Below are 139,978 nucleotides of genomic sequence, written 5' to 3' on the forward strand. Positions count from 1 at the left end.
CATCAGCAAACTTATTAACTATACCCCTTATGCTCACATCCAAATCATTTATATAAATGATGAAAAGTGGTTCATTTAAATTGGCATTCTTATGAATTAGGAGAAAGTGAGGACTGCAGATGCTCAAGATCAGAGCTTAAAAATGTGTTGCTGGAAAAGCGCAGCAGGTCAGGCAGCATCAAAGGAACAGGAGAATCGACATTTCGGGCAGAAGCCCGACTCTCCTGCTCCTTGGATGCTGCCTGACCTGCTGCGCTTTTCCAGCAACACATTTTTAAATTCTTATGAATTAACCTGCTGAGTGCAAAACAAAAACAAACCGCGGCAAGATGCGCCTTTTCCAGCAATATTACCATTCGACTTTTTTTCAGGTCACCTTTTCACTCTCCCCTGCCTTCTACTCCCCCCCCTCCCAAACATTCCCTTCTGTGGTTCCTTCCCAATTTCAATACTAGTGCAACTGCAAAGAATTCATATCTTATTCAAAACACAACTGTCTCTTGCTGCACACACGGTGCCCAGCCAGCTGAATATTTCATAACTTTCTGTTTTTATTGAGCAGACTGTGATGGGATGATGGTCACCTCATCACTTGGTAAGGGGACAATTGCAAACATAGATGTGAAAGGCAAGATTTTATTCCCAAAGCGCTGCCTGCCACTAGGGGCAGCGCCTGCTTTTCTGGAGGACTGTAGTAAGACCTCCAATAGGCGGGTGGCGCTGCTGCCCCGATGACGGACAAAGTGAAAACCTCTTGCTTCCAGCTGACGCTCTTTGTCGGAGGGAGGGAGGGAGGGAGGGTGAGCGGGGGGAGATATGGCGGCGTCGATGAAGCAGGAGTTGACCGTGTTGATGAATTCCAGCGGTTCCCACAAGGATCTGGCCGGCAAGTGAGTGGAACGGCGGGGTGGAGGACTGGGCGAGCGTGTGGAGGCGGCAGGCCGATCCCAGCCGTGCTGTCTCCCGGCAGTTGTCGGAGCTAGGCCCGCACGCAGCCGCCCAGCCTGATGAGCGGTTCCCATGGCAGAGACACTCCCCCCCCCCCCTTCCCCCCGGCTGTTGTCCGTCTGTGTCCCCGGGTTTGCTTGTGTTGACGACCAAAGCTGTCTCTCCTCTCGCTACCTGCGACTGAGAAGAATTTTATTTCGCGTTTGGGAGGGAGTTACGTTCTTTACCGTCAGTTTTCACTAACATAAGCATCATTATTGTTACTTATTAGCCATTTGTTGCTAAAATGATCCGACCACAGAGATTCTCGCTCCCGCCGGCCATAGATTCCAGATTTAAGAATCTGCCCCCCCCCCCCGCGCTGCAGCGATATCAAACTCAACCGTCCCGGATCCAATCTGCAATTTGTGATGAGATAGATGACTGTTGTTGTGAAAACAGCAGTTGGGCAACCTGAGAGGGATTCATGGTGCGCAGATTTAGGCTAAAATGTCATAACCATTGCAGTCAAATCTCCTGCAAATATACAGTGTCCCCTTACATCAAGAATGACCATCACTCGGGGCTACCAGTAACCATGGGGCTTATCCTTGAAATACTGGATTTACTGGTACAAATTGCCAGTGCTGTTATTGACCACTATTTGTTGCGTGGTCCCGGGCTCTGTACACTGAAGTGAGCGCGATTGCTGTGCCCTTTAATTGTGAACTAATAGTGCAGTTTTTATATTTTCATTCGAAGTTATTAGTGCTGAGGAAGGTACAAGTAGACCTGCACAAAAAGAAAATTCAAGGGAAAAGAAAAGATTTCACATTAGAATTACAAAATTTGAGGGCATTTTTTTGTTTGTATTCATTCATGGAAGTAGGTTTTTCGACTGGGACAACATTTATTGCCCAACACTAATTGTCTTTGAGAAGGTGGTTGTGTGCTGCCTTCTTGAACTGCTGCAGTACTTTTGTTGTAATTATACCCACTATATTGTTAGGGGGTGGAGTTCCAGGTTTTGACCAAATGATATATTCCTAAGTCAGGATGATGAGTGGTTTGAACAGGAACTTGTAGGTCGAATCGTTCCCAGATATGTGTTGCCCTTATCCTTCTAGGTGGTAGTGCTTATGTATTTTGAAGGTGCTGTCTAAGGAGCCTTAGAGAATTTCTGCCATGTGTATTGTGATTGTAAACACAGAGGGTACTGTGCATTTGTGGTGAACAGAGTGAGTGTTTATGGATGTGGTGCTAACCAGGTAGATTGCTTTGTCAATTTTCTTGTGTGGTTGGAGTTGCACTCATCCAGGGCAAGTGGGGAGTATTCCATCATGCATTCTGCTTTTTATAGATGGTGGACAGGCTTTGAGGAGTCAGGAGGTGAGTTATTTATTGCAGGATTCTTAGTCTCTTACCTGCGCTTGAGGCCACAGTATTTACATGTCTACTCCACACAGTTTTGAGTCAAATTAATCTCCAGGGTGTTGATAGTGAGGGATTTCAGCAATGGTAATACCCTTGAATGTCAAGGGACAATGGATAGATTCTGTCTTATTGGAGATGGTCATTGTATGGTACTTGTCTGACACAAATGTTATTTCCCACTTGTTAGCTCTGAATATGTCCAGGTCTTGGTGCATTTATACATAAACTGTTCCATTTTCTGAGGAGTCATGGTGCTGCACATTGTGCAGTCATCAGTGGACCTCCCACTGCAGATCTTCTGATGGAAGGGAAGGTCATTGATAAAGCAGCTGAAGATGGTTGATGCAGGTTATTGCTGAGTTAGTGCTGTTCGTTAGTACTCTTGGTGACTCTTACCGGATGAGTGAGACTAGATTGATGTGATGGTAATTGACCAGTTTTCAGGATAGTAAGGAAGAGATTGCAGAACACTTGGAAGTGCTTGGTAAATAGGGCTGAATCTTCATGAATTTGTCAATGGGAGGTCATGCTTGGCAAATGTGTTCGAATTTTTTGAGGAGGTAACAAACAATTTAGACGAAGGAGAACTAGTGGACATGATTTATTTGGCTTTCCAGAAGGTCTTTGACAAGGTGCTGTGCAGAAAGCTGTGAAATAAGATAAGAGCCCACGGTGTTAGGGACAAGGTACTGGTATGGATAGAAGAAATGGCTGACTGGCACAATGGGGAATATAAAGGTCTTTTTCTGGATGGCACTCTGTGTCTAATGGAGTTTTACAAAGATCAGAGTTGAGACCACAATTATTCATGTTACGTATTAACAATCTGGATGAAGGAGCTGAGGGCATTGTTGCTTAGTTTGTGGATGACTTGAAGGAAAGTGAAGGGACAGATAATGTTGAGGAAGTGGGGAGGCTGCAGATGGACTTAGAGGCTAGGAGAATGGGCAAAGAAATAGTAAATGGAATATAATATCAGAACGTGTGTGGTTATGCAATTTGGTTGTATAAAAGCATTGACTGCCTACTAAATGGGGAAAGGCTTTGGAAATCGGAAGCACAAGGGGCGATGGAGTCCTCATTCAGACACTGTTAAGGTTAACGTGCATGTTCAGTTGACAGGAAGGCAAATGCAATGTTCACATTCATTTCAAGAGGGCTAGAGTACAAGAGGGGAAATGTGCTTCTGAGGTTGTTTAAGCATTAGGTCAAACTGTGTTTGGAATATTGTGAGCAGTTTTGGGCCCCATATTTATGCTAAATGTGCTGGCCATGGGGAAGGATGGGGGAAAAGCCAGAGGATTGGATTGGGAATGAAGAATGAAAAGTGGGGGGGGGTGTGTTCAAATGAAATTTACAGAATATTGAGGGGCCTGGATAGAGTGAACATGGAAATGATGTTTCTGCTAGTCAGAGAGACTCCGAGTGAAGGGGCCATCCTTTAGAAATGAGATGAGAATTTCTTTAAAATTTCAGCCAGTAAGTGGTGAATCTGGAGAGTTTCTTGTTACAGAAGGTGGTGGAGGCCACATTATTGAGTGTATTTAATACAAAGATAAACAGATTTTTGATGGGTAAGGGGTTGAACATAATGGGGAGAAGGTAGGAGAATGGGGTTGGGGTTGAGAAAGATATCAGCTGTGATCTATGGTGGCACAGACTTGATGGGCCACTTGGCTTAATTCTGCTCCTATACCTTAAAGTGTTATGATTTGATTCCTCATAATTTTTCTATGGAGGACTCCTCTGGGTAATTTTCTACAGTGTTTGGTAGTTGTCCCTCCAGTAACTGTACTGGAAAACTTGACTGGGGCTGCAGCAAGTTCTGGAGCGCACAAATTCAGTAATATTGCTAGAATACTGTGAGGGCTAATAGCCTTTGCTGTATACAGTGTCTTTTCTGTTTCTGGTATGGAGTGGAGTGAATCAATATGACTGAAAATTGGCAGCTGTGATGTGAGCAGCCTTGGCAGAGGGTGAGATGGTTCATGCGCTCAGAATTTATGGCTGAAGATTGTTGCAAATGCTTTAATCTTCACTTTTGAACAAGTGTAAGGCTCTCCCATCTTTGAGGATGGGGCTATTTGTTTAGCCTTCTCCTTCGATGAGTTGTGTGATTGTTCATCACCATTTGTGACTGGTTGTGGCATGACTGTAGAGCTTAGATATGGACATTTGGTTGTGGAATTGTTTGACCATGTTTATCATTTGCTGCTTATGCTATTTAGGATTCAAGTAGACCTGTGTTGTATGTTGAAATGCAAGTTGAAGTCTCCAACTCAGGGTACATTTTGCATCTTTGTATTCCTTAATACTTTAGTTAAATGTTTAGGTTCCATCTCTTCCAGGTGGTTATGTTGTTGGTATTTGGTTGCAAAGCAAGAGGTTTTGTCATACTTGATGGTTTCTTGGAATAATTGGATGGTGGAATACTGATTGTGTTTTTAATTTTGAAATACAGTCTGCAACAAATAGAATATTGGTGCATTAGAATACGATCAAAGGAAAGCAACAAGAATAATTGAAGACTTCCCTACTCTAAATTTTCTATAGTATTTTGTGAGACTGATGTATTTTGTTAGAGAATCAATAAAATGCAGATTTTTAAAATGTTAATTGGTGCTAGTGTTCATAATTCTATTAGTTTTAAAATAGTTACGAGAAAGAATAGACCTGACCCAAAAGTTAAAGTTCTAAATTGGGGTAAGACCAATTTTGATGGTATCAAGCAAGAACTTTCAGCAGTTGACTGGGAGATGCTATTTGCAGGTAAAGGGATGGTACAAAAATGGGAGGTCTTTAAAAATGAGATAATGAGAATTAAGAGACAGTATGTTCCTGTTAATGTGAAGGACAAGGTTGGTAGATGTAGGAAATGCTGGATGATTAGAGAAATTGAGGCTCTGGTCAATAAAAAGGAGGAGGCATATGTCGGGAATAGACATCTGGATAGAGTGAATCTCTGGAGGAGTGTAAGGGCAGTAGGAGTATACTTAGGGAAGTCAGGAGGGCAAAAAGGGGACATGGGATATCTTTGGCAAATAGGGTTAAGGAGAATGCAAAAGGATTCTACAAATACATTTAAGGGAAAAGACTCTTTAAAGATCAACAAGGCTGTCTACATATGAAACCACAGGAGGTGGGTGAAATGCTAAGTGAGTATTTCATGTCAGTATTTACTGTAGCGAAGTATATGGAAGCCAGAGAACTTGGGGAAATAAATAGTGATATCTTCAAAGTTTGTGCGAAGATTTGTAGCTCGGGTGCTCGTTGTTGTGGTTCTGTTCGCCGAGCTGGAAGTTTTTGTTGCAAACGTTTCGTCCCCTGGCTAGGCGACATCATCAGTGCTTTGGAGCCTCCTGCGAAGCGCTTCTTTGATGTTTCATCAACAGATGCCTAAGAGAAAGACCATGGAACGAGGACATGCCACAACCAAAAGGACTAGCCACCCTACCATACGTCAGGAGCGTTTCAGAACTGACAGCCAGACTACTGCGACCCTTAGGACTCATAACGGCACACAAACCAACAGCCACGCTCAGACAACAACTTACTAGAACGAAGGACCCGATACCCAACATGAGCAAAACTAATGAAATATACAAAATACCATGCAAGGACTGCACAAAACACTATATAGGACAAACAGGAAGACAGCTAACAATCCGCATCCATGAACATCAACTAGCCACGAAACGACACGACCAGCTATCCCTAGTAGCCACACACGGAGACAACAAGCAACATGAATTCGACTGGGACAACACTACTATCATAGGGCAAGCCAGACAGAAAACAGCCAGGGAATTCCTAGGGGCATGGCATTCATCCACAAACTCCATCAACAAACACATCGACCTGGACCCAATATACCAACCACTGCAGCGGACAGCTGAAACTGACAACCGGAAGCGGCAAGGACAGACCATTATAAATACCGGAAGAAACATCAAAGAAGCGCTTCGCAGGAGGCTCCAAAGCACTGATGATGTCGCCTAGCCAGGGGACGAAACGTTTGCAACAAAAACTTCCAGCTCGGCGAACAGAACCACAACAGTGATATCTTGAAAGTATCCATATTATACAGGAGGAGGTGTTTGATAGATTACTTACAGTGTGGAAACAGGCCCTTCGGCCCAACAAGTCCACACAGACCCTCTGAAGAGCAACCAACCCAGACCCATTCCCCTACATTTTACCCCTTCACCTAACACTACGGGCAATTTAGCATGACCAGTTCACCTGAACTGCACATTTTTGGACTGTGGGAAGAAACTGGAGCACCCGGAGGAAACCCATGCACACACCTGGAGAATGTGCAAACTCCACACAGTCAGTCGCCTGAGGCGGGAATTGAACATGGATCTCTGGCGCTGTGAGGCAGCAGTGCTAACCACCGTGCCGTCCCGGTGTTGGATGTCTTAAAACGCATAAAGGTGGATAAATTCCCTGGGACCTGATCAGATATACCCTAGAACTTCATGGGGAGCTAGGAAAGAGATTGCTGGGTCCCTGAGAAATTTGTATCATTGATAGCCAGGGGTGAGGTGCCAGAAGACTAGATGTTGGCTAATGTTGACTACCGCTATTTAAGAAAGGTGGTAAGGAAAAGCCAGGGAGTTATTGCCCAGTGAGTCTGATGCCCATGGTGGGTAGGTTGTAGGCGATTCTGAGGGAAAGAATTTACGTCCATTTGGAAAGATATGGATGAATTAGGAAGAGTTGACATGGTTTTGTGTATGGGAAATCCTGTTTTATGAACTTAATTGATCTTTTTTAAGAGATGACAAAGAAGATTGATGAAGACAGAATCGGAATATGGACTTTAGCAAAGCATTTGACAAAATTCTGTTTGGTAGATGGGTTTAACAACATTAGATCACATGGAATCCAGGGAAGCTAGCAAGCTGGATACAAAATGGGCTTGAAGGTACAAGACAGGATGGTGGTGAAGTGTTGTCCTTCAGATTGTTGGGGGGGGGGACGGACTGTGCATGGTTCACTGAGTGATTTGGGTGTAAATACAGGAGGTATGGTTTGTAGGCTTGCAGTTGACACTAACATTTGTGGTGCAGTGGACGATGAAGAAGGTTCCCTCTGAGTACAGTGGGATCTTGGTCAGGTGGGCCAAAGAGTGCCTGATGGAGAATAACTTAAATAAATGTGAAGTATTATGTTTTGGTAAGTCAAATCAAGGCAGAACTTATACCATTAATGGTAGGGTTGTGGAGAGTGTTACCAAGCAAAGGGACTTACAAGTGCAGGTGCATAGTTTCTTGAAAGAGTCACAGGTAGTCAGGGTGGTGAAGAAGACATTTGACAAACTTGCTTTCATTACTCAGTGCATTGAATAGATGAGGCTGTACAGGGCATTTGTCAGGCAACTTTTAGAATACTGTATTCAATTCTGGTCTCTGTTTTTGAAAAGATATTGTTAAACTTGAAAGGGTTCAGAAGAGATTTATAAGGATGTTGCCTGGATTAGAGAGTTTGAGCTATAGGGTGGGGCTGAATAGGCTGTGGCTTTTTCCCCTGGAGCATCAGAGGCTGAGGGGTGACCTTAGAGAGGTTTATAAAATCATGAAGGGCATAGATAGGATGAATACTCAAAGTCTTTTCCCCAGGACAGGGCAGTTCCAACTAGAGGGTGTAGGTTTAAGGTGAGAGGGAAAAGATTTAAAAGGGACGTAAGGAGCAACTCTTTCATGCATAGGATGGTGCGTGTATGGATCAAACTGCCAGAGGAAGTGGTGGAGGCTGGTGCAATTGCAACATTTAAAAGGCATTTGGATGGGTATATGAATAGGAAGGGTTTAGAGCAATACGGGCTAAATGCTAGCAAATGGGACTTGTTCAGTATTTGATATCTATTCAGTATGGGCAAGTTGGACTGAAGAGTTTGTTTCTGTGCTGTATAACTCTATAATTGGAATAGGAGAATCGACATTTCGCTCATGCCTGAAACGTCGATTCTCCTACTCCTTGGATGCTGCCTGACCTGCTGCGCTTTTCCAGCAACACCTTTTCAGCTATAATTGGAATAAACAAGTAAGAAAACAAACAAGCCTGAGGTAAGATTTGAGACCAGTTTTTTTTTGAGCAGTTGATGTGTGGAATTGATTCCTGACTAGCAGTGGCTAGATCTTGTCTGAGTAGTTTCATAAACTTATTAAAGATTCTTCCTGTTGATGGAATCTTTTTTCTGTTTGTTTTGTGTACCTATGTTTTTTTGTGGGATGGCTGGGTGGTCAGGGCTACATTAGCAAGTTGTAAGGCCATTATATCTACGTTTTTGATTTATTTTTTTTAAGCTCAAATTACTGCAAACAAACCTTTAAAATGGATAACAATTTGTTAAACAATATTGTCTAAGAGACAGCAATAGTAGTGAGGGGAAACTAATTTGCTGTGAAGAGAACATGTGAATGGGAAGCCAAGAAGTCTATGATGGAATCCCCTTCCTTGTTGGTATTCATAGGTAACCACAAATAGGCCAGTCGCCTGTGGCTCCAAGCCATATGCAGTTCTTTCGCATTCACTTTGTAATTCCAAGCATTTTCAGTTGGATCATGCTTAAAAGAAAAGTCTAAAAAATTAACAATCATATTTTTATTGTAGGTGTAATTAGCTGAAGATGCTCCATCTTATAGTTTGAAATTATTATCTTAATGAGAAACATCATGCTCTAAATAAATCTGTTTCAATGGTGTGGCTTTGCCATGGTTATGGGTAATGCAAAGCAGAAATGATCATTTATTGTGAGTGTGGCCACAACCTTTTGTTAATAGTCATACAGTATTACAGCATGGAAAAAAGCCCTTCAGCTCATAGTGTCCTTGTTGATCATCAAGCATCTATCATAATCCCATTTTCCAACACTTGGCCTGAAGTTTTGCATATGTTTGTAGTATTCCATGAGACCATAAGACATAGGAGTGGAAGTAAGGCCATTCGACCCATCGAGTCCACTCCGCCATTCAATCATGGCTGATGGGTATTTCAACTCCACTTACCAGCATTCTCCCCATAGCCCTTAATTCCTTGTGACATCAAGAATCTATCAATCTCTGCCTTGAAGACATTTAGCGTCCTGGCCTCCACTGCACTCTGCAGCAATGAATTCCACAGGCCCACCACTCTGGCTGAAGAAATGTCTCCGCATTTCTGTTCTGAATTGACCCCCTCTAATTCTAAGGCTGTGTCCACAGGTCCTAGTCTCCTCGCCTAACGGAAACAATTTCCTAGCATCCACCCTTTCCAAGCCATGTATTATCTTGTAAGTTTCTATTAAGTCTCCCCTTAATCTTCTAAATGCCAATGAATACAATCCCAGGATCCTCAGCTGTTTGATTTAAATGCTTCTTAAATGTTGTGATGGTTCCAATCCTCTACAATCCGTTTCAGGTAATGAGTTCCAGATACCCACCATCCTTTGAGTGAAAACAATTTTCCTAAATCTCCTCTAAACCTCTTGCTCCTTATCTTTAAAACTATGCTCCTGGTTATTGATCCCCTCCACCGAAGGAAAAAGCTCCTTCCAATCTATTGTCTGTGCCCCTTATAATTTCATATACCTCAATCAAGTTCTTTCCCGATTCTTATTGCAAGGAAAGGCTTTACTCCCCATTTTGAATTAGGCGTTTCTTTCAAAGATGGTTTTACTGACCAAACTACTGGTTAAGTCTACTTTAATTATGTTTTCCTCTCTGATAATCTATGTACATTATGCATTCTACCAGAGACGCTTGATAATTTTCCAAGTTAAGAAATGTCTTGTGACTCCCAATCATTTTTATTTAAAGTGGTTTTTTTTAAATAGCCCTTCAGGTAAAAGCGGGTGTTGACCCCAATTGGGATTTAAACCTGGAATTTCAGGACGGTATTTAAGACAGCTGCAGAGTCAGATTCATAAGGTCTGTGCCCAAATGATCAACGGGAAAATAATAGGTTGGATTAAGTGTACCTAATAGTTTGACAGATGAAACATGATGTGTGAAGAACTATTGAAGGAACTATCAGCTGCTGTTGCCCTCTACAGGCGTTAGAATTGGAAGTGGTTGCTAACAGAATGTTCATAAATCTAAGGATCTGATGGTAAAGTTGTATTTGAGCTTGATGATGCCATATGTGGATATATTGTTTTGCTTTGTTCTCCACAACACATGGAAGAAGTATGATATTATGGGGAGTCCTGGGGAAGAATTTGAGGCTGACCCCTGAGCTTGAGAGGCCGATTCATGAGGAAGATTTTCTGCCTTCGTCTTAGGGAAGAGGAAGGAATTTCCAAATGAGATCGAAGCATTTCACAAATATAAAGAAGTTCTCTTAATCAGTAAAGTATTGAAAAATTAAATGTTGAATGTCTGAAGAAAATAGGAAAGTTGGGTCACATTATGATCTTAAGAAGGAGATAGAATTGTGAAACATTATCAGTGGTGGTAGGGGAGATCAGAAAACCATAGCAAGTTTCAAAAAGTTCTACATGAATTCCTGATAGTCCCAGCCTTGGCTCAGAGGTTACATTCTCACCTCTGAACTTGAAAGTAATCAATATACACCTTAAGCTGAAAAATAATTGAGACTGTTATTTGAGGAGGTACTACAATGTTGAAATTCATCAAAATAAGAGTGCACCCCAAAGGAAATAGAGACAGGGGTAGACCAATCAGCCCTTTGAGCCTGCTCCGTCATTCAGTAGCATTTTGATTGATCTGACATTCTTCATGTACCCTTTCCTACCTTTTATCCCTGTATCCCTTGATTTTATCGTTGATCAAAATCTATTTATCTCTGCCTTAAATATACACCAGGATTCTACTCCACAGTTCTCTGGCACAGAGTTCCAGTGACTCCCACACTTCTGAAAGAAGAAATTCCTCCTTGTCTCAGCCCTAAATTGGTGGCCCTTTACCATATTCTCTCGTCCTACACACCCCGCTGAGTTGAAACATCCTTTGAGCATTGACCTTGTCAAGCCCTTTTAAGAATCCCACAAGTTTTTTTTCTTCTAACCTGCAGTGAGTAGAGTCCCAAATTGTTTAGCCTTTGCCCATAAGAGAATCCCTCCATGCCAGGGATTAGTGAGTGAACCTTCTTTGAGCTGCCTTCGAAGAAATGAAACCTCCCCTTTAAGTAAGGGGACCTAAACTGCTGTTAGTACTCCAGACATGGTCTCACCAGCATCTTGTACAATTGTGCTGCAATTACTTCCTTTATAATTGTTTTGAACATTTTTCGAACAATAGATTTTAGTCTAATCAGTCTATAGTTACCCACTTTTTCCCTGCCTCACTTTTGAATAGAGAAATTCCATTGGTAGTTTTCCAATCCTCTGGCACTTTGCTTGAATCCAAAGATGTTTTGAAAATTACATCCAAAGCAGTCACTATCTCCATTAGTACCTCTCTTAGGATCCTTGGATGCAGTGTGGATGTAAAAGATTTCTTGCCACTATCAGAAGAGCAGGGGAGTCCCAGCTTATTTAACCAATATTACTAAAGCAAGTTGTTTAATTATTTGTCTCATAGGTCATGGGACCTTGTTATATGTAAATTAACTATCATATTTGCCTTCATGTCAACAATGACTTGATATAGGAACATGGCATGTGTGCTATTTAGCGCTTTGGATAATTTCAAAATTCCTTCATTTGCAGGAATCCTGGGGTTATGAATATTTATTTTATGAGCATCCATCTGAAGCTATTATGCATTAATGTAAAGGCATTCATTGAAGGAGAGATGTCAGAAAGAATTAACCAAGTATTGAACCATCACATATGACTGTCAGGGGGAGATTTCAGATCTGTTAACATGAGTTACACTGAGTGAGAAGGACATGGAATGGAAATGGTCAGGAAAAGTTATTGGATGTGATGGGCAAATCTTCATCATCTGACATGGAATCACACTATAAAGTTAAAAATCACACAACACCAGGTTATAGTCCAACAGGTCTAATTGGAAGCGCTAGCTTTCGGAACACTGCTTCTTCAGATGGTTGTGGGGTACACAATTGTAGGACACAGAGTTTATAGCAAAAGTTTACAGTGTGATGTAACTGAAATTATACATTGAAAAATACCTTGATTGTTTGGTAAGTCTCTCATCTGTTAGTTTCATTTCCTTCATATGTAAATCTTAAAACTTACTCACACTGTAAAATTTTGCTGCATATTCTGTGTCTTACAATTGTGTACTCCACAGCCACCTGAAGAAGAAGCAACACTCTGAAAGCTAGTGCTTTCAATTAAACCTGTTGGACTATAACCTGGTGTTGTGTGATTTTTAACTTTGTACACCCCAGTCCAGCACCGGCATCTCCAAATCATGATAATAAAGTTGTGTTCCTTGGGAGTAGTGGGAATGGGTTACGAATTTTTGACCTCAGAATGTGAGAAAAGATGTTGATGATGAAGCACCGTGTACTTTCAATACCCAAGAATTCTACAATTTGTAACCAGATGAGAAGAACTTATGAGCTCAGGAAATCCATGCTGACACATATTGATTGGAATCTCATGTGGCGATTATTTGTCCAGGTTCGCAGGTATTTTGCTAACCAGCAAAATCAGATGTTTTGGGGGTTGGCCATGAAAGAGAGATGTGCAGGCAATGGTCCATAAAAATGTAAAAACTGGTTAAATGTCCAAGCTGAACAAGAGGGCTGTGGATTGGCAGCAGGGTTTACAAGTGTGGAAAATGCAGTTCCAACCTTGATTTACAGTCACATTTGACTCCAAGTTTTAACTTTTATTTCACTCTCTATCGGTTCTGTTGGAACAGCTGCTGCTTTCTTGTAATTTCTAGTTTTACTTCAGGATTCCAACATCCATAGTATTTTGTTTTTAATTCAGCATTGTTTTAGTAGTAGGAATACAAAGTAAATGATCGTTCCTCCCAAACTTCTTCCATTATGATCCTGTTGAGACTTGAAAACTGTCATGCCTCCTCTGAGAGTGAGGGGTGGGATGGCTATGAAAGGAGAGGATGGGCTGGATTAGAAGACCTGTGTCAATGAAGGTGGGGATTAGTTACACAGCATCCATTGTCCCCTCTGATTTTGTGACCTCAAAATTTCAGCTCATGATTCCACTTGGGTCACAGCTTGCAGTTTTGGAAACTTGCAAAGAGATATAACTTTATGCATTGGAGTATGTTTTCTGATAATTTTTGCATTTTTTAAACAATATTTATACATTTTTAGCCTTCCATTATTTCTGCAGGATGAATTCTTCTGGTCAAGTACACTTAGATTCACATCAGGCCTGTAGCATAATATACATAGATTATATAAGCAACCTATTCATCCTGTGCTAAAGTACTTTCTTTACTAATGTTGTTTGTGAGATACAGTTTCCTGCTGCATTATTACTATTCCTCTGGCTGAGTTTGGCCAGGTGATCTAACACAAACCTAGGATTCCCTCATTCATGTGGCTTAGAATTTAAGCTAGTAATGTTAATTCTTCTCTAATGCAAGCTATTGTTAGAGAGTTTACAAAAAACAGTAAATTATACCATCTTTTAAAATCATGCTACTTCCTTAAAAATCATGAAGTATAATCTTGTGGAAGAACTGTGTTTGCAAGGGTTTGTTTCCTTACCGTTTTTTTTGTCCCCGATAAAAGGTATCGCCAGATCCTGGAAAAAGCCTTGCAGTTAACAGGGGCTGAGCAGCTGGAGGCTTTGAAGGCCTTTGTGGAGGCTAGTGAGTATTGTATTTTAAAATATACAATGTAGTCTTTGCTGAATATAGTAATAATATATGAAGTGCTATCTTTTTTCAATACTTTGACCAAAAAATACTGCTTCATCCCACCATCCCGTTTAGAGGTGACTGTCATCTTTTGCCTATTGCCCTATCCTCCGCAAGTTCAAACTAACAATCTTCTCATTTACATCCCAGTTCAAGATTACACATTTCCTCCCTTGTTGACCATTTTATTATATCCTCCTCTCCAATTACGTGCTGACATTACCCAGTCTTATCAATTTTGGAGTGTTGCTGTTTCAGTGTGGTTCATGTCACGTGCTATTGACCCAAGTAATCAAATATCAGTTTATGCTGTTAGCAATAGTGGATAGGAAAGATGGAGAGGAAAGAAAAGGAGTACAAATGAAAGATTGAAGGGAGAGAAAAAGGGAATGCAGTAATGGTCGGGAAGAACTTGGGGTGTTGATGTGTTGCAGGGAAAACTAATGTGTGCCAAGTTTGCCAGAAGTCTTGTTTCTCTTCATTGTGAGGGGAGCAACCTGTGGGTAGCAGAACAGTTTGTTTTTTGAGCATAATGGAAGGTGTTGGGTTATCAGGTTTACTTTCAGGAGGGGCCTACTGTTCTCCTGGGAGTTTTAATTTTGTCGTGCTGGTTTTACTTCATTTCATCAGTGGAAGAGAGGGTTTCCATTCATACTTTCTGTTTTGGATCTCCAACATTATTTCTCAAGTTATTGTGTTGGGTGATGATGCTTCCAGGTTTATTCCTGAGATCCCCAGCACCTAAGGTGTCTGCTCCAGTCAATTTGATTCACTCCATGTGATTAGAGAAACAGCTGAGAACACTGGATGCAGTAATAGTTAATCTCAATTGCCACATTGAAGACTTGTGCTCCTGAACCAGCAGTGGCCCTAGGGTGTTGTTCCAGCATAATTACAATTATATAATGGAAAGTCTTGACCACAAAAGGCAATACAATCAATCTGCCGGTTACCCTTCCATCAGTCTACTATCAATCAACAACTGAGTGATAGAGAATGTCATTGACAGTGCCATCAAGTGACATTTACTCACAATAGCAAGGTATGTTGTTCCTTTTTGACCTTTTCAACCTGTCTGCAGTCTTTGACACAGTTAACCACACCATTCTCCTTCAGTGTGTCTCTTATGTCATCTAGCTAGGTTGTACTGCTTTTGCATGATTCTATATTTGCCTAATTATAGATAGCATAACACTTGTAACCTTCTCTTCTCTTTACCACTGGTGTCTTCATTGGTTTAGCACATCTACATACAGTCTGGTGACATCAGCTGAGAGCACAGTATTTTCACAAGTGTAATGACAACATCCAGCTCCAGCTCAACGACACCTCTCAATTCCTCCACTGTGCTAAATTGTTAGGCCCCATGTCTGACATCCAATACCGGATGAGCAGAAATGTCTTTGAATAAGATATTGGGAAGACTGAAGCCATTGTTTTGTGTCCTTTTCTTCAGCACAGTCATCTGTTGGCAACCTTAATATAATTTTGGCCACAAAGTAATCTTTTGCACCATCGCTAAGACTAACTATAGTATTTCCACTCATCTGCTTAAATGTTCGTTTATTATTTTAATACTTCTGCACTTGAGTATTCCAACATTCTTCTGCTGGTCTTTCTCTCACACAAACTTGATTATCCAAAATTTTGCTGCCCGTGTCTTAACTTTGACTAAGAACTGTACCCCTTCTGCTTACTGACCTCCATTGCATGCCAGTCAAGTGAAATCTTGACTTTAAAAATCTTGGGGTAGCAAAGGAGAGACAGCAACATCTGGCATATAATATTTGGTTTCTGCTCCATTCAAGTGGGGGCAATGACATTAGAATTCTGCTTCCACTTTCAGTGTGGTGCTAGTGTATAATGATGACATCAGTGTCACCAAACAAAAAAAAAACTGCAGATGCTGGAAATCAGGAACAAAATTGGAAATTGCTGGAAAAACTCAGGAGGTCTGGCAGCATCTGTGGAGAGAAAACAGAATTAATGTTTAGTGACCCTCTAAAACACAGGGTTTAAATGAAAGGTTCTGAAGAAGGGTCACTGACCTGAAACTTTAACTCTGCTTTCTGAGTTTTTCCAGCAACTTCTGGTTTGTTTGTGTCACCAACTTATATTTGTACAGTGACGTTTCGACATAGATTGGGTGACTAACAAAGAAATCCTGACTACTAATGTTAGAAAAAATTCACAGGAATATCATTGAACTCAACCACCATTAGTTTTCTAAGTATCCTTTGTGTAATAATTTTGTTAGCATATGGCAGAATTTTAATTGAAGCTTAATTTCTCCATTTACGTAATATTTTTAAAGGCTTCTAATCACAGTTAAAAATAAATAAAGTCAAATTATTTTGAAGTTGATCTTATAAAATAAACCTTTGTCTTATTGTCAGCACGATTTCATGTAATGGTGGAAATGAGAGAATGACACCATGTGCCATTTTTCAATGTACATTCTGGGGTAATGTTTTTTCCTTTAGTTCTCAATTTAGTATCAGTGGGTCAAAAGTGCCTAAATCCCTGATGTCCCTTGGCACACTAAAATCAGTGCTAACAGCTTAAAGATGAAATTTGGCTTTGCCCTTCCCATACTTTGGATATGTCTAGAAAGAGCATTTTAATCTCAGTGAGGTGATGTCAGTTCATTGGTCTTCCACTGGAGCTGCTGGTGATTGGGGCCATTGGGGATCCCTCACCCGGATGCTGAAAAAGGTTGCTTTGGCTCCCCAGTTTACATTTTGTTAATTTGTTTTCCCAATGTTACAAAATACACATCTTAAAAGAACTTCAGTTTGGTTTCATAACTGCAAAGTAAGGAATTTTTTGATATCAGATTAAGGTTTGAAAATGGTGGTATTGAAAAAGGGATTGAAAAACTTCCGAGTGTTTAAATTCTGTCAACTGATCTTCTGTGTGGGGACACTTTAGCCCAAGAATTCAGTAAATTAATACTGTACTTAAGTTTTGTTAGTCCATATATATTATTTACAACAAAGAATTTGCAATGAATGTGAATGCCTAAACAAGTGTCTTCTGGTGTAAATCTGTCTGAGTTGGGCAACCTGTATGAAAACCTAAAAGTAAAGTACGTAAATGTCTATTGAGCTTGTTGTTGGGCTTTAAGAGACTGGCACAATTTAAATGCCTGGTAACAATCGGTAGGTGGTCAATTAGGAATACCATGCAGAACTAAACGGTATTTGGATAAAAGCAAATTACTGCGGATGCTGGAATCTGAAACCAAAAGAGAAAATGCTGGAAAATCTCAGCAGGTCGAGCAGCATCTGTAAGGAGAGAAAAGAGCTGACGTTTTGAGTCTAACTGACTCTTTGTCAAAGCTTTTTTTTTTAGTTAGTGGGCTTGTAATGGATATTAGTGGATAGGCTATTGCCGGAAATGGAGACAGAAAGGCCAAGGAAAGGAAGGCAAGTGTCGAAGATGTTGAAAATGTGTTGCTGGTTAAAGCACAGCAGGTTAGGCAGCATCCAAGGAACAGGAAATTCGACGTTTCGGGCCAGAGCCCTTCATCAGGAATCTGGCCTGAAACGTCGAATTTCCTGTTCCTTGGATGCTGCCTAACCTGCTGTGCTTTAACCAGCAACACATTTTCAGCTCTGATCTCCAGCATCTGCAGACCTCACTTTTTACTCGAAGTGTCGAAGATGGACAAGGTGAAGGTGATGGAGGGATGGAAACTGGAAGCGAAGTTTATGAATTTTTCCAGGTCAGGACGAGAGCATGATGCCACACAGAAATAGTCATTGATGTATTGATAAAGCAGCTGTGGGAGGTGACCCGGGTAGGCCTGGAACAAGAAATGTTCCACAAACCCCATGAAAAGGCAGGCAGAGCTAGGACCCATGCAGGTACCCATTGCTACACCTTTGATTTGGAGAAAATAGGATGAGTTGAAAGAGAAGTTGTTGAGAGAGAGAACAAGTTCAACCAGGCTGAGGAGAATGGTAGTGGATGGAGATTATTCGGGCCTCTTTTTGAGAAAGAAGCGAAGAGCTTTCAAGCCGTATTGATGTGGGGTGGAGGTGTAAAGAGATTGTACATCCATGGTGAGTAGAAGGTGGTTAGGGCCTATGAATTGAAAGCTGTCAATGTGTCTCAGGGCATCAGAGGAATCCCGGATGTAGGTGGAGAGGGAGTGAACCAGAGGAGTAAGGATGGATTCGAGGTAGGAGGAAATACATTCAGTGGGGCAAGAGCATGCTGACACATTGGGCCTGCCGGGACAGTCCTTCTTGTGGAGTTTGGGGAGTAGGTAGAACCGGGTTCTCCAGGGTTGGGAGACTGAGGTTGGAATCTGTGGGGAGGAGCATCCGGAGGAAATGAGATCAAGACAATAGCTTGGTGCTCATTGGTGTAGTCATGCTCCAGGGGGAGGTAGGAGGAGGAATCTGAGAGTTGGCGCTCAGCCTCTGCAAGGTAGAGGTCAGTACGCCAGACAACAACAGCACCCCCTTTGTCAGCAGGTTTGATGACAAGGTTGGGGTTGGACCTAAGGGAGCTTAGGGCAGGAAGTTCGGATGGAGAGTGGTTGGAATGGGTAAGAGGGGCAGAGAAATTAAGGCGACCAATGTCCAATAGACAATTGTCAATGAAAAGATCGAGGGCAGGAAATTGTCCTGGTGGGGGTGTCCAATTATATATGGAATGTTGGAGGGATGGGAAAGGATCTGTGGAGCCGGGGGAGAACTCTTGCCCAAAAAAGTGAGCATGAATGCGACGGAAGCAGAGCTCAGCAACATTTCGAGCCCAGAATTCATTGAGGTGGGGATGTAAGGGTAAAAAGCTGAGTCCTTTGCTGAGAACAGCACGTTCAGCCTCAGAGAGGGGAAGGTCAGAGGGTATGGTGAACACACGGAAGAGATGGGGTTCGAGGGATTGGGACTGTTGGAAGGTGGAGGGTGGGCAGGGGTGTGGGTGAGAAGTTGAAGCTTGTGTTCCTTAACATCTGCAAGGAACGGGAAATGTTTGGAGTTAAAGTGTCGAATAATACGAAGAATGAAATGAATCTGTGGACCCGGACAGCTTTGAGAGAGAGTAAGTCGGTGCTGCTGGAGAGAGGTGCTTTCATGTGGTGGCGCATGGCCCTGAGTGTAGCAATTAGGTGAGAACAGCAGCTGGTTTAGATTTAGATTAGATTAGATTAGATTACTTACAGTGTGGAAACAGGCCCTTCGGCCCAACAAGTCCACACCGACCCGCCGAAGCGCAACCCACCCATACCCCTACATTTACCCCTTACCTAACACTACGGGCAATTTAGCATGGCCAATTCACCTGACCCGCACATCTTTGGACTGTGGGAGGAAACCGGAGCACCTGGAGGAAACCCACGCAGACACGGGGAGAACGTGCAAACTCCACACAGTCAGTCGCCTGAGGCGGGAATTGAACCCGGGTCTCAGGCGCTGTGAGGCAGCAGTGCTAACCACTGTGCCACCGTGCCGCCCATAAATGTTGTATATCATGCTGGAAAAATGTTGTATATCATGCAAGTACCTGTAATCCTGGAGGCTGCATGCAGGGTGGGATTTGAGTTGAAATCCACGTAAAGTAAGTCAAAGGCGAAGACAGTCACTGAGGAAGGAAATATGGCTGTGGAAGCGAGTCTTAGTAAATACCTTGTCTAACACTGAGAGAGAAAAGGAAAGCAGTGAAGGTGGACAGAGGGAGAGAGACAAACGAAAATCCTGTCAGAAAGAAGAGCAGTCCTTCTTCAGGGTAGGCATTCTTGGAAGAGAGGTGGCAGAGGGTTAAACACTGGGTAAAAGCAAATTACTGCGGATGCTGGAATCTGAAACCAAAAGAGAAAATGCTGGAAAATCTCAGCAGGTCTGGCAGCACCTGTAAGGAGAGAAAAGAGCTGACATTTCGAGTATAACTGACCCTTTGTCACAGCTTTGACATTTAGACTCAAAACATCGGCTCTATTCTCTCCTTACAGATGCTGCCAGACCTGCTGAGATTTTCCAGCATTTTCTCTTTTGGTAAACAGTATTTAGCTTAGGTATGATTTTTGCTATTGTTTATTGATATCAGTTTTTACATTAGGTTGGTGATAACATTGCTTCCTTAGAAAATTGAGAGATGGCTTCTGTTTCTCAAAAAATTGCGCTGAATCTTTTTAGGATATATTTTTCTCACCAGAATTTCTGAGACCATTTGTAAACCCAAGTTCAGAATGTGTATTTGAATGCACAATAAGTGCATCTACAGTCGGTAATGTTTTAAATTTTGAATTTGAAATAATGTTGACAAATCATTGCAATAGAATATGTCATTCAGATGAATAAATTATGCTGTCCTACTTGTTAAATTTTAATTTTTTTTCCCTTCTGTCTCAAGATTATTTTGTTTCTCATAGAATCTTACAGCATGGAAACAGACCCTTTGACCAAACCATTTCATGCTGAACATAATCCCACACTAAACTAGTCTCACCTGCCTGCTCCTGTTCCAAATCCCTCCCAACCTTTCCTATTCACGTACTTATCCAAATGTCTTTTGAACGTTGTACTTGTATCCACATCCACCACTTCGTGAGGAGGTTCATTCCACACGTGAACCACCCTCTATGGAAAAATTTGTCCGTTATGTCTTTTTAAAATCTCTGTCCTCCCATCTTTAAGATGTGCTCCCTAGTCTTGAAATCCCCCATCCTCGGGAAAAGACAACTCCCAGTAACTCTATCTATACCCCTTGCTATTTTGCAAACTTCTATAAGTTCACCTCTCAACTTGTAGGCTCGAGTAGAAAAAACAGTGCAGCCTATCCAGCCTTTGTTTATAACTCAAGCCTTCCATACCTGGCAACATCCTGGTAATTCTCTTCTGAGCCCTCTCCAGATTAATTATATCAGCAAGATCCATTTCCACGACAGTGCCCACCCAAGTCTTGATATAGGTTATGTTTTCAATAACATAGAAGGCAGTCTGTTTTTATTTGTGGGATTCATCCTTTAATCTTTGCCTTTCCTGATGTAGAACATGAGAGCGTAGCTGTTACCAAACAAATACTCTTGAGTTTCCACATATTGCTCTCCAGTCTTCACATAGTCTAATTTTAATTTGAAAATATTATATAAACTGTACACAAGTGTCTAATTTAACATGAATAAGGAACAATTGTTCATTTCAGGTTGGAATACTATTATTAAATTGAATTACCTCAAATAAGTAGAGTGAAAAATTTATAAGTCACTATTTACAGTGCCATCTAGGTATTAAGGTACCTAGGTACAGCTTCTTCAGTTACAAGATTAATTACAGTGTAACAGTGTCACTAGCACACAGCACCATCTTGGTACAGAGCACTTCGGTGAATAGGGAAATTAAGAAAAATCTTTGTGTAAACCAAAACTCCAAGCTATTTTACTGTGGATAACTTGGATTTAAAAAGTAATCTGTTTTATAATCCTTTCTGATTATGGTATCTCTGATCTTAGCACCTTCATAAAAAAAATTGGTTTAATTATATTCAACTCTCACAACTTGCATGGCAAACTGGTTAAGAAGCAAAAAGCCCATAAGATCCAGTACAATTTGACAAATTTATTCCAAAATTGACTTAGTCGCAGGAACAGAGGAAAATAGTGTTTTTATGACTGGAAACCTGTGTCAAGTGGTGTACCATAGAGTTCGGTGCTGCACCCATGCTATTTATTTTATACACTAATAATCTAGACATGAATATAGGAGGTACGTTCAGTGTGTTCATAGGTGACATTAACATTGATGTAATAAATAGTGAGGAGGATAGCTTCAGACTACAGGATGTAGACAAGTTGATCAGATGGGCTGAACAGTGGTAATTAAAAATTAATCCTGAAATGTGTGAGGTGATGCGTTTTGTAAGGACTAACAAGAGAAGGGTGGACACATTGAATGGTAAGACCCTAGGAAGTGCAATCGATCAGAGGGACCATTGTGTGCATATCCATAGATCTTTGAAAGTAGCAGGACTGGTTGATAAGGTAGCTAAGAAGGCATGTGAGATACTTGCATTTATTAAATAAGTTATTGAATACAAGTAGAAGAGATTATGATGGATTTATATTTTATTTTGGCCACAGTTGGATTACTGCCATTCTGATCGCCACACAATAGGAAGGATGTGATTGCACTAGAGAAGGTGCAGAAGAGATTTACCAACATGTTGGCTAGGCTAGAGCAATACAGTTATGAAGATTGATTAAATAGGCTTAAGAGGGAATCGGATCGATATTCTGAGAGGCATAGACAGCGTGGACAGAAGAAACCTTTCCCCTTAGCAGGGTCACTAACCTTTTGAAGTAAAGAGCAGGAAGTTTAGAAGGGATTTAAGGCCATTTCTATATACCCACAGGGTTGTGGGTATCTCAAACTTGCTGCTAGAAGGATGATAGAGGCAGGAACTCTCAAGGCAGTGAAGAATCATTTAGATGAGCACTTGAAATGACATAGAATACAAAGCTGGAAAATGGGATCAGAATAGGTGGATTTTTGGTGACCACTGCGAATCCGATGGCTAAAGGGACTCCTTCTGTGCAGTTAAAGAAGCTATGACTGACTTATTCAACTCTGGAAGCTATCTCTCCAGCCCACTGTTGGTTCTAGTTTGTATAGGTTGTTGTAACTGGCACTTCTATTTAAAATAATTGACTACCATATTGAATTGGACAAAATATAATTTGTGCTTCATCAAACTGTCATGAGTTTATTTTATTTGTTCCAGTCTCAAGTTCCCCCCCCCCCCCCCCCCCAACAACTGACATCAAGTGGCATATTATAGATCGATTTAAAGGGACAAGTACCAAGCTAAACCCGAATAAATAAAAATGCAACTTTTCTTTGTTTGCACTTTGTTAAAAGTGAACACAAACAATGGAACATAAAGTAGCATTTTCACAATGAATTGTTTACATGTGAGGAATCTGATTTTGATCAACGTATATTTGGAACATAGGAAAGGAACTGTAAATGTCATATTTCAGGCAATGCTCTGAATGTTTATGTTGCTAATTATGAATTGTGGTATGTTTTCCAAAGAGACTGACCCTCCAACCATAATGAAATATGGTAGCAAACTACAGTAAAGCGTGAGTGTTATCTTGTCAAAGGAAAGCTTGTGATTCAATGCTTTTTTTTCTTTCTTTTAATACAGTGGTTAATGAAAATGTCAGTCTAGTGATATCCCGGCAACTGCTGACTGACTTTTGCTCCCACCTACCAAGTCTTCCAGATGCTACAGCTAAAGAAATCTACCACTTCACTTTGGAAAAGATCCAGCCTCGAGTCATTTCATTTGAAGAGCAGGTGAGAGCCTGATGGATAATAACTAGCCATATTTATTTGCCTTAAAAGAAGCATGGTTTAATTTTTAGTTGTGAAAGCATTTAATTGACTTTTCTTTTAACTATATACAGCTAAGAAATCCCCTGTATTTAGTGGATTATCCTCATTCCGTGCTGATATGATGAGTAACTTGTAGTGTGAAACACTGGTGACTAGAATGGACCTTCGATCCACTGCACTTGGAAAATATGAAAACAGGTTTTTGAGGCATGAGAAACCTCAGGTTTTTTTTAACAACATGACACTAAATTTGAAATGAATTATTAAAATACTTCAGTTTGCACAAAAAATTGCACTTCAGGTTTCCAGAATAAATGAAGCCATTACCCATTCTGACCCAGTTTAAGTCTGTTGGAATTAATATCATGGAATGCCTTTAGGGCCTCTCTTACAGGTTCTGAAACAGAACAGGACAACTTTTATTCTATTTTCAGCCAGCCCACTTTAATGCTTTGTGGTGCTCATGTCTGTAATCTGTAGTCTGTAGTTTATAGGCAGAGCTGTAACAACTTGGAGAATGATTAAGCAGACATTTCCAGAACACTACCTGAGTGAATGAAAGTAGTCAGTTTGTTCGGATTCTGTTCTCCACCTTGGAATGTGGGTTGACATGGTAACTAAATAAGAGGAGATAAAAATCTAGAGAAAAATATTCTTATTTTCCATGCAATGATGCAAATTTATGTTAAAAAAACTTAATGTAAATTCAAAAACAGGTAATTCAGAAGCTACTAACTATTTACTTTTGTATCCTAATCATGAGTTTTATACGTATGTGATTGATCTGTTTAATTTCTCAGGTGGCTTCCATACGACAGCATTTAGCCACCATCTATGAGAAGGAAGAAGACTGGAGAAATGCTGCTCAAGTTTTGGTGGGAATTCCGTTAGAAACTGGGCAAAAGTGCGTATTGAATAAATTCCAATTCAAATGTTGTGTGCAGTATTATAGATATTTTAAAGATGTTTGCATTTAAAACTATCCACAAATCATTGCACATTAAAGCACTTCAATGTTTCAATTAATTAATAATAAATTTTTACTTAAATGTCAATCATATTTGAGTGAACATTTAAAGTACCATAACATAAAAGGTTATAGGGCACATGCTGGCAAATAGGATTAGAATAGACAGATTGCCTGTGCAGAAACAATGGATGGAAGGGCCCCTTTCCATGCTGTAAGATTCTGTGTCTCTATTGTGAATAATGTGACTGATTTAGTTGACAAATATAATTAGTTCCTTTGGTGGTGTTGATGCAATTACCTCAACATGGATGGCACATTTAGATAATTGAATCTGGGCAATTTGCAGAAAAGCCTTTCCAATACTGCTTTAGTTTCTTATTTTGCTGTCTCCTGCCTCTGTATGGCTGTTGATTTTTTGGCAAAGAGACTGGGTGAGTGAATGGGATAAGCCCACTTCCATTTTCTTGAAGCACAGTGATTTGTGTGAGATTGGCTGAGTAATGTTTCTTGATTTTTCCCTTTCTCCTTATTGGGAATGATTTAGTATCTCCTATGTCCATTCTGGTAACAAGTCTAAGTTAAGAACTCATGGTTTGGAAAAATAAAACTCCATTCCAATCATTCCACAACATGGTCTTATAGTTGCGCTGCCTGAATTTAACAGCTGTTTCCATTTCTTAGTTGGAATTGTTTTACAGCTACAATTGATTTAACAACTAGAGTAATAGTAATATTTCTTAGACTATTAATCAAGAGACCCAGGTAATGTTCTAGGATCTGGGTTTTAATCCAGTTGTGGCAGATGGTGGGATTTGAATTCACTAATAATCTGGAATGAAGAATTTATGAAACCAGCGCCGATTGTCAGGCTAGTCATTCACTAATGTTACTAAAGGAGGGAAATCTGCTGTTCTAACCTGGTCTGGCCTACATGTGACTCCAGACCCACAGCAACTTGGTTGACTCTAAACATTTTAGGGTTGAGCAGTAAATGCTGGTTCAGCCAGAGGAATCCACATCCCATGGATGAATTGAAACAAAACTTGATGACCCACACTCTATCATAACCACCAAACAAGAGGATTAATCCTGGTTCAAGGCAGACTGTAGTGGAGGTTGCCAGGAGCAATTAGCACTAGCCAGCAAGGAAATTACACAAATATTCAAAATGACAGCACTCAGTTCTTCAGAGTAAAAGACAGGCATGTGCAAATATCTTCATGCAAAAGTACTAGCTGGGTGAATTATCTCGGCCTCCACCATTGTTTGATGCAAGTCTTCAACCAATTCAGTTTACTCCATGTGATTACTCCAAATGGCTGAAGACAGTGGACGTGGGCTCTGACATGTTCTATGGTATTGAAGTCTTGCAGCTTTAGAACATTGCCACTTACAGTTCTTCTGCAAATTGCAGGCTGTCCTCACTGGGAAATATAATTCTATTTCTCTACCATTAATTGTTCAAAATACTGGAACATCCTATCTACTAGGAATGTTGGAGAACTTTCATCAAACGGACTGCAACAGTCCGAGAAGGTGTCTCCCCTTCGGCACGTTAAATCCAATGAGAAATGGGTAATAAGTATGGATCAAGCCAGCAAAGCTCACATCCTGAGAAGATGTATAAAATGAAAGTATTAGAACTTTTAAATAAAACCTGCAATCTGTTAAACATTCAGTAAAAGAGAAAACAAACAATAATTACTTTGAGTTTAGTATCCAAAGGAAATAAACACTTCTCTGCCTTTAATCCTGGATCAAAGATTATAGTGTGCAACACCTCAGTTAATTTTCAATGATTTTGTTCTTTGTTAAAAAAATTGGATGTTTAGTTTTAAATATTCTTTTTAAAGGCAATATAACGTGGATTATAAACTCGACACCTATCTGAAAATTGCTCGTTTGTACCTGGAAGATGATGATCCTGTGCAGGCAGAAGCTTACATAAATCGGGCCTCTCTACTTCAAAACGAATCCACCAATGAACAACTGCAGATACATTACAAGGTAGAATTTCACTTTGGAAAATAGCTACAATTACATAGCTAAAGACAGGAATGTCAGGGATAAAAGTTCTACAATATGGAAGAATGCAGTAATTCCATCTCTGTTGTCATCTCCAGTAATATGTACCTCAAGTTGAATTTCCTGTCTGATTTGAGTTAGCTGATTGCAGCCAAGGGAACAGTGTGTAGATTTCATTTGTCCTAGAATCCTTGGTTCAGGCAGGAAGAAAGTCAGCTGGGATTCTCATTCCTGCTTTTGATTCATTGTTGGAAAATTGTTTGAACATATGATAATATTGTGGGCATGGGTGGGCACAGGTAAAATTGGGCCCAATTCTACTTTTAGGTTACTATTTGAATCTGAATCCAACATCCTTTAAGGATGTATATAACAGCTCACTGTGTCTTAGGTTTTTGAATGCTTTGTTACGAATTCCAATTCCCTTTCCCAACTTTGGTAATGCTTTCTACATATTGATCACCATTACTATTGATTTTAAAAGTGGACACACCAAAATCCATTATTTAAAAGATGTTTTTGCTTTTTGTCTATTGTAGAGTTGGTGTAAAGCATAATTATTATCCTATAATCCTGTAGAAATAGCTCAATACATGAAAATGAAAGTTAGGATGCCAGTGGGAAACTCATTTCAAAACAAATGGCTGTCTGGATTTAAGGAAAATGTGTGGAGTGTGCAGTAGAGTGTTTAAGGAAGCAGTAACCAGCATTTAAGAATTAACTTAGCTTGACTGACCGATTCAAGTTCCTGTTCGAATGCCTTCATCAGGTTAGGATGTTAGTTAGTGGCAAACTAAACTTTTATTTAATATTGCATTTGATAAATTACCAAGTGTAAGCCAATGGGCAAAAATGTCAGATGAAGCACTTTGATGGGAAGATTGGAGGAGCTGACTGTGTTTTTAAATGGAGAAAGACTGCAGAAAATGACGGAAGAATTTGGAAGTCTTTGTGCATAAAACTCAAAACCTAGTGTACAAGTCCACCAGGCTTTAGGAAAGGCAAGTGGAATGTTAGCTTTTATTTGAAAGTGTCAAATAGGGAAATATTGATAAGTCTGTACAAGGCACTAGCAAACCACAGCAAGAATGCTATGAACAGTTTTGGGGCCTGTTATCTACTGGCATTGGAGGCAGTCGAGAGAAGGTATACCGAAGTGATTGTGGCTAGGGAGAACCTGTCTTATGAGGAGAGGTTGAGTAGTTTGGGCCTGTACTCATTGTAGTTTAGTAAAATGAGACAACCTTATGTAAACGACCCATTCTTAATGGGACTTGACAGGGTAGTTGTGGTAAGGTTGTTTTCCCTTAATACATAGTCAAGCACCAGAGGGCATAATCTCAGAATAAGTGTGGCAGATGGAGACAGATGAACAGGAGTTTCTTCAAAAAGGGCTGTGAATTAGTGGAATCTTGTATTAACCATTTGAGGGCTGTCAAAGCAGTGTCTTTAGGAATATTCAAGGAGGAGATGAACAGATTTTTAATCAGAAAGGGGATCAAGGGTTATGTTAGTAAAGTGGAGCTGAGGTTGATCACATCAGATGAGATCTCACTAAATGGCAGAGCACACCAGATAGGCTGAATAATCTAGTTCTGGTCTGATGTTCTTATGATCCTGTAGTTAATAGTTATGATTTAATTATAGAAAATATTGAACTTTTCTTCCTGAATCCCTGCAAAATACTTTTAATTTTGTTTAGCTGTTATACTGTGCATAACAAGCACCTTCTGGTCAGGGGGTTGGAAAGACTGAGGACGAAAGAGTAAACGCAAGACGTTTTCAAAACAAATACTATGGGTAATTGGAGGAAAAACACTGAAGTCAAACTGTACAACCCCCAAAAGCAAATCTGTAATACATAGTCTTTAAGCTGCACAGGAGACCGAGATGTTTGACTGTTCCACAGATGTCTAGCATGATTTGTTTCTTCAGTGTTTCAAGTTTCCTGCGTTTTTATTTTTTCTGTTCAAATATTTCCCTAGGTTATAACTAAATTGCTTTGCTTTCAGAAATGTTTGAAAACCATGCAAATGTGCAAGTGGGATCAGAGGTCTGACTGAAGTACACAATTTGAAATTGCTTTGTTATTTATGCTTGTATTTTTAGCTTCTAATTATCATTTCAGTGTAAATGTTTGCATAATTACAAACACATTGCTCTTTTCTTCCGTTCTGTAACCCTTGTAATCTTTTGTGCCAGTGCAATATTATTTTTGTGGTAGACTAATCTTCAAATCTCCATTTAATTTTTTTTTGTGGTAAACATCAGAATAACTTTGTCAAGCTTGGATATGTGTAAACTTATAAAAAAAAGATTTTATGTTTGTCATTTGATTTAGTGATTCTCGGTGGTTAAAAGCTTTTATTTTCAGATATATATAATATGATTTTATCTTCAGGTATGCTATGCCCGTGTCCTCGACTACAGAAGGAAATTTATTGAAGCTGCACAACGATATAATGAACTTTCATATAAATCTATAGTACATGAGACTGAGCGACTAGAAGCATTAAAGCATGCACTACACTGCACCATTCTAGCATCAGCAGGTAATAACATTTATATTGTTGATCAGTAAAGTTAGAGCTGTGGGTACTTCTAGCAACAACGTATACGATAAACTTCTGGTTGAGTTGACACATTTTGGTTTGCCGGTCTAAGTTTTATCAGGTATGCTTGTTCAATTTCTACGTAGAGTAGCATTCAAACTGCTGGTTTTCACAAATGGATAGGTGCATAATTATGTGAAAATTAAATTTCTTTAAAAAAAAAAGTGCAACTTTAGCTTTGATTTCATACCTTTTTAAATGTTTCTAATTCAAAATTCCTTTGGAGTTAGGAATAAAAGAATGGCCTGGGTTTCAGACCCTTCCATAGCTGTACTCCATTCTTTGTCTTTGTTGGGAGCTCACGAAGCATGTCCATGATAGATAATGATTTTTCAAAAGCAGTCATGTTTAAAATATGAATTTTACCATCTTGCAGTTAGATTCCTTATGTGTTGCTGGAGCAGATAACTAGCTTCAGTACCAATCTTCAGAATGTTTTAAAGATTCTGCATTTTATTGATATGTTCTCATTTCAGAAAAGCATAAATTATACTTGGTTTAATGTTTAAGGAAGACATCACATAGTAGCATGGAAAGTGACTTGAATGCAGACATCATGGAAATATATTTCAGTAAATGTGGCTGATTGTTCAAGTCAGGTGCATCTCGGCCTATTCTTCCATAGTTTGTCACAGGCTAGGTTTTATGATGTGAAATGTCAAGAGCTATTAAAAGGTGTGTGCCATAGAAATATCCTCATATTTAAAATAAGACATCAAATGGAATGAATTTAGAGCAGAAGATATTTTAAGCAAACCCAATTTGATGTATAGATGCAACATTGTGAACAAATGCTGCAATGCAACATAGTTAAGTTTTATTTTAGATTCCTTACAATGTGGAAACAGGCCCTTTGGCCCAACATGTCCACACCGACCCTTTGAAGAGCAACTCACCCAGACCCATTCCCCTACACGTACCCCTTCACCTACCACTACGGGCAATTTAGCATGGCCAATTCACCTAACCTGCACATTTTTGGACTGTTGGAGGAAACCCACACAGACATGGGGAGAATGTGCAAACTCCACACAGACAGTTGCCTGAGGCGGGAATTGAATCTGGGTCTCTGGCGCTGAGAGGCAGTAGTGCTTAACACTGTGCCACCGTGCCGCCCATTTAAGTTTTATAATTCTGCTGGTTGTTTCTTCCTCCCCACCCTAGGACAGCAGCGTTCCCGTATGCTGGCAACCCTGTTCAAGGATGAACGCTGCCAGCAGCTTGCAGCTTATGGCATTCTAGAGAAGATGTATCTGGATAGAATTATTCGAGGGAACCAGCTGCAGGAGTTTGCTGCCATGCTGATGCCTCATCAGAAAGCCACAACTGCTGATGGTAAAGTCTTGACAGTCAGTTTTTATCCTATTTTACACCTTTTTTGCAGTGTAAAATAGAATGGTTTGTGGATGATAAATTTAAAACATGCAACTACAAATGTTATTTTAACGGAATGAATATGAGCACCTTGTCTGGCTGCGTATTCATCTCCGCATGATGTTGTTCACACAGTCAAATTAAACCTAGTTAATAATCTCATTTATTGTTGAGTTCTACACCTAACCATCTTAAGTGTCACAAAGTAAAAGACCAAGAGACTGGTGTCGGTTGCAGCCAAGTGAGATAAGTCCAAGATAAATATTAATATAGGATGTAGGTCAACTCACGTGGTGGGAGGCGTTCATTGAAGAGAGAGGTGGACACTTAGTAAAAGGTGAGGAGCATCAAATGGAACAGAAACTGTAGTATTGCCTGATTGCGTCAAATTACACATTGCATTTTCTTACCTGCATTAATATCCTCTCAGTTCCTGGTAGCACAAATACAATGCTTGTTAACAAGCAAGCGATGAGCATACCTTTAATGTTGGCTGCAGTTGTGGACATTACCACGCTAAGTGGAGCACCAAGCATGCAAGGGCACAATCACAATGATGTATCACAATATTTCTGTGGTTGGCATAGTGCATTGCTGCAGTCAGGGACTCATTTAGAATAGTCAGTGATTTCACTTCAATTAATGGAGCATTTAGATTTAACATTTAGCACACACTGCGAATATTGCATTAAAATTTTGATATTATTCTAAAGCAATTTGAGTAAGGTGTTGTACTTTATAAAGTCAAACATGGTGTCACCAGGAGTTTACTGTATTATTTATAAACTTTCTAGCATATTTATTTGGATGATATTTTACAACAGCAAACAAATACAGCGGATTCAGTTGTGTGTACTTTTTTTAAAAAAGTAATTTTTAATACTTGATTTGATGTTTTGTCATTAATAGAATTCAAAAACATCTGCAGACATGTAGCTATGGCAAAAGTAATAATTAACCTAACTAATTTTTCTGAAACTGTATGTGAATGACTAGAGACCGATGAGTATGCATGAAGCATACTATTTAGAATGCAGATTCAATTACCATTGACAGCTGTTAGTTGATTTCAAACTGGATAGCACCTAGAATGTCATAGTTTCCCCCGGGTGGGAAAAGGGCCCAAATTCCTTTTCTGATCAAACTCTTGGGGTTGGCATTTTCATTGAAACTGCACTGAATCAGTGCCTTCAACTGAGGAGTGGAAATAGGATCATTGCATTTTTAAAGTAATAGATATCCTAAAACATTGTAAAGATCTTAAAATATTTATGTGGCAACTTGTTTCTGATTAAATTGGCATTTAACAATTCAGCTGCTGAGTACAATTAAAATTTCTGATTCCTTTATTTGGAAAACACTTTAATGAATGGAGAGTATGTAATGACAAATTGTTGATTTCTTTGTTTGGGGATAAATTGCATTGATTTAACTCAGGACTGGACTAACTATACAATGTCTGTCATTAAATATTCTATCAATATTTATGATGTCAAGGTTTTTGTTAATGTATCAGTTTTATTTTAACCGAGACCATTTGCTATATAGTTTGGCATCTTCCTGGATATTTATTTTGTGAATGGCTCATTACCTAGAAGTGACCAAATGAAAAACTGCTGCATGTACTGCAATCTCTTGGGTCTAAATCTGTCTACCCATAATTTGTAATTTATCATGCTCGGTTTTTAATTTGTCAATTCAGATGTTAACTTTTGATGCAGTGATTTTGAATGTGCCATTGTTTAACTGACTAGCACAGTACTGTCCATCCGTTTGCTTTTAGAAACTGTAGACGCATCCCAAGCATCTTGAACTAAAACCCTTGTTAAACTCCATGCTTACATTTTTTATATGGATTTCAAACTGATGGTATCAACGCATCAGGCATCCTGACTTTGATTGACTTGCCAATTCTCTTCAGAACTTCAGCCCAGGAAAGTTCAAACAATATTAGTCATTACATCAAAACAATAGGTACAAATAGAACTAGGAATGAATTCCCAAATTTCAGAGAATGTGTTCTCTGAAGGCTCTGACTTAAGCATCACAGAGGTGGTACACTGTCCGGAAGTGCCTTCTGGTGACTTTATCTGGTATTGTTTTAAGATTTGCAGTGGTCTGTCAAAGGTGCTTTTTTTTTTGCTGTGTGGAATAACACTTTAGGTGACCACTTTGGGTTATACTAATGTTTTAAAAAATCTTATATCGCCAAAACACTAGGAGGAAATAAACTTAGATTACATTTTTACAATGTCAGTTACATATAAACATATGAATTAGAATCACTGTAGGCCATTGGGTCCCTTTAGCTTACTCCATCATTCGGTAAGATCGTGACTGATCGGATTGTGGCTTCAACTTTGATCCTATCCCCAATAGCCTCTGAATCTCTTGTTAGTTGAGAATCTAATCAATCTATCCATAGTATTATGGTTACCTTGTAATAGGATTGGAATGGCATAGTGGTAATTATTGCCATCTCCTTAACCAATTAAATTATGTAAATTAATGGTGATATTAAATAATGCTGTTTGTGTGAATTCCATGTATGCTACAAATGATGTAAGCAAGTTCCTCAGTAAATTTTGTGTTGCATTTTAAAGACCTTTGGTCGGCAGGTTTCTTATCGATGAAAGTTTAATCAGTTTAAAAATTCACATGACATTGTATCTATTGTTCATATGATGTTTCCTCCCTTAATACTAGGTTCCAGCATACTGGACAGGGCAGTCATTGAACACAATCTACTTTCTGCTAGTAAACTGTACAATAATATTACATTTGAAGAGCTTGGAGCTTTGCTTGAAATACCACCAGCCAAGGTAAGCTATCATAGTACTGTACTTACTTTCTTGTATTTAAACTTGAAAGAAAATCTCAGGCAGTGAGATACCCAACGATTTCCATTTAACAGGTAGCAATACCCTTCATTGTTTATGTCTAGACATTAATTCATTTAATTTACACAGAAGAAAACCGCTTTTGAAGTGAGTACATCCTACTTTGTGAATACGTTATTTCAGCATGTTTTTCATTTTTTTGATATTAGTGATGAATTGATGTAGCTACATATTGCAGCAACATTGATAAAATAAATGTCAATTTTTAGCAGCACAGGTTTTTGTTTAGATCTTAAGCTACAGGAGAATGATCTTGCAATGAATTAAGACATTGTCCATTTGCCTCCCTATGTTCTTATCTGACCTAGATTATTAAGATTGCACTTGGAACTGTGTAACTCAAGTTGTTAGCCAGTCCTATTGAGAATCTGCTATGGATTAGATAAACTTTACCATTGAAGTAGGAAACACTTTCTAAGACTTGGATTAAACTTGAATTTATTGTGAAATCATTTAAAAGAGGCTGACTATATTTCTTTAAAGTAGACTTTGATAGATTTTGTTTCTTTATCAAGTGTAAGTTGGAAACCTCCTTCAGTAAAATTACATATTCGTCTCTTAGAATCCCTACAGTGTGGAAGCAGCGCCATTCAGCCCATCAAGCCCAGACCGACCCTCCAAAGCAAATCCCATCCAGACCGCCGCACCGCGCCCCCCCACCCTGATCCTATAAAACTGCATTTCCCATAGCTAACCCATGTAACCTGCACATCCCTGGAAATTATTAGCAATTTCACATGACCAATCTACCTAACTGCACATTTTTGGGCTGTGGAAGGAAACTGAAACATCTGGAGGAATCCAGTGCAGACATGGGGAGAAAATGCAAACTCCATACAGCGGGTCATCTGAGGCTGGAATTGAATCTGGATCTCTGGCACTGTGAGGCAGCAGTGCTAACCACTGAGCAACTGTGCTACCCCTTTCAAGAAGCACCATCTGTACCAAATACATCTTTAACAGAGAAGGGTAATTTTGACAATAATTACCCATCCACCATCTTTCAAGAAAATAACAGCACAATTGAATCATCTAACGATTGACCAAAAGCAAAAAGAAAACTGCCTGTCTTCCTGTGTTCTATTGTCACCGATTTTTCTTGCTGAACTATTTTGATCCACAGCAAGCAGTAATCTTCAGTGGCTCAGTTGGTAGCACTCCAGCCTCTAAGCTGGAAGGTCCTGGGTTCCAGTCCTACTGCATGAGCTGCTGAGCACAGAAGGAATTCTGTTTGAGTTAAAGCAGCTTTAGTCTGCCTGTGAAGTCCTTCTATTCGTTGACATCATTTTCCAGGGGAGAAGCTACAAAAGGAAAGCTAGTTTTTGGTTTACCAAACTGATTGGGATGACAGGGCTGACTGAGTCGGTTAGAATTGCATTCAGGAGTTTAGAACATTGAGGTGGAGGTGGGTGTGGAGGGGTAAAGCTATATATCGAAACCTATATTTCTAATAGGACTAATCAGTTAGATGCAAGATGGATTTTCCCAATGGTGAAGGCGTTCCAAACCAGAAGTCATAGATTAAGGATAAAGGCTGAGCCTTTCCGGATTGTGATGTGGAGAAATTTCTTCACCGAACGTGATGAACCTGTAGAATTCTGTACCACAAAGTGGTTGAGGCCAAAACATTGTGTTTTCAGGAAGGAGGTAGATATTGCTCTCAAGGGATATGGAAGGTGGGGGCGGGGGAATGACGGTATTAGGGTATTGAGCTCAATGATCAGGATGAATGGCAGAGTAGGCTTAAGGGGTTGAATGGTCTTTTACTGCTCCAACTTCTATTTTTATATTTGGATTTAGAAGTTTTTCACTCCACATTGTTTTAAATTGCTCAATAAAATACCACTTGCTGATAGGCAGACCTTGATCTGCATCCAAACAATTCAATAATATTAAGAGAATGATGAATCCTTTTTGTGAACTTTTCTTTTGTAAGGGGAAGCCAGCAATCTGAGTTGTAACATAAGGAGCACAGTCAGTTCTAAGAGCTGCTCGGTGACTACATTCAACTTTATTGAGCATTACAATTGGGGTTTATTGCAGAATTTTCATTTGGCCAGTTGGGTCATTGAAGAGGAGTTCAAAAGTTACAGGCAGTCTGTGAAAAAGGTACAGGTGGTTGGAGAAACAAACACAGAGATAGAATTAGTTTCCATGTTAGGATTGCCACAGTTAGCAATACTGCTGGGAAGACAGGCAAACTACACAGTCCGTGCAACTGACAAGTGAGGAGTAGAGAGCAGCTGGGTGGCTGTCTGTTAGAACTCGGGAGGAAGTTAGCAATTAATAGGCATTAAGCACTTTGAAGAAGCTTTGTGGAGCTGAGAAGGTGGGAAAGTTGCCGACATTATTGGGAGATGCTTGGAAGATGATTGTGAACATTAATACTTCAGTACACATAAGACCGTGATTTTTGAAAAGTTCACAAGCAGTATTTGCTTGGCCTAATGAACTAGATTGAAGATCAGAGGGGGTAACTCCAGGGCAGGACTGGTGGTGAGGCGAGCTGGAGTCATGCTTGTGAATGAGTGTCAGAGTGCGGTTTTGGGGAATGTCGCCCCAGGAAAGGAGGATGACCAACGGAGCTGGAGCTGTTGTTAAGGCAGTATGTGGTTGAGCAGTTCTTGAGAGGGAGCTTTAAGGCTAGATCAGCAAATTGTAATCCCTTGTTTGTTGAGATTTTATGACCTGTTCTGCCATTAATGAGTGAAGGCACTTGTGAGAAATCGGAGGATTTGGCTTGATTGCATTAGCCATCTGAGATGTGCTGTAGCTGTTCAATCACAATCTATTAACCGTATTTACCACATGAATTCTGAATATAAGTTGTACATATTGTGAATTGAATTACTGTTCCACTGTCCCGTAATAAAGTTTATTGTTTAAAACTGTGAAATCTTGTAACATTATTCTCGTGGTTAGTCCTGTAGATCTCTCTCTTCGTCTGTTGTAGAAATGAAAGTTACTAGTCTTGAGCCAGATTGTAATATAAATTTGGTGATCTGGTCTGGGGTCTTAATAGCAACTTGAAAGGAATGCCAGATGTAAGATTTGGCTTTTGGTGGAGCTAATTGGAACAACCTCAAAGGAGGAGTAGAATTTGTAATTGGAATTTCATCTAACACTGAAAAGGTTGGAGATTTATCTGACTTAAAGTAAGAATATTATATCTAATGATCTCGTAGCTAAAATTGGCTTATGGCCTAAATTTGGAAAGATCTGTTGCAACGTAATCTGACAATTGAAAAAAGGATAGAAAATCTTAATGGCAGGAATGACCTGTCAATTTTTCTGTACGTCTGTGTCATTAATGTGTCTCACTTCCAGGTGTTTGAACAAAACGCACCACGTTTTTTAAAAGTATTTGGAAAACTGACGAACTCCGACTGAAGTAAACTTTTACCTTTCAGCTTATACTTGTATATTATTTTTTCTATCCTGTGCCAAATCAAATACCCCGACTGACCCTCTACATCATGATCATTACTAATTTGAATACCATAATCATGACTCCATGCTTTTTTATTGATTTATTCATTCATAGGATATGAACAAGACAAAGGTCAGTTTTTATTGCTCATCTCCAATTGCCCAGTGAAGATGTTCTAATCTTTCATAATATTATCCATCTTTGCTAATTTGATGCCATGTGTTAGCTTTAAAGTTGACCTTTTGACCCACTCTTCCAGATAATTTCTGAAAATGTTTGAGTACAGTTCCTAACATGAGATTAGAAATGAAGATGATCAGGCAGGCAACTTTGAATACTGAAATGGCATTAGTGTTCAGTGACACAAAGCTGTAATAAATCATGATGGAGGATAATTAAATATGTTGCTTAGCCAAAGTTGTATTCACTTCTTTTGAAAGAGGTTGCATGCTATACCTTGATGGATAAGACACGTGTGAAACAACATCAAGTCAGTCTTTCTTGTCCGGTAGCCTATGTGCATGAGGCATTATGGTGAGAAAAGTAGGACAGAAATCCATTTTTATCCCAGTCCTCTGAGCTAACCATCCACTTACTTTTCATTCACCAGCTTTTGGTAACCTGTGAACTTGGCACTCAAACCTTATATGTTGAGAAGATTAATTCCACAGATTTTAGGCTAATCTGAACTCTTTTTGCTCGTACTTACTTTTCTAAATCTTCATGCCATTTGTTTTGTTCTTGTTCTGGATATGATCAGCATATCCCCTTAGCTAAAGTGTTTTTAAAACTTTGATTATCAACAAAGGAATTGTCAAGAGTTGAGATTGGGTGAAAGATGCTCTTTGTCAATCCAGCAGTTGTCATATGCTTCAAGGTAAAAACAATGACTGCAGATGCTGGAAACCAGATTCTGGATCAGTGGTGCTGGAAAGGCACAGCAGTTCAGGCAGCATCCAAGGAGCAGGAAAATTGATGTTTTGGGCAAAAACCCTTCAGGAAGTGTAGAGTGAGAAGAGCACTACTTTGGTTTGACAAGAGATTAGTCTATGCTGGGGCACCAAATCTTGAGATTACTGGTCGAAGCAAGGCTGTTGGCAGAGATATGTTTAAAGTCAATCCAACTCGTATGCTGATGGTTTTTCAAAACACATTAGGCGGCACATCAAAGTTGCATTTGTGTAAAACTTTTCTTAACTGTATAATGATGCAAAGCTCTTTTGCAACCAATGAAGTACTTTTGAAGTGTAGTCACTTTGTACCTTAGTTAAGACAGCAGTCAGTTTTCACACAGCCAGGTAGCACAAGCAATAAAGGGACAATGACGAGACAATTTGTTTAATGTCAGTTGAGGAATTGATTTTGATCTGGACGCAAGATAGAACTCGTTACCACTGTTACAACAGCTCTATAGGATGCTTAACATTTACCTAAGAAGCCGGATAGGATGTGGATAAATGTCTCGTCCAAAAGATAGTGTCCTCCAATATTTCAGCAATCCCTTTATACTGTCCAAACATGTTCGCCAACGTTTGAGCTGAAGTCTTTGGAGTGGTTCTTGAACCAATTATCTTCTGAATCAGGGATGAGTATTACCAACTGAGCCACAATTAACACTGAATGCAGTTTTGTGACACTGCAGAGAAAAGGTGATGTCAGCAAACCCTATCTATGTCCACCAGGATACAGTATCACAACCCATTTTTAGATGAAGCATCCCGTCAACTTTAATTGTGGGAGGGCTGTCTTCACAGTGTACTGGTTACTAGAGAGCTAGATATATGGCTCTTTTTTTATATATAAAAGAGCGAGTACTAAATCTGTTGATTGGATATTGTGTTTAATTACGTACAGGTAGTATCCCATTCACGAGAATTTCAGTTGTGCTCCTATAAGAGGAACATATTATATGAAGTGGCTACACCATTTTTTGGTTACACTTCTGTTCATGCTTTTAATCTTTGGCCACGTGGTGCAGAGGTAGGTCGGCAGATAAGCCCCTCCTCCTGGGGCTGTTCTGGATTAGAGTGCCTATCAACATTGTAATTGAAGGGTTGTTCAGCCTGATTGCCTATCTCTCCTCCATGGTTACATCCACAAGGAGCTTTGTCGTGAATGTTTTGGTCATGGACTCCAACTGTGCAATGCTAGACAGAGTATGTGAGGCTAATTGATTAAAATATTATCTTAATTTGCTTAATATTGAGGATCAGTGCAAGGTTAAGGTATTATTTGCTTCAGGCTTAGTGATGCCAGCACTTTGAAATCATTAAAAAGAATTAAAATTCCATGTAAAAACTGGTTGAAACCACTTTAGATACTGACATGTCTAGAGACCTAGTTATTTTGTTGAGTAATCCCTTTACTTAAAATGTACAAATGAAACTTGACATTAAGCAAGGCAATTACGCTCAGGCAATTATTTTTGGAACGTCAGTTTATGTGCAGTTTATCCAGTCAGGACATTTTATTAGAAGGTTAGAGAAATATTAATGACGTGTCATAAAAATTAGGAGAAGAAGAACAAATTGTCTGAATATTACACAGACAATTTGTTTGCCATTGAAATTCTGCGAAAAGGATGTAGATGTAATTGATGAATTATATGAGAATAATAGAAAAGATTTGTAAGAATTGTAAAATCTGTTTTTTAAAAAAAATGTCACCGTTTGACTTACATTGATGCAAGACGAGCAACATAGTTCCCATTGATTTAAAGTTATTGCGTAGAGATGCTGTTTGCTTCTGATGACCTGCTTAAGTGTTCCACCAGTCAGTATCATGAAAAAATAATCAAGTCATCTTTCATCTCATTGCATTTTCTGTGAAAAATGGCTGCTGTAAATGCCACATGAGCACTAAATACTGAATTCAAACATTAGTTACATGTGAAAAATGTTGAGATTGTTTAAAAAGGTAAAAATTGTGCAAGTGGTTTATTTTGTCTACAAAGTAGAACTAAATTGAATCCTTTTATATATCTTCCTCTATATTTGAGCAGTTCATTCCTCACACTCACCTAAAAACAAATGAAAGGGGAGAATCCTTGTTGTAGAAGCAGCAGTAGAAAAGAGAAAACTATGGCACAAGACATTTCCACAGAATCTTTGTTGTTACGAACTTGTGTTAAGACCTACAAAGTAATTCTTTAGGTTCATGCAATTACTTTCTCCAGTGTTCAGGCTCTGCATATCATGCCATAGCATTGCAGAGCTGTGCCAAAATGGCCTTGAGCAAGTTGATAAGTGTGCAGAACACGACTAGCCATGCTTTCATTTTTCTGTTGTAATGCAATACGGTGGTACACATTTGATTTATTATTGTCACAAGTATCAAGATATGGTGATAAGTATTGTTTTGTGTGTTAATCAGACCAATCATACCTTACATACATTAGGATAATAGAACAATGCAAAATATAGTGTTATAGCTGCAGAGAAGGTGCACAGAAAGATCAGTTCTAACATGAGAAGTTCATTACTCTCATAACAGTGGGGAAGAAGCCATTCGTAAATCTTGTTGGTACGTGTTTTCAAACTTTTGTATCGTGGAAGAGCATGGAAGAGAGCAAAACCAGGATGGGAGGGGTCTTTGATTATGTTGCCTGCTTTGAGGCAGCAGGAACTATAGATGGAGTCAATGGAAGGAAGAATGGTTTTTGTGATGGATTGGGCTGCATTCACAATCCTCTAATTTGTTTGTGGTCTTGGGCAGACCAGTTGCCATAACAAGCTGTGATGCATCTGGATAGGATGTTTTTTTATGCCTCTATAAAAATTGGTAAGAGTCATTGTTGACATGTCAAATTTCTTAAGCCTTCTGAGGAAGTAGAGGCGTTGGCATGCCTCCTTGTCTATAGCGTTGAGGTGGATGGGCCAGGATTTATGGTTAGTGATGCTCCTTGCAACTTGAAGCTCACCTCACATCAGCACCATTGATACAGACAAGGGCGTGTCCTCCATTCTGCTTGCTGAAATTGATGACCAGCTTCTTCGTTTTGCTGACATTGAGGGAGAGATTGTTGTCATGACCCCATGCCACTAAGCTGGTGATCTCTTTCTTGTACTCAGGCCTGAAACAATACGAGACAGACACACAGGCGGTGTCATCAGCAATTTTGTAAATGGAGTTAAAGCTGAATTTGACCCCACAATCATGAGTGTATAAGGAGTATAGTAAGGGACTGAGTATGCAGTCTTCCAGGGCACTGGTTTTGTGGATTATCGTGGATGTGGTGTTGTGTATTCTTACTGATTGCAGTCAGTGTGTCAGGAAGTCGAGGATTCAACTCCATGGCAGGAAGCAGAGTCCTAGGTCTTGGAGTTTGGAGATGAGTTTGGTTGGAATTGTGGTTTGAAGGTGGAGCTAAAGTCAATAAATAAGAGTCTGACATAGGTGTGCTTGTTATTCAGATCTGCCAGGGAGATGAGATCCATTGTGGACCTATTGCAGTGATAGGCTAATTGAAGCAGATCAAGGTAATCTGGGAGACTGGAATTGATGTGTACCATTACTAACATCTTAGAGTACTTAATAATAATGGATGTCAGAGCCACCAGGCAGTAGGTATTAAGGCACATTGCCTGATTTTTCTTTGGCACGAGGGTGATCGTGGTCGTCTTGAAGCAGGTGGAAACCTCACATCGTAGTAAAAAGAATATAAAGATGTCTATAAATGCACCATTGGAGCCAGTTGTTTTCTGTGAATGCACCCACAAGAAGGCCAATCTGACATCTGCAGCAGTGACTGTGGGTACAGGTGCATCCGAGGCTGTTGGGGCCGTTGACATCATTTCACTGACATTCTGTTCAAAACGAGCATAGAACGCACTGCGCTCAATGAACAGAGATGCATTTTTTGTAAGTGATTCCACTCTACTGCGCTTTAACCTATTATATTATTTAAGCCTTGCCAAAGTCTATGTTTGTGTGGTTAATCTGGGACTCTAGATTAGTCTGGTATTGTCTCTATGAAGATCATACCTAGATTTCTTGTATAGGTCAAGATCAACCAACCTGAAGGCCTCAGACCTGGACTTCAGTTGTTAAAGGATCTTCTGGCTCGTCCATGGTTTCTGGTTGCAGAACACTTGGATTAATTTCATTGACCCTCCCTCCTCTGCACACTTACTGATGAAGCCTGTGGTGGTAGTGGCAAATTCAGTCTAGGTTAGCCACAGTTCTTGAATATGGACCAGTGCACCGACTCCAAGTAGCCACTTAGAAGTTCATCAATTACCTCAGACCACTGTACAACTTTCTGTACCGGGTCCTCGTGCTTCAGTTTCTGCTTGTTAGCTGGGAGAAAGAGAACTGCCTCTTATGGTCTGATTTACCAAAATGTGGCAGGGATTGGAGTGGTGGGCATCTTTGGTTGTGTAGCAATGATCCAGGGTGTTTGGGCCTCTGGTGGGACAGGAGACATGGTGGTGGTAGGTTGGGAGCATATTCTTGAGGTTGATGTATTTTGTCGATGTATTGAAAGAACCGTGAATAGCACATAGACCACTGGTGTTTAACACTGGATGTTATTTAGAAGTAATAACTTATTATTATGGAATGAATGTTCTTTATTACAGGTTTATAAATTACTGAAAAGCTAATTAGATTGTCTTCTATTGGGAATAAATATACATTAATAAATTATATTACTTATAATGACATATACCATGACTACTCCTTAGACTTGGGAGGTTTGAAGTGTAAAAATACCTTTTAAATTCCATATTCTTTATTTTATAGGAATTGGGTCCTCATTTGATAAGCTTAAGCTAACAAGGTGGAGAAAGTGAGGACTGCTGATGCTGGAGATCAGAGCTGGGAAATGTTTTGCTGGAAAAGCGCAGCAGGTCAGGCAGTATTCAAGGAATAGAAGAATCGACGTTTCAGTCATAAGCCCTTCAGGAATGAGGAAGGTGTGCCAAGCAGGCCAAGATAAAAGGTAGGGAGGAGGGACTTGGGGGAGGGGCGTTGGGAATGCGATAGATTGAAGGAGGTTAAGGTGAGGGTGATAGGCCGGAGAGGGGGTGGGGGCAGAGAGGTCGGGAAGAAGATTGCAGGTTAGGAAGGCGGTGCTGAGTCCGAGGGTTGGGACTGAGGTAAGGTGGGGGAAGGGAAATGAAACTGGAGAAATCTGAGTTCATCCCTTGTGGTTGGAGGGTTCCCTGGCGGAAGATGAGACGCTCTTCCTCCAGGTGTTGTGTTGCCATGGTCTAGTGATGGAGGAGGCCAAGGACCTGCATGTCCTTGGCAGAGTGGGAGGGGGAGTTAAAGTGTTCAGCCATGGGGCAGTTGGGTTGGTTGGTGTTCTCTGAAACGTTCCGCAAGTAGGCGGCCTGTCTCCCCAATGTAGAGGAGGCCACATCGGGTGCAGCGGTTGCAGCAAATGATGTGTGTGGAGGTGCAGGTGAACTTGTGACGGATATGGAAGGATCCCTTGGGGCCTTGGAGGGAAGTGAGGGGGGAGGTGTGTGCACAAGTTTTGCATTTCTTACGGTTGCAGGGGAAGATGCTGGGAGTGGAGGGTGGGTTGGTGGGGGGGTGTGGACCTGACGAGGGAGTCGCGCAGGGAGTGGTCTTTCTGGAATGCTGATAGGGGAGGGGAGGGAAATATATCCTTGGTGATGGGGTCTGTTTGGAGGTGGCGGAAATGACGAAGGATGATATGATGTATCTGGAGGTTGGTAGGGTGGTAGGTGAGGACCAGTGGGGTTGACATGGTTGACGATGCTTTCCACTGCATCTCCTCCACTTCCTGCTCCTCCGCCCTTGAACCCCATCCCTCCAATCGCCACAAGGACAGAACCCCACTGGTCCTCACGTACCACCCCACCAACCTCCAGATACACCGTATCATCATTCGTCATTTCCGCCACCTCCAAACAGACCCCACCACCAATGATATATTTCCCTCCCCTCCTCCATCAGAGTTCCGGAAAGACCACTCCCTCCGCGACTCCCTCATCAGGTCCACACCCCCCACCAACCCAACCTCCACTGCCGGCATCTTCCCCTGCAACCGCAAGAAATGCAAAACTTGCGCCCACACCACCCCCCTCACTTCGCTCCAAGGGATCCTTCCATATCCGTCACAAATTCACCTGCACCTCCACACACATCATTTACTGCATCCGCTGCACCCATTGTAGCCTCCTCTACATTGGGAAGACAGGCTGCCTACTTGCGGAACGTTTCAGAGAACACTTCTGGGACTCCTGCACCAACCAACCCAACCGCCCCATGGCTGAACACTTTAACTCCTCCTCCCGCTCTGCCAAGGACATGCAGGTCCTTGGCCTCTTCCATCACTAGACCATGCAACACGACGCCTGGAGGAAGAGCGCCTCATCTTCCGCCTAGGAACCCTCCAACCACAAGGAATGAATGCAGATTTCTCCAGTTTCCGCATTTCCCCACCCCCCACCTTATCTCAGTCCCAACCCTCGGATTCAGCACCGCCTTCTTAACCTGCAATCTTCTTCCCGACCTCTCCGGCCCCACCCCCTCTCTGGCCTATCACCCTCACCATAACATCCTTCCATCTAACGCATTCCCAACGCCCCTCCCCCAAGTCCCTCCTCCCTACCTTTTATCTTCGCCTGCTTGGCACACCTTCCTCATTCCTGAAGAAGGACTTAAGCCTGAAACGTTGATTCTCCTGCTTCTTGGATGCTGCCTGACCTGCTGTGCTTTTCCAGCAATACATTTTTCAGCTTTTTAAGCTAACAAGGTAGAAAGAACTAGAATTTACGAATCAAGCATAATTTATAAATAAGATTTTTGTAAATACTTAAGAAACGAGCAGTGTGGACAATGCAGAAGTTTATTATTTTTCATAGCCCAAGATTCCTTCAATGCTGTCCTCACAGGCAATATCTTAACTACTTCTATCACTGAAATGTTATTTTGAATCATGTTTCAGAAGAATTAACGCGCAGAAACCATGATAAAATTGTGCTACAAAAGCGTTGAGCCTTAAATGCTTATCCCAAATTGTGAGACTGTCTTTTTCTTTATCAGATAATAATTTAAATTAACTTAATTGGCTTAAAATGAGGATTATGAGATGTCTTCCCACCTCTAACTAGAGTAATGTAAATGCCCATCTCTATCTCCAAGGCCCAGAAACTAACATTTCATTATGTGAACAAATGAACATGCTTTTAGATGCAGTATTTGTACAAATGATGTTACATCCTATTATTAGTAATGTCAACGGTCATAAAACCATTTGCCTAATATGACCAGAAATACTAAACAATTACGAAGTCGAAAGAGTGTATGGTCACTTTAAAAGAGAGAGTGCATATGTGAGCTGAGAGATTTTGACAGCACTTATGTATGACTAGCTGACGGGTGCAAAGAGTACTGAGAATTGATAATATGTAGTCGTGGGTTTGGAGTTGTGTTTTGATTTTAAGGGGACTGGATTTGAATTTAAATTATGTTCAGGATATCAAAAACCAATTGAATTTTAATTTGATTGTATTGACAATATTGGACCGATATGAGGGTGAGTGTCTTGGGCACATAAAAAAAGGATGGGCATTTTGAAAATTGGTGAGAGCCAACTACCATCCAAAGAAATAAAAATCTTGCTCTCAAAAGAAAACTCTATGAAGGCATTTGATAGCTTAAAAAAAATACTCACAGTAAAAGTAAGATGATGACCAGGGAGAAGACAGCAGTTTCAAAAGGATAGAAGGAAGCAGCAGATTCAGAAGACCAGAAGGAAGACCGCATAAATGACAATATGTATTTTGAGGGATTAAGTTAATATAATGCTGAATAATTGTGTTATAGAGTTTGAGTTGAGGTCAGATAGTGATTAGTTAAGAAAAAGGGGGCTCAAGTTTGTTAATGGTTTTTGTTTAGTGTTCAATGCTAGTGTTAAGAAAATAATTTATTTTTTTACTTTTACCAGTGAAAATCGGGGGTTTTCTTTCATTCACCAACACCTTTAGCAGATTAAGTGGCGATTTAGTTTTAGCTCGCAGAGAGATTAAAGTAACCAGCTCCCCCACGGTTGTAACAATACAAATACAATACAAATATTGCTACCTAGCCAAGATGCCCTTTTACAAAGTGGATGTTGTGAGTTAAAGTTTTTAGTTTATTGACCAAATCAGTTGGTAAAACTTTCTCAATGTATGTTATACTTGTTTAAATAGAAGTGCCATACTCAGTTCAAGCTGAGTTCAAACTATTTGGAGCTTAGAATGTTTAAGCTCAGTTGTGATTAGTCAAGGAAAAGGCTATCAGACCCTCAGGGAATTAAAATAAACAGTTAAGTCAAACTTGCATTTGTGATAGAGAAGAGAACTCACTTTGGAGTGATATTGGAATAGATTTTTTAATTGTATATTTTTAAATTTTTCAAATTGGGTTGTATGTAAATTAGGAGAAAGTGAGGACTGCAGATGCTGGAGATCAGAGCTGAAAATGTGTTGCTGGAAAAGCGCAGCAGGTCAGGCAGCATCCAAGGAGCAGGAGAATCGACATTTCAGGCATGAGCTCTTCTTCAGGATTCCTGAAGAAGGGCTCATGCCTGAAACATCGATTCTCCTGCTCCTTGGATGCTGCCTGACCTGCTGCGCTTTTCCAGCAACACATTTTCAGCCTTGTATGTAAATTACCTGATCTACTTTCATTTCTTTTTAAAATAATAAACTTACGTTTGTTAAAACCAAATCTGCAACAATGTGTTTCAGTAAAGGGCCACCTTAGTAAAACAAGAAAAAAAGCAAAATATGATCTGTCACCCCAGATTTCAGTCTGGGATCTGATTTGTCCATTAGAAACATTAGTTTGTATCATAACAGTAGGAAGGTGCAGCAAGTAATTAGTAATGCTGATAGAAATGGATTGATTGAGAGGGGAATGTATACAAAAGTAGATTGTTTCAGGTGTACAGAGCATTAGTGAGAATGTGCACAACATTGCACATTTTAGAAAATTGCATTTGAAAAGTTCCCCAATTTATGTCTTTCAGACCCAGTGTGATAGAAAGCACAGAACAGGTTTTCATTCTCAATAATAATGACTGTGCAGCCACAGATGATAAGGTATAAAACTGTTGGTATATAACACTAATAATTAAAACTCAAATCCACTTACAAGCTCCCCCTTACACACAGACAAACAAACAAAGAAAATAAGTTGATGGGGAGAGGGGATATACTAGTAAGACAGTTCCCGGGTTCTGTTGTTGAGATGATCTTTTTGACTCTTCTGCTGGCCAGCCTGTTGCTTCAGTGGTCTTTTTCCCAGGTGCTCCTACTGGTTGCCAAGAGACACAAGTAGCTGGTTCACTTTTATAAAGTCTCTGACCTTTCAGTTAAAAGTTGTAGCTTACAATAACAGTTGCAGGAAAGATAGAGAGAGTAGTTTTCTTCAGGTTTATCTGTTTTGACTGCAGATCACAGAAAGACCACTACTGAAACTTCTGTTCCGCTGTAACTTGTTCCAAGCTGTTTATAACCTAAAAACCATTTACAGAGTTGTTGGCAGGGCAAAGGTCTTCTCATCAATAACTGGCCACGAGTCCCTCGACCAATCATCATCTTGCCAACAAAAGCTGCATTTGCATGACTCCTTGGCTTCAAATTGCCTACAATCCAAATCTTAATTTTTGCTTGTTTATGTGGTTGTATACATTAAGTCTGGCATACAGGTGATGATATTTGGTAGCAAAACATACAGCCACCCTTTCAAACTTTTAAAACAAAACTCCATCTCGTTTCAGTCCACAGCTTTTTAAATAACATAAGCTGAAACTACCCTGTACTTTTACTTCACTATTAGTCTAACCACAAAATCCACGCTCATGTGTTCATGTATGCCATCCTATAGATTGCTATCAAATTGTGCCATTAATTCATCTACCTTATTCCGAGTTCTTCATGCATCTACCTTATTCCGAGTTCTTCATGCATCTACCTTATTCCGAGTTCTTCATGCATCTACCTTATTCCGAGTTCTTCATGCATTAAGATACAAAGCCTTTAAGTCTGTTCTAATATCGGGTTTCCCTACATATGTTTGGTTCCACTCATTAATATTATAAATAAAGATTCAACCCTTTTATCTTCAACAAGAACCTTACGATACTGACACCTTAGTAAAACGTCACCAGTTTAAAGTTCAAAAGGTTTGAAAAGATTTCCACTTTAAAATTCCTTGGTCTGTGAGCCCGGCTGTTTTTTTTCCAGCAAGCCGTAGCATTCGCAAGATACTATTGAGTTAACACCTGTGTCTGAGACCTTTAAAATGCTGCCTAGACAGTTCGCTTATTTCTTAACTTTCATTAAACCACTATTCCACAGCCTTCTGTTTCTGTCTCTTAGTGATGTTGCTAAGTTCTTTCCTTCTGCCCTGACTTATTTTTTGAGACAGTAAAACTACAGTGCTGCTGTTAAGATCTCCCTTGTTTTGGAAGGGCCTGCTCTGAAAGACTCACTGACCTTCTGGATGGCTTGTCTTTCTAAAATAACTTGTTTCTGTCTCTGTTTCTCTATGTTACAGGGGACTTTGATATTCTTTTTCCTCCTACCCTTGTTTCTTAGGCGTCAAACTGTTCACCTCAAGGGTTTTTAAAACTTCATTTAAATTTGTGAGCAAATTTCCAAGCAAGCCAGAATCACCCTCAGAACTTAAAATGAACAAAAGCTGTACCTTCCCTTCATGACAATGTGCAAATACAAATCAAACTTAGAGCCATATCTGTTTCTGTCCAATTTAGAACCCATGTTTCCAAATAATGGTATTCAGTATTCTTTTATTGCAGTACAGATAACTCTGGCTACACAATGTTGACTTCTGTTTTCTTCTGGCATACAATATTTCCAGTACTTTTGTTCTGTATTACTTCTATGCTGTACCAATTCTGAAATCCCTTACCCTGACAAGCAATAGTTGCGTTAAAGGCACAAGTATGAAACTTTATAATTATTTTAAAACTGATCCTCAAGTTTGTACGAACAATGCAAATTGAATACTTCCCGTACTATCAGCAAGCTATTGGCTAAAAATGCGTGATTTTCTTTATTTGATGTCAAAGACATTTTCCTTTCTCATATGGTTTGATATTATCTGAAACATAAGAAATGATAATAAGAGTGTTATCATAGCATTTTTTCTGGTAATTTCATATACATGTGAATCACTACTGAGTATGTCAGTGAGGTTGTATATCAAATAAGGGGTTGGTTTTGAAATGGACAAAAGTAAAATCAAGAACTTGAAAAAGGATCTGTTCTGGTGCTTGGTTTCACGACTTGCTTAAGGGACATGCTGAAGTTGGTAGTGAAATAAGCTAGTTTTCTGCAGCTTGATCAGAACTTAATTCTATATTAATAGAAGATTATATGTAATCTACAGCTGTTTATGAAGGGAGATTACTTTATTGTAAACTTTTGTGTATGTATATAAAATGTGTATATCACATTTTTGTGTTTGAGTTTTACTATTTTTAATTATAAATAAGGATGACATTTATGGAAATATTTAGACTTTGATACTAGCAAAGTGAGAGAAGGTATTTAATTTGGCGAAGAACCTAAAAAGCCCAGGGTCTGCATGTCCCTCATACTGTGTGCCTACCTACTGCCTGGCAGCCACTCGAAATGAGAGCATCTTTGGCAGGAGAGAAAAATAGTGGCACAAAGCTTTAAGCTAGAAAACTATCCAAATACTTGGAAGGGAACTGTATATCTACTTGAGACTTAGGGAATGATGGGAAACTAAAGATCAGAGTTGGAGTGCATGGTAACGTTGTGCGAGCGGAGGGATAATAATCAGGGATGGGTAGGGATGCCGGGCTCCACCTAGCCTCCAAGGAGCAGTTCTTCAGCACTGATCTTTGGCAGTTAGTAACTCCTGCTTTAGGTCATCAACCAGGCAGCTAACAACCAAAGCTTCTCCCTTCTTTCCAGTTAAATGCATCATGATACTGATATTTTTTAGTCACAGTTTGGGATATGATTTGGAATCGAACCTGACTTTTGCAGGCAGAGTGTAAATGACTTGCTTTTTTAGCATTAGAAGAGAGGAAATAAGACTAAGTTGCTCAATTCTGATACTTTAACTGAGGCTTTGGCCTCCATAGCAATGTCCACCATTTCTGAAAGTTGGTAGTGGTATACAATCAGAAGATAACAACTGAATCTAGAGTAATTATTGATCCTCTAAGTACTGCCTCTGAGGACGATACAACCAAATGTACTCCTTAGAGATCACAGGCATAAGGAAGATTTAGAAAAACTTTAAATTATTAACAAGTACCAACAAAAATCGTCAGAATTCTGCAAGCTTTAACTATGGGCTTTTTACAGTTTCAAGCCGTGGTTTTGAAATGATATTGGTGCACCAGCAAATGATAATCTTCACTTTTAACTGTTGTTTATACTAAATACTCAGCATGAGATACAACATCTTTTAAATCTCTTAGAACCTCTCGCAACTGTAATTTTACAACGCTATTCATTCAGTTTTTCGATAACGAGAAAAAATTGATAGCAAGAATGAGAATATTCTGTTGTTTTCTCAATTACTTAGTGTTAATTTATTATTTCTGCAATATGCTGAAAACATCTCTGTTGTCGATTGACAAATCTTCAGGCTTTTCTGTTTTACTGATAATAGAGAATAGAGCTAATAAATTAATTTCTTGTCCCAGTTCCAGATGCTATCACCTGAATTTTCAGCATTACAAAGGTATCATTCCTTGGCGAATTGTGTGTCCACTCCTTTGTAAACCAGAACTCTCACCTCCCTTGCCTATAGTACCAGAAAGTTCTCTTTTCTCCGATGGTATTCCTGTTTATTACTGGTGCTCCTGTTATGCTTTCTATTTCCTTATCATGCTCAATAAAAAAAATCAAGTACACAAATGTTTGTCACAATCCAACCTCCAAACCCACAGCTACTATCATCAAGAAGAATAAGGCAGCGGATACTTGGGAACTGCAAGTTACTGTCCAAACCACTTACCATTCTGACTTGGAAAAAAATCATTATTCCCTTCATGTCACTGGGTCAAAATCCTGGAGCTCCCTCCCTAACAGTGCTGTGGGAGTATCTACAAACAGATGGACTGCAATGGTTCAAGAAGGCAGCTCACCACAGTCTTCTTGAGGACAAGTAGAAACCCCTCATCCCTAGAATAAATTTTTGAAAGACCCACTTTCACAGCCACATTTCCTTTCTTAGTAACTGTCTCCAGCTTCAACTTACTTAATCATTATACGAAGAGTAGAATAAGTGAGTAAATTTATTAATAAAACTATTATTGGTATCTTCAAGACATCTGGAACTCCTCAAATTTCTTGCAACATCCTGACATGCACTCAGAAGCCATGCCTCACCACATGTGACCTCTCCAGTTCGATTCCAGCCTCAGATGTCTGTCTGTTTGGAGTTTGTACATTCTTCCTGTGTGCGCTCTGGTTTCCTCCCGCAGTCCAAACATGTGCAGGTTAGGTGAATTGGCCATGCTAAATTGCCCATAGTGTTAGATGCATTAGTTAGAGGGAAATGAGTCTGGCTGGGTTACCCTTCGGAGGGTGGGTGTGGACTGAATGGGCCAAAGGGCCTGTTTCCACACTATAGGTAACCTAATCTAATCTGAAACACTGACTTGCATTACCTTATTGGTATCCTTGCCCTTGGGTTTCTTTTCATCCTCTGGCATTTGGCACTTTAAGAAATTTTTTTTATCCTTCTCTGTGATTTCAGATCATGGGCTAATCAGCTGAATACGTCAACCTTCATCCCCTACTGCCTCTCACGCACTGTCAAACGTCGTCTATTACTATATGTTCATAATGCAATGAGAAATGGTTAATCAGTGACCTTGTAAAGCTGAATCACAATAGTACTGATTTTAATATGATTGAATTTTGCATTCCATTTGAGAGAGAGGAGAGTGCATCCCAGAGTGTGGTCAGAGTCTGGAATGCTTTGTCTGGAGAGTAGTTGAGGTGGGAAACTTCGTAACCGTTAAAATGTACATTTAGGGGCTGTGAGCCATGTGCTGGAAAGTGGAGCTAGTGTAGATTTACAGTAGTTGTTTGTCAGTGCGGAGTTGATGGGTCAAAGTGCCTCTCCTGTGCTGTATGATTCTCCAGGTCTTGATGGATTTATTTCTAAAATCATAAGTTAATGGTTGTCTGAGATAATAGATGCATTACTTGTAAATTTCCTAAATTTCTTATGCTCTGGAAATGTCCCATCAGATTGGAAAATAGCAAATGTGACTCCTCTACCCAAGAAAGGAGGGAAACAGAAAGCAGGAAACTACAAAACAATTAGTTTTACATCTGCCGTTCGAAAAATGCTGAAAGATGTCACTAAGGAGGGTAAAACAGAGCACTTTGACTCTGTTCAGTTGCAGTAAGATTTTCAGTGTGAATTTGTGAAAGGAAAATCACATTTGACCAACTTATTAGAGTTCTTTTGAGGAAGTAACAAGCAATGTAAATAAAGAGTAATCTGCAGATTTTCTGCACTTTGATTTCCAAAAAGCATTTGACATGGTTATTGCAGAAAATGAAAGCTCCTGACATGGGGGATAGTAAATTTGGATGGATTACTGAATTTACCAATGATACAAAGAAAGGTAAGATATGAAGTTGTGAAAAGGACCCAAGTTTGGAAAGTAGTATGGATAGGTTAAGAGGGTGGGCAAAAATTGGGCAGACTAAAGAGAAGTTAACGAGGTACTGAGGGATTTGGGTGTCCTAGTATATGAATCACAAATGTTATATCCAGGTACAGCAAGAGATTAAGAAGGTAAAAAGGGTCTTGTCATTCATTGCAGAGGAATGAAATATAAATGTAGAGATTTTCTGCAGTTCTACAGGACACTGGTGAGCCAACATGTGCAGTACTATGTACAGTTTAGTTCTCCTTACATAAGAAAGGAGAGCGCAATACGTTATCATTTCAGAAAAAGTTCACTCAGCTGATTCCTCAGATGTGAGGATTGTCTTGTGAAGAGAGGTTGGAGTGGCTGAGCCTGTATCCGTTAAATGTTTGGATAAATAGTTGAAATGAAACATATATAAGAATCTGGGAATTTGACAAAGTGGGTTGTTGACAGTATGTTTCATCTTGTAGGAGACATCAGAGCTAGGGGACACAATTTAAAATTAAGGGATCATCCATTTATGATGGATACAAGTGGAAATATTTTCTTTGCATGTGACTTGTCTTTGGGATTGGTTAGAATGTGGAATTCTGACTGCAACTATGATCTTACTGAATGTTGGAGCAGGCTTGAGGAACTCCAGTGGCTTACTCCTCCTAATTGATATGCTGATTTGTTTGGACCTTCCCCACTCTGACTCAGAACTTCTTGCCCTCAGCAAAGGTCTCAGTATCATTCCAATACTCTTCCCATACATGCCCACTTCTTTGACCAGGAATCTACATTGTTAATGGAACCCTCCTGCGTTTTGTCTGCCTGGGCCGCCGCCTTTGTCCTCTTGCCTTGAGATCTTTTTGTCAAGAACTGCTGACATGATCAACAACAGAAATTTCTGGAAAAGCTCAGCAGGTCTGGTAGCATCTGTGGAGGTAGCATCAGTTCTGAGGAAGGGTCACTTGACCCAAAATGTTCACACTGCTTTCTGTCTGCAGATGCTGCCAAACCTGAGTTTTTCCAGCAATTCCTTTTTTTTTCTGATTTACAGCATCTGCAGTTCTTTTGGTTTTTACTGCTGACATGATATTGATCATGTCAATTTCTCTGCTGATACTAACCATCACTTGCTGTACTTGCACTCCATTGTCTCAGATTCAATCCTTTTACATTGTGAAACGTACTGACGAGAATGGCATTGTTGTTATCTAGTCTCCTGACTTTTACCTTGCAGGGACTGAATGCTAACACTTCCTCTTACCTCATTACCAACATCAAGCCATTGTATGTAGGGCCGTAACTGACGTCATGTCCTCTGGAGGTTTTCCTTCTACAGTTTCAAATTTCATCATCCTGAAGTCTGAATATCTCTCTTCTATCTTTTACCCAAAGCCACAAACAAGACTACTCTAGTTTTTTCTTTCTCTGGTTCATTCTTTCATCCTGATCCTGTCCTGACCTAATTTCTTCCAATCTAAACTCAGTTTTTTCTTCTATGTCAATTCAACGTTTCCAATTTCCTGAACTTAACCATAAAGTCTTCACTTTGAATGTCTAATACTATAAGTTGATGTCAGCTGTGAACAACATCTCCTTCAACCCCATTCACTTTCTCCAAATAGAAGCTTTGCAATGGGTGGCCACGTGGATCCCAATATCCTTTTTATGGGATATGTGGAAATATATTATCCTTGTCCTAATCAAAGTCCCACCACCATCTCCTCTTCTGGAACATGGACAACTGTATTGATGTCTCTTCCGTTCTCGCTGTAAACTGGAAAACATTATAAAACTTCCAATTTCCACAATCTCCTCTTCTTTCACTTTGACATGGTCCAGTCTGACTCTTGCCTTCCTCAACTTTTCTGACACCAATTATTATTTACTATAAACACAAGGATTCCCACATAATTTATACTTACTCAAATCCTGCTTTCTGCAAGAACTCTATTCCATTCTCCCAGTTTGCCCATTACCGTCACATCTATTCTGATGCAGCTTTCTGGTCCCGTGTCCTCTTTTTTCTCAACCAAGAATTCCCAGCCACCATTTCCGATCCTTTTCATGTACTTCTGCTCTTGCCCCTTCCCCCTCCGTCCCTGAATCATGGCAGGTTTCCCCTGTCCTTGCCTTCCAGCTTACCAGTATTTTTATTCAGCGCATCATCCTCCACCATTTCTGCAGCTCCAGCATGATGCCATTACCAAATACATGCACTCTGCTTTCAAATTCCATGCAGACATTTTCCTCCACTACACCCTACTCTACCCCTCATTCACACCAATATGTCCTTCTTTCCCTAAGGCACCTTATCAAGCAAACACAAGAGATGCAACACTGTCCTTCATTCTCACTATCCAAGTCCCCAAACACACTTTCCAAGTGAAACAGCATTTTAATATACTCTGTTCTGTATGTTGGCAAGACTCATTGTAAACTGGATTACTGCTTTGCCAAACACTTTTGTGCAGTTCTCACGTGTGACCCTGAACTTCCAGTTTCCTGTTTTTAATTCTCTACCTTGATCTCAGGCTGACCTTTTTGTCCATGGTTTGGTATGGTGTCCAGTGAAGCTCAATGCAGTAGTAAGGGACAATACCTGATCTTTTGACTTGGCACAGTGCAGCCATGGTGCTCTACCCCACATGGACTGCAGTGGTTCAACAAGGCAATTCAACAACACTTTCTCGGGGTCAATAAATTCTGGGCTAGCCTGTGATGCTCACATCCTATAATTGGACAGAAATAAAGCCTTTTGGTCTCACTCGGGATTCAGCAACTTTAGATGATTATCCCGCGTCTTTGGCTGTTTCTTTCCTCCATATTTTGTTTGGCGAGGTTGACCTTGTCTTCTTTCTCCTTTCACATACCATTCAGGTGCTTGCCGTGTAGCCTTTCATGTCTCCGGTTTCTTCCTCTACCATACAACCAATCTATTTGGCCGCTATTATTATGGCAACTCCTCCCAGACCTTCTGTTTTGTTTGTAGAGGCCCTTCCCTGGTCCATTGATTTTAAAACTCATACATTTCTATTTATATACAGTTCCAATGAATGGTCATCTATTTGAAATGTTTCTTTCCACAGAAGCACATCCAGCACGTTTTGTTGTTATTTCAGATTTCCATAATATTTTGTTTGTGGCTTAATTGTTTGGTTTTTGTCTCTTCCCACCAGGCAGAAAAAATTGCCTCTCAGATGATCACTGAGGGTCGAATGAATGGGTTTATTGATCAAATTGATGGAATTGTCCACTTTGAGAGTAAGTACTTCTGTAAAGACTTATCTTCTAAAAATGTTCCTCCTTCCATAATTTGAGTTTTCATAACACTGAGAATTTTGCAATTTTAAATTCAAATACTGACCTGAATATCTGGACACAAATATCATGCGATTTACCTTTGCCTCAACAGTAGTTTAAGTTTAGCAGAAAACAGCTAAAAACAAAGATCAACAGGCTTTAAAAATACTTTGATTTTATGCATATGTCAATTTTTGATTATTGTTAGGAAATTTTATATTCCACAAATGTAAAATTAACTGTTCAAGGTTACCAGGGTGTTTGGCAGAAATTCTGAAGGTTGAATGCCATTTAAAACTCAGTTGCACTTTATTCAACAAGATGTGACATTTTAAAGGATTTTTATGGTAGGATTAACTGAGTAGAAGTGAAAGTTCTCAACAATTCAAGGTTGAAATGGAAATTGCAGCCTGTGGGAATCTCTAAAGTGCATCCTTTAGAGGAATGTAAACCTTTTAGCAGTAACTCCAAATTCCTGAATTATTCAAAGCATGTTTGCACCCTCTAAGATCCCTTGACATGCCGATAGTTTGGGCAACTTATTCAACCTGATAGGATAATAAATCAGTGTATGACTGACATCCGTGCCTAATGTTTTTAATGCAGTAAATTCCCATCTGTTATGAATCGAATAGAATATTCAGAAAGTACCCTCACAAGAAAAACATCAGGCATTTTATTGAAAAGGGTTATATATAAATGCTGAACTTTTAAATTGGTTAATTTAGATAAAAATGAACAAATACAGCATTTTTCATAGAGTAATCTCCAAATTTTTTCCCCCAAAACTGAAAATAGCAAGCACTTCAAATCAGGAATTCTTTTGACATGGGAGCTTGCGGTTGTAGTCTGTGATGAGAGAGACAAAAATAACAAGAAAACAAGTTGACAGTCAGATTTAAAATTCTAGAAACTACAAGACTAATCTTTACAAAAGATCTAATTTAGAGTAAAGAACAAAAGTTACAAGTTACTGTATTTCAGACAATCAAGATAACCTATTAAGGTGGGGAAGCTTAGAAATATTCCTCTTTTTATTACATGAACACAAGTTGTACCATTTTGAATTAAGGACATCAAATCTTTTCTATTGCTGTATATGTTTGTGTAGTATGAAATAAAGTTTACTGGTTTGTACCTTTCTTGCCTTGGGATTTACTTGGTCTAGCTTCTAGAAGATTGCACAAGCACATGTTTATGAATCTACGTTAGATTGCGTGATTCTGTTGAATGTCACGAGGTTTGGATGGACATTGAGAAGTACAGTACATTCCTAAAGTGAAAACATTGAAACCATTGTGCAAGTGACAGGCACTGCCATGCTGAAGTGAATACCTAAGCTTATAACAGGAAGAGAAGGAATCTAAGAGTTAATTTCCACAATAGCGGCACCTTCAAAATTCAATGAAAGAAGAACAATACACAGCCCAGGAACAAGCCCTGCAGCCCTCCAAAACTGCACGAACAATTTTGCATTTCCAAACTTTGTCTTTTACAGGATCCATATCCATCTATTCCCTTCCTATTCATGTACTCGTACAGATGCTGCTTGAATGCTTAGACCATAAGACCATAAGACATAGGAGTGGAAGTAAGGCCATTCAGCCCATCGAGTCCACTCCGCCATTCAATCATGGCTGATGGGCATTTCAACTCCACTTACCCGCATTCTCCCCGTAGCCCTTAATTCCTCGTGACATCAAGCATCTATCAACCTCTGCCTTGAAGACATTTAGCGTCCCGGCCTCCACTGCACTCTGCGGCAATGAATTCCACAGGCCCACCACTCTCTGGCTGAAGAAATGTCTCCGCATTTCGGTTCTGAATTCCACCCCCTCTAATTTTGAGGCTGTGTCCACGGGTCCTAGTCTCCTCGCCTAACGGGAAAAATTTCCTAGCGTCCACCCTTTCCAAGCCATGTATTATCCTGTAAGTTTCTATTAAGTCTCCCCTCAATCTTCTAAACTCAAACGAATACAATCCCAGGAACCTCCGCCATTCCTCGTATGTTAGACCCCAACCATTCCAGGGATCATCCGTGTGAAACTCCGCTGGACGCGTTCCAGTGCCAGTATGTCCTTCCTGAGGTGTCGGGACCAAAACTGGACACAGTATTCCAAATGGGGCCTAACCAGAACTTTATAAAGTCTCAGTAGCACAACGGTGCTTTTGTATTCCAACCCTCTTGAGATAAGTGACAACATTGCATTCGCTTTCTTAATCATGGACTCAACCTGCATGTTTACCTTTAGAGAATCCTCGATTAGCACTCCCAGATCCCTTTGTACTTTGGCTTTACGAATTTTCTCACCGTTAGAAAATAGTCTATACTTTTATTCTTTTTTCCAAAGTGCAAGACCTCGCATTTGCTCACGTTGAATTCCATCACCATTTCCTGGACCACTCTCCCAAACTGTCTAGATCCTTCTGCAGCCTCCCCACTTCCTCAGTACTACCTGCCTGTCCACCTAACTTCGTATCATCTGCAAACTTCGCTAGAATGCCCCAGTCCCTTCGTCCAGATCATTAATATATAATGCAAACAGCTCCGGCCCCAACACTGAACCCTGCGGGACACCGCTTGTCACCGGCTGCCATTCCGAAAAAGAACCCTTTATCCCAACTCTCTGCCTTCTGTCAGACAGCCAATCCTCAATCCATCCCAGTAGCTCACCTCAAACACCATGGGCCCTCACCTTGCTCAGCAGCCTCCCGTGTGGCACCTTATCAAAGGCCTTTTGGAAGTCTAGATAGACCACATCCACTGGGTTTCCCTGGTCTAACCTACTTGTCACCTCTTCAAAGAATTCCAACAGGTTTCTCAGGCATGATCTCCCCTTACTAAATCCATGTTGACTTGTTCTAATCAGACTCTGCTCTTCCAAGAATTTAGAAACCTCATCCTTAATGATGGATTCTAGAATTTTACCAACAACCAAGGTTAGTCAAATTGGCCTATAATTTTCCATCTTTTGTCTTGATCCTTTCTTGAACAAGGGGGTTACAACAGCAATATTCCAATCATCCGGGACTTTCCCTGACTCCAGTGACTCTTGAAAGATGTCAACCAATGCCTCCGCTATTTCCTCAGCCACGTCTCTCAGAACTCCAGGATGTATCCCATCGGGGCCAGGAGATTTATCAATTTTAAGACCTTTTAGCTTTTCTAGCACTTTCTCTTTTGTAACGGCAACCATACTCAACTCAGTCCCCTGACTCCCTTTAATTGTTGGGATATTACACATGTCTTCCACTGTGAAAACTGACGCAAAGTACTTGTTAAGTTCTCCTGCTGTTTCCTTATCTCCCATCACTAGGCTTCCAGCATCAGTTTGAAGTGGCCCAATGTCTACTTTTGCCTGTCGTTTGTTTCTTATGTATTGAAATAAACTTTTACTATAATTTCTAATATTACTGGTTAGCCTACCTTCGTATTTGATCGTCTCCTTTCTTATTACTCTCTTTGTTATCCTCTGTTTGTTTTTGTAGTCTTCCCAATCTTCTGATTTCCCACTGCTCTTGGTCACTTTATAGGATCTCTCTTTCTTTTTCTTTAATACATTTCCTGACTTCCTTTGTCAGTGATGGCTGTCTAATCCCTCCTTGGATAATCTTTCTTTTCTTGGGGATGAACCTCTGTACTGTGTCCTCAATTATACCCATAAACTCCTGCCATTTTTGCTCTACTGTCTTCCCCGCTCGGCTCTGCTTCCAGTCTATTTTCGTCAGTTCCTCTCTCGTGCCCTCATAATTACCTTTATTTAACTGTAACACCATTACATCCGATTTTGCCTTCTCTCTTTCAAACTGCAGACTGAACTCTACCATACCATCTATAGTGTCTGCTTCCTCCACCACCTCTGGCAACGTTTTCCAGGCACTAGCCATCCTTTATGTGCAAAACTTGACTTTCACATCTCTTTAAAACTTCCCACCTCACACGTTAAATCTGTGTCCCCTAATAATTGACCCCTCCACCCTGGGGGGACAAAAAGCTTCAAACTTACCACTCTATCCATGTCATTCACAATCTTATAGATATCTATCAGGTTGCCCCTGAACTTCCTGTGTTCCAGTGAAAACAACCCAGTCTATCCCAGCCTTTCTTCATAGCTAAAATCCCCCATTCCAGGCAACATCCAGGTAAACCTTTTCTGTACTCTCTAAAGCATCCACATCCTTCTGGTAGTGTGGTGACCAGAACTGTACACAGTATTCCACATGTGGCCTAACTAAAGTTCTCTAAAGCTGCAGCATAACTTGTCTGTCTTTTTTCTCAATGCCTCAATTCCTACCAAATTTATACGTTTGCTCTCCTACTCAAAGGCTGATTTTATTTTTTACGTATGCTGCAACTGAAGTTTCCGAAGTACCTAGTCTGTGTATTTCTCCTAACATGTCAAAGCAAACGAAAAGAACAAAAACATTTAAAGGTAAAGCATTCTTTAGCCATGTTCAGTTAGTTCTTGACAACTTTACTGAAGAGGCAGAGTAGCTGAAAGTTTGATATTTCCCTTTTTTGTTTGTTCTTTGTTTTCCAAGAGGTTCCTGACATATATTCTAAATTTGTTTTCGGTTTTGAATTTGTGGATCCTTTTGCAATTACAGCATAATTATATATCCCAAATTTACCTACAAAAATGTTATGTTGTCTTTTTTGTAACAGCTTGTCAATTCTGAAAGAAAGTAGTCCTAGTACTTTTCCATTGTTTTTATGGGAATGCTTCAGTTCTTCCTCAGAGGAATGCTAATGGTTGTGCTGCTAGCGTTGGAAAGTCTATGACATCTTTCATGAGCTCAATATATCACACAGTCACAGTAATATGTGAGTAGAAGTGGACCATTCAGCCCCTTAAAACTATTTTGCCATTCTGGCTATTTGACCTCAACGTCAAATGTCAACACTATCCTCATATCCTTTGACACCATTAATAACTAATAATCTTCCAATCTCTTGAACTTAATTACTGACCTCTGCAATCCTTTAGGGTAGAGTCTTCAAAGCTGCTTCACTGTCTGAGTGAAGAAATTCCTCTTTAACCCATCCAAAATGGTTTGCCTGTGTTTCTGATACTGTGTCACTTGGTTCTGGAGCACATAGCCAGGAGAAACATCCTCTTGCATCTTCTTATTTATTTCTTCAAGAATTTTGTAAGTTTCTATGAAATCACCCCTCATTCTTCTCAACACAACCCAGTCTCTTGAATCTCTCCCCATGAGACAGTCCCACCATCCCAAGAATGAGGTTACAGCTAATTAATTACTTTTGAAGTGTAACCACTCTAGCAACGTAGGAAACACTATTCAATTTATGTAGTAATAAGCTCTTTTAGTGGAATTAACTGAAGAAATAAATCTTGCCTTGAACACCAAGGAGATCGCTCCTGTTGTTCTTTGAAACAGTATCATGGAAACGTCATGTCTCCCTGAAAGGGTGGATAAGTCATCAATGTTACATTTCATCTGAAAGATGGTATCACTGACAGTGCAGCTTCCCCTGTGGAATACACTGGAGTGTCAGCCAGGATCCTCTGTGAGACTTCAACTCTTAACCTTTTGACTCTGAGGCAAGATTTTTCTCCAAACTCAGCTAGTCTTGTCCCTTATGATTTTTCAAAAAATATTGGGCCAAATTCTGATGACTAAGTGATCCAAAAAGTGTTAATGACACATACCTTTAATGATGCTCAAATTAGCCAATAATTTCAGGAAATTAAAAGATAAGAGACAAAAGCATGCTCTGAGGAGTTGCACCTCATGCTAATGCATTTAAGTCACTCACTTGCTTCATGTCAATGACACGTCACCCGTGGCCACCTCGCTGTTTTTACGAACCTTCTATATTTCCACATTAACTGTCCATTAAATCTCACGGCAGAATATTAGGTTGGTAATTTAGAGTGCAAATGCCCTTTGAACAATGTTGTTGAAACAATATTAATTAATTAATAGCATAGAAAGGAAGAAATTTAAACTATTCAGTCTTGGTCTGTGATGTCAATTCCTTGAGACTTCAAAATTCTAAAATTGTAGATTTTTTTCTCTTTGACTGACTCCAATAGATCCATCACGCTTGTTACACTTCCTGTATCTGAATGGGCACTTCTGTATCTTTCGTTTCTACTATTCCATTGTTTCTTTTTCAAACCATGAACCCAATGGGTTAGGGACAGCTTTCTGTCTTAGAATCCCACTCAACCAGAAAGAAAATAAGGTCCATGATGGCAGCAACTCCTGGAACTGGAAACCCATGGCACACACGACATATTGACATGATTGTCGTGTGCAGAGTCCAGGAGAGACCGCCCATTTGTAGATGCTAGTTTTATTTTAATTCATTCACAGAACGTGGGAGTCACTGACTACATCTGCATTTATTGCCCATCCCTAATTGCCCAGCGGATTGTTAAGAATCGACCACGTTTATATGAGTCCAGAACCACATGTAGGCCTGACCAGGTAAGGATGGCGGTTCCATTCCATAAAGGACATTGATAAGCCAGATTGGGTTTTCCTGACAATTAGAGTTCTAGAGATGTACAGCATGGAAACAGACCCATTGGTCCAACTTGTCCAAGCTGACCAAATATCCTAACCTAACCTAATCCCATTTGCCAGCACTTGGCCCATACCCCTCCAAACCCTTCCTATTCATAAACCCATCCAAATGCCTTTTAAATGTTGTAATTGTACCAGCCTCCACCACTTCCCATGGCAGCTCATTCCATCCTCTGCGTGAAAAAGTTGCCCCTTAGGTCCCTTTTTAAATCTTTTTCCTACTCACCCTAAATGTATGCCCTCTAATTCTGGACTGCCCTTGTCTATTTACCCTATCCATAAATTTATAAACCTCTACAAGCCACCCCTCAACTTCTGACCCTCTAGGGAAAACAGCCTGTTCAGCCTCTCCCTATAGCTCAAATCCTCCAACCCTGCCAACATCCTTGTAAATCTTTTCTGAACCGTTTCAAGTTTCACAGCATCCTTCCAATAAGAGGGACACCAGAATTGTGCACAGTAATCCAAAACTGACCTAACTAATGTCCTGTACAGCTGCAACATGACCTCCCAACTTCTATACTCAATGTTCTAACCAATAAAGGAAAGAATACCAAATGCCTTCTTCACTATCCTATCTATCTGCAAGTCCACTTTTAAGGAACTTTGAACCTGCACTCCAAGGTCTCTTTGTTCAGCAACACTCCCTTATCATTAAGGTCCAATCGAAGCATGTGCAGGTCAGGTAAAATGGCCATGCTAAATTGCCCGTAGTGTTAGGTGCATTAATCATGGGTACATATAGGGTCAGGGAATGGGTCTGGGTGGGTTACTCTTTGGAGGGTTGGTGTTGTTGGGCTGAATGGCCTGTTTCCATACTGTAGGGAATCTAATTAAGTGTATGATTCCTGCTCTGATTTGCCTTTCCAAAATGTAGCACCTCACATTTATTTAAATCAAACTCCATCTGCCACACCTCAGCCCAGAGTCCATTTGATCAAGATCCTGTTGTACTCTGAGGTAACCTCCTTCCCTGTTCACTAAACTTCCAATTTTGGTGTCATCTGCAAACTAACTATACCTGCTATGTTCACATCCAAATCATTTATATAAGTGACAAAAAGTAGTGGACCCAGCACCGGTCCTTGTGGCTATCCCACTGGTCACAGGCCTCCAGTCTGAAAGGCAACCCTCCACCACCCTGTCTTCTACCTTTGAGCCAGTTATGTATCCAAATGGCTAGTTCTCCCTGTATTCTATGAAATCTAACCTTGTCGAAAGCCTTACTTAAGTCTATACAGATCACTTCCACCGCTCTGCCCTCATCAGTCCTTTTCTTTAATTCGGCAAAACAACTCAATCAAGCTTGTGAGGCATGATCTCCCACGCAAAAAGCCATGTTGTCCTTGCCTTTCGGAAAAAATGTAAATCCTGTCCATTAGGATTCCCTCCATTTGTCAACAGTTTCATAATCATTAGATTCTTATTTTTATATCTTTATTTAATTTGAATTTCACCATGGTGCGTTTGAAATCAGACCCTCAGAACATTACCTGTTGATCAATAATCTACTGATCATACCACTGGGCTATTGCCAAACGTTACAGAAAAGTATACTTTTCTGCAGTTGCTGGCAGAAAGTGATCTCAACAACATTGAATGACAGTTGTATACTTACAAAGTTTCATTAAGGTGCAAAATGCAATAATTCTCATTTGCCTGAAGGTATTCTGTGATCCTGGTAATTGATTGATTATTTACATGTGCAAGGAACACTCATTCCTGTCATAACCTCCACTATTTCACTTTTTCCTTTTAGTATTATAGTAAAAGCAGCGAACTTTTAGTAAAATGATTTTTACATTCAGTATATGCATAATGTATAAGTTCTGAGCAGCAACCCTTGATGTGAAATTCCATATAATTAATTAAAATGATTGAAGTCTTGATGTTCTTCCCTGGTTTGTTTGGATATCAGGAAGTTTCTAGGGCTTGCCTGAGATTGAATGGCCTTTATTAGTTGACTGACTAATATATAGACCAACAGTTTTAGCAGAAGTCAGTTGTTAATGTTCAGGACATGGTGCCTTCACTACTTTCATTCCTCTCACCAAGGTTGCCTAGTCAATCAGTATTTTCTGAGACAAAGGTTTTTATTGGGTATGGGTACAGAGGTTATTGGTCCAAGTTTGGGAACTGGAATTAAGATGTACTGGGTGACCCCGTATCCGCGGAATCATTTTCCAGTTTGTTTCCCACAGTCCAGACATAAAAAAGAGAATGTTCCAGAACCAGGGACCAGGAGGCTGCTGGGAAAGTAAGTTTCCTATTTAAAATGAATGGGTTCGCTTCTATCTGCAGTTTAGGGTTTCTGCAGTAGGTCCTGGAACATAGCCCCTGTGGGTAAGGAGTGACTACTATATAATATCATGATCTAATTGAGTGGGGAATAGGCTGTTCTAGCTGTTCACCCTGCTTAAAAATCTCATAATTAAAATCACAAATCATCTGTTAGTGGGGGTCTTATCATTTTCACACAGTACATTTGTACACCAAGACTTTTTGAAATCATGTCTGTTGTTATTAGCACTTGAATAGTATCTGTATCTTTTTTATTCTTTCAGCTCGTGAAGCTTTGCCCACATGGGACAAACAGATCCAATCCCTTTGTTTCCAAGTGAACAATCTACTGGAGAAGATCAGCCAGGCTGCCCCTGAGTGGACAGCACAGGCAATGGAAGCTCAGATGTCACAGTAGTATCCCAACCAAGTGTATGGAATAGTAACCACTTTCAATATTCAGTGATCCCGCATTTAACATACTGAATTTGTTTCTTCCACAATTTAATTTGCATTTGTAGTTATTTAAGACTGTTTTATAAAAATAGGATGCCCATTTCCAACATGTCTGCTTTGAATTTGGACGTATTTCTTTAGTTGCACTGGATTCAAAATAGCATCATAGTCACTGTTTGTGGGAGTCCTGTTAGTAAACGCAGAGGTGAGATTTGTTTCCAGTGAGCTTGGTTGCTCTTTATTGAATTCAAAAGACTAAGTCAGTTTGCGATGGAATGGTGTGGTTTAATTGGGAAATTTCAGATCTTTATTTCTGAACCTTTATCAAACAAAACAAACCAACATTGTTTCTGTGAATTATTTACTGAACTCCAAAGAAACCAAAAAGGATCAAATCTATGCTCACAGAACCTGTTCAAGGAAATAAACCTGTCTTAAAGGAGTTAGTGGCACTAATTGTATTACTTTGAGAATATCTTATTTCCATTAAATTAATTGTATATTTAAAAAGCCCCTTTGCTGTTGCTATGACAAAAAGTTGTTTTTGGTTTTATAGATTTTCTTCTTTAAAAAAAAAACAATAATAGGTTGACTTTTCTCTTTGCTCTTCAAGTTGACTGATCATATTTATGAAGAAACATTTTTCCATTATATCTACTTATGATATTCTACAAGTTAGATGCAGAGCTTTCCTACACCACATGAACAAAGAATCCTAACTAATTCCTGAACAGTAACATGGCTCCCTAATTTCTCAGCAGCTAACTTTGTTAACTTTGAGTCAGGTCAGCAATCCATTCGATAAGAATGGGTTTGCATTGGTGGAATGGATTGACATATTTGAATTCATAACCTTACTAAGCTCAATAAGATCCCCCACAACATTTTTCTTTTGAGCAGAGAAATTTCTACTTAAATCAAAATAAGTAGTTTATAGTTATATTAAAATTTAGCAAATTCAAAGTTTGTTTTTTCTTATTGCTGTGATTCTTTTGTACTTGAGGAATGTGTCCAAGATTATCTCAGTTAAAATAGACCCAGCAGCAAACTGTTTGTGTGTTTTAAAAGTGCGGAAGGTTATTTATTTACCTCAGATGTTTAAAATGTTTTATTCTCACATACTGTTGTATACTCAGAATAGATACAAATGAATATAAAACAATCTAATTGAAAGGTTGATTGTCTCTGTTTCTACTTAATAACAGGTGTTTGGTTTCTTAGAGTTGATGTGAAGTGAAAGACTTTAAAGCAGAGGAATTTTTGTAAGGTGAGAGGGGAAAGATCAAAAGACCGAAGGGGCAACTTTTTCACGCAGAGGGTAGTACATGTATGGAATGAGCTGCCAGAGGAAGTGGTGGAGGTTGGTACAATTGCAACGTTTAAGAGGCATTTGGATGGGTATATGAATAGAAAGGGTTTGGAGGGATATGGGCTGGGTGCTGGCAGGTGGGACTAGATTGGGTTGGGATATCTTTTCGGCATGGACAGGTTGGACTGAAGGGTCTGTTTCCATGCTGTACATCTTTATGGCTCTGTGACTGTATACCCCTCACCAAGCACCATGTCCTCCTTTGTGAACACTGATGCAAAATGTTCATCGAGGATCTCATCCACTTCCTCTGGTTCCACACATAAATTCCCTCCTTTATCTACCCTTTCCTAGCTACCCTCTTACTCTTTACAGATGGATAAAATTCCTTTGGATTTTCTTTAATCCTGCTGGACAAAGATGCTTCATGGCCCCTTTTAACCTTCCTAATTCCTTGTTTAAGTTCTTTACTGCTTTCTTTGTATTCTTCGAGGGCTTTGTCCATCTTCAGTTTCCTAAACTTATCTATGGCTCCTTTTTCTTTTTCATTAATATGAGTGTTTGAGATAGCCGGGGCCTTTATATCTGAATGACATTCAATTTGAAATAATCCTTCAGGAAAGATCATCGAGTCCTGTTCAGCCTGTAAGATTGTTCATGGTCACTCTGGAGAGCGGCGAGTGTTTTAATCCACAGGCTCTGGTGATCATTGCTTTACAACCTTTCATGGTCAGTTTCTAAAAGTATAGAAGTTAGCGATGTGGGGGAGCGGTACAGTTGTGGGGGTCTTGTTGCCAATCCAAACAGAGTTATTTACTGTTGAGGGGTTCGTAACTTCTGGTTAGGTGGTGGAGCTTTGGCTTCTCAGAGAAATTGGAAATAGTTGGTTATCCAGTAGGAACCTTTAGGTACATATCCTGCTTTAATTTTGTCTATTAGTTTCGATTTGGTGCTGTTACAGCAAGGCTTCCTGCTATTTGTCCTCACTGTGGTGTGACAATGTTGCTCCTTTAACAAAGTTATGTTGTCCATGGTTTGTTTTCAGAAGGGTCATAAAGGCAAAGGTTCCAATATGTCTGGAAATATCAACTCGAAAAAGCTTTTTAAGTGTTTTTATTTAAAACATTTGTACAATTAGAGTGTGGCCAGTTCTCCCAGCTCAGGGTTTGGTTTGGCCTTAGTAAGCTGTTTTTGCAAGTTTTAGCTGGAAACCCAGACAAGCTGCTGGGGACCCAAAGAAGCAGTTCCATGCTGATTCTCTCTCTCTCTCTCTCTCTCTCTCTCTCTCTTTTCTCTCTCTCTCTCTTTTCTCTCTCTCTCTTTTTTTCTCTCTCTCTCTTTTTTTTCTCTCTCTTTTCTCTCTCTCTCTTTTTTCTCTCTCTCTCTTTTTTTTCTCTCTTTTTCTCTCTCTCTCTCTCTTTCTTCTCTCTCTCTCTCTTTCTTTCTTTTCTCTCTCTTTTTCTCTCTCTCTCTTTTTCTCTCTCTCTCTCTCTCTCTGATGTCTGTGTTTTGCCAAGGGGGTACTTATGGGAATGTTGCACGTATTGTAACAGCATCATTAAGTTGCGATAGAGTCGATTGAGTTTTCAGGTAGGTTAAGTTATTCTAAATGTGGTCCTTTTGTTTGTGTTTCATTAAGTTGTCTGTAAATAAATTCTGTTTTGTTTCAAACTGAGTGGTTGGGCCAGCTGATCACACCTGGAATATCTACACCTGCTTAAAACAAGTAGAAACATTAGGGTCTAGGCTACCTTCTTGAAATGTTTTGAGGGTCTCTGGCCTGGTTCATAACAGTGGCCTTCTGAAATAATAAAGTTGTATTTCCTTTTCTTCAGTAGAACAATTTTCTTTTTCCACCTTTTGGGTTGCATTCATGAGTACACACACTGAATTGTTTTACTTCAGTTTAAACCTAAAGGACCAGTACGTTGAAATTGTTCCCCTGGATTAAATATACAAACCCCCTTTGTCTTCATTTTGATACCGCAATCGTTGATTGTTGTTGAGGCACTTATTAATTATTCCAATTTATTCTTTTCCTGGTCTGACCTACCAATGACTCTAGACCTGCTGCAGTGTGGCTGACATTTTAAATACCATCTGAAATAGCAAAGAAAGCTACTGGACAACAAATGGAGTGGCCTTTCCAACTTTTCTCAGTCCTAAAAAAAAGTGATTAAAAGCACACTCCATCGCAGGCTCTAGGTAATAGGCAGTGCCACTAACTTACAGGACAACTACATCAAATTTGATTATTGCATAGGAATTCAAAATTTTTCTTCGTGTTATGAAATCTGCTGTCATTCCATCTAGAAAGCTGAATTCTATGACATCTGAATCAGTAAAGTGTCTTTTTATGGAGAATGATGTGCCATTTCACTGAAACATCCAAATTTCTTACGGAGTAGATGCTGAGAGGCTTCACTCTACCTCACTCATGGGATGAGGGTGTCGCTGACTACGCCAGCATTTATTATCCATCCCTAATTGCTCAAAGGACAGTCAAGTGTCTACCATATTGCTGTGGGTCTGAAGTCACTTGCAGACCAGACCAGGTGAAGATTGCAGTTTTCCTTCCCTAAATGGCATTAATGAGTCAGTCGACAATTCCTGCCATTAGGATAGCTTTTATTCCTGATTTGTATTGAATTTAAACTTCACAATCTGCCATGATGGGATTTGAACTCATCTCCCCAAAATATTGAAAACAGTAAATGCTGGAGATCACAGCAGGTCAGGCAACAACCGTGGAGAGAGAGCGATCTAACATTTCGAGTCTAGATGATTCTTCACCAGCTCTGATGCTGTCTCTCCGTGGATGCTGCCTGACTCGCTGTGATCTCCAGCATTTGTAGCAGTCTGCTCTTCAGAATATTGGTCTGGGTTCTGGATTGCTGGCCAAGTGGCATTACCACTGCACCAACACCTCTGATGTGCCTAGAAACCATTTAGGATAAGATGAGAAGAAATTTCTTCACTCAGACTTGCGGATATTTGAAATTTTCTACCCCAGAGGAATGTAGATGTTTCATCATAGAATGAATTAAATCGAGAGATCGTTTTGGAAACAATAGATGTGGTGATAAGCAAAAATGTGGGTGGGGTTGATGGAGGTAAGTGTTGGAATCAGACGACTGTCTCCCATTCATTCTTGTGTACAGTAAGTCATTAGTTCCCCTTGGATTAGAAAAACTGCCAAAGTCACTATAATTTAATGTAAGTTTTAATATTGCATGCTATTTGCTGGAGATTTTTTTTCCAAAGTTCCATTTGATTTTCTATGAAAATTGTAAATCGTTGGTCATCAAGCAAGGTTCTTTCTTCCATGTTCCAACTGAGCACGATTGCAACCTGAAAGTATTTTTACATATTACCGCATTAATCATGTTTTTATTACTCCAGTTAACTTAGGAAAAGTCTACAGTTTGAGGAATGTTTAAGGTGGTGCTTAAAGTGCAGGTCAAACCTATACAATATGGGAACTTGACTAGTGCTTGAGCAGTGGGAATGGCCAAAATAGGCCAAAGCTTTTTTTAAACACACTCTCTCACTATAGCCAATAGATGGGGCTGTAGCCAACCATTTATGTCCAAATAAAAAATTTTTTCTGTGATATATCACAGACAAAGAGGCTTGAATTTAAGATGCAGGAGACCATTCAGTCCATTGATCTTGTACCAGTTCTGCTATAAATTTGCTTTTTATTGATTCCTGGTTAAACACTGCAGCACAGCTTAATTAGCCTACTTCAGCATAATGACCTTTTTATCATTTTAAAGTAATTTAATATTTCCCTGTATAATTCAACTATAAGCAAAAGCCTTATTAATTTCTTCCAATTCATCTTTTGTATATTTACTTCTTTAATCTTTGCAAGCGTATATTTTTTGGATATGGTGGATTGCCAAAATATTCTAACTCGTCTCAGCAGTGTAATATAAATATCCAAGTTCCTACTGATCATTTTCTAATAGCTATGTGTTGTGTGGACTTTGGAAAATGTTATAACTATTAATAGGCACTTTATAAGTTATCCTATGTTAACTCTATTCCATTAATTGCTTATTTAGATTTAGGTTTTACACTCATGCATACTCAGGTACATGGTACAAGAGTACAGTGAAAAGTGTATAATGTTGCACACACGATGTCATCTTAGGTACAAAGTACCTAGGTTCGAAAACTTAGTTACAGAAGTAGAAAAATAAAGAAATGCATTTTAAAAGTTCAGCACTATCGTCTTCTTAGTAGCAAAGTAGAAAAATGAAGAAATACAGTTTAAAAAGTCATATGTTCATATTTATATGAATGGTTTGTAGGAATTAGAGTTTAGAAGAATGAGAGATGACTTTATTGAAACGTGTAAGATTCCTAAGATACTTGATAGTTTAGATGTGGAGAGGTTGTTTCCCCTTGAGGGACAATCTAGGAACAGAACATATAATTTCAGAGTGAAGGATCACCAGTTTAAGACAAATGAGAATTTCTTTCTCTTGGAGGGATGTGAATCTGTGGAATTCCTTACTACATACAACTGTCGAGACTGGGTTGTAAAGTATACTCAAGGCTGAGATAGACAGATTTCCCATCATTATTAGGATAAGGCAGGAAAGTGGAGTTGAGTTTTATTAGATCTCGATAAATGGTAGAGCAGACTTGATGGGCCTAATGGCCCATGTTTCTGTTCCTATGTCTTATGGCCCTAAGGTCTAATGCTTTTATTTATCAGTTTCAATCATCATCCAACTTGAACAACTCTTTTGTATATCATTTATTACACTAACATCTGCAGACCGTAGGAATGTGCTGTCCAGTTTGAATTTCTTTGGTTATTTATATGAACTAGAATTAAAAATTAACTGAATCCAGATACTTATGTCTTTGAAGAAGGAAAGCACTATGCCACATTATTATTTCTTTAGCAGAGTATCTACTTCTTGACTGGGAACAGATGTTATTTGAAAAATAGAGACTTTTTAAAATTGATGTTAGTGAAATACAAATTGGTGAAAGACAGGCTGAATTTACACCTGGAGAAGAAACAAGTGAGGCATTATTTAATCTCAGAGCAATCTTGAATATAGAGATGTAAAACTAAAACATTTACTAATGTTTCAGGGACTGTTAAAACAAAATTGGTTGTGTTTATCGCCAAAGGTTCAGAGATGGGTCACTGATATGTGACAGTGACAGTAAAGATGTGAAATTTATCCAGTGTCTATACAAGAACCAAATCATGAGCATCAGGCTTAAAGGAGCCTGATTAGACATGTGGAGAGTGGAGTAAGGCAAAGCTGTGCACTGTTGCAGCAATGATTTAGTTTATGTACACAACAAATACTCAGACAATTCGATGGACCTCTGGGGTAAAGATTAGAGACAAGTACACAACAAACTTACAGTCCATTGATGAGTCAGCACCATTTGTAGAATCAGAGGAGGCTGTATATAAACATTACAGATTAAGTAAAGTCTAGAACTTCAAAATCTGGATTGATGAATACCAAAATGAAAACACGATAGTCATTAGATCAAATACATGGGAAGAAACTAACATAGAGATTGAAGTGGAAGGTGCCACACTGGAACAAATCAATAAGCTTTTCTGTATAGGATAAGTAATAACAAAAGATGGCAGATGTGATGCAGAAGTTAGAAAAAGGAAAGAGATAACCAGAAGTCATGTTGTGAAGATTAGTAATATGTTAACATCAAGAAAACTCATGTTTGTAACAAGTATAAAACTCATCCTTGTTGAGTTATGAACGTTGATAAAGGGAACATTTGGATTCATGTCACATGAATACCAGACATCATTCAGTCGAACTAAAACAGAAGATTTGTATTTATAAAATTCAGTTCATTTAAAAAGGTGTTTGGATTACTACTAAGAAAACAGACCAACTTAAATTTCATAGTGAGTCTGAATATAATTAATCTAACAGTAAGGAAACAGTGAATGAAATGCAAAAGAATTTGGTAATATGTTTGAGAGTGAGTAATAGAAGTTGTGAATCAAGGGTTTACTCAAAGATAAAGCTCGCTTTGGAGGGATGAGTTCAAAATTGACAGTGAATATATTGAGAGATTTTCATAAAGTATTTGGTGCAATGCAAGAGTTGAAATACTATTACAGAAAAAGAATGTGTGTACTATTATAAAAGGAGAACAGGTAAAGTCATTGTAGTCTGAAAGGTCCACATGGCTGCTCTCTCATTAGAGAGACCTGACCAGTGGTGGTTTAACCTGAGGGTCACCACACCTCAGGCAAGAGGAAAGATTGAGAAGAGAGTTCTTCATTGTAACCTCAGCTGGTGCAGGATTTGAGCGCACACTGTTGGCATAACTCTTATCTTGCAAACCAACCATCCAATCAACGGGGCTAACCAAACCCCAGCTATACAATTATACAAGCATGGTCAACAAATGAGCAAGAGTATTAAAAAAGAACTCTGCAAAGGCAAAATGATTCTGTGGATTTGGAATTAGAAAAAGGACTGCAAGCGATTACATGGAAGTGATACCAAGGCTTACCTAAAAGAGAATCCGAGTAAAAGATAGTGAGGGATATCAAAGACAACACCAATGGTTTTGTAGATATATTAAGAAACAGGAAGGCTCAATGGAATATAATACAGTAAGGTACAATAAGACGCACAGTTAATATTGTAATTTCAAGTCAGAAAATGACACCCATTTACTAAACAGTTACTTTGAATTGGTCTTTACAACAAAGGATGAAGAGGAAGTGCTGGAAGTGCAATAGAAGCCACATCATAGGGAAGAGTGTAATAGAAAATTAACATTTATTGCAAAATCTGTAAAAGCATGGTTGAAATAAAGAAGTGAGGGCCTGACTTTACAGAAGTATTGCAGGCAGACAGAAAAAATGTAAAGTTAACCCAAACTTACAGCAGACCATCAAGGCCAATAAACTATCATATCAGCAGTCAAAAAATGAGAAAAAAACAACTCCATATGTGGAAAGGAACTCAAATGTTCAAGGCTCCTGGCCTTGAGGTGTGATAGGGAAAGGCAAAGTATAGTATAAAGGGAATATGTGAAAACTGTCAGGTGCCCCTTACAAGAAATGTCTTGCCAATGTATCGGGTTGACTCTGCAGAGTCCAAAAATAAACTTTTTCTTTGCTCTTGCTAGCATTTGAGTCGAGTTGATTTGATTTACACGACAAAGAGCTAAAGAGATTCCATATAGGTTTTTGAAAAGAAGGTGCTACAGAAACTAGACAAAGTTGGACAAATTTCTTGGGCATGATCGTTTCCATCCCAAGATATTGAAAAGAGTGATTTCCTTGATTTTGTTTTGAACCTGTCTGACAAGTTCCAAGATTTGTTTCTGTGAACCTGGAATATCTTTATTCCAATATTCGCTTTAAAATTATGAGTTGTATGACTTTATATGCATCTGCATTCAATGCTAGGTGTCTGCATTTCACCAGGTTTGTGACCACCTGAAGTCTGTATTTCATCTCCTCATAGTTCCTTACATTTCCAGGTTTTAAACTTTTAAATTGTACCTTTTTATTCTATTGCAGATCATTTAACATAGGCAGTGGTCCTAACACTGACTTCTGTGGAACTCCCAATTTGTTACTTTACGCTACCTTTGTGCAGACAATATCATTTCCTTGATAATATGGCTCCATTAACTCCACACCCTTCAATTTTGCTAACTAAATCTATTTTATGAAACACCCTTTGATCAACCTCTGCAACTGGACTACTTCCATCCCTCCTAGTTCTTTCACGTAAGCATTCAATCAAATTAGCCACAGACACGACTTGTCTGTGGTATCATTTATTTGCCTATGTCCTTCCGAAGGCACAATTAATTTTCTCCTGCAATGTTGACTCTTGATATTTCCTGCTGTTGGTATTGGGTTGAGTGACATCTAGTTAACTAGTTTATATTTCTACCCATTCTTGATCAGAGATTAAACTTTGCAACCCTCCAATCTTCTGGAATCATTCTCATATCAAAGATATAACAAAAAATTGTGATACTTGTGCAACTAACACTGATGTCAGACGACATCAGAACTGCTAGTAGCTCGGAAAACAACTAGTATCTATGCTAGGTTGGTGTTAGGAAGTGAAGAGATAGGTGAGCAGAAAGGTGAAGATAGAACTCAGATAAATAGATATGAAAAGAGTAGATAAATGAGGCGATTCTGTATCCGGAGGTTGGTGGGGTGGAAGGTGAGGACCAGTGGGGTTCTGTCCTGTTCACCCCACCAACCTCCGGGCCACACAACGCCTGGAGGAAGAGCGCCTCATCTTCTGCCTAGGAACCCTCCAACCACACGGAATTTCCCCTCCCCCCCACCTTTTCTCAGTCCCAACCCCTGGATTCAGCACCGCCCTCTTGACCTGCAATCTTCTTTCAGACCTCTCCGCCCCCTCCCTCTCTCCGGCCTATCACCCTCACCCTCACTTTCCACCTATCGCATTGCCAGCGCCCCTCCCACAAATTCCCTCCCCCCTACCTTTTATCTCAGCCCGCTTGGCGCACCAGCCTCATTCCTGAAGAAGGGCTTATGCCTGAAACGTCGATTCTCCTGCTCCTCGGATGCTGCCTGGCCTGCTGCGTTTTTACAGCACCAATTTTTCAACTCTGGTGCTCCAGCATCTGCAGTCCTCACTTTCTCCTGACAGATTTTATTATCCAACCTCTAAGGCCAGGTTGTAAAGAATTTTTTTTATATTCATCCACTTTGAGATAAATCAGAAGTCTGCACTATCAAAGAATAATAAAAGCATTTAGATTTCAATGGGAGTGATCAGATTATATGGTTGTCTCAGATATAGTACTGATAACATAAACACCGAAATGTTGTAATGCCAACATCCAGCTCAAAATCTCCTCCTCAATTGCTGAATATTTCTGTTGATGAATGTTCAGTTTTCTACAGAAATACCCAACAAGTCTTACTAATTTCTTGTCATCTTCCTGTAAGAGCATAGCATCGACATCCACATCTTTCGCATTGATAGCCATCTTGAATGGCTTAGCGTAATTAGGCATGGTTAACACTGGGGCAGTGGTTAACACAGCTTTCAGGCTGACAAATGCCTCTGACAGTCTGCTGTCCACTGCAACTTCTTGCCTTTCTTAGTAATTCAGTGAGTGGAGCAGCCACACTGCTAAAATTTGGTATGAATTTTCGATAAAATCCACTCAATCCCAGGAATCGTAGTACTGCTCTTTTTGTTGATGGTGTGGTAAAGTCCCCAATTACCTTTGTTTTTGCATTCCGTGGGGCCATTTGTCTGTGTCCAATAACATGGCCCCATGGAAGGTGACTTGGGCTTTGGCAAATTCACTTCTGGCCAGGTTTATCACCAAAGCCTGCACCCCAAAGTTGATCAAATAATTCATATTTATGTTGCAAATGTTCCTCTATATGTGACTAAAAATCACCAGGTCATCAATACACACCACACAATTGGGTAATCCAGAAGTGGACTTTATTGGTTAGCCTTTGAAATGTGGCTGGCGCATTTTTCATGCGAAATGGCACAACTTTAAACCAATACAGTCCATTTGGCATTACAAAAGGTACCTATCAGTATCCTCTGAGCAAGTCCAACTTTATTGCTTATCCCACCTTTTTAAATCAGTCTTCCAAACATGGAATTGGATGTGCATTAGTCTTTGTAACTGCACTGACTTTGCGATAGTCTACGCATAATCATTAGGTTCTGGCACCATTACTATAGATAAGCTCCAGTCACTTATACTCACTTCAATTATGTCGTCTTGGAACATGCATTCAATCTCCTTTTGAACCTGTGCCAACTTTAGAGGTTATGTCTATAAGGATGTTATTTACTCGGAACAGCATTTCCTATAAACATCATGCATAATCAGGTTGGGACTTCACAGCTAATTTTCACTTATCTCCCCATGTGATAGTAAGAACTCTTTCAGGTCATTTTGATTTTCCTCTGGAAGATAATTCAATAATTTATCCCAATTTTTGACAACTTCCTCAATGCCCAACTTAGTTTGAGGAATGTCCAATTCAAAATTCTCTGAATTTGGTTCTTCACTCTGTATTGCAATCAATAACACAGTCTCCTTTTGCTTTCCTTCCCTATTTTGAGCATATTCACATGACACACTCTGTGAGATTTCTGTCTGTCTGGAGTCCTTATCAAATAGTTCACCTCACTCAATCTCCTTTCAACTTGATACAGTACATTAAACCTTGTTGTTAAAGATTCACCTATCACTGCAAGTAACACTAATACTTTATCCATGATAACAAAATTGAGAGTTTTTGGTTTCTTGTCTGCTTCCTGTTTCATTGTATACTATGATCCTTTTAAATGCTGTCTAGTAAACTCCCGCACCCTATTCAACCATTCCTTAAAAATTGACACATAGTCAATTATATGATCTCTGAATTCTGACTTACCAATTTCTCCTTAATCAATTTTAGCAATCCTCTCACTTTACGCCTAAAAACTAATTAAAATGGACTGAATTTCATCGATTCATTTAGTGCATCTCTGATCGCAAAAAGCACAAATGGAATTCCCTTACCCCAATCATCTGGATAGCCCTGACTATAACCTCAAAATATAGTCTTTAATGTCTGATGCCACCTTTCTAGCGCTCCCTGCAACTCTGGATGTTACGCAGTAGATTTGAATTGTCTTATTCCTAAGCTGTCCATAACTTCCTCAAATAATTTTGATGTGACGTTTGACCCTTGATCTGATTGGATCTCTGTGAGTAGTCAGTATTTTGTGAAAAATTTGAGTAACTCTTCTATAATCCATTTAGCTGTGATATTGTGTAATGGAATGGCCTCTGGAAATCTACTGGACAATCCATTATTTTTCAAATACTGATTCCCACTTTTTGCTTTAGGTAGGCATCCTATGTAAACATTTAAAACTCTAAAAGATTCCTCAAATGCAGAATGGGTACAAAAGGTGCAGGTTTTATTACAGTGGTTTTCTAATTACCTGACATGTATGACATGTCGGGCAATATTCAACTGCATCCTTGTGTAGTCCAGGCCAGTAAAAATATTTTTGTATTTTAGCTTGAGTTTTTCTTACCCCTAAATGACTCCCCCCTTACTGGTAGATCGTGTGCTACCTGCAACAAACCCTTCTGTAACCCATTGGCAATACGACATGATGAACTTCTGCCCATTTCTCATCTGCCTGAATATGGGATGGTCTCCATTTCCTCAGGAAGGAGCAGTGCTCCGAGAGCTAGTGTGCTTCCAAATAAACCTTTTGGACTATAACTTGGTGTTGTGTGATTTTTAACTTTGTCCTTTTCCTCATTAAGACATCATTTTTAAGATAGTAGCATACTGGGATACATATAGATTCTTTTTCCATGTATGCTTTTTGATACATTGCTTCAGTTTCTCACGTTTATGCTGTAACTCAATTAATTCCTCTGAACTAAAGATTTCTACTTTGTCATCTATCAGCTCCTGTTTTGTATCAACTGTTTAATCAAACATGGTCTCTGATAAATTCTACTTCCACTTTCTTATCTTTGATTTCTCCTGTTTCAACTGGTGACTTTGTGATCTTGTTGTCACAGTCAGGAAAAATCCCGGGATATGCTTCCTGCAATACTTTAGTTGCCCAAGTTTGTACTGGTTTTTCACTGTAGGCAGCACTCCTACCTGTGAACCAGCTATGCTATTATCAAGGACAAATTGTATTCCTGGAGTTTAGAATTTGTCCAGTACTCCCACGGCGACTTCTCTACTCCTCACTGGACATTTTAACCTCAGGTAAAAAATGAGGTCTGCAGATGCTGGAGATCACAGTTGAAAATGTGTTGCTGGTTAAAGCACAGCAGGTCAGGCAGCATCCAAGGAATAGGAAATTCGACGTTTCGGGCATAAGCCCTTCATCAGGAATGAGGAGAGTGTGCCAAGCAGGCTAAGATAAAAGGTAGGGAGGAGGGAGTTGGGGGAGGGGCGATGGAGATGTGATAGGTGGAAGGAGGTCAAGGTGAGGGTGATAGGCTGGAGTGGGGTGGGGGTGGAGAGGTCAGGAAGAAGATTGCAGGTTAGGAGGGCGGTGCTGAGTTGAGGGAACCGACTGAGACAAGGTGGAGGGAGGGGAAATGAGGAAACTGGAGAAATCTGAGTTCATCCCTTGTGGTTGGAGGGTTCCCAGGCGGAAGATAAGGCGCTCCTACTCCAGCCGTCGTGTTGTTATGTTTTGCCGGTGGAGGAGTCGAAGGACCTGCATGTCCTCGGTGGAGTGGGAGGGAGAGTTAAAGTGTTGAGCCACGGGGTGGTTGGGTTGGTTGGTCCGGGCCTCCCTGAGGTGTTCTCTGAAGCGTTCCGCAAGTAAGCGGCCCGTCTCCCCAATATACAGGAGGCCACATCGGGTGCAGCGGATGCAATAGATGATGTGTGTGGAGGTACAGGTGAACTTGTGGCGGATATGGAAGGATCCCTTGGGGCCTTGGAGTGAAGTGAGGGAGGAGGTGTGGGCGCAAGTTTTACATTTCCTGCGGTTGCAGGGGAAGGTGCCGGGAGTGGAGGTTGGGTTGGTGGGGGGTGTGGACCTAACGAGGGAGTCACGAAGGGAGTGGTCTTTGCGGAACGCTGATAGGGGAGGGGAGGGAAATTTATCCCTGGTGGTGGGGTCCGTTTGGAGGTGGTGGAAATGACGGCGGATGATGCGTTATATACGGAGGTTGGTGGGGTGGTAGCTGAGAACCAGTGGGGTTCTGTCTTGGTGGCGGTTGGAGGAGTGAGGCTCAAGGGCTGAGGAGCGGAAAGTGGAGGAGATGTGGTGGAGGGCATCGTCGATCATGTTTGGGGGGAATCTGCGGTCCTTGAAGAAGGAGGCCATCTGGGCTGTGTGGTGTTGGAACTGGTCCTCCTGGGAGCAGATGCGGTGGAGACGAAGGAATTGGGAATATGGGATGGAGTTCTTACAGGGGGCAGGGTGGGAGGAGGTGTAGTCCAGATAGCTGTGGGAGTCAGTCGGTTTATAGTAGATGTCTGTGTTGAGTCGGTCGCCTGAGATAGAAACGGAAAGGTCTAGGAAGGGGAGGGAGGAGTCTGAGACAGTCCAGGTGAATTTGAGGTCGGGATGGAAGGTGTTAGTAAAGTTGATGAACTGTTCAACCTCCTCGTGGGAGCACGAGGCAGCGCCGATACAGTCATCGATGTAGCGGAGGAAAAGGTGGGGGGTGGTGCCAGTGTAGTTGCGGAAGATGGACTGTTCCACATATCCTACGAAGAGACAGGCATAGCTGGGGCCCATGCGGGTGCCCATGGCAACTCCTTTAGTTTGGAGGAAGTGGGAGGATTGAAAAGAGAAGTTATTCAGAGTGAGGACCAGTTCAGTCAGTCGAAGGAGGGTGTCAGTGGAAGGGTACTGGTTGGTGCGGCGGGAAAGGAAGAAGCGGAGGGCTTTGAGCCCTTCGTGATGGGGGATGGAGGTGTACAGGGACTGGATGTCCATCATGAAAATAAGGCGTTGGGGACCGGGGAAGCGAAAATCCTGGAGGAGGTGGAGGGCGTGGGTGGTGTCCCGAACGTAGGTGGGGAGTTCTTGGACTAAAGGGGACAGAACCGTGTCAAGGTATGCTGAGATGAGTTCGGTGGGGCAGGAGCAGGCTGAGACAATGGGTTGGCGGGCATTCAGGTTTGTGGATTTTGGGCAGGAGGTAGAAACGGGCGGTGCAGGGTTGTGGGACTATGAGGTTGGAGGCGGTGGATGGGAGATCCCCTGAGGTGATGAGGTTATGGATGGTCTGGGAGATGATGGTTTGGTGGTGGGAGGTGGGGTCGTGGTCGAGGGGGCGATAAGAGGAGGTGTCTGCGAGCTGGCGTTTGGCCTCAGCGGTATAAAGGTCGGTGCGCCAAACTACTACCACGCCTCCCTTGTCTGCCGGTTTGATGGTGAGGTTGGGATTGGAGAGGAGGGAGTGGAGGGCTGCACGTTCTGAGGGTGAGAGGTTGGAGTGGGTGAGAGGGGTTTTAACCTCACTCTACATAATTGAGCACTTCTTGTCTCACTATGAATTCCTAGCACTACGAATTTACTAGCACTTTTTCTGGCAACAGTCCTTTAAAGGTACATATCTCCTCATCTTCCAACATCAAAGATTGAGAGGATCCTGTATCTCTTGATATTGTAACCTCTTTACCTGCAGCTCCTGACCTATGCGAGTAAACTTTACCTTTGCAGGAATATGGTTTAAGAAGATCTGATACTTCCTCCTTAACCAATCTCTGACCAGGTTGTACATTCTGATGCAGCTTTTTAGTCTCCACTATGCTTTTTTAACCACTCCAACCCCAACTTTCACTGGCTTATCCTTTCTTCCTATATCTGGCTTCCCAGTGCTTTTTCTAGGAGAAAGTGAGGACTGCAGATATTGGAGAACAGAGTCAAAAAGTGTGGCGTTGGAACAGCACAGGCGGTCATGCCGCATCCAAGGAGCAGTGCTTTTTCTAACCCACCAACACCGTGGTTTCATGTGGCCTACTTTATTGCAATGAAAACACCAGCACTTTTCAACTTCTTTTTCCCCTCAAGGGTTTCCTTTTTAGCCTGTGGTCAGGTATCCTTATGATCTTCACTGAGATCTACCTTTCCCTTTCCCTGTGAGGATTTCTCTTTTCCTCAATTTCTATCCGTCATGGCTTCCAACATTAATTTCAATCCGAACTTTGATTTATGAACCAACTCATAATCACCAACCATTTCAGCTGCTGATCATGCCATTTTAACTCTCTGCTTTTCCACGAGTTCTCACTACCTCACTAAGCTAACCTGCAGCCTTCACCTCCATCCTTTTAAGCTGCCTTTCCTGTAAAAGTGACAACTTCTGAAGTTTAAACTCACGCTCTTCCTTTCCTTTCCTTTCCTTTCTCTCCTTTCTGTCTCTTCTCTCTCTCTCTTTCTCTCTTTTCCCTTTCTTCTGCCAGGACCTTCCTCTTCTTTTCTTTTTGTTCAGCTAAAAACCTTTCTTTATCTTCTAACATGGTTCTTTTTACCCTCCCTTTACCTTCTAGCTCCTGTTGCCTCACATGCAATTTAAATTTTTCTAAGTCACTGCAATTTTGTTTCTCTGATATACCCAAGCGCTTGACCAACTCCATTATAACTTCAGATTTCATTTTGTCCCTGGTTAAACCCAATTCTAACCTGTTTGCTAATTCTAAAAGTATTCCCTTCCTCTCAAGATTAGAGTGGTGCTGGAAAAGCACAGCAGGTCAGGCAGCATGTGAGGAGCAGGGAAATTCCTAATGAAGGGCTTTTGCCCAAAACATCGATTTTCCTGCTCCTCGGATGCTGCCTGACCTGCTGTGCTTTTCCAACACCACTCTAATCTTGATCTTCAAACCCTAGAACCTCTTGACCAATGTTCAGAGCCATTTCCAAAGATTCAGATAACATTTCCAACACATCTAAATGCTGAGTTATGCTGTGATTATCTCTCCTTTCCTCACAGGAGGAGCCAGCTCCACCTCCAGCTTGTCGGTCAATTCCAGCAACTTTTCTTTGTTCACCTTTTGTAAAGTGCCTAACATCGCTTTTTCCCAAGCACTGTTTAAACCAATTGAAATCAACATCAAAACAAAAGGCACTAACACCTACCACTCGCTGCCTTCAAGTCCAGCAACCTTAATCCAAGTTTGGAAGTAAAGAACAAATCTCAAAAAGACCCTCCAAGCTGTTATGGACCAGGCCAGATCCCCTCAAAACATATCAAGAAAGTAGCCCAGACCCTAAATTTTCTAGATGTTTTAATGCAGACATTCCAGGAGGGATGCAGCTGGTCAAACTGCCCAGTTTTAAACAAAACATCATTTATTTATAGATGAATAAAAGAAACTTGAATTGAGAATAACATAACTATTTGAAAACCCAGTCAACTCTATTGAAATTTAATGATGCTGTTCCAAATACTTGCAACATCCCCTTGGCAAGAAAAAAAGATAAAATCAAGCACAGATTCTTACAGGAGGGATGTCAGAGAGAGAGAGGATCAGCATGGAGCTATTTCTTTGGGTCCAGCAGCTTCTTTGGGTTTCCAACTAAAACATGACCAGCAGCTGCAAAACAGCCAGACTGCTAAGACCAAAACAAACCAGAAATAAACTGAGCTGGGAGAACAGGCCACCCTCCTTTCATTGTACAAGTGTTTTTTTTTTGAAGACTTGAAAGCTTTTTTCCTGAGGCAGCATCTGTTAGCTATGATCAAATTGGCCCTAATACCCATAGAAACCAGACACATCGGAACCTTTGCAATTACGACACTTCTCAAAACAAAACCAAGGACAACATAACCTTGTTAAAGGGACAGCATTGTCACATAGTGCAGCTCCTGCACTCCTAGCCTGCCTTTGCACATCTGTGCTTTGCATTTGCTTTTACAATATGACTGCAAATTTAACCCTTAATTAACTGAAACTGATTCAACCCTTTTACCTCCCCACTTTTGAACCTGGGCCCAACCCAAGGTAGCCAACTTTGTGCTGATACTTTTCTCTTTGTGCTCTGCCATCCATGGATACTGGCCAAGTATTGAGCTGAGTCTTGTAAAGGTACTTAGTTATACAGTATCTGCACAGTTTAGTCCAGCAACATGGGCCTCCCAGACACCTTGCCAATTCTTGTATGTCCTTCTGATGCTGTGAACCAAGTAGGCTTGGTATACAGCCAATACCTGCTGGGCAAAATCCAAAGCATGGGACTTGATTGATGTCCATGGGTGTATCTGTCCTTTTGATTTCCAATTCCTTCAGACCGTGGCATTTATTTTTTCAACAGCGTCAGCCAATCCTTTAGCTTGTTATTCCAAGGTGTCTGAAGTTCTCTGTTCTCACTGAGCATCATCTCAAATCCCTTTAAGTGTTTATGCAGTGGTGGGATTACATAGGAGAACTGGATCAAATATTCTGTCAGGTTTTTCACAATGCCACTCCTGTACATTTTGACCAGTTCTTCCTTTCCCACCCTGACTGGTACCTGGAGGTACAAGGATACTGCATGGCTGATTATAGGACAGGATTGATGAATTGTTCCTATATTGATAAAACAATGTTGATTAACATTTTAATCAGTACAGCACCTTCTGCATCAGTTTTGCATACACTCTCAGGCTGACAGCTGTGTGGGCTATGCTCCCTGTGCTGTGACAAATTAAACAAGTGATCCTTACTTATCCAATGTAGTGTCTCACCTTTATGAATGAGTCTCAGGTTTTTCCTGTATCCTTGAGCAATAGATAATGGAAAAATCATTTCTGGCATCACTGTTTGAGATATTTTCCTGTAACTTGATCAATTTATTAACAATTCACGCACAACAATCTAGTATTGTGTGGCCAAACTCTGTCAGGTTTGGTCTACGCTGAGCTGAATCCTTTCAAACTTTAAGAGGATCTTGGAACTTAAAGGTGTGAACCTTTTTGTCCACCATTTCCAAAGATTGAATGTACGCGACATCATTGACCACATTTTCTTTTCCCTGAATTGAGGATACAGCCATTGACAAGGGCCCAGTATTAAAGCAAGCCACCCAATGATATAATTTGTCTTGCCAAAGCTTATACAATGCTCAAGTTTGAATTGTACACCACTCAGGCATGCTATTATTGGAGATGTCTAGAGCAACAGATACCAGTTTGTGGCGTACATTATCATACAACGATTTATCATTGTTTACCAATGCTACTCCATCTTGTGATCCTGGTCTGAAAGCTGGAGGAGGTGAGTCAATTATTTGCACTACCCAATTCCCTACTCCCAGCAATACTGTTGGGACGGGAGGGGCTAATTGTGTACTATTGATATTGATACTATTGTGGTAAGTTTGTTGCTCCTTGGATATATCCAGTATGTTCCTGTTAACATTTCCAGTTTTGCTGACCTGGCCCTCTGGCATTCACCTAATCCTCTGAGATGGTATTGAAATGTTTCTGTCCAGTTGTAAACAAACCTGGTGGCAGCGCAGACAAACTGCATACTACTACGTGTTAATGTACTCATTTTAAACATCACACAATAACTTCACTGTTTATTCCTTTATCTGGCACTTGAACAACCATCACAACTCATGCACACTGTTGCCCTTGGTTCATGCAGTGAGGACTTCCATTGGACATGTAACTATCCATTTGCTGATAGCTCCTCAGGAGGTACTTGGAAAGCAGTACCCCTATTACACAAGTCATTGCATAGTTAGTATGGTTCCACCACTTACTTAACTAAATATTCTGGGAAGCATAAATCAGTTGGTGACTTACTCCATTTGCGACCAGTGCTTCCAATGCCCTTTCCTTTTAGTACCTATACAGGTGCATGTATCACTAATTATGATTTCTTATAGGTCCTATTGATTGTGAATCATCCAAAATGACCTTTACCACAATATTATTGCTTACACTGGAAATCATAACCTGTTCATTTCTCCTTCTACTTCCCTGTTCCATATGACCGGCTGATGTTGTGAAACTGTTTGCACAGCTTTGTCATAAATCATCTGTACCCTTTCTGCAATTAGTTGAATTGAGTTGACATTCTGGATGTTTTCCTAAATCCCATAATGTGAGTCATTTAAATTGTATAATGCAGAGGAAAGCTAAGCAAAGTGTACAGCTGTCAGTAGGTCGTTACAGTGCATTCTCCTGCACCTTTGCCTGCCTGTATTGATCATTTACCTGTTAAATAGCAAAAGATGTGACAATCTGTTAGAAATTGAATTGGCAGCAATAGCAATGCTGATAACACAAGTCAAATTACATCATGTGGCACATAAGTTCAAAAAATGTTTAATGCGAAACAAATTCAAAGGAATCACAACCCTCCAACAGCTCATCTCAGTCCTAAATGTAGACCTGCTTTCTGGTTCTACACTCTCCAACTGAGGAATCATGTTTCCAGCATCTACTCTGAGTAGAGCTTGAAGTAATTTGTACGTTTCAATGAAAAACCTTCTCATTTATCAGAACACTTGAGAATAAAGGGCTAGTTTGCCCAATCTCGCTTCACAGGCCAGTTCGTGTTTCCCGGGAACAAGTCTAGTAAACTTTTCTTGTACTCTCCACGGCAATAATATCTTTACTGAGGTAAAGAGACCAAAACTGCTGTATCCTAGGTGCAGTCTAACCAAGCTTCTGTTCAACTGTAGAAAGACTTCATTTCTCCTGTACTCAAAACTTGTGATAAAGGCTAGCATTCCTAATAGTTTGCTGCACCTGGATGTTAGACTTACCTTTGTATCATCTGCAAATCATTGATAGATACTGTGACCAGCTGGAGCCCAAGTCCTGATTCTGAGGTTACCCCACTCGTCTTGGCTTGCTAATGAGAGAATGACCCATTTTCAACACTGTTTTGGGCTTGGCAGCCAATTATTTATTAATTCTAGTACATTACCCCCTATCTTGTGTGTTTTAAGATTATCAGACATAAAAGCTGAAGTAAGACATTCACCCCATCATGTCTACTCACGTTTAATTTTGCTAACTGACCTCCTGGGAGGGACTTAATCAAAGGTCTACTGAAAATTCAAGTATACTACAACCTCCTCTTTCTCAATTTTGTTAGTAATATCTTGAAAAAGCCCAAACAAGATTTTGAAACACAGTTTCCAAACTATGTTGACCATACCTAATCAGATCATTATTACCAAATTATCCGATTAGCTCTTCCTTTATAATAGATTCTAGAATATTCCCTATTACTGACATTTAGCCTACTGATCTTAATTTCTCAATTTCTCTTTCACCCCCTTAAATAGTGGAGTGCTATTTGCTAGCTTTCAATCTGTAGGAGTCATTCCAGAATGTATAGAATTTTGAAAGATCATTGGAATGCATTGAGTATCTCTATAGCCTTCAACACCCTGTCCTCACTGTAATCCCACTCTAATCCCACCAGGCCACCTCTTCCAAGCACCAGCTGCCAACCTGTACAGGCTGTGTGAATCCAATATTAGACTGTTTAATCACCTTGGGACTAAGGAGTGGAGTGGAAGATAGTCATCATCAGTATCAAGATACTGTCTAAGATTTCAATAATGTTTGTTAACAGATATTAACAAAGAAAATTTACAGCCCAGGAACAGGCCCTTCGGCCCTCCAAGCCTGAGTCAATCACAATCTACTGTCTAAACCTGTCACCCTATTCCTTAGCATCTGTATCCCTCTGCTGCCCACCTATTCATACATCTGTCCAGAAACATCTTAAATGAATCTACCATGTTTGCCTCTACCACCTCTGCTTGCAATACATTCCAGACACCCACCGCCCTCTATGTAAAGTTCTGTTCAATTCATTTCTTGTATGTTCAAATTTTACTATACTTAATTTGAAATCTTCCATCGCGACACTCTCTCCACACTCTCAAACTTACAATATTATTAGTTACTACTTGTAAGGTGCTTCCTTACCATCAGATTGTTGATCAGTTCTGATTCATTGTTCAGATTCATTGTTCCAGTCTAGTCCCTTGTGTTTCTAAAACCTATAGGCCTGGAATTTCCTGTGGTTTTTTTTGTACAATTGAAATTTGTCAAACCAATGCAAATGTTTGAAGAATTTCAAGCACAAATTACATCTAAGGTAATACTGCGATTGTTTTCTATAAGTTTAAATACTAGTTTGAATGCCAACAGATTGAATTTACCACATTGGCTAGTTTCTGCTGATTCATTCATTTGCAAGCTCAAAACATGTTAAATAGGTACAGAGGCACAATAGGCACTTCAGAAAACCTTTCTTTTATAGAACAGAATCCCTCCAGTATGCAAACAGGCTCTTCTGCGCAACAAGTCCACACTAACCCGCCGAAGAGTATCCCACCCAAACCCACACCCCGTTACTCTACATTTATCCCTGACTAAACTCACTTAGCCTACGCACGCCTGAACACTATGGGCGATTTAGCTTGGCCAATTCACCTGACCTGCACATCTTTGGACTGTGGGAGGAAACCGGAGCACCGGGAGAAACCCACGCACACACAGAGAGAATGTGCAAACTGCACACAGGCAATCGCCCAAGGCTGGAATCTAACCTGGGTCGCTGGCGCAGCAGCGCTAAACACTGAGCCACTGTTCTGCTCTTTGTAATATATGTATTTCTTAAATTTGACAATATAAGAAAGAAATGGTTGTGGAAAGTGGTTTCTGGTTATTTAAAATCAATTTCCTGATGAGTGGTTACTCATTACCTTTATTCATAAATCGATGTAAATGCTGTATCAGCCATCTCAACTTCAGGACATCTCTATAGGAATTCCTCTGGTAATGTCCCAGACCTAACCATCTTCTGCTAATTCATCACTGACCTTTTTATAGTAAGGTTAGAAATGGGGATATTCGCTGATGATTGTACAACGTTCAGCAGCACTTGTAACTCCTCAGATAATGAAGCAGTCCATGCCCCATGCAGCAAAACCTAGACAATACGTAGTCTTGGATTGACACATGGCAAGTAACATGCAGCCACACAGTTGCCAGACAGTGGCTATTGATATGGACCAGACCAAACCCCTTCAAAGTATAATATATTAAGAAGACAGCATAGACCCCAACTTTTCCTTATTTTTAAAGGCAAGTGTAAAGTGTTGTGTTCTAGATGCGATTTGATTGGTCAAAGTACCAGGCTTGAAGTAAAACACGTTTTCTTCTTATACTATAATTAAAATAGAAACAAAAGAAAGAATTGTAATAACTCTATTGGAAGACTTTACTGAACAATATTATTTAACTACCAAACAGCCACTGCTCCAATATAGTAACATAACACACCTTAGGCAAAGGCAAATTCAGTAAAATAGATTGTCTCACATGCAACTCTAGCAGCAGGAAGAGAACCCCCACCGTTTAGCTAAAACAGAGAGAGGAATAACAGCTTCCACATCTAGCTTTAAGACTCAGCAATTGCTGATAGCTACAACTAAAATCTTGATTCTAGGGAAGTTTGACTCCACTTCTTCAAGCTGCTTCTATTGTTCCAACTTTTACAACAAACCAAAGCTAGATCAGGTCAGGGCAGACCCCTTGGTTCCAGGTTACAAAACTTGCTTTCAAAAAGAAATGACAGAACAAAACTTTCTTAAAGACACTTCTCACAACATTATCTCCAACCAGAGAAAATCTAACTATCACCACTTAACATTCTATAGCATGGCCATCATTGAATTCCCAACAATCTACATCCTGGGAGTTACCATTAACCAAATTGTATAATTAACCAAATACACCTCTTTGCTTGGTTTGTTGTATATTTAAAGATGATATGAGGGAGATCCAAGATGGCGGCAGTCTGAGTGATCTGCTGTGCTGGGCTCTGTGCCATACTCCAGGCAAGGTGACCTTTACTGCCTCTTTTCAATCGTCCCCAAGATTACCTCACAAATATTGGGCACCACAAAATAGAACAGTTTTATAGGACATTGTGGCCCTTTTTAAATTATATTGACACTGACTTGTCGGCAAAATTAGTCAGGGCCATGATATTGCCGTGGGAAGCTTTATGGGTGTGTGTGGTGCCCCGGAAGGAGGAGACTGGAAGGAAAAGAATATGGGTATGTAGATGGTACTCCCAGGGATGGGACCCTCAGTGGAGTTGTGATATCATTCCTGTTACGTCAATGTGACTATTCAGGTCAGCGGAATTGTTCAAAATCACCTTTTTATTTTGTCTTACACTTGTTAGAAATTATGAAAAAGCAAAAACAAAAGATCTTCATTTTATTAAAGTTTCAGATTTAGAACATTCCTGTAAAATATTGCTAGAAAATTGCAGATTTAGAAACTGCCACAAAGAGGTGAATTCTACATTTGAAGTCTGAGTTTTCCTGGGTACGTTCACTACCATTTGAATTTTATCCAATTTGGATCATTCTGGTTTTGGCTCGTCTGTTTCCTTTTATAACATTGATGGAACAGCTCGCTTCACCAAAAGTAAAAATAATCAAAATAATCTCCCCTTTTGACCTGTATATCATTCAATTTGAACATCATTGGCAATCTTAAGTGTTGTATTACTCCGGCAAAAAACTTCAGATCACAGGGCAATGGCTTCACAAAAATTTAATGAAATTGTATCTGCTAATTTTCAATTTGTTTTCTTCTGTTGCACTTTCCATCAGTCTTCATTTTGTATCAGATGAATTATGATAAATAAAGGTCATACCTGCCTGTAAAGACAGAAAAAATAGTGGAAGATGTGAATTCAAGAGAAAACATTTTGTACACAAAGTCACAGAAAAATAACATACGCTATATTAGCATAAGTAAGTCATTTGGCCTTTGAGCCTGCTCTACCATCCATTATCATTACAGTACATTATCTAACTCAGTTCCACTTTCCAAAACCAGTAGAAATGTGTTGCTCTCCTCCTCCAACTCTACTGTCATTGCTGATGCCTCATGCTTCCAGTAGCAGTCTGTGGCACATTGCACACCTGCATATTCACAAATCAGCTTAAACAGCAAGTATCAATAAACCATTCAATATAGAGGACAGTCCAGTTGCTCATTCTAGTCGTTATCTGATGTTCACAGAGAAGCAGATTTTAGCAGAGTTCATACACAGTCAGGATTTAACCCTTCCTTTACCCAGAGGCATGATGGGTAACTGTAATGCTCCATCTGGGATCAGCTAATATCACAAAATAAGGGCCGAACATGGGACTTCCCAGTTTGCCTGCCTCCATGCCACCCACACGCTATGTTTGCCCACCTCCATGCCACCCACATGGTATATTTGCCTGCCTCCATGCCACCCACACGCTATGTTTGCCCACCTCCATGCCACCCACACGCTATGTTTGCCCACTATAGTAAAGGGGTTTTACATGCATTTTCTATTAGAAAGCTAAAACATTGCAAGAATAAGCTAAACAGACTTGGTTCTGTTACTCTATCTTCACATATTGATGATTTTATCTGTGGTCTCATGAAATAATCTACATTATCACAGAAAAGCACCTTTATGCACCCTTTATCACACAGACTAATGTTGCTAGTAGTTTGTTGCTAAAAAAAAACTCAACACCTCCTTGCCTCTCTTCACAATTCCCTTTATATACTGTTAGAGAATTAAGAGGCACAATATTTTTGTGCTTAAATTGTTGAAGATGCATAGCGGAATGAGCAAGTTGTTAAAAAGGCATATGGAATACTGGGCTTTATAAATATAGGTATTGAGTATCAAACTGAAGAAATCAACAGCCAGCCATTATAAAACCTGGTTCAACATCAACATCAAGTACTGTGTCCAGTTCTGGGCACTACATTTAAGGAGGACCATTATGAATCCACAATGTTGCAGTGGGTCTGAAGTCATGAATAATCCAAATAGAGTGAGGATGGAAGATTTCCTTCCTCAAAGGAAATCATGTGGGTCTTTGTAGCATTTGATGATTGTTTCATACGAAGAATAGCTTTATTTTTAATATTCCAGATTCATCAATTAAATTGAAAATCCGACAGCAGTCATGGTGGTACTTGAAAGCGTACTCCCACAGCATTAGTCCAAGCCTCTAGATTACTGGCTCAGAGATATTACTGATGCATTAATATCTCCCACTGAAGTAACCAAATGAAGAAAGTTTATAACTGGTACCCTCTACTTACCACACAATGTGTCATATATCCAGAAAACCTCTAAGCAACCTCATCTTGCATAATTAATTTCTCTTTTAATTTGGCAAACAGAGCATGGGAGGCAAAATGCAGTTGCACAGAAATCTTTGCAAAGGGATCCCTGCAAAACAATAAAAAATTATAATAAGTACACACTAACATACTCACTTCCCTAGGTATGCATAACTACTTTTATTTATGCTTATACATTTCTGTAATCTTTATTTTGTTGTCAATCCTCTTCTTGCCTTCAATATTATTACATGGTCTGAGAGGAAGGCTTGTTGACTGTGTTACTTTTTACAACTCCCAAAATAGAATAATTAACCCTTTCATTATAATGCAAGAGAAGTATCTACATTTATATAACACCTTGTTACCTCACAGCAAAGTTCTCCACATAATGGATGCCTGTTCTTAGAAAAGCAAACAGGCAGCCATTTTGTGAGATGCTTATCTATAGAATTGTAAGTGATAAAAGATTTATTATAGCCTCGGACAGATGAGCTTGGAAAAATATTGACAATGGATTATTTGTTTAAGTTTTGTTTCAAGGCAAAGGGCAGGTGCTATGCTGTCTGCTATTCTTCAAATTTTACTTTAAGGTGCTTGTATTGATGAACCTCTTTTATTTGAAATAATCACTTCTGGCTTTTGTTAGTTTTACTGAACTGTACAAAAATGATAAAATTATTTTAAAATAATAAAGCATCGAGAGCTGAAGAGATAATCTTATGGAAATATTAATATCAAATTTCAGTAAGGCATAGGAACAAAAAAAGCCGTGCCCAGAGGGTGTTGACTTTGGTTTGCACCTGAATGTACTGGCTGCAGAGTTGCTGTACATACTCTGGAATGGTCCCATTATTAACACAGCAAGGAAATATCCAACTATTAGAGTGGGTCCAGGAATCAACACTCTGATAGACTTGGAGCTCATACAGATCAATGGAAATGGGGCGGGGCCATGAGGCTGAAGTGGTGATGCAATAGGTAAATGGGATGAAATAACAGTTAGAGTATTGGTAATTAGACTTTGGACAAAGTTAAGTTTATTGAGGTTGGAAGATGAGAGGCTGGCCAAGACATCTAGATAAGACAGTGACAGATAAGTTAAGGCAGAGATAAAATACACATCATTAAGGAGGCAGAAATTAACGTTCTTGTAGCAGGACAGGAGTGTGTGAAGTTGAAAATTCATAATCAGAAAGGATGCTAAGTTTGTGAACTGTGTAGTTCAGCCTGTCACAGTGACGAGGGAGGAGTTGAATGGTGCCTACGGAACGTTAATTTGCAAGTTCACCCTGATGTTTGCTAATTAGTCAAGGGTCATTTGGATATCTCCTTCCAATAGAAAGTGTCAATTCCTCATATAGCTTAAGGGGCACCTAGCCACATCTAGCAAGGCAGAACTAACCCAAGCTGATACAGGGATTAAATCCGACATGTTGAAACCATTCTATGCAACCCTCTAGCTAACTGAATTAACTGGAAGAAATTTCAGCCTTTTCAAACTGGTTCTGATAATGGAGAGTCAGCAGAGAGGTTGAAACAAGATGTAAAGAGAGGTAGCTGAATGTATATTTGGGAAATTGGTCATATGTTAGAATGGACACAAAGGGGCAGCATGGTTGATTGGGAATAGAACAGGATCAAGGACAGATCCTTGGAGAAATTGAGAGCTAATAACATGTTTAAGAGAAGCTGTTGCTGGGGGTACTCTGGCTATGATTCAATAGTTAAGAGTGGAGCTATGTGATTACAGACCTACTCAGCTGGACAACAAAGGAGAATAGGGAGGTTGGAATGTTGTATAAAATGTGCGGAACTAAGATGGTTTGCATTGAAAAATAAAGATGAGAAGGGGCCATGGTTCAAGTTTCTAGAAGACTGAAGAGCTCCCTAAATAGAGTCACAGAGTCATAGAGATGTACAGCATAGGAACAAACCCTTCAGTCCAACTCGTCCATGCTGACCGTATGAAAAGAACCTTGTCTATTTACTCTATCCATGCCCCTTATACTATGATAAGCTTTTATAAGGTCGCCTCTCAGCCTCTGATGCTGCAGGGAAAACAGCTCCAGCCTATTCAGCCTCTCCCTATAGCTCCAATCCTGCAACCATGGTAACATCCTTATAAATCTTTTCTGAACCTTTTCAAGTTTCCGATAGGAAGGAGACTAGAATTGCACACAAGATTCCAAAAGTGACCTCAGCATTGCCCTTTACAGCCACAATGAATAGGCTATTTAAATAATTCTGCCAATGTGAAGCCAAAGGGCTCAGGTTTGAAATGGGATGACTAAGTTCAAGCAAGACGAAAAACTAGAAGATACATTTTCCAGCTGAAGTGGCAAAAAATGAAGAATCATCTTCTAACAAATATATTTGTGGAATACTTCTTCAAATAGGATCTCAATAAATGTCTGTTGAGGAGAAGATCGCTAATGATAGGGATAGGCAAAGACTACCAGGATCAAATTTTCATAAAACAAGTGGTTCCTGTTTTATTCCTATAGGGGACTGGGAGGCTGTGATAAGAACGGTATCTGGAACTCAGCCATTCAGGATTTAATGGTACATGAATGGAGATTTGCTTATTTATATCTGAGATTCAATGTCGTAAACAAGATAGTGAAGGCGGCGTTTGATATGATTGCCTTTATTGGCAGTGCATTGATTATAGGAGTTGAGAGATCATGTTGAGTCTGTATAGGACATTTGTTAGGCCACTTTTGGAATACTGCATGCAATTTGGGTCTCCCTGTTATAGGAAGGATGTTGTGAAATTTGAAAGGGTTCAGAATGTTTTTATATGAATGTTGCCAGGGTCGGAGGGTTTGAGCTATAGGGAGTGGCTGAATAGGCTGGAGCTGTTTTCCCTGCAGCATCAAAGGCTGAGGGGTGACCTTATAAAAACTTATCAAAGTATGAGGGGCATGGAGAGCGTCCATAGCCAAGGTCTTTTCCCTGGGTTGGGCAAGTCCAGAACGAGAGGGCATAGGTTTAGGGTGAGAAGAGAAAGATTTAATAGGGACCTAAGGGGCAACCTTTTCACACAGAGGGTGGTGCATGGATGGAATGAGCTGTCAGAGGACCAGAGGAAGCAATGGAGGCTGGTACAATTACAGCATTTAAATGGCATCTTGATGGGTATATGAATAGAAAGACTTTGGAGGGACACATGCCAAGTGCTGGTAAATGGGACTAGAGTTATTTAGGATATCTGGTTGGCATGGATGAATTGGACCGATAAGTCTGTTTCTGTGCTGTACAGCTCTATGACTTTATACTATGACTCTATAATTCTAACATTAGTTCAGAACTTTTCCTCAGGAGATCAAATGGGAAATGTAGAGTCCATAATAGACTTTTTGTTTTAAAAATATTGCAGGCATTTTTAATATTTTACCCTTTCATATGTTCTTAAAATCTGACTTACTTACCGAAATGTTATATGTTGTTCTGACGAGAGTTCTCATCGCCATGGAGGTGCCGCAGAGACAACATTCACCCATATTCCCTGCAACTTGACAGCCTAGACAAGGTAGACAGAATGTACCACAGCAACCTAGAAATAATGGGAGGATGTATAAAATAGAAATACATCACAAATTCTCACGAGCAAACAGAGAAGTTAATGCATAAAGATCATGCTTCAAAGCACAAATTTGAGGAAGTTCTTACTCAAAAGTGGTACATTTTCTGCTGATGCTTATTAAACATCCACAATACTTAACAAACTTTATTCAATCTTAGGTCATGAACCTTGCCAGATGTCTAGCTTTCATTGTTCATTTCTAGGACTTCCCAACCTAATTTCCAATTTCCAATGTTATCATTGGTTTGCTTTTCATCTAAGAACAGTCTTACCAGAATGAGTTTAAGCAACAGTAGCAATTCTATTTGCCTACTTCAGTAAAATTCCTGTCTTGGACAATTTGCATCTTTCCTTAACAAATATGAGCATGTTTCTTTCAAATACAAGTAGAATTTCTTTTACATTGGTAGTATTAAATATTTTCAAACAACTGCATTTATTTTACAACCTTAATGGGGAAAAGCATCACAAAGATTTTCATAGGGATATAATCAGTCCTGCAGAGAATGAAGTTCAGGATGCCCACAAATGGAGCCCAGAATGAATGCACTGCAGTGTTCGTTGAGGATTGTAAGGCTGAATTTGAATATGAGGACAGAGATCATAAAAATATTTGAATATGAGGACCAGAATTCAGTAAATCAGTAAACATCGCATTAATGATTAAGTAAGGCTTGGTGCAGGTTAAACTAAGAGCCCTGAGTAGAGTTTAAAATTAGCTCCAGTTAATGGAGGGAGGAAGTCTGACCAGGAAAGCACTAGATTTGTCAAGTTGGAAGGTAACAAAAGCAAGGCTAAGGGTTTAAGCATAGACTCTAGCTTGGAATAAGCAGAGACAAACGATGTTATGGAGTTAGCAATGGGCCGCCCTGGTGTTTTTATTTTATTCATTCACAGGGTGTGGACATTGCTGGTTGGCGTGTTAAAACAAAAGTGGGCCTGAGGTTAAGGTGATGGTGTGGATCCTGCTGCAAGGCTGAGTTCTGTTGACAGGATGTCCCTCCACCCTGAATTTTAAGTTTGTGCTCACAGACTAAACAAAACAAAACGCTGTTTCATTTTAGGAAATCTCTTCCCTCTGTCATAACATCCCTGAACAGGTTTTTTTTAAAATTAGATTAGATTACTTACAGTGTGGAAACAGGCCCTTCGGCCCAACAAGTCCACACCGACCCGCCGAAGCGCAACCCACCCATACTTTTACCCCTTTACCTAACACTATGGGCAATTTAGCATGGCCAATTCACCTGACCTGCACATCTTTGTGACGGTGGGAGGAAACCAGAGCACCTGGAGGAAACCCACGCAGACACGGGGAGAATGTGCAAACTCCACACAGTCAGTCGCCTGAGTCAGGAATTGAACCCGGGTCTCTGGTGCTGTGAGGCAGCAGTGCTATCCACTATGCCACCGTGCCGCCCTAAAGATATCTAAAAAAAAAATTAATGGCAAGAATATGGTGACAAAAATTCAGTACAAGGTGGCTAGGGAATGGGATTTGTGATCACAGCAGAAAGAATTGGTTCAGTCTTCTCAGTATTTGATTGGAGGAAACTGTAGCTCCCCACAATTGGATATTGGCAACTCTGGAGGGGTCGCGAGAAGTAGAAGTGATAAGATTTCATTCAGTATACCCTTATACCATAACTTTGGGACATTCCAGAACAATTAATGCTTTTGTATTGTAATGACTTGCAACATGGAAAACAGCAAGGTTTCACAAACAGCAACAAGTCAATGATCAGATGACTGTTTTTATGTTGTTGAGGGTTAAATATTAGCCAGGACATTTGGGTAAATCGCTTGTTATTTGAATTGTACCTGGAATCATTTATGGGAGGCCTTGGCTTAACGTCTAATCTGAAAGCTTAGCACTGCTGACTCACAGTGCCAGGGACTCGGGTTCAATTCCACCCTTGGGTGACTGTCTGTGTAGAGTTTGTAAATTTTCCCCGTGTCTGTGTGGTTTCCTCCAGGTGCTCTGGTTTCCTCCTTCTGTTCAAAGATATGCAGGCTAGGTGGATTGGCCATGCTAAACTGCCCATAGTGTCTAGGGATGCGCAGGCTAGGTGGGTTAGCCAGGGGAAATAAAGGGATAGGGTAGGGGATGGGTCTGGGTGGGATGCTCTTTGGAGATTTTGATGGACCAAATGGTCTGCTTCCACACTATAGGGATTCTATGAGAGGTCTGAAACAGAGCAGAGAATTATATATTGTTTCCACTCTTGAAAGGACAGAGAATAAATTTAAATTAAATAGTAAAAGAGGCAGAAGTGACACGAGGCCACATATTTTCCACGCAGTGAGTGGTAAAGATCTGGAATGCACTGCCTGAGAATGTGGTGGAGACCAGTTTAACTGAAGTTAGCCCAAGGAAATCAGACTGTTACCTGAGAAGGAGAACGTATAGAATTACAGGGAGAAGGGGGCAAATGGTACCGAGGTGAATTGATCATTCAGAAATGATTCGCTAAATTACCTTGTTTTGAGTTGTAACAATTTTGTGATTTTGTGTGCAAAGCAGCCATTGTCACATGAATAGAAGCAAAAGGCAAAGAAAATAATATTTAACAATGCATTTGTATTGTGTGCTTTATAACCTCAGATGCGCCATAAGACCTTTAAAGCTATTAAAGTTATAATTGCAAACTAAATTAACTAAAGAGCATAAAGATCATATCAATATAACTTTAGCACAGATTCCAAAACCTTATACAGTAGACAAATAAAGATTTTCTTACAAATTCCCACATCATCACAACAGCTCAGCAGTCCAGAGTTCCATTCCCTTTTCAATGCAGCAGCAGCAGGCTGGGTCATTATAACCATTGGAGTCCCTCCAAACCGTGCCATTTTGAATTATTGATTTTCGTTTCACAACGAATAATATCTTGAGAGAATAAAGAGTATTTTTTATTGAGACATGAATTCTGACCACAGTTGTAGACGTCTTGTATTCTTCAAAACCAAATACCACCTGCCAGCCCACTCATTAATTATTTCAAGTTTATCATCTTGACTCTTCTTAAAAAAGAACTTTGGACTTGAGGGACTCTGCAGCTGCCAGGTCAACGTGTTAGAGACTGCTAGAAGATGTGATTCCCAGTTCCAGGCAATAAATAGCTAATCGTCACAAACTTAACAAGTGGAGCCACAAGCTCAACTGCAGCAATTACCTGGAAAATACTTTCCGACTTTGGTGGTGGAGGGAAAAGGTTATGGCATTGTGAACCAAGAGGACCTTTGGCTGGAGAGATTGGAGCATTGTACTGGCTTGATTCAGGAAATTCATGCCATTGCAAGAATTAAATCTAACTATGTCATTCATTGCTGTGCCATCACTGTCAAATTGTGGGTGGGAGACACTGCTGCTATCAATTCTTTGTGAACCTAAAGCCTATTTAATAAGTGGAAGGGTGTAAACCCTCAGTGAGTCTTGATAAGAGGAGGCACTCGTCGTAACAGTGAGGTGAAGTTTCTTGCGTGATAGCAATAGATATCATGACTGACCCTTTCGGGATTTGTAGTTAGCCTCCCCGATTCCCCACACAACACGGTGTAAGAGTATCTGATTGGACGGATGCCAAAGTAATGTCTAACACCAACCCTTTCAGAACAACTACCTTCAGCAACAAAAAGAAATGAAATTCAAGAAAATCAGGTTCCATTCCCCGTCAAAATTAAAACTAACAGCCAATGAAACATGACAAGTCAGAGGGTGAATGGCCAATTTGCTCTCTGGAGGTGAGTTGGTTGATGAGATTTTGGCATCTGCTGCACTTACTTTAAAGGGAATATATACTTTTCACACACTGAGGCCAGGATTTCTTGGTTTTGGGAATCCCTGATGAGTAAAAGGCAAAGAGTAGGCTGGGTCCATGACGTTGATGCTGATATATGCCCTCCTTACGACAGAAGTTAGGCTTATGGTAACCTAATTTCTGGTTTCCACCTTTCTTTAATAAAGGTGTTATATTTGTTATTTTTCAATCCACTGGGTTCCTACCAAATTCTGAGGAATTTTGAAAGACTATAACCAATGCATCAACTATCTATTGGCGGGTCGGTGTGGACTTGTTGGGCCGAAGGGCCTGTTTCCACACTGTAAGTAATCTAATCTAAACATCTTTGAACACTCTTGATTACAGTCCCTTTGCTCCTGACAACATGTCAGACTTTAGATCCAATAGATTCTGAGTATCTTTTCCCAGGTGATGGTGAATGCTTTATGTCTGTTCCTCTCAGTCACATCTTGATTTTCAATTATTTCTGGGAAGGTTTTTAACTTCAACACAAAAGCCTCTGTCAGAGCTTTGTTTTCCATGATCAATTCCCCAGATTTACTCCCAAGAGGACCAATAATAATTTTAGGGACTTTTATCTTGCTCAAAAGCGTGTAAGAACTTTTACTATCTATTTTTATATTGTCAGTTAGCTTTATTTCATATTTTGCTTTCTGCTTCTTTATTGTCTTTGCTGGCTCTTAAAGTCTGTCCAATCCTCTGACCTATTATTGATCTTTGCAGATTTGTACTGTGTTTCTTTCAATTTAATACTAACCTTGCCTTCCTTATTTAACCATGAAGGATCCACCCTTTGTGAAGAGCCTTTCTTTGTCATTGTGATGAATTCTTGCTGACAATTATTAAATATATCCTTAAAATTTTGCCACACCAACTTTACCATTCTACTTCTAACCTCAATTTTTAACCCTGTTAATCCTATTTTATTGTACATTACCAGACCTAGAATAGTCTGTCCCCTGGTTATCTCTAGAACAGTGGTAAGAAATTGTCCCAAAAAGTACTGAAATTATGAAAAAGCTCTCACACACAAAAGTGTAACTCTGAACTTTGCAACTGATGTTAACTAAATGACTAAATTTACTTTTGATAACAATTTTCTGTTAACAGAAGTTATTAAGACATGAGAGGGAAAGTAGGGTAGATGAAACTGGGTTACAGACTATGATTTAATTTCCAGAACAGAACAGGATCGACTCATTAAATGGCCTGTTCCCATATTTCCTCTGGGCATTGGATGTACCTACTAGATAAGGAGAAAAACCTGACCTTCTCTTGGGAAATAAGGCAGGGTAAGTGACTGAGGGGTCAGTGGGGGAATCACTTTAGGGCCAGTTTTAAAATAGTTATGGAAAAGTTAAAGTTCTAAATTGGAGTAAGGCCATGTTGCTGGTATTGGGCAAGAACGATCAAAAGTTGGTTGGGAGAGGCTATTCCAAGGTAAAGGGATAGTTGAAAAGTGGGAAGCCTTTAAAAATGAGATAATGAGAGTCCAGAGACAGTATTTATTTGATTAAAGCTTTATTGTCATGTACAGTAAGTACAGGAGAGCAAAAGGGGGCCATGAGATATATTAGATTACTTACAGGGTGGAAACAGGCCCTTTGGCCCAACAAGTCCACACCGACCTACCGAAGCGCAACCCACCCCTACACTTATCCCTTACCTAACACTACAGGCAATTTAGCGTGGCCAATTCACCTGACCCGCACATCTTTGTTCTGTGGGAGGAAACCGGAGCACCCGGAGGAAACCCACGCAGACACGGGGAGAACGTGCAAACTCCACACAGTCAGTCGCCTGAGGCAGGAATTGAACCCAGGTCTCTGGCGCTGTGAGGTAGCAGTGCTAACCACTGTGCCACCCCTTTTCTCGACCCTTTAATTGAAGCTGACTGCAGGTTTGGCAAATAGGGCTAAGGAGAATCCAAAGGGATTCTACAAATACATTCAGGACAAAAGAGTAACGAGGGAGAGAACATGCCCCTTAGAGATCTATACAATTGTATATATGCTGTGCCACAGGAGATGAATGAGATACAAAACAGGTATTTCGCATCAGTATTTACTGTGGAGAAGAATATGGAAACTAGAGAACATGGACAAATAAATAGCGATATCTTGAAAAGCCTCCATAATACCGAGGGAGAGATGCTGGACATCTTAAAATGCTTGGAGGTGGATAAATCCCTGGGATCTAATCAGGTGTACTCCAGACTTTTTTCAGAAGCTAGGGTAAAAAAGCCTGGGCCCCCTTGCTGAGATATTTGTATAATCAATAGCCACAGGTGAGGTGCTGGAAGACTGGAGGTTGGCTAACGGGGTGCCACTATTTAAGAAAGGTGTTAAGGAAAAGCCAGGGAACTATAGACCATTGAGCCGAACATCAGTGGTGGGTAAGTTGTTGGATGGAATTCTGAGGGACAGGATTTACATGTATTTGGAAAGGTGCGGATTAGTAAATACATCTGGACCAAAGGTGAATGATATAAAAGAGTTATAGGATCATAGCGTTGTACAGGAAACAGATCCTTCAGTCCAAGTCCTCCATGCTGACCAGATATTCTAAACTAAACTAGTCCCATTTGCCAGCATTTAGTCCATATCCTTCTAAACCTCTCCTATTTATGTGCCCATCCAGATGCTTCTCAAATGTTGTATTGTACCAGCCTCCACCACCTCCTCAGATATCTCATTCCATATATACACCACCCTCTGCATTAAAAAGTTGCCCCTTTTAAAATCTTTCCCCTCTCACTTTAAACATGTGCCCTCTGGTTTTGGATTCCCCTATCCTGGGAAAAAGACCTTGGCTATTCACCCTATTCATGTCCCTCATGATTTTATAAACATCTAGAAGGTCACCCCTCAGCCTCTCTCTATAGCTCAAACCTTCCAACCCTGGCAATATCCTCATAATTTGTTTTTTGCATCCTTCCAAGTTTCACAACATCTTTCTACAGCAGGGAGACCAGAATTGCACACAATGTTCCAAAAGTGCACTGCTGAATAAAACAACCATGCCAAATGCCTTCTTCACCCACAAATCCACTTACAAGGAATGTGCACCCCCAATGTCTCTTTGTTTGGCAACACTGTCCAGGACTTTCCCATTAAGTGTATCAGTCCTGCCCTAATTTGGTAAAAACAATGACTGCAGATGCTGGAAACCAGATTCTGGATCAGTGGTGCTGGAAGAGCACAGCAGTTCAGGCAGCATCCAACGAGCAGCGAAATAAATTTGCCCTACTAAAATGCAACACCTCACACTTATCTAAACTCCATCTGCCACTCCTTGGCCATCAGCCCATCTGATCAAGATCCCATTTTACTGTGAGGTAACCTTCTTGGCTGACCACTATACCTCCAATATTGGTGTCATCTGCAACTATATGAACCATATCTCCTGTATTCACACCCAAATAATTTACACAAATGCCAACATAACACACTGTTAAGCTTTGAGTTCTGATTGTAAAGAGGGCACATTGTTTGGAACAGATCAAGTTATAAAACTCTCTTTGAATCTCCAAGATCAAGTTAATCCTTCACTCAGCTACTAATCTTTTGGATTGCCAGAGCTCATAAATCTCAAGGCTGTCTGTACACATTTTTAAGAAATCAGAAAAATTGAAATCCAGAAGAGTTGAAGCAGATTTAAATTCATCCCATTTCAAACTGTTCCTTTTAATATGTGAGGCACATTTATTATGGAAGCAAATATTCAATACATTCCACATAATGTCAGTTGCACCTTGCTTCAAAAATCTGGATCTCGTTTAATTTTTATTTGCAGGCACATAAACATTACTCACCACTTTCAGGAAAGAATTGGCTCCTGGAGTTGCTCTCCCCTCCACAATGTTGCAAAATCAACTTTACTCTCTATCTGCAGCTTTATATAGACTTAGTAAACAGAACGATGGCCCAGTGCCAAGTTGCTTTGTTAATGATTGCTCAGTGAGAAGTAATCAGGACGATGCAGCCGAGTTTTTCACATGTATTTAGGTGCTTTTAAAGTGTTGTACGTCTTCTAACACGATACAACGCAACAACAAATGGGTCTAGATTTCTTGCTGAGATTCTACTGGAACTATGGCAGTGAAGAATGAGGAAAATGAGGCCCAACTTTCCTCCTTAGCCCGGCTTCTTTCTCTCACTCCCACAGAGATTCTTGCTCCTCCCTCTTTTCTTGCCCGTAACCTGCAAATGTATACGGGTGAACTGAGGGAAGTGGTTTTCACAACTGAAAAAACTTCCACAATTTTACCGAAAATCAAGAGGATAGGTCAGTCAGTTCCTCTTGGAGATCCTAGATCTCTGATGCTACAGTTGAGCACAAAAGTCTTCAAAAATTCACAAACAAGATTGCCCAGGCAGACCTATCATTTCTGACTGCTACTGCCCCACAGAACTCATCTCTTACTACTCTGACTGGATATTTTTCTCACCTTGTCCAGTCCCCTCCCACTTACATCCACAATTCCTCTAATGCTTTATATCAATTTCAGAATTTCCAGTTTGTGGGCTCCAGCTACCTCCCCTTTACCATGGACGTGCAATCCCTTTACCCATCTATCCCTCATCAGGACGGTCTCAGGGTTCTCTGCTGGAAAAAGACCAGTTTCTTCACACAAGGACCATTCCCTCTGGGACACCCTTGTCAATTCCTCCTTCGCTCCAAACCCCATGCTGCCCTCCCCGGCAATCACAGAAGGTGTAACGCCTGTCCATTTTCTTCCTCCCTCCTCAGTATCCATGGGTCCAAACTCACCTTCCAGGTGAGGGAGCACTTTATCTGCACTTTCCTCAATCTAGTCTAGTGTATTCGCTACTCACAATGTGGTCCCCTCTACATTGGGGAAATGAAGCATAGACGGGGTGACTGCTTCACTGACCACCTATGTTCTGTCTGCAGAAAAGACCCTGAGCTTCCAGCTGCCTGCTGCTTCAACACACCATCTTGTTCCCTGGCCAGTATGTCTGCTTTAGGCTTGCTTCTGTGCTCCAGCAAAATTCAGAGCAAGCTGGAAGAACATTTCATTTTCGGCTTGAAACCCTGCAACCTTCTGGACTAAATCTTGAGTTCAACAACTTTCGGGCTTTAGAACCGTTCCCTATGCTTTTCCCAATCCCCTCCCCCCCGCCCTCCCCCACAGTCTAGGCCTTGTCATCACATGGAGAAAGTGAGGACTGCAGATGCTGGAGATCAGAGCTGAAAATGTGTTGCTGGAAAAGCGCAGTAGGTCAGGCAGCATCCAAGGAACAGGAGAGTCGACGTTTGGGGCATAAGCCCTTCTTCAGGAATGAGGAAAGTGTGTCCAGCAGGCTAAGATAAAAAGGTAGGGCGGAGGGACTTGGGGGAGGGGCATTGGAAATGCGATAGGTGGAAGGAGGTCAAGGTGAGGGTGATAGGCCGGAGTGGGGTGGGGGCGGAGAGGTCAGGAAGAAGATTGCAGGTTAGGAAGGTGGTGCTGAGTTTGAGGGATTTGACAGAGACAAGATGGGGGGAGGGAAAATGAGGAAACTGGAGAAATCTAAGTTCATCCCTTGTGGTTGGAGGGTTCCCAGGCGGAACATGATGCGCTCTTCCTCCAGCCGTCGTGTTGCCATGGTCTGGCGATGGAGGAGTCCAAGGACCTGCATGTCCTTGGTGGAGTGGGAGGGGGAGTTGAAGTGTTGAGCCACGGGGTGGTTGGGTTGGTTGGTTCGGGTGTCCCAGAGGTGTTCTCTGAAACGTTCCGCAAGTAGGCGGCCTGTCTCCCCAATGTAGAGGAGGCCACATCGGGCGCAGCGGATGCAGTAAATGATGTGTGGGGAGGTGCAGGTGAATTTGTGGCTGATATGGAAGGATCCCTTAGAGGGAAGTAAGGGGAGAGGTGTGGGCGCAAGTTTTGCATTTCTTGCAGTTGCAGGGGAAGGTGCCGGGAGTGGAGGTTGGGTTGGTGGGGGTGTGGACCTGACGAGGGAGTCACGGAGGGAGTGGTCTTTTTGGAACGCTGATAGGGGAGGGGAGGAAAATATATCTCTGGTGGTGGGGTCCGTTTGGAGGTGGCGGAAATGACGACGGATGATAAGATGTATGTGGAGGTTGGTGGGGTGGTGGGCGAGGACCAGTGGGATTCTGTCCTGGTGGCGATTGGAGGGGCGGGGTTCAAGGGCGGAGGAACGGGAAGTGGAGGAGATGCGGTGGAGGGCATCGTCGATCACGTCTGGGGGGAAATTGCGGTCTTTGAAGAAGAAGGCCATCTGGGCTGTACGGTATTGGAACTGGTCCTCCTGGGAGCAGATGCGGCGGAAACAAAGGAATTGGGAATATGGGATGGAGTTTTTACAGGGGGCAGGGTGGGAGGAGGTGTAGTCCAGGTAGCTGTGGGAGTCGGTCGGTTTATAGTAAATGCCCGTGTTGATTCGGTCTCCCGAGATAGAAATGGAAAGGTCTAGGAAGGGGAGGGAGGAGTCTGAGACGGTCAGGGAAATTTGAGGTCGGGGTGGAAGGTGTTGGTAAAGTGGATGAACTGTTCAACCTCCTCGTGGGAGTATGAGACAGTGCCGATACAGTCATCGATGTAGCGGAGGAAAAGGTGGGGGGTGGTGCCAGAGTAACTGCGGAAGATGGACTGTTCCACATATCCTATGAAGAGACAGGCATAGCTGGGGCCCATGCGGGTGCCCATGGCTACTCCTTTGGTTTGGAGGAAGTGGGAGGATTGGAAAGAGAAGTTGTTCAGGGTGAGGACCAGTTCAGTCAGTCGAAGGAGGGTGTCAGTGGAAGGGCACTGGTTGGTACGGCGGGAAAGGTAGAAGCGAAGGGCTTGAGTCCTTCGTGATGAGGGATGGAGGTGTACAGGGACTGGATGTCATGATGGGGGATTTGTCTCAGTCAAATCCCTCGAACTCAGCACCGCCTTCCTAACCTGCAATCTTCTTCCTGACCTCTCTGCTCCCCACCCCCACTCCGGCCTATCACCCTCACCTTGACCTCCTTCCACCTATCGCATTTCCAACGCCCCTCCCCTAAGTCCCTCATCCCTACCTTTTATCTTAGCCTGCTGGACACACTTTCCTCATTCCTGAAGAAGGGCTCATGCCCTAAACGTCGACTCTCCTGTTCCTTGGATGCTGCTTAACCTGCTGCGCTTTTCCAGCAACACATTTTCAGCTTGTCATCACATCGGCTGCTACCGCACACAGCCCATTGTCAGCTACCGATAGGCCCCAATAGCAGCTTACCTCTCGAGGCTAATCTTTACTCGTTCTTTTGTCCAACTGTTTTTTTCTATCTTTGGGCTCTATATCCACCTACCTTCTACATAAAATCCATATTTTCCTCAGCTACTGAAAATAACAAATACTGGCGATTACAGGCAGTTTCCTAGCTATCATCAGTTTGGAAGAATGGTCACTGGACCCAAAACATTAACTTTGATTTCTTTCCTCAGATGCTGCCAGACCTGCTGAGATTTTGCAGCAATGTCTATTTTTGTCAAAGACATCTGATAGTGTGCACAAAATTTACCTCTCATTCAACTTCACTATGAAGCTTTAATAAAACAAAGAACTTCAGAAGCAGGAGATCCTCAAACGAAACAGAAACTTTTGGAGAAACTCAGCAGGTCTGGCAGCATCTGTGCAGAGAAAGCAGAGTTCATGTTTTGAGTCCAGTTTTTCATCTGCGCTGTCTTGATAACATCCAAGTGCCCGCAGAACAATTCTAGTTTTTATGTGGGATTTACACGACAGAACAGCTAAAAGGCTGCTCCTCCAAATTATGTTAGGGCCAATATTACAATGTTGATAGGCACAATCCCTTATGTAGGAGCACAACATGAATGCATTTGGTTCGCTGGAATTTCACAGTCTCTATATGTTTTTATGCTATGGCTTCACTACCAACTTCAGTCACAGGTTTATTGAAGCCTGTCTCGATATTCATCTTACAACTTACAAACGACTTTGTTTTTAGTGCTTTAACCCTTTTACTGTGTTGCAATTTCCTTGAATCCCTTCTATTGTTATTTCCAAGGAGATATTTTTGTGTAATTATCTTTTACAATGATTTATTCCTGAGATGTGGGTATTTCTGAGACCTTGCTGAATAGCTGCAGCCCTCATACGCCCACGATGCTGATCTAGGAGGGTTCCTTTATGAAAGGTGCGGATTAGTAATCACACCCAGACCAAAGGTGACTGATACAAAAGATGAAATAATGGGCCCATTGATGTAGAAAGAATAGCAATATATTTCCAAATCAAGGTGGTGTGTGACTTGATGGGAAAGGGACTTGATTTTTTTCACTGCAACTGTTGCCTTCCACTTCACAGACCTGACAGTTGTAGTGCAAGCTACAGATGGTACAGACAGCTGCTACTGTGTGCTGGTCATAGACGGAATAAATGTTAAAACTAGTAGTGGAGGGTATCAATCACATGGGCTGACCTGCTCTGGATAGAGTTAATCTTTTTTTGAGCTGCACTCATCTAGTTAAATGTAGTAACACTCTTGACTTTGTGAATGGGTGACCTGTATTTTTGGCTATATTTTAGTATTTACGTGACTCTTTCAGTTACATTTCTGGTCAATGGTGAACCCTAGCAAATTGACAATGGAGGATGGTAATGCCATTGAATGTCGTTGGGAGTTGAAATCTCTGTAAAGGAGACACAGTTAAATTTTGTTTTTGGAAATGGTAATAGTCTGGCACTTCAGAAGCATGAGCACCACTTGTCACTTAGTTATCAGCTGAAGGTACTGCTACACGTGGGCATGAACTGCTTCATTAATTGATAAATTATTATTGGACTTGGACACTGTGCAATCAGCAAATATCCCGATTTCTTGAGTTATGGTAAAGGGATGATCATCGATGAAGGTGCTGAAGATGAGAAATAAATGCTGTATCGTGAACATATACATGTTATGAATGAATTTAAAAAGAGATTATTAGACCTAAGACACTTTACTGGAGAATGTCTGCAATAATATCCCAGGTCTCAGATGATTCATCTCCAACAAACATAAAAAACTTTCTTTGGAATAAGGTATAATCCAATTAGTGGAGAGATTTTCCTGCAAGCCCAGTGACTTTACAGTTGCTTGAGCTCCTTAGGGTTACCCTTGGTCAAATGTTGCATAGTGTCAAGGGAAATAATACTCACCTCACTTCATGGATTCAGTTCTTATATCCATGTTTGAGGTTATACTGAGTCAGGGAGCCAAGTCACTCTGAGGAACAAAACTGGACATCGGTTAGCAGGTTATTGCTGGGCAAGTGCTGATTGATATGATAGCACTGTCGTTGATGCCTTCCACCACTCATCAGACCATTAAGACTTAGTTCATCAAATAGTTATTGGTTGGATTGAATTAGTTGTACTTCTAATGGATAGGCCATATGTGGACAATTTCCATATTTTTAAGATGCCTGTGTTATGACTGTACTGAAACAGCATTGGTGGAATATTCAGTCTCTCCCTATAGTTCAAATCCTCCAATCTTGATAACATCATTGTAAATCTTTTCTGAACTTTTGAAAGTTTCACAACACCCTTCCTATGGCAGGGTGATCAGAATTCCACATAATTTTCCAAAAGTGACCTAACCAATGTCCTGTACAGCGGCAATATGACTACCCAAACTCCCATAGTCAATGCACTGACCAATAAAAGCAAGCATGCCAAATGCCTTCTTCACTATCCTGTCCACCTGTGACTCTACTTTCAAGGAACTACGAACCTGCACTCCAAGGTCTCTTTGTTCAGCAACACTCCCTCAGACCTTGCCATTAAGTGTATAAGTCCTGCTCTGATTTGCTTTTCCAAAATGCAGCACCTCACATTTATCTAAATTTAACTCCTTCTGCCACTCCTTAATCCATTGGCCCATCTGATCAAGATCCCGTGACTCTAAGGTAACCTTCTTGGCTGTCCACTGCACCACCAATTTTGGTGTCACCTGTAAGCTTATACATCCTACATTCACAACCAAATCATTTATATAAATTTTAAAAAGCAGTAGACCCAGCACCAATCCTTATGGCACACCGCTGGTCACAGGCCTTCAGTCTGAAAAGCAACCCTCCACCACCACCCTTTGTCTCCTACCTTTGAGACAGTTCTGTATCTAATAGCTAATTCTCCCTGTATTCCATATGATCTAACCTTGCTAACCAGTCTACCATGAGGAACCTTGTTGAACACCTTACTGAAATCCATATAGATCATGTTTTGCCTTCATCGATCCGTTTTGTTACGTCTTCACAAAACTCAATGGATGACTGTTTGCAGAACACCATAGTTCTCTCCCTAAGCAAGGCCTAATCCTCTGTGGCCTGTCATTTTCATTCTCGAGCTTGATCTTATGCTCACATTTCTGCCCTCAGCCTTCTGTACTGTTCTAGGGAAGGTTGACACAAGCTGGGGAAACAATGCCTTATCTGTTAATTAAGCATTTTACAAAGGCATACAAAGTTCTGAGGGGCATAGACAGAATAGATAGGGAGAAACTTTTCTTAGTAGCGGGGCACAGATTTAAGGTAAGGAGTAGAAGCTCTAGAGGGCATATGAGGAAAATACTTTCACCCAGATGGTTGTGGGCATCTGGAGCTCACTTTTTGAAAGGGTGGTAGAGGCGGGAACCCTGGAGACATTAACAGGAAGATCTCACAGCAATTAAATAAATGACCTTATCATTTGTTTAGAAGTTAATCGAGGGATAAATAAAGATGAGGACACTAAAAATATTTCCACACTTTGAATTATAAATCTAGGGTCTATTAGGCCTACCTGAGATGGCTGACAGAGCCTCTGTTTAATTTCAGTTCTGAAAGACGGCACCTCCCAAATGGACAGAATTTTATTCGTCATGTACTAAATGTTGACCTTGCTTGTGCACTCAAGTCTCTATAGAGGGTCCTCCAATCAATTCCAGCTCAGAGGTGAAAGTGATACCATGGAGCTGAGCTTGACACTTGGAAGACTGAAAAAGTTGTAAAGGTTTAATTTTATATTTGCCTAACTTCTCGACTTTTACATTAAAAAAAATTCAAGGATCAGAGTGAGACTAGGGCATAGTCAGCATTATAGAGTGCTTAATATTTTCATCCACTTCTTACTCCCACATCAGTGAGTTAGACAAACTGAAATTTATTGCAGTTTCAATATTTACACACCATAAATACTGATTGCAACAATGTACTTTACCCAATGATCAATGTAAGACAGTTTTGTTCCAAGCTTCGGGTGTTTCTATGTTACACCCAGTATTAATGTGTTCTTTGTTGGGAATTCAACAATTGTATGTGTACTGATTTATATCTGTTTGACTTGGGTTCCAGTAAACCAAAGCAAACACAGGGCCAGTGGGTTTATCAGACCTCAGCGGAAACCACTCCTCTTCCTCATAATCATGGTGACCTTTGGAATCAGAGAGTCATAGAGATGTACAGCATGGAAACAGACCCTTCAGATCAACTCATCCATGCCCACCAGATATCCTAAACTAATTTAGTCCCATTTGTCAGCAGTTGCTCCATATCCCTCTAAGGTAGACATGCAGGAGGCTGGAAGCACACAGCAAGCTAGGCAGCATCAGGAGGTGGAGAAGTCAACATTTCAGGTGTAACCCTTCTTCGGGATCTGAAGTCCTGAGGGAGGGTTACAGCCGAAACGTTGACTTCTCCACCTCCTGATGCTGCCTGCCTTGCTGTGTGCTTCCAGCCTCCTGCATGTCTACCTTGGATTCCAGCATCTACAGTTTTTTCTGTCTCATATTCCTCGAAACCCTTCCTATCATATACCCATACAGATGCCTTTTAAATGCTATAATTGTACCAACTCCACCACTTCTTCTGGCAGCTCATTCCATACATGCACAACCCTCTGCGTGCAAAAGTTGTCCCTTAGGTCCCTTTTATATCTTTCCCCTCTCACCCTAAACCTATCCCCTCAAATTCTGGCCTCTCACAACTTAGGGAAAACACCTTGTCTATTTACCCTATCCATGCCCCTCATGCTTTTATAAACTTTTATAAGGTCACCCATCAGCCTCGCAGCTCCAGGGAAAACAGCCCTAGCCTATTCAGCCTCTCCCTGTAGCTCAAGTCCTCCAAATGTGGCAACATCCTTGTAAATCTTTAATTAATCCTTTCAAGTTTCACAACATCTTTCCTATAGGAGACAGACCAGAATTGCTCATTATATTTCAAAAATGGCCTAACCAATGTCCTGTGAAACCGCACCATCAGTTGTGTGCTGATGATATCCGGGTAAAAAAATGAGGTCTGCAGATGCTGGAGATCAGAGCTGAAAATGTGTTGCTGGTTAAAGCACAGCAGGTCAGGCAGCATCCAAGGAACAGGAAATTCGACGTTTCGGGCATAAGCCCTTCATCAGGAATGAGGAGAGGGTGCCAGGCAGGCTAAGATAAAAGGTAGGGAGGAGGGACTTGGGGGAGGGGCGATGGAGATGTGATAGGTGGAAGGAGGTCAAGGTGAGGGTGATAGGCCGGAGTGGGGTGGGGGTGGAGAGGTTAGGAAGAAGATTGCAGGTTTGAAGGGCGGTGCTGAGTTGAGGGAACCGACTGAGACAAGGTGGGGGGAGGGGAAATGAGGAAACTGGAGTCCGTGTGGGATCAGTCAGTTCCGTAGACAGGTGCTGAGGAAGGAGATGTGGCTGTGGTAGCGAGTCTGTTTGAGAACGTGGCTGAAGAGTTTCTGTGCAGAGGAGATGACCTGGGGGGCGCAGTGAGAGAGAGACTCACTGAAATCCTTGTAGAGGGAGGAAGAGAGCTTCTTCAAGGAAGGCATCCTTGCAAGAGGATTCGCAGTAGGTTAAAATCTTTGGGTAAAAAAATGAGGTCTGCAGATCGCAGTAGGTTAAAATCTTCGGGTAAAACACAGTAGGTTAAAATGCTGATGATATCCAGTCACTTCTCCTGGAACAATTGAACATGTTGCTTAATCAGGGTTTCTGTACTCATTGACCTTTTTTTAAATGTAACATTAGAACAATTAAGCCCTGAGAATTTCTCTACATGAAACACACTAATTCAAAGCAGTTGGTCTGATCTTACTAGTCCAGAATATTTTAAACAAAAGCAAAATAGTGTAGGATCTGGAAATCTGAAGTAAAAGCCAATATCACTGGAAAACTCCAAATTAGGCACATCTGTGGAGAGAGAAATTAACTGATAGAATGTTACAGGGCCCTGGACCACTTGGGCTACGGTGAGAAATTTGGGAGAATCATGCAAAACGACCAGTGAGGCTTTTCCAGACATGTGGAGCAACAAATCACATTTTCTAATCAAGTTACAGGGATTAGATTAGATTACATTACATTACAGTGTGGAAACAGGCCCTTCAGCCCAACAAATCCACACCGACCCGCAACCCACCCATACCCAACACTACAGGCAACTTAGCATGACCAATTCACCTGACCTGTGGGAGGAAACCGGAGCACCCAGAGGAAACCCAAACAGACACGCAGAGAATGTGCAAACTCCACACGGTCAGTCACCTGAGACGGGAATTGAACCCAGGTCTCAGGCGCTGTGAGGCAGCAGTGCTAACCACTGTGCCACTGTGCCGATCAAGACAAGATTCCTACTAACAGGAATTATTGCTAGCTGTCAACCTCATTAACACCAAATCACACCTAACTATTCTGGGTCAGACATTTGCCCACTTTCCAAACCCTCAGGACACATCTCTGATCTAGTCTTCAAAACTGAAGCACCCCAGAGCCTTTTATTGCAATGATGCTGTGAGGACACTTGGGGCACTTCAGTTGGCAGCCTGCTTACAGATTAGACTAGGCTGTGTCTTGGAGGAGAAAGTGAGGTCTGCAGATGCTGGAGATCAGAGCTGGAAATGTGTTGCTGGAAAAGCGCAGCAGGTCAGGCAGCGTCCAAGGAACAGGAGAATCGATGTTTCGGGCATGAGTCCTTCTTCTGGAATGAGGAAAGTGTGTCCAGCAGGCTAAGATAAAAAGTAGGGAGGAGGGACTTGGGGGAGGGGCATTGGAAATGCGATAGGTGGAAGGAGGTCAAGGTGAGGGTGATAGGCCAGAGTGGGGTGGGGGCGGAGAGGTCAGGAAGAAGATTGCAGGTTAGGAAGGCGGTGCTGAGTTTGAGGGATTTGACTGAGACAAGGTGGGGGGAGGGGAAATGAGGAAAGTGGAGAAATCTGAGTTCATCCCTTGTGGTTGGAGTGTTCCCAGGCAGAAGATGAGGCGCTCTTCCTCCAGCCGTCGTGTTGCTATGTCCTGCCGGTGGAGGAGTCCAAGGACCTGCATGTCCTCGGTGGAGTGGGAGGGAGAGTTAAAGTGTTGTGCCACGGGGCGGTTGGGTTGGTTGGTGTGGGTGTCCCAGAGGTGTTCTCTGATACGTTCCGCAGGTAGGCAGCCTGTCTCCCCAATATAGAGGAGGCCACATCGGGTGCAGCGGATGCAATAGATGATGTGTGTGGAAGTGCAGGTGAATTTGTGGCGGATATGGAAGAATCCCTTGGGGCCTTGGAGGGAAGTAAGGGGGGAGGTGTGGGCGCAAGTTTTGCATTTCTTGCGGTTGCAGGGGAAGGTGCCGGGAGTGGAGGTTGGGTTGGTGCATCGTGGGATTGCTTGCTCTGCACTCACTTGCTTTGCATCTATCTGACATATCTCTGCCTTCCCCTGCCTTGCCTTTCAGTGCAGACCCAAGGCCAGGCAGCTTGCCATGATTGTTAGCTGTAACCAGTCAGAAGCATTGACGTGTGATGGCACATCACCAAGGGCTGTCAATGTTACATCTGCAACATGTGCCAGCAGCTGATACGACAAAACTACAAAAGGTTTTGTGCACAGCCCAGACCATTACAGAAGCCAACCTCCCATCCAATGACTCCATTTAAACCTCGCATTGCCACAGAAAGGTTGCCAACATTATTCAAAGACCCATCCCACCCCAGTAATGCTCTCCTACAACATCTTCCATCAGGTGAAAGACGCAGAAGCATGAACGCATGCACCAACAGATTCAAGAACAGTTTCTTCCCTGCTGTTATTAGACTGATGAATGCCTCTATTCCTGATGTTCCTGATGCCCGAAACATCGATTTTCCTGCTCCCTGGATGCTGCCTGGCCTGTTGTGCTTTTCCAGCATCACCCCGATCTAAACTCTGATGAATGTAACCTCTAACTTCAAATATTGTTGATCTTGTTAATGTTGATCTTTCCTTGCGCATGTCACTTGCTGAGTTTTTTTCACTCTGTTATGGACTAGGCCAGACCACACAAAACACTCTTGAGCAGTCAACCCAGACCATAACTTTGCAATTTGTTTTGGTAAGTGTACTGTAAGAATTACCCGGAGTAAGCGAGCTAGGTTGACTACCAGGTTTTAGAACAGACAGAAATTTATTCACAATATTACACAACGAAACACAAAGAAGAGAATGAAGAACCCCTACAGAACTCAGTCTATTCAAACTAGACTTAATTATGCTGTCCCAATAAGCAAACCCCCTTAAAATATAGTTAAAAATGGAACAGATGCTTACAGGTTGGAGTTAGAAAGGCAGAAAGAATGAGAAAGAGTTTCCATACAGCTCACTGTTGAACTCCCAACTAGCTCTGGACTGAACTGCTCAGCTAGAGAGCTGACCACTCCCCTATCATTGTACAGGTCACTTCTAAAACATGACCACTTTGGCCTGAAGTCTCATCTGTTTACATATAAACAAAAGGCCTCTCAAAATCCTTTTCATCTCTCTACCAAACTAGTCTAATTGGAGCCCAAACTGTTTACAGCCCCACTGAAAAAAATCAAGGACACAGTATCCTTGAGAAAAGGAGCAGCTTTTAGAAAAAAGGGACCAGCTTTGTGATACCTCCACCCTTAAAAATAAAGAACCATCAATATCAAAAGATGACTTCATTTTTAAAACCCTTCAAAAACCTGGTTTGTAGTCTAAACACACATATACACTATACTAACTATAAACATGCAAACCTGCCCAACCACGTGCAAATTCAAGCCATGGCACAACCACCACCGAACACCTCCATCTCTCTAGCGCTCCCCTACAATTCTGGATAGCACACAGTAGATTTGAACTGCTTTATTCCCAAGTCATCCATAACCTCCTTGAATAGTTTGGATGTGAAGTTTGATCCTTGATCTGACTGGATCTCTCTTGATAGTCCGTGTCTAATAAAACATTTAAGTAATTCTTCTACAATCCTTTTAACTGTGATGTTGTGTAATGGGATTGCCTCTGGAAATCTAGTTGACACATCCATTATTGTTAATAAATGCTTATTGCCATCTTTTGTTTGAGGTAGGGGACCTACGCAATCAATTAAGACTCGTGTGAAAGGTTCCTCAAATGCTGGAACAGGTATTAAAGGTGCAGGTTTTATTATTGCCTTTGGTTTTCCAATTTACTGACATGTATCACACGGCTGGCAAAATTCAACTACATTCTTGAGTCACCCAGGCCAGTAAAAGTGTGTTTGTATTTTAGTCTGTGTTTTCCTCACCCCGAAATGACCTCCAAAGAGTAGGCCATGTGCCACTCGCAGCATTTCCTTTCTGTACCCTACTGGCAAAACAATCTGATGAATGCCTGCCCATTTCTCATCTACTTGAATGTGTGATGGTCACCATTTCCTCATTAAGGCAGCATTTGTTGAGTAATAATTCACAGGGATGTATCCACTCTCCTCTGTAAATGCCTTTTGATACAACTGTTTTAACTTCTCATCTGTATGCTGTAACTCAATCAAATTAGCAATGCTAAAGATACTTGCATGTCTACCTATTTGCTCTTGCTCTGTCCCACTTATCTGATCAAAGAAAGTCTCGGATAAAGCTATGTCAGTTTCCTTATATGTGCCTTTTGATCTCTCCTGCTTCAACTTCTGCCTCTGTGATCTTATCACCATACAATCTGGGAAAATTCCTGGATAAACATCCTTCATTTCTTTGTTAAAAATCACACAACACCACGTTATAGCCCAACAGGTTTAAGTGGAAGCACACTAGCTTTCGGAACGCCATTCCTTCATCAGGTGGTTGTGGAGGACACAATTGTAAGGCACAGGATTTATAGCAAAAGTTTACAGTGTGATGTAACTGAAATTATACATTGGAAAATACCTTGATTGTCTGTTGAGTCTTTCATCTGTTTGAATACCATGATAGTTTCACTTCTTTCATATGTAAATCACAAAACCTTTTTCTAAAAGTTGCATTATCAGGTTAGCTGTAACAATTGGTGTTTGCTAGACAATATGTTGAAGGTGTTAACCCCCTGTGTTCTCTGTCTATGCCATGATGTTTAGATTGATTCTAATCTAAAAAGTGAGATAACAGAGTTTTACGTGAATTCATGCAGTTTTTGAGCAAAGTACAATGTAACTCTGCAAATACAAATTCACCCCACAAAATATATGTGTGCATGTGGGTCTTTGTGTCTGTGTGTGTGTGTGTGTGTGTGTGTGTCTGGGTTGGGGGTTGTGAGTGTGAGAGAGAGAGTGTGTATGTGTGTGTTGTGAGTGTAGAGTGTCTTAAGTCTGTGAGGGGGTACACATGTGAGTGTGGGAGTGTGTGTGTGTTGGGTGGGTGGGGTTGTGAGTGTCTGTGAGAGAGAATGTATATATGTGTGCATGAGTATAGAGTCGTCTAAGTCTCTGAGAGGATGCCTGTGTGAGTGTGGGAGTGTGTGTGTCTGTAAGGGTGTGTGTGAATGTCTGTGTGTATGTGTGATCGTGTGTATGTGAGAGTGTGTATGTATAGTGCAATGGTGGTCACCTGTAATGTGACATGAACTCAAGGTCCAAGTTGAGGCCCTCCCTATGGGTACCGAACTTTGCTATCAGCCTCTGCTCGGCCACTTTTGCTGCTGCCTGTCCCAAAGTCCACCTTGGAAGATGTCACCTGAAGGTCCGAGGCTGAATGTCCTGGACCGTTGAAGTGTTCCCCAACTGGGAGGGAGCACTCCTGTCTATTGATTGTTGTGCGGTGCCCATTCATCCTTTGTCGTAGCCTTTGCTCGATTTCTCCAATGTACCATGCCTCAGGGCATCCTGCAACGTACATGATAGACAACATTGGCTGAGTCACACGAGTACCTGCCATGTACAAGGTGAGAGGTGTCCCCATGTGTAATGGTGTATCTATGTCCAATCTGACACGTCTTGCAGCGTCCACCGTGACAGGGTTGTATGGAGTTGTCCTGAGAACCGGGCAGTTTGCTACAATCGATGATCTGTTTGAGGTTTGGTGGTTGTTTAAAGGCAAGTAGTGGCGGTGTGGGGAAGGTCTTGGTGAGGTGCTCATCCTCATTGATAATGTGTTGCAGGTCACAAAGAACATGGCGTAATTTTTCAGCTCCTGGGAAGTACTGGATAACGAAGGGTACCCTAGTTGCAGCACATGTCTATCTCCTAAGGAGGTCATTACGGTTCCTTGCTGTGGCACGTTGGAACTGGCGGTCGATGAGTTGAGCATCGTACCCCGTTCTTATGAGGGTATCACTGAGTACTTCTAGGTGCCCGTCACATTCCTTCTCATCTGAGCAGATCCAGTGTACGCGTAGGGCTTGTCCATAGGGGATGGCTGTTTTAATATGTATTGGGTGGAAGCTGGAGAAGTGTAGCATTGTGAGGTTGTCTGTGGGTTTGCGGTAGAGTGTGGTGCTGACGTGACCATCCTTGATGGATGTGCATGTGTCCAAGAATGAGACAGATAGTCAAGAGTAGTCCATGGTGAGTTTGATGGTGGGATGAAACTTGTTGATATCACTATGTGGTTTTATCAGTGACCCCTCGCCATGGGTCCAGAGGAAGAAAATGTCATCAATGTACCTGGTGTACAATGTTGGTTGAAGATCCTGCATAGAGAAGAAGTCTTGTTCGAACCTGTGCATAAAGATGTTGGCATATTGGGGTGCAAACTTGGTCCCCATGGCTGTTTCGTGTGTCTGGATGAAGAACTGGTTGTCAAAGGTGAAGATGTTGTGATCGAGGATAAAGCGGATGAGCTGTAGGGTGGTGTTTGGAGATTGGCAGTTGTTGGTGTTGAGTACTGAGGCTGTTGCTGCGATGCCGTCATTGTGGGGGATGCTGGTGGAGAGTGCGGAAACGTCCATTGTGACGAGGAATGTTTCTGGTTCGACTGGTCCGTGGGTGCTGAGTTTCTGTAAGAAATCCATAGTGTCACGACAGAAGCTGGGGATCCCCTGTGTAATAGGTTTCAAGATGCCTTCCACATAGCCGGAGAGATTCTCACACAGGGTCTCATTGCCCGATATGATGGGACGTCCTGGTGTGTTGGCTTTGTGTACCTTTGGAAGGCAGTAGAAGTCACCTACACAAGAAGTACGTGGGATGAGGGCGCGTAGGGAACTCTGAAGGACTGGATCCAAAGTCTTGATCAATGTGTTTAATTCACGGATGTGTTCTTCAGTCAGATCAGCTGGTTGTTGCCTGTAGTGTTCCTGGTTGATCAGTTGTCAGTACACTTCCTTGCAGTAATCTGTTCTATTCTGAATGAGAATGGCTCCTCCTTTATCTGCTGGTTTGATGACAATGTTGCGATTGGTTTTCAGAGCCTGGATGGCATTGCGTTGTGAATGGGTGATGTTTCGCTCTGCCTTGTGGGTACGACTGATCAATCTGGCATTTATATATTTTCTGAAGATTTGAGCATACATGTCAAGCCCAGGGCAACAGCCCTCCAGTGGGGTCCAAGTTGACACCTTCTTTGGTCGCTCCTCAACAGATCCCCGTGATGACTGTTCCAGTTCATCAGTGGGCTCATTGGAATCATCTTGAAAGAATTCCCGGAGCCTCAGTCATCTGATGAACTCCTCTGTGTCTGCTACAAGAACCAACGGGTCCATTTTGGTGGTGGGGCAGAAGTTGAGACCCCTGCTCATTTCTTCAGTTGCCTGAATCTCCACTGGCTTTTCAACTAGAATAGGCCACACACCTTACAGTGAATCAGCTGTATCATTTACAAGGACAAATTGTATTCCTGGTGCTGAGAGTTTGTCCAATAGTCCTACCACAAATTCTCCACTCTTCTCTGGACCCTCTAGCCTCATTTTACATAATTGAGCACTTTTAGTCTCACCAAGAATTCCTGTTACCAGTACCTTTTCTGGCAATAGTCCCTCAGGAATACATATCTTCTCATCTTTCAGCATTACAGACTGAGAGGACCCTGTATCCCTTAATAAATTATAACCTCTTTACCTGCTATTCCTCGCCTGTGTGAATAAACTTTACCCTTGCATTTTTTAAGCAGATCTGGCACTTCCTCCTTAATCAACCTCTGACCACTTGTACACTCTGAGGCAGTTGTCTAACGTCCCTTGTGCTTTTTGTTACTAGTCCAACAAAATTCCCAGACTTGTCCAGTTTTCCCACATCTGGCTTTCTCCTACCCCCCAAAACTGTGATTTTGTGTGGCTCACTTTATCACAATGAAAACACCAGAGCTTTTTAACTTCTTTGCCCCCTTCAACGGTTTTTGGTTAACCTGTGGTATATTATCCTTATGATCTTCACTGAGATCTACCTTTCCCTTTCCACGTGAGAATTTCTCTTTGTCCCAGTTTCTATCCCTCATGGACTGAAATTGACTCTGGAAGCCAAACCATGTTTAATGAACCAGCTCATAACCATCAGCCACTTCAGCTGCTCCCCTTGCTGTCTTAGTTCTGATCTTCCACATGAGTTAGCACTACTTCAGGTCGTGAATTTTTGAATTCCTCCAAAATATTTACCTCCCTAAGGACATCATAGGATTGCTGGTTTTTTAAAGCTCTTATCCATCTATCGAAATTACCCTGTTTGATCTTTTCAAACTCAATATTGGTTTGTCCAGGGTCCGTCTTTAGATCCCTGAAACGTTGTCTGTAGGCTTCTGGTACAAGCTCATATGCACTTAAAATGGCTTTTTTCACCTCCTCATACTCCCCAGGTACCTCCTCTGATAGTGATGCGAGTACCTCACTCGTCCTACGTACAAGTTTCGTTTGGATCAACAAAACCCACATTGCCACTGGCCACTGCATTTGTATAGGCACCTTTTCAAATGAGATGAAAAAGGCTTCCACATCCTTCTCATCAAATTTAGGCAATGCATGAACATACTTAATCAGATTCTCACTGGGCTTCTGACTACCAGGGGCTTGCTCATCCTCGCTCTCTTCCTCACTGAGCCTACCCTCAACCTTTATCTCCAGCCTTTAAGCTGACTTACCTTATTAAATGTCAGTTTTTTAAGTTCAAAAGCTCTCTCTTTTTCTTTCTCTGCTCTCTCTTTTTCCCTCTTCTGTTGTCTCTTTTCCCCTCTCTTCTGGTTTTAATTGTAACTCAAACTGTTTCATTTCTGCTGCCCTTTCCTTATCTCTTACCTATAAATCAAGCCACTTCATTTGCAATTGGATTCTTGCCATCTCTATAGATTCTGATGGATTCTCTGCAATTTGAAACACTGAGCTCCTGCTGTAATTATCTCTCCTTTCCTCACAGAAGCAGGCAGGTCCAATCCCAGCTTCCCTGCTCATTCCTGCAGCTTGGTCTTATTCACCTTTTGCAAAACTTCCAAAGTCACCACATCCACTTCCAGAAACCTTTTGACAACTGAAGGAGCCATCACTATCCGAAGCTTCGTCTACCCAACCAACCCGCCCAAAATAAAGACACTAGAATCTATCACTTGCTGTTTAATATCCTGCAAAGAACCCCCAATCTCTTATGGACTGGGCCAGACCACTCAAAATATTCTTGAGCAGGCAACCCAGATCATAACTTTGCAATTTGTTTCGGTAAGTGTATAGTGAAAATTACCCGGAGTAAGCGAGCTAGGTTGACCACCAGGTTTTAAAACAGACAGAAATTTATTCACAATATTACACAATGAAACACAAAGAAGAGAATAAAGAACGCCTACAGAACTCAGTCTATCCAAACTAGACTTAATTATGTTGTTCCAAATATATACAACAATCCCAATAAGCAAACCCCCTTAAAACACAGTAAAAATGGAACAGATGCTTACAGGTTGAAGTTAGAAGGTAAGAAAGAGAGAGGAAGAGTTTCCACACAGCTCACTGTTGAACTCCCAACAAGTTCTGGACTGAACTGCTCAGCTAGAGAGCTGACCATGTCCCTTTCATTATACAGGTCACTTCTAAAACATGACCATGTTGGCCTGAAGTCTCATCTGTTTACATATAAATAAAAGGCCTCTCAAAATCCTTTTCATCTCTATACCAAACTAATTGGAGCTCATTTACGACCCCACTGAAAAAACAAGGTCTCAGTATCCTTGAGAAAAGGAACAGCTTTTCAAAAAAGGGACCAGCTTTGTGACAACCCTATCATCTGTACGTCCTTGCTGACTATGATCTGCCCATCCTGGTCACAAACAAAGCTTTTCACTGTACATAGGTACACGTGACAATAAATCAAATTCAATTAGCATGTGCTTCAACCAAATGGAGGAGAATAGCAGTCAGTCACATCAGATGAGACCCCTTCAGTCAGAATGGTGCTGATCCAGTAAGCAAGGAGAAATATTATCATTAGAAAATCAGTCAGAGACCCAGGTAATGATCCAGATTTGAATTTCATCATGAGTTCCATCACCAAATGGTAGAATTTGAATTTAGTTAAAAGAAAATCTGGGGGGGGGGGTTTTCCAAGATGGCGGCGATCTGAGAGGTCTGCTTTGCTGACCTCTGTATCTCAGTTCAGGCAAAGTAGCACTCTCACCTCCCCACTTAAGTAACTTCTATGGAATTTCAGCACTTAAAGATCTCTAGAACTTACAGAACTTTTACAACTGTTTTATATAAGTAAAGGACCCAACACACACAAGACACTCACCTGAGAATTTGGACACTTCCGTGGCCACAGCTGCAGTGCCCTCACCAGTCCATCATAGTCACTCACTCACCAGGCACTGGCAACGGAGTTTGTGAAACTGGGAGACATGGTCGAGTCATCGATTGAGGAAAAGTTCCACACCAGACTGGACCCGATCGCGGCCATGCTCCACAAGCGTGAGGAGCAGCTGGCAGACCTTGGACGCTGAATGGAAGAAGTTGAAAGAAGGACCGCAGCTTCGGAAATTCCGAGCAACACTTCAAAAGAATGAATTTGAGTACTGGAGAAGCAGGTCCTTACCTTACAGGAGCAACTCGACAACCTCAAGATTAGAGGTAAGTGGAAGAACGTTTGCATTGTGAGGCTGCTGGAGGGAGTAGAAGGCGACCAGCCATCGAGCTTCTTTCAAAGATGGCTGCCACGATTGCTTGGATGCCTCCAGAATAAAAGGAAAGGATCAACATGCCTTAACTAATGGTGGTTCCAAGATAATATTCTTTCAGGATTTCTCTGCAGCTGTAATTTGTAAAAGGAAGTCCCTTGATGAAGCCAAGAGAAGATTGAGAGACCTTGGTGTCCAGTATTCCCTGGGGTATCCCCAGTGCTTCACTTCACTTATGATGGGTCTGTGCACTCTTTTGACTCTTCGGATGGTCACTTGCAACTCTAAAAAGATCAATGCTGCATTTCAGAAATTTTATTTTGAACTATACCACTCTGAACGTTGTGAGGCAATGGTGGAGACTTTCTTTAAGAACCTGAATCTTCCAGGTGTTACCTCTGAACAGATATCTTTCCTTAATGTCCTTTTAACAGTACAAGAGGTACAGGAGGCTGTAAAGCACATGCAGAGTAGGAAGGTGCCTGGCCCTGACAATCTCCATAGTGAAGTTTACAAAGAATTTATAAGTATAATGTAGGGACCAATGTTAGACGCATAATTACTCGTATAGCCATGATTGCCTCCCGCCATCCGTGAGAGACGCTGAATATTTCCCTCATTCTTAAGAAAGGGAAGATTCCAAAGGAATGTGCCTCCTATAGACCCATCTCACTTTGAAATTCTGATTTTAAAATTTTGTCTAAGGCTCTTGTGTTAAGATTGGAAACAAAGCTGCCTTCCATTGTTAAAGATGACCATTTGTTTAAAACCCCCAGACTGGTTTTATAAAAGGCCACAGACCCTCTAATAACGTTAGGAGGTTGCTGAATGTGATTCAAGCTTATCAGCAGCATTTGGTCAGGCATTAGTGATCTCCTTAGATGCAGAAAAGACAATTGATCGGGTCGAGTGGCTGTATCTTTTCTATATACTTGAACGATTTGGATTGGGGGAGGTTTTTATTTGGTGGTGAAGGTCCTCTGTACTTATCCTTTAGCAGCAATGGTGTGAGATCTAGTAATTTTAATATTTGTAGGGGGACTCGGCAAGGCTGTCCCCCTCACCATTACATTTCACATTGGTGATTGAGCCGCTGGCAGAGGCTATCTGAAAGGATCCTAATATAGCCGCCGTAGAAGTAGGATCTGAATGGCATAAGATGACATTATACACGGATGATGTTCTTGTTGAATCCAGTGGTCCCGGTATCACATTTGATACAATGTATTAATTCATTTGGTTCCTTTTTGAATTAGAATATTAATTTCTCAAAATCGGAGGCTAGCCTTTCAGGAGTCTTAGGAAAATATTTGAGGTTGAGGGTGAATCACGGTTCTCCTTCAAATGGTCACAGGAGGGTTTTCTTTACTTAGGCATCTTTGTTACTCCTGTCTTTGGTTGTTTAAGACCAATTTTTCCCATTTGCTTGACAGGATTAAGCAAAATCTTCAGCGATGGGAGGCGCTTCCTAGCCAGGGCTAGGGATATTGGAAGTGCCTCATGGGAAAACCTTTTTAATATTCTCACTTTTTGAGCAAGGAAAGACATGCTAATGTGTTGGGGTTCTGAAAACCCCCGGGTCTGTTGGGTTGACATAGGCTTATCATGGATCATATTCCCCTGGACATTTTTACAAATATGGTGCACAGGAAAACTGAAAATTTTTATAGGATATGGCAGCCATTTTGGACTATCTGGATCTAGATTTATCTGCCATCTTAGCTATGGCTTTTGTGTAGCCATGACAGTTTGATCTAGCGCATTTAATGCCCATGAAAGAAGAATTTCAAATACATTCGTGTGTAATACTCAATGCTCTCGGATGTCAGGAACTAATGTTTTATTGTGCTGAGCTGTTTTATTTATTATATTTTTAATTTATTATTACCTTTATTAATCTTCTTATTTTGCACAAGTATTGTTGTGTTTTGTTTGTGTTTTTTATTCGTTGTTATATACATACAATTTTTTTTGTTGATTTGTTAGTGTTGTAATTTTTGTAATTTTATAAAAAATCTTTTTTTCAATAAAATATTTTAAAAAAAGGAAAATCTGCAATTACGTATCTGAAAAATCCATCTGGTTGACTAGTGTCCTGGTCTGACCTACAAGTAATGTCAGATCCAAAGGGATACCATTGACTCTTAACTGCACCCTGGGCAATAAATGTTGGCTTATCCAACAACGCCCAAATTCCATGACTAAATATTAAAAAAATTAGGGCAGCCTCTGATTTCTGTCCAGGAACTTATCCACAGTCAGGCAGCAACTTGGGGTCGTTATGGTCAGGACGCACTTCTTATAGGGGAGGGGGTTAGGAAGGTCCCTGTGGACTTAGCCATCAGTGGTCTTGGTTCCTTCAGCCCTTATTGTGGACTGTTTTATCTCAGAATGAGACAAAAGGAGGGACTGAATGAGATTAAAGTCGCCATCGCACTATGTTCCCTCTAATTTTTCCCACTGCTGTGTAGATCTCTGAGATCTGTAGGTGGCAGCAGCTTCTGAAACTGGAGTGCAGGCGCTCAGCTTTGAGGGAACATCACTGGCACAGCTGTCAGTGGGGGAATGGTGGTGAGGTGTTCAAAGTGAGTGAGTAGGCAGCCCAGAAGCCATGCAGGGCTAGTGGTGTATGAGGAATGACAGCCAATGATAGAAGATGTTGCATGCATTAGTGAGAAGGAACAGAGTGAATATGCCTATCTTTGGAGAAGGTCACCGACCTTATTTCTACAATGCTGGTCATTCTTCCGGATGTCTGAGACTGCGCCAACCCAGGTGGTAACCACAGACCAGGCAGGCATGCTGCTCTGGTGTCACATCATCTGCTGCCGGCCCTGGAGGAGGTGGAAGCCTCCTCCATATTCACCACTACCTCCAGGTCTCAGTCCCCAAAGCGGCTGTTAATTTCTGTTCCTGTGCCTGGTCTAGGGCAAATGTCACAAAATGTGCCCGGGAATTCTGAACTGATGTTTCTCCAGGTGCACAACAGCCCTTTAAAGGCTGATTTATTTGGGTGTATCCTGGCAGAGGCAAGATCTCCCAGTTATAGTAAATTAGTGACTTGAACTCACATTGGAAAAAGGGGGGAGGCAGAAGGGGAGGAAGGTTATTAATTTAGAGATTTTGGGATGATAGTCCAAGAAAACCTGTTAGCACTTGAGGACAGAAACCCTTCTGTAACCTGACATGAATGATTCTTGTTTTAGTAAGATGCAGTCAAAACATTTCAAGTCGACAACCTTTTGCCAGAAAACAAAAAACGCTGGACATCACAGCGGGTCAGGCAGCATCCATGGAGTAAAGCAAGTTAACATGACTCGTTATCATCCTGCTTTTTATTCATTTTCAAAGTTAAGACTTTCTAACTACACGGGACCTCTTTAACGCTCTTAATATTAGCGTGATTAATACGGTAGTGTTTCCGTTTTTATGCTAGAATATTTGAGTCCTTGCCTAATTATGTAATCTACTGCCATATTCTTATCAAATTTACAGTAAGAGCATTCTGTTATCCAGAGAGGAGATCAAAGCTAGAAACTAAATATTCAGGGATATGTGACTTTTTGAAAGATCAGACAGAAAAGAAATGCTGATGGGGTAACATTATTGGTACACGAGGGACTAAGTATCATAGCAAAATATGATCTTGGAGTGAAAGGCATAGAATCCATTTGATGGAAAAAAGAAATAAAACAATTAGTACATAGCCCCCTAACAGAAGGTATACAGTAGGACAGAGAATGAACAGGAGATGATAAAGCCATATAAAAAAGATAGTACATTAATCATGGGTAGATTGGGATAGTCAGATTGACAGAAGAAGTGATGAGGAAGAATTCATAGATTGTATTCCAGACAGTTCCTTATAACAATATGTTGTGGATCTAACCAGGGATCTTGTAATGTGTAATGACAAGGTTAAAGAAAAGATCTCCTGGGAAACAGTGACCACAACATGGTGAAGTTTACTATTCAGTTGAGAGGGAGGAACTTATGTTCAGCTTGAATAATGGAATGAGGGCTGAGCTTGCTGGAGTGGACTGAAAAAGGAGTCTGACAGCAGACAGTTGGGGAACAATTACTGGCGCTTAAGAAAATAATCCATGGCTCACAACAAAGATACAAAGAGGAAGAAGGATTCTAAGAAGGGAATAAGCCAATTATAGTTAAACAGGGAAGTGAAGGATAGCATCAGATTGAAAAAGAAATCAGTACAATATTACAAAGATTAGTGATAAGTCAGAAACATTGGAAAGTTTTAGAAGCCAACATAAGCCAACCAAAATAAGAGAGAGAACATAAACTTTGAAAGTAAACCTGGAAGTAATATCAAGACAATGACAACAGCTTATTTAAATATATAAGAAGGAAGGGAGCTAGCAAAGTGAACATAGCCTTTTAGAGAATAGAGAGAGGCTAGGGAAATAATAATGGGGACCCAGGAAATAACAGAGTAGTTAAATGAATATTTTGCATCAGTCTTCACATTAATAATATTCCACAGTGGTTAAATAATCAAGGGGAAAAGGAAGAGACAAAATAAATATAATTGCTATTATTAGAGGAAAAAGTGAGAGGGAAACTAATGGGGCTCAAGATAGGTTAATCTGATGGGATGCTTCCTATGATATTAAAGGAAGTAGGCACAGAAGTGGTGGAAGCAGTGGTGGTAATCTTCCAACAATCCTCAAATTCTGGAAAAATCCCCAAAGATTGGAAAACAGGCAATGTAACAATTTTATATGAAAAGGGTAGGACAAAAGAAATAATAAACAATTTACCTTAATATTCGTTATTGGGAAGATGTTAGAGTCTATTATAAAGAATATAATAGAAGAGTATTTAGAAATACTTAATATGGTCAAGCAGAGTCAGCATGACTCACACAGGGGAAATCATACCTGACAAATTTACTAGAATTCTTTGAGGAAGTAACAAACAGGATGCTTAAAGGGGAAACACTGAATGGAATATATTTGAATTTTTAAAATATGTTTTTAAAAAGGATCACATATGAGGCTATTTAATAATATAAAGAGGCCATTGTGTTGTGGATAAGTGTATTAGAATGGATAAAGGATCAGCTAACAATTAGAAGCTGGGATGAGGGGGGCATTTTCAAGATGGCAATTTGTGGTGTGCTACAGGAGTCAGTGCTGGGACTACAATTATTGACATCTTATATTAATGATTTGGATGAGGAAAGTGAATGTATTATAACTAAATTTATGGATGACACAAATAAAAGGGAAGGCAAGCGGTGAGGATGACACAAAGAGTCTGCAGAAAGAAACAAATAGACTGTGAGGCAAGTGGGCAAAAATTTGATGGAAGGAGTGTAATGTGGAAAAGTGTAAGGTTTTGCACTTTGGCAGGAAGAATAAAGGAGCTGAACATTATTTAAATGGTGAACGAATGCAGAAAGCTACAGAACGTAGGGATATAGGAGTCCTTGTCCATGGTTCACAAAATGCAAGCTATCTGAGTTCATCAAAAAATAGGTAAGACAAATGGGACATTATCCTTTATTTCAAACATAATAATATCTTTCAGGATTCACTGGAGTTAGGGAGGGTCCAAAAGATTAGAAAATGTCTAATGTTACACCGCTATTTACAAAGGGAGGGAGGCAGACAGAAATTATTGGCCAATTGGCCTGACTTCTGTCATTGGTAGGATTTTAGAGTCCATTATTAAAGATGAGATTGCAGCGTACTTGGAACTTCATGGTAAAACATGGCTCAGTCAGCACAGCTTTTTTCAAGAGGCAATCATGCTTGACAAACATACTGTAATTCTTTTAGGATGTAACAAGTAAGTTAGACAAAAGAGAGCCAGTGGACATGATCTATTTGGATTTTCAGAAGGAGGCTGCAAAATAAGACAAGGGCCCATGATGTTAACATCAAGATAATGGCATGGATAGAGGATTGGCTGACTGGCAAAAAGCAGAGTGACGGGATTAGGGGATGCTAATCAATGACTAATGGAGTTCTACAGAGGTTCGTGTTGGGACCACAACTATTCATGTTATACATTAATGATCTGGGTGAAGGAATTGAGGGCACTGTTATTCGGTTAGCTGATGAACAAAAATAGGTGGAGGAACAGATAAAGCTGAGGAAGCAGGGAGGCAGCAGAAGGAGTCGGACAGGCTAGGTGAGTGGGCAAAGTGGCAGATGGAATACACTGTAGGAAAGTGTGAAATAATGCACTTCGGTAGGAGTGTAGACTATTTCATAGTCTTTGGAAAGACTTTGGCAATCCGATGCACAAATGGACTTAGAAGTGCTCATTCAGGACACTGAAAATTAACATATAGGTTTAGTTGGCAATTAGGAGGCCAAATGCAATGTTAGCAATCATTTGAAAATGGCTAGAATACAAAAGCAGGGATGAACTGATGAGTTGTAAAGGGGTCTGGTCTTACTGCATTTTGAATATTGTGAGCAATTTTGGGACCTCTAAGGAAGAACTTGCTGGAAATGGAATGGGTACAGAGGAGGTTCACAAGAATGATCCCAGGAAGAAAGGGCTTATCATACGATGAGGACTCTAGGTATGCAAAGGGGAGCTCAGAATGATGAGAGGGGATCTCATTGAAACTGAGCGGATATGGAGATGGTGCTTCCATTAATAGGAGAGACTAGGTCCCAAGGGTAGAGCTTCAGAGTGAAGGGATGACCCTTTATTACTGAGCTAAGGAGGAATTTCTTCAGTTAGAGGATGTTGAATCTATGGAACGCATGTTACATAAGGTTGTGGAGGTCAAGTCATTGACTGTATTTAAAACAGAGATAGATAAGTTCCTGGTTAGGAGGTCAAAAATTACAGGGAGAATGCAGGAGAAAGGGTTGGGAAACATATTGGCCAAGATTGAATTATGGTCCAATGACTCAATGGACTACTGTTATTTGTCAAAGGTAGGACTTACACACTTAATGCTAAAGTTGGGAGAGTTACTAAACAAAGAGATCTTTGGAGTGCAAGTTCATAGTTCCTTGAAAGTGAAGTCGCAGGTAGTTGGGATAGTGAAAAAGGTGTATGTTATGCTTTCTTTTATTGGTCAATGCATTGAGGACAGGAGTTGGGAGGTCATGTTGTGGCTGTATAGGACATTGGTTAGGCCATTTTTGGAATACTGTGTGCAATTCTAGACTCCCTGCTATAGGAAGGATGTTGTGAAACTTGAAAGTGTTCAGAAAAGATTTACATGGGTGTTGACAGGGTTGGAGGGTTTGAGTTGTAGGGCTGAATAGGCTGTGGCTATTATCCCTGGAGCATCAGAGGTTGACAGGTACCTGATAGAGGAAGGCAAAAGAAGGGCTTCCTGAAGACGGGCTTATGCCCGAAACGTCGAACCTCCTGTTCCTTGGATGCTGCCTGACCTGCTGCGCTTTTCCAGCAACACATTTTCAGGTAACTGATAGAGGTTTATACAATCATATGGGGCTTAGTTGGGGTAAATAGCCAAGGTCTTTTCCCTAGGGTGGGAGAGTCCAAAATGAGACGGCATAGGTTTAAGGTGAGAGATTTAAAAGGGACCAAAGGGACACCTTTTCACACAGAGGGTGGTGCGTATATGGAATGAGCTACCAGAGGAAGTGGTGGAGACTGGTACAATTACAACATTTAAAATGTATCTGGATGGGTATATGAATAGGAAGGGTTTAGAGGTATATGGGCCAAATGCTGGCAAATGGGACTAAATTTGTTTAGAATATCTGGTCGGCACGGATGAGTTGGAGCAAAGAATCTATTTCTGTGGTGCACATCTCTATGACTATTTATAGAAACAATTTGAATGAGCATATTGGAAGCATAGTTAATAAGTTTGCAAATGACAACATTTTTCATAAAGTAGACAGCAAAGAAGAGTATCTAAAGGTACAACAGGATCTTGATCAGATGGGCCAATGGACCGAGGAGTGGCAGATGGAGTTTAATTTAGATAAATACAAGCTCTTACATTTTGGTAAGTTGAACAAGAGCAGGACTTACACAGTTAATGGTAGAATCCTGGGGAGTATTGGTTAACAGACAGACCAAGGAGTACTGGTTCATAGTTCCTGGCAAGTGGTGTCACAGGTACACAGGTTAGTGAAGAAGGTGCTTGGCATGCTCGCCTTCACTGGTCAGAGCATTCAGAATAGGATGTTGGTGAGGCCACTTTTGGAGTATTGTGTACAGTTCTGGTTGACCTGCTATAGAAATGTTATTATTAAATTGGATAGAATGGAGAAGAAATGTACAAGGGTGTTGGCAGTGTTTGAGTTGTAAGGAGAGGCTGTATAGTCTGGCACAATTTTCCTTGAAGTGTAGGAGGTTGAGGGGTGACCTTATAGAGGTTTATGAAATCATGAGGGGCACAGATTGGGTGAATAGCAAAGATAGGGGAGTTCAAAACTAGTGGGAATAATTTTAAGGGGAGAAGAGAAAGCTCTAAAAGGGACCTGAGGGGCAACCTTTTCACACAGAAGGTAGTTTATATGTGGTATAAACTGCCTGAGGAAGTGATAGATGCAGGTACTGTTACAACATTTAAAAGACATTTGGACAGGTACATGAATAGGAAAGGTTTAGAAGAATATGGGCCAAATGCAGGCAAACAGAACTAGTTCAGTTTGGGAAACCTGGTTGGCATGGACCAGTTGGACTGAAGGGTCTGTTTCCGTGCTGCATGTTTCTATGAATGGTCTAGTTCTGCGCCTATTTCTTATGGCCTCAAACTGTAAGAAGGTGTGAACAGTTTTGTGCCCCTTATCTGGCATCAGAGGCAGTCCAGAGGAGGTTCACTCGGCTGATGCCAAGTATGAATAGGCTGGGTTAAGTAAGTTGGGCTTGCAAGTGTTTAATTCAGTTTAAAGAATATGAGGTGACCTAATTGAAACAGGCAAGATTCTTAGGCGGTTTTACATGGTACGTGCAGAATGGTTCCTCCCCTCGTGGGAAATTTTAGGACCAAACAGTATCATCTCAGTATAAGTGGTCGCACGTTTCAGACAAACATGAAGTGGAATTTCTTCTCTCAGAGAATTTTTTGTAGAAGCTGAATCATTAAGTACGTTCCAAGTTGAGATAGGCAGATTTTTAACTGGTAAGGGAATCAAAGTTATGGGGAAAAAGCAGGAAAGTGGAATTGAAGATTATCAGATCAGCCATGATCTCACTGAATAGTAAAGCAAACTCAATGGGCTGAATGGCCTACTTCTGCTGTTAGGTATTATGGTCTTATGGTCACTATGTCATAGAAATATGTCAGAGTAATCAATCCAAAGTCAATATTTTTTCATAAATATGTGAGTTACCAACAATATAAATTTTAATTAAATATGAATTTACAAAGGAAAAAGATGATGTTCATTTATTTGAATAGGCTGTGCAAACAACATTAATTTAACATTCACAATAGTTGTTTTAAGCACAGTTCATTTGTCTAGCTTCATAATAAATCAAATATGCAGGACAACACAAGCAGTTTGAATTTCCATCACTTCATTATACCAGATTATTTTTAGGATAAAGGGTTTTAAGGGTTAAAAATCACACAACACCAGGTTATTGTTCAACAGGTTTATTTGGAAGCACTAGCTTTTGGAGCACTGCTCCTTCATCAGGTGGCTGAGGAGCATGAGATCATGAGGCAGAGAATTTATAGCAAAATATTACAATGTCATGAAACTGAAATGATATATTGAACAAACCTGGATTGTTAAGTCTTCTTTTAGAATGGGTTGCAAGTTTCGGTTCATTAATATGTAAGCCCCAGAACTTCTTTTAAGTCACCATCTCGAGATAACTTAAGGTTTTATAACAAAAGGTGACATCAGCTCAGACAATGCATTAAAGGTGTGAGGTCAGACGTCTGTCTGTATTTCAATCTTGAGTCAGACTGGTTCTGTTTCCAAAGTGGAATTTACAAAATATTACATGGATTGACTGCCCGCATTGACTGTGTTTGAAGTGACAGAGGGGGACTATTTTAGAAAGCAAGCACAACACCACACATTTTAAATTATGGAAAAGGAGGAAGATGGTCTGGGGTAAGGTAATTTTTAAAAAAGAAATAAGGCAGGACCTGGCCAAAATAAATTGGGACCAGATACTTGAGGTTAAATATATAATAAAACAGTGGGCGGTATTCCAAAAGGTCCGGGCGGGGGGGGAGGGTGTACAGTAGGGTGAAATGTTGGGAGTAACAAGCCCAGAAAACTATTGATGTCTATGAATGTTAGGACTGGATAAAAAGGAAAAGAGAGACATATAATCAGGTACAAAGGGAGCAAAACAGAGGCCTAGAGGAATATGGGAAGTGCAGTGAGGAACTCAAGAAAGCAATTAGGAGATCAAAGAGGGTCTCTGGCAGGCAGCATTATGGAGAACCCCATTTATTCCACGAATATAAAGGTGAAGGGAATCACCAGGTTGAGGGAAGGGCCGATTAGGGAACAAAGGAGCAACGTGCTGGTGAAGCTAGGTGAGAGTGTTAAATGAATACTTCACATCTGTCTTTACTGGGAAGAAGGAGGATACAAGTACAGAATTCCAGAAGATGAACTGCGAAATTCTCGAGTAGGTTGATATGTAAGAAGCGAGGAGATATTAAAGGTTTTGGCAGATTTAAAAGTGGACAAATCACCACTTCAGGTAAGGGTAGTGGGGCAAGGTTCGAGCAGGGACTGTCATCATGGATCATTCAAATGTCAGGTCATGCCTAACAAATCTGGCAGAATTCTTCGAGGAGGTGACCAACTATTTGGATGAGGGTATAGCCGTTGATGTAGTTTATATGGATTGAGAAAGAAGGTTATAGGCTAAAGAAGGATCCAGGGTAACTTAGCAAGATGGATCCAAAACTGGCTCAATGACAGGACACAGAGGGTGATAGTAGAAGGCTGTTTGGATGGCTGGAGCTTGGTGTGTAGATTAGATTAGATTAGATTAGATTACTTACAGTGTGGAAACAGGCCCTTCGGCCCAACAAGTCCACACCGACCTGCCGAAGCGCAACCCACCCATACCCCTACATTTACCCCTTACCTAACACTACGGGCAATTTAGCATGGCCAATTCACCTGACCCGCACATCTTTGGACTGTGGGAGGAAACCGGAGCACCCGGAGGAAACCCACGCAGACACGGGGAGAACGTGCAAACTCCACACAGTCAGTCGCCTGAGTCGCCTGTGTAGTGGCATACCACAAAATTCTGGAATGAAGAATCTAATGATGACTATGACTCCATTGTGGCAGCCATTCTACATCATTCTCCTTTTCCAATTCCTCCCAAGAGATGGTATAGAGGTAGGAAGTAGTGCAACAAAGTGGTTGCTATTCATCTTGCATTTGGTTCAAGGTCTGAAGTACATGTTGGATCGTGCATCTAGGAATGTGCAATAATAAAACTAGAAAGCCTAGGAGGCAGTATTCGTGGCTACTGTAGGAGGATGTGTATGGAAGTATGGTGCAAGAATATATTAGTGGAAATTAGAGATCGGGATTAGTTGTACATTTGCAAACAAGTTGGAGTGGCCACTTACTCTGTTTGGCCAGTGCAATGTCCAGTTGCACTGCTCCTCAGAATGAACTCATGCAGATGTGGTTGATCGCCACTAATCAGGTTCTGCACTAGAACAGAAGAGCAAGAGTACACTGTTCAGCCCATTAATCCTGCTCTGCCATTCGTTATAGCTGATCTGGGACTTCAGTTCCACTTTGCTATCTGGTTCCCATATCCCTTGATTCATTGAGACATCAAAAGTCTATCTCAGCCTTATATATTGTCAACAATAGATCACTCACAACCCTCTGAATGGAGAATTCCAGAGGTTCACAATCCTTTAATTGAATAAATATTTCCTATCCTATTTGTAAATGATTGTTCTCTTATTCAGAAACTGTGCCTCCATATTTTGGATGTCTTATCAGCAGAAACAATTTCTGAGTCTACCTCTGTACTCTGCGAGTCTTAAAACAAGTGTCTGTCCTTAGTTTCACTATTGGCTCATAACCAGATTGAGAATTAACTTCCCCATTCTTAAAAAAAAGTGAGACTGGATTTCCCCTGATTCCTCTATGAAGTCAGTACCCACCAAAAAGACTACAACAGTGTTAAAATTAAATCAGAAGTAGGGATTATTTCTTGTACTCTCAGACATGGTGGCACGCTGCACAACACAGGCACATTTACAAATGTAAATAGAGACATAGAATCAGAAAAGATTTTAAAAATTATACAATCAGTAACATCTTACGCATAAAATAACCAAGGGATACCAGTTTTACAAAGTCCTTATTTTCAAGATGGAGTCCAAAATTGGAGTTGATAGCCTGGAATTCACCTTATTATCTTCAAAAATCTATTAAAGTTTTATGTGGAAGTTTTCCTAAAATTAAACTTTTACGTCAGTGTTTAACAAAAAAAAGGAACACTCTACTTTCCGATAGTGGAAGATACCTGGATACAATTATAATACAATAATTAGCACTGCACACCCATAAGGAAGTGCCTAGATGTTGATTGTCTCGCTGACATTGACCTCAGATGTGTCTGGAAGATTCCCAAATCCATTTACAGGATTACAGATTTCTGTTGGACTGTTTAATGTGTTTTTAAAACTGTCGCTATATGAATTGTTTTTTTAATTCTGCTCATAACATCAGTAATGCCCATTTATAATCTTGTAGGCTTCAATGAGACCACCTAGGAGAAAGTGAGGACTGCAGATGCTGGCGATCAGAGCTGAAAATGTGTTGCTGGAAAAGCGCAGCAGGTCAGGCAGCATCCAAGGAGCAGGAGAATCGACGTTTTGGGCATGAGCCCTTCCTGAAGAAAGGCTCATGCCCAAAACGTCGATTCTCCTGCTCCTTGGATGCTGCCTGACTTGCTGCGCTTTTCCAGCAACACAATTTCAGCTTCAATGAGATCACCATACATTCTTCTAAATTCCAGACAATATAGGTGCCATTTGCTCAACCTCGAATCATAAGATATCTTCTCTCATTCTAGTACCCAGTTTAATGATTTTTTTTTCTGTGCTACCTCCATTTAAAGTATTTGGAGACAAAATATGAAGACAAAAGCTGAATGTATTTGTATAGGAATGTTCTGAACAAAGCCTGCATAACTTTAGCAAGACTTCTTAATTCCTCAATGCCAAACCACTCAAAATATAGGCCAGCATGCCATTGTCTCATTGCTTGCTGTATGTTATTTTGAGTTCCTGAGATAAATGCATTCAGGTCTTTCTGAATACAAACACTTACAAGTTTCAAACCTTTAGGAAAATGTTCTGCTTTTTTATAATGTCATGACTAAAGTGAAAAACCACTTTTCCACACTGTATTCCATCTGGCACCTTGTTGCCCACTCACAATCTGTCTAACAGGTGCCCTCCACACAACTTACAGTAGATCAATAAGATATACTACAATATATACTAATGATTTGGATAACGAGTAAACAGCTGAAACCCATGCAATGATCCTAGTAGCACTCCATAAGTTGTTACCTTCTCTGTTTATATAAGAATTCTAGGCTGACACTCTATTGGAATATTTTTATAAAAATAGTTAATGGCTTGTAAGTGTTGCTGGCTGGGCTAGCAGTTATTGCCGATTTCTAATTGCCCTGGTAACCTGCCGTCTTCAATCACTGCAGTCCACTACTTAGGTTGTGCTGCACTATGGGCATGTTGTCTTTTGGATGAGAGCTGAAATCAAGATGCTGTCTGTCGTCTCAGATGGACATTAAAGTGTCATGGCACAATGTAAAAATGTAGGGGAGTTGATCATTGGTATATTGGCTCACACTTAGCCTTCAATCAATAATACTAGAATAGACTATCTGTTCTTTATCAAATTTTCTTACGTTTGCTATCTGTATATGCTCCATCACTTCTTTTAATACACATTCCCATGTTTTTCTTAATGTTGACAGTAAACAAATTATATCTTCCAGGTTTAATGCTGGCACGCTTTGTATAGGAAAATCTTCCTTGTGACAAACACTCTGACACTGCTCCTGCACCTTGAAACTTTTGTATAAAAGCAAACTACTGCAGATACTGGAATTTGAAATCAAAAGAGAAAGTGCTGAAAAATCTCAGCAAGTCTGGCAGCATCTGTAAGGAGAGAAAAGAATGACGTTTCGAGTCTAACTGACCCTTTGTCAAACCCCTTACAGATGCTGCGAGACCTGCTGAGATTTTCCAGCATTTTCTCTTTTGGTTTCGGATTCCAGCATCCGCAGTAATTTGCTTTTATCCAGTGTTTAACCCACTGCCACCTCTCTTCCAGGAATGCCTACCCTGAAGAAGTACTGCTCTTCTCTCTGCCAGAATTTTCGTTTGTCTCTCTCCCCCTGTCCATCTTCACTGCTTTCCTTTCCTCTCTCAGTGTTAGACAAGGTATTTACTAAGACTCGCTTCCACAGCCATATTTCCTTCCTCAGTCACTGTCTCGCCTCTGACTTACTTTACGTGGAATTCAACTCAAATCCCACCCTGCATGCAGCCTCCAGGATTACAGGTACTCGCACGATATACAACATTTTTCCAACTGCTGTTCTCACCGCATCCTAAATGCTACACTCAGGGCCATGCGCCGCCACATGAAAGCACTCGACACCTCTCTCCAGCAGCACCGACTTACTCTCTCTTAAAGCTGTCCGGATTCACAGTTTCATTTCATTCTTCGTATTATTCGACACCTTAACTCCAAACATTTCCTGTTTCTTGCAGATGTTAAGGAACGCAAGCTTCAACTTCTCACCCAAACTCCTGCCCACCCTCCATCTTCCAACAGTCCCAATCTCTCGAACCCCATCTCTTCTGTGTGTTCACCATACCCTCTGACCTTCCCCTCTCTGAGGCTGAACGTGCTGTTCTCAGCAAAGGACTCAGCTTTTTACCCTTACATCCCCACCTCAATGAATTCTGGGCTCGAAATGTTGCTGAGCTCTGCTTCCGTCGCATTCGTGCTCACTTTTTTGGGCAAGAGTTCTCCCCCGGCTCCACAGATCCTTTCCCGTCCCTCCAACATTCCACCTCTGATTGGACACCCCTGCCAGGACAATTTCCTGCCCTCGATCTTTTCATTGACAATTGTCGATGGGACATTGGTCGCCTTAATTTCTCTGCCCCTCTTACCCATTCCAACCTCTCTCCATCCGAACTTCCTGCCCTAAGCTCCCTTAGGTCCAACCCCAACCTTGTCATCAAACCTGCTGACAAAGGGGGTGCTGTTGTTGTCTGGCATACTGACCTCTACCTCACAGAGGCTGAGCGCCAACTCTCAGATTCCTCCTCCTACCTTCCCCTGAGCATGACCACACCACTGGGCATCAAGCCATTGTCTCCAACACCGTGACTGATCTCATTTCCTCCGGATGCCTCCTCCCCACAGATTCCAACCTCAGTCTCCCAACCCTGGAGAACCCGGTTCTACCTACTCCCCAAAATCCACAAGAAGGACTATCCCGGCAGGCCCAATGTGTCAGCATGCTCCTGCCCCACTGAATGTATTTCCTTCTACCTCGACTCCATCCTTACTCCTCTGGTTCACTCCCTCTCCACCTACATCCGGGATTCCTCTGATGCCCTGTGACATATTGACAGCTTTCAATTCACAGGCCCTAACCACCTTCTATTCACCCTGGATGTGCAATCTCTTTACACCTCCACCCCACATCAAGATGGCTTGGAAGCTCTTCGCTTCTTTCTCAACAAGAGGCCCGAACAATCTCCATCCACCACCATTCTCCTCCGCCTGGCTGAACTTGTTCTCTCTCTCAACAACAACTCCTTCAACTCATCCCATTTTCTCCAAATCAAAGGTATAGCAATGGGTACCTTTTAGATTAGACTTACAGTGTGGAAACAGGCCCTTCGGCCCAACAAGTCCACACCGACCCGCCGAAGCGCAACCCACCCATACCCCTACATTTACCCCTTACCTAACACTACGGGCAATTTAGCTTGGCCAATTCACCTGACCCGCACATCTTTGTGACTGTGGGAGGAAACCGGAGCACCCGGAGGAAACCCACGCAGACACGGGGAGAACGTGCAAACTCCACACAGTCAGTCGCCTGAGTCGGGAATTGAACCCGGGTCTACAGGCGCTGTGAGGCAGCAGTGCTAACCACTGTGCCACCGTGCGTACCTGCATGGGTCCTAGCTATGCCTGCCTTTTCATGGGGTTTGTGGAACATTTCTTGTTCCAGGCCTACCCGGGTCACCTCCCACAGCTGCTTTATCAGTACATCGATGACTATTTCTGTGTGGCGTCATGCTCTCGTCCTGACCTGGAAAAATTCATAAACTTCGCTTCCAGTTTCTATCCCTCCATCACCTTCACCTGATCCATCTCCGACACTTGCCTTCCTTTCCTTGACCTTTCTGTCTCCATTTTCGGCAATAGTCTATCCACCAATATCCATTGGCGACTCCCACAGCTATCTGGACTACAGCTGTTCTCACCCTACTCTATCCCTTTCTCTCAGCTCCTTCGCCTCCGCCGCATTTGTTCAGATAAGGCCACTTTCCAAAGTGTTGCTCTTAATATGTGCTCCTTCTTCTCCAACCGTGGCTTCCCACCTATAGTTGTCAGGGCTCTCGACAGAGTGCGGTCCATCTCCCGCGCCACAACCCTCACCCCCTCCCAGAACAAGGATAGAGTCCCTCTTGTTCTCACCTTTCACCCCACCAGCCTTCACATGCAAAGAATAATCCTCCACCATTTTCGCCAACTCCAACACGACGTCACCACTAAACACATCTTCCCTCCCCTCCTCATGTCGTTCCCTCCGGGACAATCTAGTCCACTCCTCCATCACACATGGCACCTTCCCATGCAATCGCAGAAGGTGCAACACCTGCCCCTTTATCTCTTCCATGCTCACTATCCAAGGCCCCAAACACTCATTTCAGATTAAACAGCATTTCATTTATACCTCTTTCAATTTGGTCTATTGCATTCGTTGCTCCCAATGTGGTCTCCTCTATATCGGAGAGACAAAATGCCGATTAGGTGATTGCTTTGCTGAGCCCCTTCGGTCTGTACACAATCAGGTCCTTGGACCTTCCCGTGGCTTGCCACTTCAATACACAATCCTGCTCCCATGGCCACATGTCTGTCCTTGGCCTGCTGCAATGTTCCAGTGAAGCTCAACGCAAACTGGAGGAACAGCATCTCATCTTCTGACTAGGCACGTTACAGCCCGCCCTTCTCAACATTGAATTCAACAACTTCAGATAATTATCTCATCTTGACTCCTCTGTTTTCAATCTGCTCCATAATTTTATTTCATTTATTTAAAAAAATTTTTTTCACTGTTCTGTACCTCTTATTTCTCGATTGCCTCTTTCTCTTGCTCCCCCATTCTCTCATCACCCTTTTCCTCTCCTCTTCCCCCTTTGCTACCCTTCTTCCATTTTGCTTCACCCATCCCCCACATATTTTGTCACATAGCACTGGCTTTAGCCGTGGTCATGCACAGCTCCTAATCTCCCTAAAATCTCTCGAGCTTTGATGAAGGGTCAGTTAGACTTGAAACGTCAGCTCGTTTCTCTCCTTACAGATGCTGCCAGACCTGCTGAAATTTTCCAGCATTTTCTCCTTTGGGTTGAAACTTTTGTACCTGGATAAACTTTTACTGCCATTTCCGCCCTAATGTGCCCAAGCTTGTGGAAGCATGTCATTAAACCCAAGGGTTTTCTTTTCAGGTTTTCTAGTTTGTCAGTTATTTTCACTCTTTAATGCTCTTAATATGCTTTATATTCTCATTTATAGTGCCCACTCTAAACATTTGTAGAAAAACATTCTGTCACTAAATAAAGATTTCAATATTTCTACCATTTTACAAGTTTTTCCTTGGTTGTTCTTTTGTAACCCATATCTAACTCAGTTCTCCTTTTACATTTCCTTAGTTTCCTGACCCACAGACCACAATCAGTGAAGACTGGGGACAATTTTTCATCCTCACTAACACTCTACACTGGAGCCCCTCAGGGGAGTGTACTCATTGTATACCCATGACTGCATCGCCAAATACCAGACTAATGTCATTTACAAGTTCACTGATGACATTACCATTGTCGGTCGAATCTCAGGTGGAGACGAAACAGACTACAGGCCTGGAAAAATGGTGCATTGAGAACAACCTAGCTCTCAATGCTGGCAAAACCAAGGAACTCATTATTGACTTTTGACGGGATGTTACTCATGCCCCCTATACATTAACAGCACAGAGGTGCAATGACTGGACAATGTCAAGCTCCTGGGAGTGGTCATCCACAAGCTTTCTTGGACTTTTCATGTGGACACACTGGTTACAAAGACCCAATAA

At 41.0% G+C, this 139,978-nt stretch overlaps 2 protein-coding genes across 2 annotated transcripts; one reads left to right on the forward strand and one right to left on the reverse strand.

The window, feature by feature from the left end:
- Positions 1-796: 796 nt before the first annotated feature.
- On the forward strand, positions 797-66,189 carry cops4 (COP9 constitutive photomorphogenic homolog subunit 4 (Arabidopsis)). Its single transcript, XM_060831912.1, has 10 exons — positions 797-890; positions 13,990-14,069; positions 23,277-23,428; positions 24,268-24,371; positions 26,291-26,444; positions 28,864-29,014; positions 30,239-30,409; positions 33,155-33,270; positions 55,595-55,679; positions 64,841-66,189. The coding sequence occupies exons 1-10, from the start codon at positions 817-819 to the stop codon at positions 64,972-64,974; spliced, it is 1,221 nt and encodes a 406-aa protein (XP_060687895.1). The 5' UTR covers positions 797-816; the 3' UTR covers positions 64,975-66,189.
- A 22,897-nt stretch (positions 66,190-89,086) lies between these two features.
- LOC132819971 (placenta-specific gene 8 protein-like) lies at positions 89,087-102,518 on the reverse strand. Its single transcript, XM_060831913.1, has 5 exons — positions 102,179-102,518; positions 97,303-97,451; positions 94,407-94,531; positions 90,952-91,081; positions 89,087-89,510 (listed from the first exon to the last, which is right to left on the reverse strand). The coding sequence occupies exons 2-4, from the start codon at positions 97,412-97,414 to the stop codon at positions 90,992-90,994; spliced, it is 327 nt and encodes a 108-aa protein (XP_060687896.1). The 5' UTR covers positions 97,415-97,451; positions 102,179-102,518; the 3' UTR covers positions 89,087-89,510; positions 90,952-90,991.
- Positions 102,519-139,978: the final 37,460 nt, after the last annotated feature.

The sequence above is a fragment of the Hemiscyllium ocellatum genome, chromosome 1 (genome assembly GCF_020745735.1).
Source record: "Hemiscyllium ocellatum isolate sHemOce1 chromosome 1, sHemOce1.pat.X.cur, whole genome shotgun sequence".
NCBI lineage: Eukaryota > Metazoa > Chordata > Chondrichthyes > Orectolobiformes > Hemiscylliidae > Hemiscyllium > Hemiscyllium ocellatum.

Bases quoted from the DNA above. Each gene is read 5' to 3' on its own strand.
- cops4 (XM_060831912.1), top strand. From the start codon at position 817: ATGGCGGCGTCGATGAAGCAGGAGTTGACCGTGTTGATGAATTCCAGC. The intron at 24,372-26,290 runs GTGCGTATTGAA...TTCTTTTTAAAG, and splicing joins CCGTTAGAAACTGGGCAAAA to GCAATATAACGTGGATTATA. The intron at 55,680-64,840 runs GTAAGTACTTCT...TTATTCTTTCAG, and splicing joins TGGAATTGTCCACTTTGAGA to CTCGTGAAGCTTTGCCCACA.
- LOC132819971 (XM_060831913.1), bottom strand. From the start codon at position 97,414: ATGGCACGGTTTGGAGGGACTCCAATGGTTATAATGACCCAGCCTGCT. The intron at 94,532-97,302 runs GTAAGAAAATCT...CATTATTTCTAG, and splicing joins TTGTGATGATGTGGGAATTT to GTTGCTGTGGTACATTCTGT. The intron at 91,082-94,406 runs GTAAGTAAGTCA...ATTGTTTTGCAG, and splicing joins GAACAACATATAACATTTCG to GGATCCCTTTGCAAAGATTT.